Source organism: Crassostrea angulata, chromosome 10 (genome assembly GCF_025612915.1).
Source record: "Crassostrea angulata isolate pt1a10 chromosome 10, ASM2561291v2, whole genome shotgun sequence".
In the NCBI taxonomy this organism is placed as follows: domain Eukaryota; kingdom Metazoa; phylum Mollusca; class Bivalvia; order Ostreida; family Ostreidae; genus Magallana; species Magallana angulata.
The window spans coordinates 32802683-32935211 of NC_069120.1; the positions used below are offsets into that span (position 1 = coordinate 32802683).

At 33.5% G+C, this 132529-nt stretch overlaps 6 protein-coding genes across 17 annotated transcripts; 4 read left to right on the forward strand and 2 right to left on the reverse strand.

Moving 5' to 3' along the window:
* The first annotated feature begins 6095 nt into the window (after nucleotides 1-6095).
* On the forward strand, nucleotides 6096-22247 carry LOC128167136 (vesicle-associated membrane protein 7-like). Its single transcript, XM_052832684.1, has 6 exons — nucleotides 6096-6196; nucleotides 16229-16377; nucleotides 17478-17574; nucleotides 18305-18406; nucleotides 19331-19489; nucleotides 20226-22247. Exons 2-6 carry the CDS (start codon nucleotides 16229-16231, stop codon nucleotides 20430-20432), a joined length of 714 nt encoding a protein of 237 aa, XP_052688644.1. The 5' UTR covers nucleotides 6096-6196; the 3' UTR covers nucleotides 20433-22247.
* Nucleotides 22248-33591: 11344 nt separating this feature from the next.
* Nucleotides 33592-90549, forward strand: LOC128165184 (zinc finger MIZ domain-containing protein 1-like). Of its 6 annotated transcripts, XM_052829437.1 has the most exons (19): nucleotides 33592-33797; nucleotides 35988-36118; nucleotides 42155-42536; nucleotides 51376-51489; nucleotides 54697-54802; nucleotides 74118-74253; nucleotides 77617-77880; nucleotides 81587-81824; nucleotides 84051-84242; nucleotides 84351-84602; nucleotides 85173-85281; nucleotides 85384-85519; nucleotides 85777-85987; nucleotides 86297-86402; nucleotides 86713-86932; nucleotides 87056-87207; nucleotides 88063-88197; nucleotides 88301-88770; nucleotides 88942-90549. In XM_052829437.1, the coding sequence occupies exons 3-19, from the start codon at nucleotides 42477-42479 to the stop codon at nucleotides 89128-89130; spliced, it is 3090 nt and encodes a 1029-aa protein (XP_052685397.1). In that variant the 5' UTR covers nucleotides 33592-33797; nucleotides 35988-36118; nucleotides 42155-42476; the 3' UTR covers nucleotides 89131-90549. The 6 variants fall into 6 exon arrangements, with proteins under 6 accessions (XP_052685397.1, XP_052685399.1, XP_052685398.1 ...); XM_052829439.1 differs by lacking the exon at nucleotides 35988-36118; XM_052829438.1 differs by lacking the exons at nucleotides 33592-33797; nucleotides 35988-36118 and adding an exon at nucleotides 39492-39687.
* A 3090-nt stretch (nucleotides 90550-93639) lies between these two features.
* LOC128166451 (U-scoloptoxin(05)-Sm1a-like) lies at nucleotides 93640-95539 on the forward strand. The gene is made up of 3 exons (XM_052831625.1): nucleotides 93640-93792; nucleotides 94078-94230; nucleotides 94566-95539. The coding sequence occupies exons 1-3, from the start codon at nucleotides 93738-93740 to the stop codon at nucleotides 94763-94765; spliced, it is 408 nt and encodes a 135-aa protein (XP_052687585.1). The 5' UTR covers nucleotides 93640-93737; the 3' UTR covers nucleotides 94766-95539.
* Nucleotides 95540-97781: 2242 nt separating this feature from the next.
* LOC128166624 (uncharacterized) lies at nucleotides 97782-101430 on the forward strand. The gene is made up of 5 exons (XM_052831912.1): nucleotides 97782-97943; nucleotides 99008-99043; nucleotides 99161-99307; nucleotides 99618-99772; nucleotides 100676-101430. The coding sequence occupies exons 1-5, from the start codon at nucleotides 97847-97849 to the stop codon at nucleotides 100778-100780; spliced, it is 540 nt and encodes a 179-aa protein (XP_052687872.1). The 5' UTR covers nucleotides 97782-97846; the 3' UTR covers nucleotides 100781-101430.
* Nucleotides 101431-104181: 2751 nt separating this feature from the next.
* LOC128165511 (F-actin-monooxygenase MICAL3-like) lies at nucleotides 104182-127561 on the reverse strand. 7 transcript variants are annotated; one of them, XM_052830136.1, is made up of 13 exons: nucleotides 127483-127561; nucleotides 118238-118298; nucleotides 116396-116604; nucleotides 115244-115292; nucleotides 115002-115143; nucleotides 114648-114751; nucleotides 112661-114559; nucleotides 111952-112066; nucleotides 109712-109808; nucleotides 108764-108837; nucleotides 108176-108290; nucleotides 107777-107823; nucleotides 104182-106787 (listed from the first exon to the last, which is right to left on the reverse strand). In XM_052830136.1, exons 3-13 carry the CDS (start codon nucleotides 116539-116541, stop codon nucleotides 106651-106653), a joined length of 2925 nt encoding a protein of 974 aa, XP_052686096.1. In that variant the 5' UTR covers nucleotides 116542-116604; nucleotides 118238-118298; nucleotides 127483-127561; the 3' UTR covers nucleotides 104182-106650. The 7 variants fall into 7 exon arrangements, 6 of the variants coding, with proteins under 6 accessions (XP_052686096.1, XP_052686100.1, XP_052686095.1 ...); XM_052830140.1 differs by having other exon boundaries at nucleotides 116396-116710; nucleotides 127483-127551; XM_052830135.1 differs by lacking the exon at nucleotides 127483-127561 and adding an exon at nucleotides 118777-119303.
* On the reverse strand, nucleotides 124574-127307 carry LOC128165512 (uncharacterized). Its single transcript, XM_052830142.1, has one exon. It carries the CDS (start codon nucleotides 126825-126827, stop codon nucleotides 125109-125111), a length of 1719 nt encoding a protein of 572 aa, XP_052686102.1. The 5' UTR covers nucleotides 126828-127307; the 3' UTR covers nucleotides 124574-125108.
* Nucleotides 127562-132529: the final 4968 nt, after the last annotated feature.

Here is a 132529-nt window from a genome sequence, read left to right on the forward strand (position 1 = left end):
AAAGAAGAAAAGAAAACGCCACATTGCACTTTGGCATAGGCCCTCGAAAAAACAAAGTCGGTGACATGGTCATTTTTACATGATATTAATTCAGAATCATCATATTATAGTTTCATATTTCAATTTGGATAGAAAATCTATTGCAGACTTTTTTCAAAAAATATTTTTCCTCTCACAAAAACGCTCTTCCCCATTATGTTCAATTGAAAAAGAGAAACGTAACAAACAATTTTTGAAATGGTCCATACTAAACATTTAATTATGTTTAAAAAAAATTATGTTAGATTTTCTTGATTTTGATATATCTTTAGGTAACTCTAACTCATGTAAAATTTTAATGAAAATCACTTTTGTAGAAATGAATTGGGTCCGTCGTCATTAAAGATCTAAAAGGACTTGAAACAAGCAAAGTACTGAAGTACTGAAAGCCGGGCTCTTTTGGTGTGTCTTTATGCATATTGTGTTGTAAAAACTGAAAATAAATCTCTCTCTCTCACACACACACACACACACACACACACACACACACACACACACACACACACACACACACACACATGCTTTTAATGTCAGCAAAGCGTCAGAGAGTGACCAAATTTTGTAAGCGGCTATAAACAAAAATATGTTTGTCTAGTAGAAAAAAGTTAAACGGTTGCTGCCTTGAATTTTGCAACAAGCGTTACATATTAAATCCCCATTTCTTCAACGCGCAGCAAAGTAGTTCATGGAAATTCATGCCCATTGTATGTGTCCAAAATGCATAGTCTTGTTTTTAAAACATGCTATTAATAAGAAAACTAAAAAAGATAGACAATTCTCTCGAAATTAAAAAAGGAAACAAAATGCCAACACTTTTGGCAAAACGTGGCTCTTTGTGTAACTATTTGGTATAGCGGAAGCTTTTACTTTGACGGTGTTTGGTTTTTTGTTTACTTTTGAAGTTGTGCTATTTATAGTAACATTGGCGATTTGCTTGCCTACAGCCAGGACTCTGCTTTCAGCTAGCAGAGCCCGGCTAAACAGTATTAGTAAAATATGGCGATGTATAACAAATTTGCATTCTTTCTGGGACCTTATTATATATTTGTAAAGGGATAACACGTTTTGGCACTAGATATTTTGAATTTACACAATTTCCAGTTATTATAGCAGTGTAGAATTTGAGAAAAAGGTTTTTAAACATTTCCTTATATTTCTATGGAGAATTTTGCATTCATCCTAATGTCACATTTTGATCGGAATATCGATTTGAAAGGAAAAGAGCTGAATGCAATTATAGTAGTATCACTTATTGCAGCATTGTAATATCTGAAGAAAAAAAAAACATTTTGATTTCCTTTGTCAAAGGACCCTGTGTTAAGTTTGCTAGGGATTGGCTCGAGGTTATATATATAAAAGAAGTTGAGAGTAAGAAACTGATGAGCAGACATGCAGACAGACTGTTTTCAGACAAGCTCACGTTTGCTTACACCTCAGGTAAGCTAAAATTAAATCACAAAACCAAGAACGAATTTGTATAATCGTTGAACAGTACTACATGTATATAGAACTGTATTTTGCATGAAAAGGTTTCTGTTTGAGTTATCGTTCCAACGTACAAAAGTAGCAATTCCCCAGAGTTTTCGGCATCCACAGGCGCAAGGCAACTTGTGCACACTATTTGCAATCCAAATACACAGTAATTCCATCCCAATAAAAATTTGCACTCTTCTTGATATCAACACGCCCCAACGGATTAACACCTACATATAACCAAATTTCAACTCTCACCCCATAACTTTTTCGTTTTGTGTAAATGACCATGTAAATTAATTGGACCTCCTCCCCAATTCTGGTCGATCTGTAAACAGCCTAGAATGGAATTGCATATTAAATTGAAAACTTTTTGAACTAGTCTAGAAAAGTATTATTAGACTCCAAACATTTTTTTCTAATTATCTTGATCTTAAAAAGGGCGCATTGGCCTTTTTTTTATTTGAACAAAGTTGAAAGCCTTTCACCTAAAGCAGAGAGATAAATAACATGTTATTTGTGTCTCTGCCTAAAGGATACTTTAAGCCAAGTATATATATAGTTAAGATTGATTTGATGGTTCCACAGAAATGCACATGAAACATCAGGGGACCAGGGCTTCATTTTCTCGCAACAGACATGTTTATGAAATTCAAACATAGAAAACTTAATTTTATAGGAGGTGGTCCCCACTTTTTTGGAGCAGGTATAAGGAACTATAGGTAAATTACATGTAACAACATGATATTAAAAGCAGACGTTTTAGGTACCGGTGTTGTATAGCAGTTTTTCCCCCATAGTAGCTTCTCCCCCCCGGAAAACCTACTATATAGTAGCCTTTCCCCCTGGGGGGAAAAGCTACTATATAGTAACTTTTCCCCCATAGTAGGGTTTCTCCCTCACGTTTTTGGTTCAGATTTTGTAAAAAATATTGATGGAAATCCAGTAAAGATTAAAATTAATGTTTCTACACTCCCAGGTTGCATGCATGTATAACTGCATTCATCTATAAAGGTTCAGTTTCGTTTTGCCGATTTATAATTTTTATAGACTATGCTGAAAATTGAACATGTGTGTAATGGAATTACTTAATTTAGGTAATTAATTGAAAAAAAAATTTGGTTTTACAAGTTATACACTTATATGCATAATTCTGTGTTCTGAAATTGTACTAAGCGAGAATGTTTTAAGAATTGTTGATAAATCTATCAGACTGTCTGTCTGTTTGGGAAAATTTCATCCAGGCTAAACTTCTGTTTTAGAGAGATTTTGTTTCCAATGTTTCAGAGCCCGATTTTTAAAATCCTATTATAATAATTATAGTGCATATTCTTTAGGGTCCAATGTCTCATAAACTAGAGATGACCATATCACCATATTTTCAAAGTGGCAGTGGTTTACCACTTGAAGATGACTCTGAAAATTTCAGCCCTCAGGGTAGGGGCCCTTGATGTTTCAGGGCCCGATGTTTAAAACCCCATTATATTAATTGATTGAATAGTGTTCTATAAGTGGGGATCCGAATCTCATATTCTAGAGAAGACCACTTAAACATATTTTCACAGTGATAGTGTCATACCACTAGTAGATGACACTGAAAATTTTAGCCCCCATGCAGACAAGGGGCCTTTGTTGTTTTCGAGCCCGATGTTTGAAATCCAATTATAAAGAAAATGTATTTTTAGGGCCCCATATCTCAAAAACTAAAGATGACCACATGAACATATTTTTACGGTCTTTTAAAAGTAAAAACATCATTTAAAAATACACAATCGCTCATATATTTCCTTATCAAAATGATTGAAAATTACGTTTAATTCTGCTTTTCTTTTTTAAGAACTATATATAATATGATTTAATTTTGGCCCCCATAATTCGCAATATCTTAAAGTGTTTCGGGTACAATAAAATGTTATGTTATTTTTTAGAACAGTTGATTTAAAATATATTTTTTACCTATACATTTGATTTATTTGCATTCACTTGCAGTATATGACGCCAGAAGTGACGCTATTACTACAATTCAATCAAAATCGGTCAAAAATTGACATTTTTTTTTATCCGTTTACGAATGGAAAATATAGAGCGCATGCTTGAACAAAGATATTTTTTGTTACTTATTAGTCTTGGCTATATATCTCTGATTAAAATATTTTATTTGTTCAAGCATGCGTTCTATGTTTTCTGAAAGAAAAACTGCTTGAAAACAAGCTGTTTTATGCTAAAATTGCAAAAATGGCGGGAAAAGGTTGTCTTTACGATGTCATATTTCTTTTAAAAATGTGAGCAATTGAATCAAAATGAACATTATGTATAAACATCACATATATATCTGTACAAAGAAAAAAAAAAAGAATTGAAGTAAAACGACGATGTTCATTTTAGGGGGCCATCTTAGGCGCCCTTATCATATATAGACCAAAGTTTACGAACAAAACTTTTTCAAAAGGTACGCGGGTAAATTCTAAACTTCAAAACATTTAATCAATTCATAAGATGACTAATGATATAGTAAATAACTAGATAAAAAAACAATAAACTTTTATTTATAAAAGGAGCAACCGAAAATCAAAAATAAATAACCAACTTAAGCGCATACATGTATACGACTTTTTTTTCTGGTTAGTTGATTAGAAGCCCAAGCTTATATTTAAAAAATAATAAGTCACCTCATCACAATATATGTGTTGGTTTTGGGGGGGTTTTGGTTTTTTTTTTTAATTACCCTTGTTTCATCGTTCGAAGAAATAATATGATACACAAGTAAATCTTTATTGCAAAAATATGAAACAAATAGTATTATACGATTTTTAGGTAAGTGAATCGTATATCTTGATTTATATGGCATAGTTTTCAAAATTGTATATTTATAAATCACGTTGCAAACTTAAAAGTGGAAAAATTAGCAAATAGTGAGTGTAAATATATACATAAGGTTAGTTCAGGCATCCATTTCACATTTCCCAAAGTAACCAGCAAAGATACCGACATTGTTCTGGTTGTGAAGACTTCATTTTTTTAAAACAAAATGTTTACATCATAAAATCTCGCGTTTCGTAAAAAATGTGCTTAAAAATATGAATATGCGTAAATTTAAAACAAAATTGTAAACACTAACTTTTCACATGCTTTTAATTAATATATAATCAATTAAAATACCCCTTACCCATGATTTAGAGCCCCGTCAATCAAAATAAAACTAAAACATTTCAGTTCTCGTCATATCATTGCACCCTGTCTCCCGTTTGATATTTAGAAGAAGAAATATATAATTGTTTTTGAGATCGTCAATTATTATTAATTTAAAATTGATAGCCTTTTGGACGAAGGGAGTAATACATTTCCACTTTTTATTCCCTTTCTCTACAAAATTAAGTCAAGATTGGTCAGTTAGTTCCCTCGGAGAAGCTTATACAGAGATGGTAATGCATTGGAAAATTAAAGTTCCAAACCAGCGTATTTTTACTCAAATGTATTCTCACGTGTTCTTAACGTCGAAATCGAAACTGTAGATAAGCATCGATTAGATGAAAAAGATTCGAGGTATTCCGAAATCCGTGTAAAAGGTGTTCCAAAAAGGTGTAAGAACATGTGAAATAAACGATGATGACACATGAATATGTTACGGAGACGCGTGCCTTAGTTCATATTTGGGGTTAAAAAAAACCATGTAATACTATTTTATTCTATGTATTAATAAATGCCATAATTATCCTTTTTTTATGAGAAATTAATATCATATCAATTATTGCAAATTATTGCCACGAATGGTCCACCATATACATGGCCGGAATGTAAAAAAAGGGGGGAAATCCACTATATAGTAGGTTTTCCGTGGGGGTAATCTGGCTATAAAAAGGGGGAAAGCCCACTATATAGTCAGCTTTCCCTAGGGGAAAAACTGCTATATAGCCATTTTTCCGGGGGGAAGAACTGCTATATAGCCATTTTTCCGGGGGGAAAGATGGCTAGGGGGAAAGGGCACTATATAACACCGGTAGTACGCACCCCCTCCCCCAAGGGATAATTACTCTCAGGGATTATAGTTTTAGAAGACTGAAGAATATGGTGGTTTTATTTGTTAAGATAACCATTGAAAATATTTTTAATAAAATTGAAGTTGTATTCCTGTCTGGTTGTTTCATACAGGATATTACGGTTCCGCCCTTTATGCATGTACTTCCAATCCCGTACTGGCTAACAAAAAGCATTTTATAGTTAAATCATCAACCAGCTTTTACACGAACTACATGGTTACTATTATCGGTACCGTAAACATGGTAAACGTACGTCGCATATAGTTGTATAAACAGAATTTTGCAACATTGTAAGTTACGTTGACCGCCAAAAAAAAAATACACTTTCAAGTATCAATCTGATATTATCAAACCGGTGTTGTATAGTGGCTTTCCTCCAAACCATCTTTCCCCGGGTTACATTATAGTCGACCCCCCCCCCCCCCCCCCCACACACACACACACACGCGCGCGCGCGGAAAGCTATCTACATAATGGGGATTTCTCCCTTTTATACAGATTATGACCCGCGGAAGGTCTTTTCTCTATTGGATTTCATCGTTTTTATGGGGGTTCCCTTTATATGTAACAACTAAAAGACATCGGGATCGAAATACAAATGATGTAAATGTATATAATTTCACCTGGAAAGAACGCCCACCTCACAAGTAAGTTTTAATCGTTATATACCAAAACAGGATGTGACAACCGTTTATAAAGAAAATAAGACGAATTGGTTATATTTGTAAACAATTTAATAATGAAATCCAATATGTAAATGTATGTGGTTGAGTGTGTAATCTTACGTGCCAATTTTTTTTTAAAGTATAAACGTTATGTCAACTTCTCTTTTTAAGGTCTTCCGTTTCCAACGGAAGACCTTTCTATTATTGTGCGGGTTAAGATTATTCTTACTTTTCTTTTTTTTTTTTTTTTTTTCTTCCTAGACGCGAACTTTGAGGCTTCATATCGTGCTCATTTCTGAACGGTTTTTGCTCAAATTTTCAGGGCTAATGGACTTAACAAAACACTATCTTCATCAATTCATAAAAGTTAGAGTTCCCTTTCCGGTAACGAGTTATTCCCCTTTTGAAATTTTTTAGGGCCTTTGGTTTCCAGACAAAGGCTCCGAGACTATGATAGCAGGGAATGGGAATCCAACGAATGTGAATAGCAGAGACATTGTAGTGGTGCACATTAGTTTTTGTTTTTAGATTACGTTTTTTATTTAGGAAAAGGTAGGGGGTCAAAAAACAGGATTCAAAAAAGTGCAAAAATTTAGACATATTTTCCTTTATATCTTTTTAACGAAAAATATTTTGTTAAGACATGTAGAATAAAAGTTGTGCAAAATATCAAGGGCTTTCATTTAACACCAATAAAAAAGAGCTGGCCCCTTAAATTAAGGGCCAATAGCCCCTAAAAGTTTTTGTTTAATAACTCAAAAACGGTTAGGATTTTGGTATGGCTGTCGCTGGAAAAGTTGTTTGTTGGGATCTCATAAAGGTCGTAACAATGTTATTTTGTAAGTGATTTGTGTAGTATGAGTGTAAAAAGCTTTACATGTTGACATGTACTTGTTTTCATTTGACAAGTTAATGAAAGTCTTTGTGCGTACAACTGGCATAAAGTTGCCGCAGAAAGTATGCTGGTTTATACAGGAGGCATTAATTCATAAGAATTTTTGTTGTTGTTAGAGTATAAGCTTTTCCTTTAGGAGTTAAAGTCATTGTTGTTAAGTTCTTATAGTGCACAATCATTAAAAACGGCAATTGGAAAACAAAACATTCTTTTTCTTTTCTAGTAAACCACAAAATATGGAATTAAAAAACTCTATGCATTACATTTTAGTTATTAACTCCATGCATTTAAAATCTACCTTGAATCAGAGCTGCATGTGTGTGTGTACCATTACGTAAGCTCTCCCTTGCCCGCGGCCGAGAAAATCGGTTACCATGCTCGCGGCTGGACTACTGTACCTAGCGGTCAGCGGTTATCTAATACACGAGAGTTCCGTCTCTCATATATGAGTTTATTTAGCCGCGAACTCAAGAATTGTTTTAGTTTTGATTACACAAAATCTTTTGTGGATTAAACGATTGGATGTCAAGTAAGAAATAGTTCATTTAATTAATAAAAGCAATGTCATTCTCTAAAGCAATAATAGACATAGATCAATTGTGGGGTTTAAGTTTAAAATATATAACTTCTATTTGATAGAGTAAGGTCATTATACTGCAAACTTTTCAAATCCTCCTTGGTTCTGAGCTGTGCGATTCTGTGCTTTGTACCTTTACGTAATCTATTCTTCGCCCACGGCCGAGGAGATCAGCCACGGCTGCATTACCTAGCGGTAAGCGGTTATTTAATATACACAAGATTCGCACACCGCGACTCTCACTTACATGCATATGAACGTGTTTGAGTTAATATAGCCGTATATAAAAGAACTGTTTTAATTTTATGTTATAAAAGTTTGTCCTACTTGTATATATATTTAATTAAATATTTGAGTGTAAATGAATATTAATGAACGATATTACTCCAAATCGGAAAAATCGTTAGACATAAACTAATGGTTCGTTTGTTTAGGTAAAGTACTTTAAAAACTGTAAAATTGATGTTTTAAATCAACACCCCCCTCCAATATTAAACCTTTAAATGATGATCATCCCTCGCACATGGCTGAGGAGATCCAGCGCGAGTGGATAAGTGATCCGCTGTCGGTTCGTGTTCTTCTACATGTACCTTATGACGCGTTTATATTTCATATTTTGCACGGACACAACTATATTTTATTATCTTTTCAACTATTATATTGGTTTAAGATGAAAAGATAAATTTATTTTACTTGTACAGTTGATTAAGCAATTTGATTTATACGATAGCGTACAAGGTAGTTTAAACATGAAATCAAATTATAATCAAAGTTCCATGTTTGCGGTAGGTGCTAGCACGATAAAGGAATGCTCTGAATTGAGGCATTCGATGATTATTTTAAAAACTATTCACATGAGTTTAAACAACTTTAGATAAGATTCTATCGGTCACATATTAATCACTTCTGTAGTTTCATTGTGGAAGCGAACTCATTGCTGCCCCCCCCCCCCCCACCCCCCCCCCCCACTCCTCCCGCCCCGCTGACAGGTGCTCGCGCTGGATTTTTTTTTTTAATTGGAGAAAAGATAGCAAGATCTGCCAAAAATCATTTTTGGTGGTTTCTTCTTATGTGTAACATTTTGTTTCACTTTCCCACCCCTTTGTTTATTCGGCCAGTCTGTGTTAATTCAATTGCCGCATGCGACCGAGAATCTTGTGTCGCTTCAGCGCACACATCTCAGAACATTTATAGCCCCAGGTCATCAATTGTTATGTAATTGAGTAACAGTTGGAAGGGTGACTTTACTACATAAAATAATAAAATCATAATATAATCTATTTGAATTGAGTACCATGCGTATAGATTCCCATAATAATTAATTTTTTATTTCCTTTCTATGTTTACATTTAATTTTGTTCAAATAATTAATAAATTTTCTATCATTTAAATTGTGTGCTTCATCAAATACTGATTCCGATTACCTTGAAGTCATTAATTTTCCATTGGCTTATGACAAAAGAGAGACGCCTGACCATCCAATGAAAACAAATACACAGAGTTTGATTGACAGGTTCAGCCAGGTGCAGGTCTCACCCGATGTCCGAGGTTATGTGTGCTGTTTGTACACAGCCGAATGGTCTCAGTAAGAGTTATCAGTAGGAGTTATCGATGTAAATAAATAATAAAAATACATGCCTATCAAAACATGATCGTGCAAGTTAAAGTTGATTTAGGTTTGTTCCATTAGAAATCATGTTTCACTAACTGTATTTAATATTTTTTATGTATAGCGAATATTAATATTGTTTCAGTACTGAAACATCGCATGAAAACGTTAAATATACATGTACTCTGTAACTAGTCGTCTTTTTAGAGCGAGCGTAGCTCGCCGGGAGCGCCGGCGAGCGAAGCGAGCTCTAAGAACCAGTGTGCGCGGGAAGAAGAACGAGCAAAACCTACTGTTCATCAAACAAAATTTTTTGTCTACGTCCCATAATGCTCTCTAATGTTTTCACCCGTGGTGCTATGCCAAAAATGTCCGACTTTTAACTCGTAATTTACGGTGACTTAAAGTTAGAGACACGTTTTGAGTACCGCATATGCTTTGGCGAGACTCAAAAGATTTGTTACACACTTCTATACTTTCGTATTGAGTCGAGAAACAAAGTCATGGATGACGTCACAATGCACTCGCGCTATATTTCCCGCGATAAATTTAGAGGTGGATCAAACATCTGTAATGAAAGTACTGGCTATTGCAGTATAAACTGCGATACCTGCCTCATTGACATATGATTTGTTTTTAATCTTTTTTTGATATAGAGATTTTATATATATAAACCAGTAAGAGCCATACTTTACTGTCATATCGATCTATTTTTAAGCTAATTGTGCATGCATGTACAGTAGGCAGGTAAGTATATGAGAAGGGAGGAAATAAACAATAGAACATTTTGAACTAAATAAAAAGGAATAAAATGAAAAAATAAACAGGTAATAATATTATTTAGATATTGCATATAGTCAGACTATTGAATTTAAAAGTGGGAAATTACACTACTACAAAGAGCTCTCTCTCTCTCTCTCTCTCTCTTTCTCTCTCTGTAGGGGGTTGCGCTGTATGTATCATAACCATTAAAATGAGTACCTTTAGCATACTTATTGTAGAGCAATACTCTCTTAAAAATTCTTTGACATTCGTTGATACCTAAATAAAAATATAAGTTGACAATGATGCAAGGTATGTGTAATTCTTGCTGCGCTCGCCAGAACGGTAGCACCGTAAAACATATTACATATACCTTTCTTTTGTTTGTTAAAAATTCGTTCAATTTTGTGAAAGTAATGTAAAACACGGGCGCCATTTTGAAACAATTAACTTGTCAGAGAGTTCCGAATGAAATCTGATGAACGTTTCACACGGTTCTCGCACGCTTTGCCCGAAACGCTAAACGGTTTACATGAAACTCTAAAAGGTTTACACGAAACGTTTCTCGCACGTAGGCCGCACGCTTTTTTGGTGTAGTAGTACGTTTTAGGGTCTGTAAATTTTGTCAGCACGCATTTCTAAACTTGCACATAGTCTTCAAAAAATTTAGAAATATTTTAATATAGAAGTTAACTTTGAGAAAAGTTTACGTGTTTTGTAGGCGGGTTTAGTTTAAAAAAGAAATACACTTCCTGACATGAATCACGAGTACATACTGTTTATAACAATGCTTGCTACCCTTTGAAAATTTAACTCGCCATTAAACATCTCATTTTTTAAAGAATGTTTGAAACGATCACATAAACTCTGCTCGACAAATACTTTTCCTAAAATATTTTCTTCCTTTCTTTTTTCAAAACACGTTTTATATACAGGCTTTCAATCACAACACGTTTTTATAACAAAAGCAGAACTGAAAGTATAGTCATTATAATCGTTTGACACCATATAACATATATTTTCAACTCGCAGCAACAACGGAAGACCTACTCGGGGCTTTGCCACGAGCTCTGCTCTAGTTTCCCTATATCTTTTGTAGTATAAACAAGACGGGGCATTATCCCGTTATTAGCATCGCGGTGCTGGTAACTTTTGAAGTTATTATACGTAACGTCAGAAGCGTTAAAATTATCAATAATCACTCTATATATAAAATAACTGAGTGTGTAAAATATTACAAAACATACTATCACTTATACGCGTTTCATCACTTCATCGGAAATACACTATATACATACTTCAGTGAGAATGTTTCGTCTGTCTATATATACTCCTGTTATTGATTTCGCGGTGCTAATAACAGGAGCTATGTATAGAGAGCGAAAATGATTTGTCCGTCTATATATTCACTCTTAAATGGCTGGAAATTATTAGCATCGCCATGTTAATAACAGGAGTATATATAGGGAGACGATGTTCAAAAATCATTATAAAATCTCCATGAAGGGAAGTATATCCCAGGAAAGAGGGTTTCTTTGGGCAGGTCCATCAGAAAAAAACTTTCACTATTACAGAAAGTGTTCAATGCATCAAAAATACGGCTGAAATTATTAGCATCGTAGTGCTAATAACAGGAGTATATATAGAGCATATCTAATATAGAGAGAGGATGTTCAGAAATCATTATAAAATCTCCACAAAGAGAAGTATTCACAGGACAGAGGGTTTCTTTGGGAGGTCCATCAGAAAAAACTGGAACTTGGTTTTTTGGGGGGTGTCACTATTACAGAAAGTGTTCAATGCATCCAAAATATGGCTGGAAATCATTAGCATCGCGGTGCTAACAACAGGGGTATATAGAGAGAGAGGATGTTTAGAAATCATTCAATAAACTTAAAAAAGGGAAGTATTCCAGGGTAAGAGGGTGGCTACATGGTAAAAAAAGGGGCTTGGTTGTTGTTTTGGGGGTCATGTCTATAAATCAGGCTTGGGGTAAAGCTAAATGTAATGGTAATGCATTGCAATGCATTACATGTTTTCAAAGTAATGCTAGTAATGTGTAATGCCTCAAAATTAGCATTACAAGTAATGCTAATGTAATGCATTACTTTCCAAAATCTAGTGTAATGCTGGCATTACATGGCATTACTTTGCATTACTATGCATATTTATGCATGTTCACTTTTAAAAATGTGATGAATTAATGAATAGTTGAAATTGAATTTGCTTAAATTTATTTTTAAAGAAGAAAGAAATAATTCTAATAAAGAAAAAAATGTTTTAATTGTACATGTTTTATTAAAAAAGGTTTTTTAAAATTCATATTTGAATTGTTTATATTACTAAAGATAACAGCACAATTTCATAACATTTTAAAGAGTGTTGTTATTAAGAGTTTTAAATCATTTAAACAATTTACTCCAATTAGTTTGCACTTCAATAAGAAATGTGTCAACAACACACTATGCCCCCAGGATAATCTAAGTATCAAAACAATCTATTGTTATAAGAAGTGCTAAACACCCCAATCCCCTTCCCTTCCCTATGTCACAATAGAATAGGAGACAGACATGCACCTTTAAAAGCAAAATGAATGCACTGTCCATCCATGATGAAAATCAATATCACTTCCAATATTATAACCCATTTGAAAAAAAATCTTACTTATTTTCTCTGTCTGTCTGTCTGTCTCTCTCTCTCTTGTATATTAATTACACTGTACATTAGTTTGGACTGATAGAAAATACAAGATTTATGTATTTAATCTATTATTGCACTTAATATATCCTAAGATAAAGATCGTCAAACAGTATTTTCCAGTCCAAGTTTTAACTGCTCCTGCAAAACATTTATTTAGTATAGCCCGGAAGATGGATGCATTTAAAAGATGAACCCTTTGAAACTTCGATCATAAAGTGCAACAGCAATCTTTTGTCTTAAAGTGTCCTCCGTAAAAAGAAATACGATTAAAATATATTAAGAAATATAACTGGGGAAAAATCATCTGTTTATAAATTAATAAAATTAAGTGTCCAAAATTATAAAGATTTGTGTAATCTGGGGATGTATCTATATTTAGCTTTTAAAAACCGCAACATTATTTCATATAAATTGTTTTTTGTTACGCATGTTATCCTGTGTCTCTATTTCATATCTGATATTGTATCATGCCAAATGTCTATAAATATCATTTTATTTATGTAATATGTTTGTTCATATTGCCACAATATGATTATATATTGAGCAAATAAAGAATGACTTGTTTATTCATTGAATTTGAACCTGATACTGAGCATGAAGCTGTAGATATGTTAAAGAGTGTTGTATATTTGAAACATTTGCAAAAACTCTTTATTAGCTTTACTTTAAAAAAAAAAAAGTAATGGTAATGGTTATGCATTACTTTACTCATGTAATGGTGATGTAATGCATTACTTCAAGAAAATCAAGTAATGGTAATGGTAATTTAATGCCCAAATTCATGAAGTAATGGTAATGTAATGCATTACTTTACAATGTAATTCGCCCCAAGCCTGCTATAAATCAAGACTTCCATAAAATGGACAACTGGCTGAAAATTATTAGCACCACAGTGCTTATAACAGGAGTATGTATAGACAGCGAGACAAAGGATTTAAACATGAAAGGAGTGGAATGACAATGCATTGAAAGTCTGTGCATTGAAACCTCCAACAGGTTAACTATCTTCTTGTATTACAAAATAAATGGCAACGATGTCAGTTATTTTCATGCCCAAGACGGAAAAGTCTTTCAACATCAACCCAGGTTCATTCTTGTCAGTTTGCCTCTGAATAACAAATTAACATGCTTTGGTGGATCCAAGTTAGGGGTAGTTTGCATCAAAATATATGTTAATATATCCTTTATATAAGCAATTGTTTAGGATCTTTTTGCGAACTGCAATGCTCATCATGTGATATGACTATAAAATCATCCTGTTAGAAAAGGTACTTGATTTTAAACATAAGAATATCCAGGGGAGGGGGATGGATTTTTATTTATACAGGATCTACATGTCCAGATAGTTTGTATTATGACTTCATTAAGCTGATTTTATCATGCCTATTGTTGCTCAGGTGAGCAATATGGCCCATGGGCCTCTTGTTATCCATGAGTATCCAAGATCATAAAGTATGATTTTCATATAATATGATAAAGGTGGTCTCATAAAGGTGATGCCTCATAATTGTGATGCCTCGTCTCGGTGAGCTTTGTAATCTGTGATTACCTAATGTTAAGAGGTTAGTCACAGCACTATAATATACTGGGATGGGAAACATAATGACAGATCTTTATTGGTAAAAGGACTTTTTGTTGAAATAGAAAATTGAAACTCAATCAGATATGAGAAATTAGTCAAAATATATAATTTCAATACAGGGTATTTGGGTTTTATTTGCTCATGGTGTGTTTCAGGACAAATAACTATAAATTCACAATTTGTCCATTTTTTAGTTAACCTGAGTAAACTCAGGTGACTTATTGCCTATTGCCTGAGGCATCTCTATGGTAAGAGGAATCCAAATTGTGAAATTTATGGCTCTACCACCCCTGGGGCGCCACATATGGGACCAAATATGCAAAATAAAACCCAAAATTTCAAAAATCTTCTTCTCTACTCCCACACATGTGAGAAAAAAAACTGGTTGCATAGTCATGATGTCCATGAAGCCCTCTACCAAAATTGTGAAATTCATGGCCCCTTGGTCAGGGGTTCTGGCTCTAGGGTGGGGCCAATATGGCCATATAGTAAAAATGTATTAAATCTTAGAAATCTTCTCTACTACCATATATATTTGTTAAAAACTAAATGCATGATTATGATGTCCATGAGGCCCTCTACAAAAAATGTGAAATTCATGACCCCTGTATCAGGGGTTCAGGCTCAAGGGTGAGGCCAATATGGCCATAAAGTTAAAATGTATTAAATCTTAGAAAATCTTCTTCTCTACTCCCATATTTATTTGTTAAAAACTAAATGCCTGGTTATGATGTCCATGAGGCCCTCTACAAAAATTACGAAATTCATGACCCCTGGGTCAGGGGTTCAGGTTCTAGGGTGGGGCCAATATGGCCATATAGTAAAAAATGTATTAAATCTTAAAAAATCTTCTTCTCTACTCCCATATACTATAGTATATTTGTTAAAAACTAAATGCATGATTATGATGTCCATGAGGCCCTCTACAAAAAATGTGAAATTCATGACCCCTGGGTCAGGGGATCAGGCTCTAGGGTTGGGCCAATATGGCCATATTCATGTAGTAAAAATGTATTAAATCTTAGAAAATCTTCTTCTCTTCTCCCATTTATATTTGTTAAAGACTAAATGCCTGGTTATAATGTCCATGAAGCCCTCTACCAAAATTGTGAAACTCATGAACCCTTTGTTTGGGGTTCAGGCTCTAGGGTGGGGCCAATATGGCCATATAGTAAAAATGCTTTAAATCTTAAAAAAATCTTCTCTACTCCCACACATGTGGGCAAAAACTGAATACATGGTTATGATGTCCACTAACTCCTCTACCTAAATTGTGAAATTCATGGCCCCTGGGTCAGGGGTTCAGGACATGGGGGGGGGGGCAATATGGCAATATAGTGTTAATGCATATAATGTTTAAAAATTTTCTTCTCTATTCTCACACATCTGTATAAAAAAACTGACTAATAATTATGTTTACCAGGAAGTCCTCTACTGAAATTTTAATTTTCATGTCCCCTGGAGTATGGGTTTTGACTCTAGGGCAGGGCCAAAACGGATGTTTATGTGTTAATGCTTATAATGTTAAAAAATTATCTTCTTTACTCCCACACACCTGAAAGGAAAACTGAATTCATGATTTTGTAGACCAGATCTTTCAGTTTTTTGCCAAAATTATAGGTTTCGCAGTTCTTTTTGAAAGATTTCATGCAGGGATTTAGTGGTCATCATTACAAATTTATAATTTTTCTACTCCAGTATGAAACCTAATTAATTAGATGCATATATAAGACTCCTCGAAAAGTTTATGTTTGGGTTATATGCTACTCAGGTGACCGTTAAGGCCAATTGGCCTCTTGTTGATTATCTTATTCCTATAAATGCATATGACAAAAGTAACAAAATCTTTTTATTTTCTGGCCTATGCAACTTATGTTTTATTTTTTCAGATGGCGATCACTTATAGTAGTATATCCAGAGGGACAACTATTCTTTGCAGTCATCAGACTGGCTCTGGATCCTTTGAGAATGTGGTACAGTCAATAATCAAAAACATTCCCACTAGGAATGATGGCAAAACAACCTACCAATCAGAGAGGTAAAGAAAGTTATTTAAGTAGCTATCCTGCTGCTGCACTATAGAACACAACAACACACAGATATATATATATGCAAACGGTACATTATAGAAACAGGATGATATTTATCAATAAATCCGTGGTAAAAATTCTAAATAAATCCTTCTCCATGGAGATGGACCTAATTAAGCTTTCAGTTTGATACACACTGGTTTAAAAACTGGTATTTTTATTACTTAAATGGTACAGTGGTGACATCATCTTCAAAATGATTAAACAACAAAAGGGTGTAGCAATTATGTTCTCTCTATAACATGCATGCAGTCATTTATATTATTGTGCCTAAATTATTTTATGTCTATGTTTTATCAAATTTTGTTTGTTTGTTTACTTCTTTATTTAATTCAAGTTCCTTTGAGCACAATAAAAATTAATTTTTTTACTGTGATGAGTGAGCAAATCCAGCATTTATTTCCACACACTGCATGCATGAAGGATTTTTTTAATGTGCAAGCTAAACCAAAAAAAAAATATGTAAAAAAAAAATAACAGAAAGTACAGGATTAATTATACTGGACTTTATGCTTATGTGAAGTAGTTGTCTCTCAAGCTTTTAAATTGCAACCATTTTGCAGTACTTTCAATATGTTACATATGGTTTATTTATTATTTAAAAAAAAATACAATTTGTGAATTTAACAATGATTAACAACTCTTAACTGTATTTAACAAATATGATTTACATTTGTAAAAATCTATTATACAGTATTAATTAATGAAATCAATTGTTATTAAAGGTTAATTTACAGAGAAATAAAGTTATATAAGCATTCATGAGTTAAAGTTTATTTAATATAGTTTAACTGATGATATGTAATTATGGTTAATTGTCTATGAATTATAGTTTACAGTTGATGCACCTATTACCCAACTGTAAAATTATGTTAATTAGTTAATTTTTTGTGAATTTGGCATACCTTTAAAGTATATAATCACATAAAAACTTGGTTTACTATACAGTATATTGTTTTGACAAGGTTAGCAATTCTTGCTCCTTATAGCATTTTGTTTGACATTCTCTTTTCATTTCTGATTTATTTTTTGTTTGCTAAACTTTCAGTTATTTATTCCACTGTGTGATAGAAAATGGCATGATTTATTTGTGTGCTGCAAACCCCGACTTTGGAAAAAAACAACCTTATGCATATTTAGCGGAGGTAACTATTCAAAAATAGGAAACAAAACATGCTTTATGAAATTTTATTTTAAAATTGATCAGATACAAATATACTAAATAGGTTGTTCACAAAACTTTCATTGCTAGTCCATGGAACTGCAAGCTTAAGTGAACTTTTCTAATTATTTTTTGTCCAGCGGCCTGCTATCTGTCTGAAAATCAGTTGGCTGAATTATAACCAAACTTGGCACAAAGCCTTATATACTTAGATGAAGGGAAAACAACACTGTGAAAATAAGATGAGTCTTCCCGGAAAAAAAAATCCCAGTACACCAAAATGCCAACATTTTTATCAAGGATTCTTTTTATAGTGTGCCAGAATCTAAATTGTTCAAGCTGAGATCCTTGAGATATAGTGGAGTGCTAGTTATGAATAGTCCCAGCATTTAGGGAAACATCTCGAAAAAGTCAATGCTACAGTTATACATTTCTATGCATGCGTTGGTATATTGTTTATATTATGAACCAAACCAGTAATGGGGCACAAGGAGAATAAAAATAGGAACATATTTTGGATGCAGGCAATTATTTCTTGGTTAACTTACAGTGTACCGTATTTCAAGCCATAACTATAAATCTGGTTTTCTAAATTGTTTGCAGTTGTTTGAGTGTATCTTAATTATATAATTTAATAAATCACTAATCACATTTTCATATTTTTGTTAGCTCATTTCATATGGAAGATCATTATAAATATTTAAACTTTGTAGATTAAGCGAAAATTTCAGAGTGGAACACTCTCGATGAAGGCTGTGAATTGTGGATTGCATGAACTGGACAGTGAGTTTGGATTCATCATGGCTCAGGATATGGTAATAAAAGTTTTATCATTTTCAAGATACAAACCTTATGAGGGAGGATGATAAAAATTAGAATTCAAGATAAATCTAGAAAAACTGTGTAATTTTCTTTCCTGTTAGTCATAATGACAATCCCATTGAATATTTTATGTAAAAGGAAAGGAGGAATGGGCATTTAAATACAATGAATATATATGGCTAGACTGGGAATTGAACTTGGGACCACTGCAACTCTACCGGTAGTCAGGAGCTCTTCCATTGAGCTTAACCAATGCCAATATCCATTGTCCATATAGCCCCAACTACTTCATTTTTAAAAATCCATAAAGTGCTTTATCTACTTCTTATTTCCTCATATTGCAGTATCATATTTGCAAAAAGTTAATATGATTTTGCAAAAAGTGATTTCAGCAAAACATATATTTCCTGTAGTACAGTACTGTAGATTCCTCATTTAATGCAAGTACTTAATTCCGCGATTGAACGGTTTACCATCAAATTGCAAGAACATAAAATGGCAAATGCAGAAAAATTATCATAGTTTCATGTAGTTTACATATGTTAGAAAATTAAAAGCGAGATTTTAAAATTTGCGAGATGGGCTTCTCAGCATTTTATGCGGATATTAATTCCTTGCGTTTAATTAGGAAATCACAGTGTAGCATTCATCAGTTGCCAATGGTTTTAGTTGGTGTTATAGTGGTTTTGCAAGGTTCTTTTGCCCAGTTATTCCTTCAATAGTGCCTTGTCCAATGATATATGAAAGGACATGGAATGTAGTATACTAGTATCACTTAATTATGTTTTATGGAATATATGATCAGCTATAAATTATCAAAGGAAAAAGGCCCTAAGTTACAGTATAGAATGATAATTGGTTAATTTTGTCATACATTTACTTTATTTGTCTATTTCTATTGATTTTTTTTTTAATAGGAGAAATTTTCCAAACCAGGTGCAGGAGATCATGTATCTACTTTACGATCTCAAGTGGATGATGTCAAAAATGTTATGACGCAAAACATTGAAAGAGTTCTAGACCGAGGAGAAAGACTAGAAAACTTGATTGACAAAACAGAAGAATTAGAGGCCAGTGTAAGTTCAGCCATTTTCACAACTCTATTATGATAGTTTTGTTGAAAAAATTTCAAGACCGATTCTGTTTCTATGAACAAAGTTTGTTTTTGATTAAGAATCATTCTGATAGTGTATCTTTAGTCAAAGTGAGATGGGTATTTCCCATAAAATTTAATTTCAGGGTCTTGAAAATGAATGATACCTGTTATAGTTGAGAAATATAAGATATGATATAAGTTGGGACCAATAAAATCATTAATATTTTGTAACTCCGATAAAAGTACAGAAAATTTATCACTTATGGTATTAATGAAACAGTTATGACTTCTTGTTACTGGATGGTTCGTTTTGTTGATTTTTCCCCTTTAACTTAACTCTGTTTGATACATTCAAGTAAAGCAACCAGACATGATCACATCCTGTAGTTTTTATCAGTATAGGCACAGAAATAACAATATTTTTAAAAATGAAAATATTGTATACAGGATCAATTTCGCCTCATGTTTTAGGCTTTTCCACTCTTTCAAACTATTTTGCCCCTTCTTAAATTCGCCCATACACAGTTAGAAATAGATACTTCTAACAACATAGTTATTAAATTTTTTTTTAGAAATTGCAAAGTCTAAGGGGGGGGGGGGGGGGGGCAGGGGCAAAACAGTATTTACAATTTCATTTCTTTTTGCAAGTCAGATACTTATTTTACTCACTTATTATAAAGCTACCAAATATTTAATACATTCTGTTCTTTTTGTAGTCATCCCAATTTCAGAAAACTGCCAGAAAAATAAGGAAGAAATACTGGTGGAAAAACACCAAGATGATGATCATCATCGGTGTCATAGCGTTCATTGTCCTCGTAGTCATCGTTATTCTAATACTCAATGGCTTAAAAGTATTTAGCAAAGAAGATTCAAAAACAACGGTTGCTCCTACCACTAGTAAATCTCTATCAGGTGTTTGATTTGTACTTTGTTTGTTGTATTTTTATAGTTAATCAATTGAAAATGGAGATACAGGTTGTTAAATTTTACTTACCGTATTAAATCAAATTGACTGTGATTATGTTCTGCAAAAGTGGAACTTAAAATTGTTTTTAGAGTTCTTCAACATTTTTATTCAATTAATTTTGCACATTTTAATGAAACTGCAGAATTCTTAAACAACAAGTAAATTTTTCATCTTTTATCTATGAAGTGCATTGTTCATAATTTCAATTCACTGTATGTATGTGAAATATATGAATAACATTTTGAAGTTTTATTATCACTAATTGTCTACATATGAATGCAGATGTTGAAGATTACGTTAAATTTTCATTGTCTTGTCCTCAGTTTTAGCTCACCTGACTTATGTGACAATTTTTGATCAAGATTTGTCTTTGATTTTGGCATCTGTCCACCTGTTTGTCTGTCAACATTTTTTTATTCCACTTTTGGAACAACTTAGCTGATATCCATCAAATTAGACACAAAACTTCTTTTTTTTCACAAAGATGCCACAAGGCTTGGAGGAAAGTTAAATAAGGAATTATAATATTTATAGCATCCAGAGTTTGATAAATTTTGTATTCAGGTTGTATAGTTAGTTCAAGTTTTTTCAAACCATGAACCACAAGGGTTTGGAAAGGGTTGCATTGGGATTTGAAATTCATCGACAAATGGAAAGGGGTAATTCCTTTTGGTCTCAGTGTAAGTAGCTGTCATAGTCTTACAAAATGTTTGCCAATATTATATCCTTTCCTTGTAACTCATTGGACACTGCTCAGGTTAGCATGTAGTCCTTACATGTATAGGTGTCTTGTTTTGTTTTCAAATGCAACTATTGATCAGTCTTGTATATTTTGGTTTTGGTCTTTTTCCATTTGGTGTCAAGAAACAACATCCCTTGTGTTAACCATTTCTGATGCTAGGGCTGATTTCTGTTGAAAAACTGAAGTGAATTTTTCTGATCAAATTTTCCCTGTATCTGTTAAATTTTGGCATCAATGACATATGCATCTAAAATAAACTTTTCACTTCCACCTCTTCTCCTTCTGAAACCGCTGGGCCAGTATCAACCAAACTTGGCTCATTGTGGCACCCTTGAGTGAAAGACTTTTTAAAGTTGAATGTTTCAAGTTAATTAAGGGCCAGGCCCAGCAGGAGAGGGATTCAAAGATGGAAAGAATTGTGAAATAGATAGAGGTGCAAATTAGAATATGGAACTTTCAAGTTTAGTACCAAGGGCTCAGAGAGAGAGAGAGAGAGAGTGTATAATTATATACTATAGGTAAGCCATATAGTAACTAAGAAAATATTGTGAAAGAATCTTCGCTAGCCAAGGATTTCTGATCCGCACCATTCCTCACAAATGTGAGGAGCGGTGCGGATCTGAAACCTTAATTGGCTAGCAAAGATGGTGTGAAAGAAATTTATGTGTTCTTGCTTTTAAAAATGTTCACTCTCTTCTCTAACCATATGTTTTTTTGAAATATGAAGTCAATTTTTCCAGTTTTGAATCTGATATGAATTGTGGTATACATGTAAGTGTTAAATTTCTTTTAAACAAAGTACCATCTGTATTACAATGATTGGTTTTTATTACCTTGATAATGAAATTATAAAAAGTAAACTGTTATTTATCATTTACCAGTTTAAAGATACCGGTACTTAAATTTTTGTCTAAAGTATTTACACTGTATTCTTACACAATGTATATTTGTTATTGTTGAGATGAAGAAAATTAATTTTTGTGAAACTGAAGGCCGACGGATATGTGTAATAAAAATTGATCTACATGTGTATTTTTTTTTATGAAGTTCAGCTGTTCAACTATTGAAATGGCTGCACTTTATAGATATAAAAACAATTGTTATGATGACGATTATTTACATCACTATCAACAGTGGTATATTAAGAGGCACATGTCATTCTATATGATGTACAAACAGTACATGTATATATAAAATATATACAGAAAAACACTGAACAGAAAATTTATTTTGTTTTATTGCATTCTTCAACTGTATACGTGCAATTTTAATAAATATTCAAAGCAAAAAAAAAGAAAAAATAGAAAGTAATCTATGCTTATTTAATTTGTATGAAAAAAAATTACATTTAACAGTTACCAGAAAATATTACCTGTAACCTTAACATGTAACTATATATTAAATGGATTCATTATTCTTTTTCTTTTCATTCTAGACCCAGTTTTCTCAACATTTAATTTAATTTAATGCGTTATAAGTCTAAAGAATCGTTAAAATTCACCTCTCCTCCATCCATTGTCTGCTTGATCTGTGGCTGGTCCGCTCATTCACACAAAACATCCACATAGTCAACAAGAGAGATACCCCAGCAGAATTTTCACGTGTGTCCATTTACTTCTTTCAGAATATCTAATATATTCTCAATATACTCAACGCCATCTTGGATTTTGTGTCTGTACACCTTCGTCTGCCCCCATACATCCTTTTCCCAATTTCTCCAGTTTCGCGAGTTTACGTTTATTATTACTTCTTGTAAACTGACCAGTACTAGTTTTTAAGGTATCCCACTCCTCAATGTTCTTGTATCAAGAATTTCTTGAGAATATATCATATGAGTGTGTGTAAACAATACTTAAACTGAAGTCACCTCTATCGGTCGTCTAATGTCACAACTAAGCTCTCTTCTAGTTACGCCCCTGTCACACTGTCACCGTGGCGATTTTGAATTACGACAGCGTACGAATTCAATAATCGCACTTATTCGGAGTTCATCGTAGAGAGGTATGTAGTAAAAGGCTATCTTCCTTCATCGCAGCAAATTGCTAATTCACGCGGCGATTGTTTTGTGCATGTTCAAAACAATCGTGCCCACAGTACGATTTTTAAGTATTCGCAGACTTTTCACACGATACTCGATCTGCACTCAAATTAGTATAGATATATATATTTCCGTACGAACTCGTAAATTTTCCTTGGAATACCGTGTATCAATCGTATAATTTTGTAGTCATTCTAAGGAGAATGTATTTCAGTGTGTACGTTACTTAATCGCCCAAATTCGTACGTGAATCGCCACAACTCGTACGCGTCCTGTTATCGCACGAACATCGTACATTGTCAAACGGATATCGTAATCGTGCCGTACTTTTAATGAATTATCGCAAGGCTGGTATGAAAATAATGCGATTTTAAACTTTTAGTAATTCGTTGGCAATCGTAGTATAAATCGTGACAATGGCTTTTATGGCATGTTTATAAATTTTCAACGAAAAGGGAATTTCCGGGTGTCTTTATCAAATAAAAAAAAACACGAGACACCACCGACCTCCTTCTTCTTAAGATAAACACACGGCGAAATAAATTCCGACTTGAACCACGCGATTGATAGTATTCGAATAGACTTCACGCTGTAAAAGATGTCATGGTTACTGTCTCAATCACTTGGATCATCCACAAATACAGCGAATATTTCAGATCTCTTTAATTTACAAAATTTACATTTCATGATGGAAATGGGTGGGTGTAAATGCAAAATTTACGACTATAAAATTTGTTTTTACGCCCACTCAAGTAAGTCTTCCAAAATCAAATTATTCAAGCAGTTTTTAATACATTTTGAAAGCTGATTATATTTCCATCTTATTGATCAGTTGTTTCGGGTTGTCTTTCTTATTCAACTGAGCTGTTCTGTTGTATGTCCGTCTCTCGACCCTCTCCCGGGAATTCACTCATTGGAATCAATTGTCTCCACTCTCGTAAAAGATAGTTATGGGAAAACGTGTTTATTTGTAATAATTTTTTTAACGCAAAATGCTTTTATCTGCTCGCTACAAAGTCTACGTCCTCCGATAGAGCATTCTTCTCACAACCCCAACCCCCCACATTTCCATTGGTACTTGTAACTTGCATTTGTTTAAATTTAAACTGCTAATTCATTGGGAAATGTAATAAAATTATTCCAAAATGTATTCGAGTTTTCTGTTTATTACAAAATTTATAAAACAACTGATTTGGGTGATTTATCTGAATGATGTACTTATAGTAATGGCTGAGTAACCTCTTAGGCAGGATAACAAATGGAACATTAAGAGGGACAAAATAGAATTAGAAAGGGAAATTTTGCAACTTTAAAGTGGTTAAATTTTACATCAGTGGGGTTGAAACATCATCAGGAACAGGGACAAAGATAGCCCATTGTTTGACAAGCTTCTGGGCCCGATAAGTTTGTTGCAAACAAAGTAAATATGCTGGCCTAGGTTTAAGCCTCAGGTGTCTATTGAATTGGGGTCCTTACAGGAAAAATCCAAGTCGGGGCCACTGTGCACATTAAGCTGCCGGGTGTAATGCTGATATAAAGTTTTCTTTTGTATTGATTGCCTCAAGATGTACTTCAATTACATAGACTTTGTAGCAGTGTGTTTAAGTGATAAGTTAAATATTAAACTTTAAACAAAAATCAATACTGATCATGAAGCACAATGTCCCCAATTTTTTGGCGGGGGTCCAGAGAAATCGCACCGAATGATTTTAATATCAAGCGATGTTCCTTAAAGACTATTTGAAAAGCGTGACTCTATTGATCCCCAGTTCACACTGAAAAGTAAACTGACGGTATAATTATTTGCTGTTGGTGGCTTAGACCAGGTGAGGTAAGGTAGTTAGTGATAGCTGTACTGACATATAAAATTACATCTTGCCACAGCATGCGGATGCTGTGGAATTTCTGTAATTTATGGCTACGTGAAAGTGATGGTGTTAGGTAATCGTGAAGAAAGGAGAAAGCAAAATGGGGGGGGGGGGGGTGTATGTCGCTGTCTGCGGATGAATTTTTTTTGACATATCATTGGGTTATTCCCCTTGCACTTGTTTGAAGAAAAAAACTTTCAGCTAAGATAGTCAGTTTTTTACATAATGATGTATTGTATATTTTCATTCATTTTAATGACTTTATTAAGCTCATTATTGATTTTTTTTTTCAAATCAAATAAAATATGTGCTTTCTTTAAACATGCTATTTAACCAACACCAACCCCCCCCCCCCCCCCCCCCCATCCGATAATCTGTAGGTCTGTCTCTATTTAAAAGTGAGACGACAAGATTTCACAGAGCGACTGGGAATATTTCTTTTGTTTGTTTAGTGAGAGGTTATGAGATTTAAACTTGACAGCAGTTAAAAAAATGTTCACAACATTTACCTGTGTATTATCAGGTGATAGCCGGGGTAGTGTAGAGTTACATCCAGGGCGAGACAAGTATGCTTTGGGAGAAAATAATTCTGGATACACAATGAAAGAGTTTTGTTCAACTTTAAGTACAATCTCTTAATCTAGGTGTCAGAGAAATTTACACTGATTGTGTACGTTTTTTTCAACAACTTTCCAAAATTTACCAAAATTAATCAACTTTTTTTGGGGAGTTGGGTGTCTTCTTTCTTTAAAGAGACACATAACAGATCATTTATCATTTAACCTGTTTCTTGATTTGATATGCAGACATGCAGAGAGTAAAATCTTGTGTTTACTAATGTTTAAATAACAGAGTCATCTGATAGCGTTGTGCTTCTGACCCACGTGAACATTTTTTTCTTTGTTACTTAATAGCCATTGCAATATTGGTCCAAATTATCTTGTTATTGAAGAAATCAATATGGTCATGATTTGCTAGATTCCTATACCATACTAATAGACACTTGTTACAGAGGACACAGATCTTTAAGCAGGAGAAGTCATAAATATTTTTTTTATAAAATAAACACCCCCCCCCCCCAAAAAAAAGGGAGATAACTTAAAAAAAAAGAGAGAGAGAAATCTAAAAAACAAACAAGCAAGAAGCCGTTTGATTTTGTTATGCTGTTTACTAAATTAGAATTGTTTTAATATTTTTGTGTCTATTAGTTTTACAAGCTCTTTCTGTTCTTTTGTCTCCTACTTAATTGGTGAAGTGCATGGTAAAACCAAGACTGAAGTGAATATGTTGCAGGTTAAATCCATGGTTAGACGGTATCTAAATGTTGTTTGAAATAAGTTATTTTAGTATTAAAACTTGTATAGGTTAATCTGTCACTTCATGGATATTTTATTGTATTATACTAAATAATTACTACACAGATAATGCAGATATCTCGATACAGATGTAAATTAAAAAAAAATGAATACCTCAAAGTGATTCAATCAGCGAAGAAATAAAAGCTCTACACTGCAAAAGACACTATCTATTACTGCATATACATGTTCTTCGGTAATTCTCATCACCGACATCAGATATAATACTAGGAGGTGAAATTGTTTGCACTGCGTACTCGTACAATTTGATGTTTTATTAGGCTAAACAATATTGCCAGATTAATAATGATTCAACTCAATAATGATTATCACGTTGTTGCCGTTTTGATAAGATAACACCCTGATTACCCCCCCCCCCCCCCTGTCATCACACGCTAGGCTGCGGTAAACTGTAATGGTGGGTCTACATCCACAGCTTCTGATTTCACATCAATTTCCGGAGATTTTGTGATTGTGTTTTTGGCTGTGGTTGTTCGTATATTTCTCACGTTGATTAATTATTAATTAAGAAAATAAGTCACGACAAATTAAAATAATCTGTAACAAAAAAGTAACACAACATTATATAAAATTGAATTACAAATTAGTCATTGTATTGATTTGTAAAATGATAACTAATTCTGCAATAAAAACTTTAGCTACTATTCATACAACAAAACTTTTTTTAATGTTCCATAAACAATCTATAGGAAAGTATTTAATCAAGGGTCACCATTTAGTGAGACTAATAAGCGAGTATCGGCAATTTGTTGCGTCTTATCTGGGGACACTTTTAGGAGGTATTCAAATGAGTGTGAATGGCCTTTTATTTGTATTCCAGAGGAAGAGCAGAAGACATTAGAAACAGAACATGAAAACTTTATTGATTGTCTAACATCCACACCAAGAAACAGTTAATAACAAGAGAGAAGCACTGCAGTTCAGTAATCCCTAATGTGATATTTTATCGATATTGGCCTCTTCTATGTGATTAATCATTAATAGATGACTCTGGGTAAAAGCTTTCTATTGTACGACTAGATGCTGTCCTCTACTGGTGGATTTATTGTTTGGTTTTGTTACAACACCGTTGAGCTGGTATCTAATCATTTCACCTGTTCATACCTGTACAGTAAATGAATATTGATCGGGGGCTTGTTTTCATCGTATTTCTGTTATTATTTTTTTTTTTTACAGTTTGTTCTCAGTGACAAAGTCTTAATTTTTTTTAATGCTACTTTATTTTAACTAATTAAAATTGTTTAATTGGTCATCATCTAAGACCTTTCCGGCATTAAGAAATGTGACTGGTCATATAATGGCCCTCTGACTTGACTTGAATGTCACTCTTTGCATCTCACATTTAGTAGTTAATGCTATCATCGGGATGTTAACACGTGATTGTTGGTGATAAACCAGTGCTGTCATTGATGAAGTACGGTACTTGAAACCAAATTATGGACAAAAGCTAGTAATTACATTACTTTATTACTTCATTACACTTTGATTGAATGTTTTTCTATTTCAAATTCATATCATTGTGTTTATTTCTCAGGCCTAAACTATTACAGTTCAAGTGTACTTTACTGTATGTCACCTGTCTATCTGTTTATTATTTCCCAAATTTTAAAAAATCTTGGCACAGGGCATTCTTGAGTAAATGAACTTCAAAGTCTTTTCCAAAAAAAAACCACGCTCCGTTCTAAGGGAAGATAATTAAGAATTAGTGGAAAGTTATGAGTATTTTAAAAATCTCGTGATAAACCTAATAAGCCAGTGATATAAAAACTTATCCATTAGCTTCTTTGTACAAATGCATGTGGTAGACGTAGTGTGATCAAACAATGACCCCCTCAGAGGTCATGAAGGGGCCTAGTAGGTGTTTCGTCATAGAAATCAATAGAAAAAGACTCTTCTAAAGAAGAGGACAACCACAACTTGTGAATGTATTACAATAATACATAGTAAAAGTAATATAATATTCAAAACTTTAAATTCATCTGGTTTAATAAAAAGGCCATAATTATGGTGAAGGGGGAATTCAATTTGCCATGAAAAATATACATTGTAATGCTGATGACCTGAATTAATAATGGAGCCCCAGTTAAAAGGAAAAAAAAAATCTTTTACTTCAGATATATATAATTTGTGATATTACTATAAAAACATCCTGATATACTCGTAATGTAGAGTCTTTTTAACTTAACAAGATTTCACATGAAAACTCTTTACTCAGGTGAGTAATGTGACCCATGGGCCTCTTGTTTGAATGGTATTTATCTTCATTTAGAATCTTCTCTTTAAAAAGAAATCAAAACATCAAAATATTAACAATGGCAAAAATGCTCCACATATGGACACCGGGAAAATATGTGTGCACGTGCAATTAATCCTGTCCAGTTATAAGGGATAAGACTTTTTAAGGTTGGTTGGCTGGACATCTTTTGAAGAGCAATGGTCACAATAAATCAAGTAAATCAAATTTATCACATAGCTGGTAGGAAGCTGTTTCAATTCCACTGTGATGTGGAGGTATTGCTATTAAACATTCATTTGACTTTTTAGATCATCTTGTCTAGATTTTTACACGTGACAGTTTTTTTTTAAATATAGAAATCACTAAAAATCACATATTAAATCATTCTTGAGGAACAGAAAAAAGCTGATAATTGTTTATTGTTCCAATAGTTTTATTGAGATTTTTTTCATTTATATTCACATAAGATAGCGATAAGTAACTAGATTCTATCTCATTTCATTTACCAATACGACTGCTCTCAGTATCCTGGACTAGCCACATCAGGCCATTAAGCTGTCATCTTGGGCACATAATATGGATTTTGTAGAGAGATGAAATAGATGAACTGAATACAAATGGGTTCGGGTTAAAATATTGGATGTTTCAGGGTTGACTTTTATTACAGCACCACCGCTACACTCAGTCTAATCAACAATATTGCCTGATCACTCGCTGAAAAAAAAGCTTTTATTAATTTAGTCTTAATCTGATGAATGCATGTAGTCTTTGAGATCCCCAACTTGCCTGTATAGATCAAGGGAAGTGTTATTGTTACCATATAGAATTATTGTCGGGTTTCTCCGTGAAAAGCAGTGTCATTTCTAATCAGGCAGGGACAATTCCACCAATAACTGCTTACCCCACACACAATATTTTCCTCCCCAAACCATTTTGGCACGTAAGGAAAATTAACTGTCACTTTTACTTTGGTGTATGTATTATTACCACTGACTATCAAAATATTCAACTACTTAATATATATATTTTATGAGTTGAAAATTTAAAACTGAATTTTATAAAAAACAAAAAAAAATTCATAAAGATTGTGCTTTATTTTGTATAAACATATACAGTACATGTATTGAAGAGGAGGGAAATAATTCAGAAGAGTTATAGCCCTTTGTCTTCTGCAGCAACTGTAGCCGGTAAAGGAAGCGATGTTGTGAATAAAAGATTATCCAGTAACCTAATCTGGGGGAAAGGACATTCAGAATATTTCTGATAAAGTGGTTGATTTTTGGATGGCAAGTAATTAGACAATGTCTAAAATCAATATTCTTTGTAGCAGTAGTGTGGAGGCTGCTTTGCTGGCAGTGAGCGGGATGGTGTTTGTTCATCACATACCGGCATTATTGTATTGCATGACGATAAAGAAATTGATTGATCACATTAAATGACAGGACAGAAAACCAGTGAAAACATGACAGCTACTTGACTGAAGAAGTGAGGACACTTATTTAATTTAGATAATGTGCTGCATCACAATCAATGTATGATCCCTCAACTCCTTCCGACATTTTTCTTCCCTGGTCTCAATAAATTTTCAAAACACTAGCATTGAAAAATTAAGTGAAATTAAATAAAACCAACAGAAATCTTAATTAGGCATGATTGATATCATTATGTTTCTGATATCATCTATTTGGTAATTTAAAGTAATTCGATGTTCCAAGTCCATTAATCTATTTATTAAGTACATAACGTTAGTATCTAAGGCAGGGATGGGTGCACGTGCATGAACCTTTGCATATAGCCTACTGTAATCCAAGAATTATACATGCACATCATCTATTATGGACAACCTGATAACGAATCCGTAACAACTGATTTCTGCTAACAAGGACTTATATCTTTATTCCCCCCATGTGCAATAACAAGTCTGTGACGATAAATATCTGCAAGCTAAGGTTGCGGATCTTGCAAATATTTATTGTATGCATATAATACTTAGTTTACATTATTCAAACCCCGCTGAGCTTCCACTATATACACAATGAATTACTATAGATCATAGCTGACCTTAGACAAACAAATCCAAACAGTTAAACGTTTTGGTCTCTCTTGATTATAAATGATCCCTACTTTATAGTTAAAACTATTGGGTCGCAAATAAGGTTTATTTAAGGGTAATGTATTTCAAACTTGCTAGATGATCATAGGTAAATGTAAACTATTTGTTGATATTAAAACAAAAATATCAACCAAATATTAAGCCAGAATGGGACTCCTCCATATTGTGACATACTTCTTATGGAAATAAACAGTAAAATCAAGTAGAATTTCATAAATGTTTTCTTTCTCAAAATTGTTAACATAATGGTGTAGTGCAGTGGGTTAGAGCAGGTTTACTATGAAAACTGCAAGTCATCAATTCGATTCTCATCGGGGCTTTTATTATTTTTACTTTTCCAACAATTTTTATAATGCAGTTTTTAGTAAAATATTGTAAAATCTTAAAATTATAAACTAGTGAAAGTATTTTGATTGTAAATGTAATTTGATCCACTGTAATATTGACAAGTGTCTCATATACCACCTTAAATAAATACAAGCACATGTATAGCAATTTACCCAAATCAAGTACACTAAATCTACAGATACACACAACTGCCATTTAGAATACCTATCTTTTGAATAATGTGAGTGATGTTTTAGTCAAGAGTGATAGATTTAAAGAAATATATTAATATCCATTGAGTATTTTCTCTACTATTCCTTAAGAGATCTGACTATATTCATATTGTCACTGACAAAACCGAATCATGATCTAACTATGGGTAGTTAAAATAAATCAATTTGTCTGTGTATGAATATGAGCATACCTTTAACATTTTAAAACTGCTTTTAAATGCATTGTTTAGCTCATCAAATGTCAACATTAATTCAGATACCAATATTCATATTTAATGTATATTTCTCCAATGTTTGCAATGGAAATCTGTGACATTTTGATTTCTAGAACACACATTTAAGCTGATCGTGACATGTGAACACAACTAATCATCCTCATGCTTTTTATTAAGCCTGTTTTGCCCAATACAAAGAACCTTTCAAACTTATCTAATCCACCAAATTAGTTTTTTTTACAAGTAGTAGTTTAATCATGTTAATACCTTCTGAAAAAAGGTTTTCCTCACAAATTTCTTGGGCTTTATTTTTTCCCACCAAGGCATGCTAAGCAGCATAGACAAGACATGGAACAGGGTATTGTGTCATAGACAAGACATGGAACAGGGTATTGTGTCACAGACAAGACATGGAACAGGGTATTGTGTTACATACAAGACATGAAACATGGTATTGTGTCACAGACAAGACATGGAGCAGGGTATTGTATCACAGACAAGACATGGAACAGGGTATTGTGTTACATACAAGACATGAAACATGGTATTGTGTCACAGACAAGACATGGAGCAGGGTATTGTATCACAGACAAGACATGGAACAGGGTATTGTATCACAGACAAGACATGGAACAGGGTATTGTATCACAGACAAGACATGGAACAGGATGTTATGTCACAAACAAAACAAAAAAACAGACAAGACATGAAACATGGTTTTGTGACACAGACAAGACATGGAACAGAATATTGTGACACAGACAAGACATAGTACAGGGTATTTTGTCACAGACAAGACATGAAACATGGTATTGTGTCACAGACAAGACATGGAACAGGGTATTGTGACACAGACAAGACATGAAACAGGGTATTGTGTTACATACAAGACATGGAACAGAGTATTGTGACACAGACAACACATGAAACAAGGTATTGTGTCAGAGACAAGACATGGAACAGGGTATTTTGTCACAGACAAGACATGGAACAGAGTATTGTGACACAGACAACACATGGAACATGGTATTTTGTCACAGACAAGACAAAGTATAGGGTATTGTGTCAGAGACAAGACATGGAACAGGGTATTTTGTCACAGACAAGACAAAGTATAGGGTATTGTGTCAGAGACAAGACATGGAACAGGGTGTTATGTTATGGACAAGAGATGGAAAAAAGGTTTTGTGTTGCATACAGACATTGAAGGAATACATACCGGTAGTCCTTTACAAAATATGATAAAAAAAAAAGGAAACTGTGTTCTGTCACAGACATGAAATGAGACAGGCAAATGAGATATAGGTAAAGAACAATGTAGTGTCTCAGACAATATATGAAACAAACTGTATTGACAATACATTAACCATAGTAAAGGACATTATGTGACAGACAAAAGATATATGAGTAGCTTAATCATACTGTGACAGAAATTGCTAGCCATAGTCTCTAAAACATAACATTCAAAGGGTCATCATTTGAAGAAATTTTCTTATTTAGGAGAAATATATCAACTTCAAATTATTTGTTTTAAGCAATTATTTTTTTAAACACAAATTTAATAACAATCTCCTCAAATTAAAATTATCATAAATTGACATGGTTTTGTCAGATAGAACACCAAACATGATATATATATACTAATACTAATTGGAAATATCAGTATACATTGCATGTTTATTGAAAAAGTGGAATTAATTGATTTAAGAGTTTACGAGATATTGGACAGAAATTGATTTTGATAATTAAGCATATATCATTTGATAAACAGAATCTTGCAGTTGGTTAATTTTGAAGAATATCTTCTTTTTAATGGAACCATATATTGAAAATGTATTTATCAGAATCTGTCATTACTTTAACCTGTCTCTTTCTGTCAGACATTGTTGCTTGTTTGGATATGCCATGAGCTATGAAGCAGACAGAAATAGCATCATCAAACAGATTTATCTTTCTTGTCTCAGAGTAGCTGATGAATTGACTGTTTCAACACAATGCTGCAGCTCTAAATTGACTATTGACACTGGTGTGGATTTCCATTGATTGACCACCGAAGAGCAACATTCTGTGTAAGTGCCAGGAATGTAATCTCAGCAGAATAGTGACCCTAACAGACAAACACATCAAAGGGAGATCACTGTTATTGCAGGACTTTCAGGGTTTTATCCAGGTAATTTTACAATAAATGAATTAATTCAATAGGGATACATGTTATTTTCTTATGAAATTGATATTCTATATATTTCATATGATGTAGGATTTGCAATGAATTTGAGGAGATATATAGCTGCATGTGCATGCTTTATTGCATCCATGCATATGTTCCTTTTTGAATGGCCAATTTTTAATACTTATAATAAATATCTTAAATTTGGTAATCATTTAATGTCATGGTATTATAATAGATATCTATAACACACGTATGCTGATTAGTTCAGCTGTCCATAATTAAGTCAGTTCCACTGGGATGCTTTCATCCTAAATGCATCCAAACTATGCATGCATGACCCTAAAGTATCCAATTGTGTTATGCACATTCTGGTATTAAGATATAATCCTCAATAAAGCTGTTTATGTAATTAAGGGAAGACTTATGTTATCTGTATTAACAAGTAAAATATATACCATATTAAAGGTTACCCTCTTTCCCATTAAACCCCTCCTCCACCCCCACCAACCAACCACCCAACCCCCCCCCCCCCCCCAACCCCCAAAAAAAAGGGGGGAATTAAGAGCTACAACATTTTTGCAATATATAGATATAAACTGAATTTTTCTATAGGGTACATTACATATGGCTTGATCATCTCAAATGCAGAAATTTCAATCACAAAATATGTATTTATATTAAATAAGGGTTAATTATCAATTGTCATCAATCCAGAAATTGCAGGAAAAAATTATTGAAAAATAAACTTATACATGTAGTTATATATTTACCGAATTTCAAATGAAAATGCCAGTAAATTCAATACCTTTTTTAGTGTGTACATGTTCAAAATTCATGAAATAATTACAGTGTCAGCTAGTTTCATAACATGATTTACCAAAAAAAAGTATTAGATTTTCAGTTGTATCAAGAGCCAGCATTATGTAACATTGTTGGGCTATAATGTCTATTGTGCTTGTTTTTTTTTAAATATTGATAAGGAGTTTAAGACCTAGCTGATACTGCATACAAGAATCCATCAACCAATTGATTAGTAAAATTGTTTCTTTGAAATATTTGTATTTCAAATAGCCTTTGTTTATCCAAGCAATCATGCAGCATAATGGTACTACGTTGTTAGGTGCTACTATAATGCTCATTTTTTTTTTTATTTGACATATGTTTCCAATTTCATACAATAAATTAAATACTCAGACTAAAACTTGTATGCATGTTTCAAAATCTTACATGTAAATTGTCTTAATGTTGTGTATGTTTGATCGCTCAGGTCCTAGACAGTTCAGTAGGAGAGTGTAAAGGGTCGATTATCTGAGTTAGTAATTGAATTTGTTTGTGTTGGACGCTGTGATTAGTGTAGCATCGCTTGCTAGTGGCCGTGTTCCAGTGATAGGTTGATGATAAGGAGATGCACAAAGTTTCAATCTTTGGTCAAGTCTTATAGTCAAAAGGTTCTGTTGAAGGCTTATCTTCTGCAAGTGATTGATGGGACAGTTTGTGCTAGGACAAGGGGGCTCCTACAGGAGCAAACTAAGGTGTAAACACTTAATCTTCGGCAGCATGCTCAAAGATTTTATCCAATATTTATGATAAGGGTAAAAACAAAATCTTTTAATAAACACAAACATATCTATATTTTTAGCCAACATTTTATGAGTTGATTGGTCGGTAGGATGCTCTGAGTTGTTTGTTGGGGTAATGGGCTTAATGTGGAAACACCAAGTGAAGGAATTGTCTGTACATCTTATCCGCGGTGTTGTTACCACAGCATGTGAACAGCAGAGTAATCACGCCTCAAGTAGCGGGAGAAATATCATCAACTGTTAATAGATCGCTTATTCTCCTCATCATTTAACTAGCAGAGGAATTTATTTTATCATGGTGTAGTTCTGCTAAACAGAGAAAATAAAAACATCTCCAGTGTTTCGTTGTAAGCCAATATTTTGTTATTTGAATGTGTTCACAGCTCGATGGATACACACATGGGCAGATTTAATCAGCAGCAGATATCAGATTTTGATGGCTATTTAACAAAGAAATGAAGTGACAGCGTTAGCTGTGATTTTGTGGGATTTGAGCTGTTTGAGTGCTACAGGCCAGTCATTTCATTGATGGTGTGGAGTCAATGTTCAATTGAGTGTGCTTCATATATGAAATAGCAAAATTGTTACTCATATATTTATAATTTTGCAGACATTTGTGAAAGTGTCAATTGATACCCTAACCTAAGCAAACCTCAATAAGCGATAAGGATATTTTATACCTGTAAATATCCCTTTTGTTGAAGTGATTGGTTTAAACATCCAGAGGACACAGGTACAAAGGTAGGTATACAGTATTCACTGCTCTGTTCTTAATGACCCACCTCTTCAAATAACTCGAGATTTTATTACCTGAAAACTCTCTCTCTCTGTCTCTGTCTCTCTCTTTCTCTCTCTCTCTCTCATTAAAAAGTTTTGGAACTGTTAAATGTTGCTGATGGGTTTGGGATGTAGTTTGAAAGTCTGCCATTCTGTTTGGGTCGCCTCACTGACCTGTAATTGTTACACATCATATAAATAGATAGAGATAATTGGGTAGTTCCTTGTTAGCCACAAGCCTGCTCTGTTAAACACGAATGGGTGGTAAAGGTATTACAACTAGAATCTCCCTATCTGCTGACAGTTGATTTGTGTAGGTATTGGGGACTGGGTGAGGTTTAAAATTTATAGACAAATCACAGATCAATTTAAACATTGCATGCTGTTCCTAATGCTAAGGTTTATAAGAGGCAAGAACTAATATTAACAAAGCCAATACTGGGTATTTTAATATTGTAAATAAAAAGAATGGGAGCTGGGATTTAAAGCAGAGACAGCGTGTTTTGGTAGGGATTTTACAGTGAAACATAACATCAAGGTCAACAGCCACAAAGTTATAACACCCGAGTCAGGTAGAAATTTTCAAAATTATTGAAGGCAAATCTATAGCTCTGTTCACCCTTGTCAACACTCTACCTTAGGAGTATACCAGGTCTACATTTACCTGCAGGTATTGTTGATATATGTGTAAAAATTTATATTCCTACAAACAAATAAAACCCCAGTTGCATACTTACGATGTTGAGCTATTAGTCTACAGAAGAAGAGAATTCTAGGGAAAAAAATCTTTCTAGGGTAAATATTTATATCCAGTCTTATGTGCATCATGTTCAATGGGATCCATTTACACCAATATACCCATTATGACTGTAGGTGCTCGGCCACTTGATACATAACCATAAATTTAAAAATGAAAGTGGTTATGTTTTTAATAATCATGAACACAGGTAGATCATATAGATCTCTCTCTCTCTCTCTCTCTCTCATTGAGAATCCCAATGATGTTTGTTAACTCTCAATCTCTTATGCATCTTATGTGTGGCGGTAAAGGATAGATTAAATGACTGGAATTCTTTTATCACTGTGTTGATTGCTGCTAGAGAAGATGTTTAGAAGATACGCTATACACTAGAAGTGAGCTTCCAATACATGATATGGGAAAGGAAATCAGGTGGCAGGGGAATGATACCACTTAATAGAAAGGAGACCCATGTAACACACAGATTATTCTATTGCTTATAAAAGTATAGAGTACAATTTGTAAATGTTTCATGAATTAATATTTATAACATGTGGTATATATTCTTTGTGCAATATAAACCTACAACTTTTAATTTAATTAGTTCATTTCTTGATAGAACAATGTTTGGCAATTTGCATAAAGTGGACACATTTAAAAAAAGCAAAAGAAAAACCAGAATTGTGGGAGCAATATAATTTTTATTAAAGCAACTTAGAATATGTCAGAGTGTACGATGTGATAAAACCTATGATATATACCTTAAAAGGTATGATAGAGCTCAAATTTAAAAAAAAATAAGAGTAAGAGACTGGTCACTTTTAATATAGATGAATAAAAGCAATGTATCTTCTTTGAAGAATAGGTTTTGTTTGGCTGTTGAGAGTCATACAGGCAATAAATCAAAGTTATTAAGGAAAATGCTGTATTTCCTCAGCTACACCCTTGGGCAAATGATTTCACATATTGTACATCAATCCATCCCAATGACATAGACAAAAACTGGCTTTTTTGCTTTGTTTCTTGATCAAAATGGTCTAGAGTAAATACTAAGAAAAAAGATAAGCATTGTCATGACGATTTTAAAGACAAATTGGATAAATTTTGATCAAGGATTTGGAGATACAGGCATAAAGAATGTTTATTTCACATACAAACCTTTAAATGTTTCATTTTGGTGCAAAGTAAGTGAGCATTTTAGGAAAAAACATAAATGCACTGTGTAACTGCATTGATCACTACCTTCATAGCCTGTATGAATCACCGAAGAAAGCCATTTTATTGTTTATATTTTCAATTCTCTTTTATATCCATATTAGGCGAGTAAAAGTATATGAATTATTATTATTGTTGATCTGTACTTTGCTCCAAAGAAGCAGCCAACTCTTTATATATACTATAACATACTATAACTATTCTTCAGAATACTACTATTTCGTGATATGATGTCAGTCTGTGTCCACAAAGTACGTAAACTTTGATTTTATATACATTTAAATTACTATCATGATCGAACCTTCCTGGTAGTGATTTCAAAAGTCTAGAGGGCTTTAATAAAATGGTAATGATTGCTATTATTATTGATCTGTACTTTGCTCCATAGAAACAGCCAACTCTTTATATATACTATAACATACTATAACTATTCTTCTGAATACTACTATTTCGTGATATGATGTTGATTTTATATATATTTAAATTACTATCATGATCGAACCTTCCTGGTAGTGATTTCAAAAGTCTAGAGGGCTTTAATAAAATGGTAATTATTGCTTAATCTCTAATTCATTAGTATGGTAGATTAAGTTGGATAATAGAATAAAAGCATGGAATATTACATTTATTTTCTTGCTTTTGTAGTGTTTTAAACAATAAAATGCTTTCTTTGGTGATTCATGTGGGATATGAAGGTAGTGACAATGCAAAGAAAATACATAACCCGCATTAGCAATTGTTTATATATATTTACATCTTTCTTTTATTTAAACAAACTAATGAATTGATTGTAATCATGATTTTTCATAGGTAAACTGGTTAGAACTGGATCATGTAGATTTCAGCTGTGTCAGTTTCTTAAGAACTATGAATTACAATCAATTTTCTTGAGAAATAGAGGAGATATAAATATAACTTTATAACAACAAAAACAAGTGAAAAAACCAACCTGTATCTATACAATCAATAAGATTTCCTTAAGAAAACTGGAAATAAAAATCAAATCTTTTGAGAAAAGGGGGTGGGGGACATTTTCACTTTTTCCATACCATATATCATTTATGTTAAGTGCAGTCACTGTATACATACACAAAAAAAATCCAGCTGCACGATAAGAATTTTCATTTGATTACAGATTAGTTTTTAGCTGTATTTTCTCTTTGAAAATTGACAAAACATTTGTGATAAAATTAAACTAGCTTCTGGTGTCTTTTAAAGTCAGCATTTTAAACTAGAGATTGTGGATCTCTGATCTTGAAGACAAATGACCTGATCTACCTCCAAATGAGATTTACCTGTTACCTGTTGAATGCCACTCAACAAATATTTCTTATTATCAGATAAATATCATTTTAACAAAAGCATATTCTGTGCTCATGGCTTTGTGCGTCTGGTTAGGTGGCGGGTGGATCAGGATTGCAGAAAGTTAGCAGCTATTGAATTGGAGACACTGGATGACATATTTAAACAATTTATATTGTTGGACTGTTGTGCCGCTTAGACATTTATATGAAAAGTAAAGTGAGGACTTAAAGTGGATTTAGGATGTGACAAGTGTTTCAAGCATATTCTTTCACAGGTAGAATCAAATACTTTTGAATTAGTCTGTTGCTGGTGTTTAAATTGTTTAGTCTAACAACTGAACTATGTGTCTGCTTAAAGTTTAATCAGATAATGAATAGCAGCCAATCTAATCAGCGCTCCAGCATTTGTGATGGCCACTGACAGAAAGTTAGTGATTTCAAGTATTTTCCGGTCAGTCTCAGTTTCAAGCTAAGATGGAGATCTATTTCACCCACCTTATAAATCAAAGCTGTTAGTCAAAAGATCTGGTTTAAATTCAGATAATTTCTACAATTTCTTTCTAAATCAAGCATTGTACATGTGTTCCTTATACACTATCAAATTACTTTTATTTTTTATTTGCATTTGTTGTCAACCAGATCAATCAAAATGGTGTTAAAAATCATATTTGATTACAATTTTTGTTTCCTTTGTTTTTTAATTGAGATATCTATACAGTACAGCACTATAATGTTAAAATTGTACGTGATTTAATTGAGATTAGATTTTATTTTGCTCTTTGACAAGATAAACTGTAATCTAAACTAAGTTTTTTTATTTGGAAGTTTGTGCATGTAATACTTAATGAAATTATCAAGTTTCAATTTATATATGGTTATTGACAACTTGGGGTTTTTCTTATATAAACAATACTAGCTATAAAAAGGAGTGGTTGTGGATTTGATCTCATTCTCTCTTCAGAACATTTTAGAATCTCAACCTACTAGCTCTGGTGGTCATGTCTGATGAAATATGAACAAAAAGATTGCCGACTAATGTAACCTGATAGGTTTAACTGGGTCTAGCGGTGCAATCTTAATCATTGGGAGAGGAGATTCCTTTAGCACATCCAAGTCAGGTGTGCTGGTAAAACACATTCATCCTTTGTCAATTGCACACCAAAACATTCCCTTTAATAAAGTGATTCACAAAATGGTGTGCAGTTTGTTTATATACAATCAAATGTCCTTAATTTAATGGATCATCTAGAAGATTTCAAATTGAAAATGGTAATAGTGAAAATGGGGATAGTTTCAAGGCATTTGATCAACAATGTTTTTAAATTAGGATGCATGGTTCAATTAGCAATACAGAAATAAACGAGTCTTGTTAGTTCAATCAATATAAAAGTGCTTGTTCACAGAAAAATGATTATTTTGCCATTTCAAAATGCCCATCTGGCTAGCACTTGATATAAGTTTAGTAAATAAGTAGTGTAATGTATTGGGGCATAAATGCCATATAATGCACAAAATCATGAGCACACTTCCCGGAGTTCCATCATAACAGTCTCTCGTTTTAACATTCTATCCTTCCCTTAATATATATTCAAATATTATTTGTCATCACTCAATGTTTATCAGTCTGTAATTTTTTAGAAAGCACTTAAGGCAATAAAATGGTATCAACTTGTGTGTAAACATCATTATTGGGAGTAAGTTCTGATGTTAAATTTTTCATCAGGTTTTTACCTCTTTCAATACAGTACGGTTCACCTTGGGGACACTGATATTAGTGAATGCATAGAAAGAGCGGCTGGAAAGAGTCTTGTAAATTGATAACATTCTAGATTTGAGCTATTGATCCGATCCCAGCCCTTTACATTTTTTCTGCTATTGTAATAAGAAGAATATGCGTATAATTGATTCGGGTTGTTGTTTTGTACTGTGATTTGTTTTTCAGCTGTCCTCTTTTTTCCCCCCGTCAACAATTGTTTCATTTTAAATTTGACAGTAGGAAAGAATGTTTTTTTTAAAGGAAAGGTATATTTTGCCTGTGAAGATTAGGATTAATCTGTAATGTTTGTAAAATGTTGTCAATTTAGTAGATAAAAAAGTTTAATTTAAATCGAAAAGTGAGTGATCCTTCAATCACTTGCAGTGAGTAAAACTAAGAGAAAACTTTTTAAACTCTAAACAGCTAGTGCAATAGTGTCAGAAAAGAAATTGTTCAATAATACACAATTCGTCTTCAAGAAATTTTCTAGGTAAGAGTTACCTCTCTTTTGTTTCCTTAAATTTTTCGTATGAAATGACAATTTTTTGTTATTGTGTATTTGGATTTTTTTTATTTTTGGGTGTATAGGGTGTGGTTTTAAATATGGGAATTAAATATACCATAAATGAAATATTAACCCTGATGATAATGCGTAGAATTGCATGTTCCCAGCAAGAAATTTACTTTAAGTGTTCAACTTTAAATATAAAGTTTAATAACTAAATAATCTGATTTTCAAATATCTTTGATCCTTCATAAACAAACTGTGTCATTTACCTCTCGTTGAAGTCCTTTGCTTTTTTCATATTTAGACTGTTTGTATATTATTTGTATATAGTTATATATTTTTGTTTACCTAGCTTAAATTATTTCATCAATAATTAAATGAATTTCATCCTTATGTTCTAATTGTTTTCCTGGTCAAATGTAAATTAATGTGCTTAATATCCATTTCAATTATAAAAACCCTCTTCTTTCTTTTTCAGAAAATGAATTTTACCAAACTCCTTGCTGTGACAGTAATGTCAATGAAAAATTGAGTAGAATGACTATATTTTCATTCAGCCACCAGCTCTGGATTCAAGGTGCTTAGTTTAACTCCAAAGAAAACATGGAAGCTGGACATATAAAAAGAGGAAAACAAATTGTTAGAAATTCTCCCTGCATCCTAAGTGTGGAATGATCTAAACTCACTGCGGTTTTTATGATGTGAAATAAATGTGTTTTTTCAAGTCTGATACATGACTGGGATGTTCATGACAAACTAATAGACGAGGATGTAAGATAAAGCATTCAATAGGAGCCAAAATGAATGAAATGGACAGACACATTCAACAAACAAATGATCGACTAAGCTGCATCAAACAGGTATGTTAGATTACAAATAAGTTAATTTATATTTAAACTAATACAGATGAGTCAGGGGACTATACTAAATGCAGTGAACAGTTTTAAGATAGAAGCATTTAATCCTAGACAAACACAAACTGGGAGCAATCCGACAACAATGTGATTTAACGAATGATCTGGCTGAAACTCGGCAGCAATATCAATCTGTAGTACATCAAGGCACATAAAAACATGCTGCCAAAAACGAGGCCTTCAGTTCTCTTCAGAACACGCAGCTTAGCTTCTAGTGAAAAGAGAACACCGTCGTCTCTCAACAATAAAAGATGTGTATTTGTGGATAGGTTCAAGTGTATTGAAATGATGAGAAACACCTGCAGAGGGGGTAGGAATCTGTGAATAGAACAAGCTGTACTCAGAATTTATATCAGAGTCCAGTTCAACATTTCACAGGAAATCTCTGTTAGATATATCCCTTATTGGAAATATTAAACCTCTCTTGTTTTTAAAAAGAGATATTTTGATCTTTTTGTATTTATTAGCTGTATTTATAAGATAAAGCCCCATCTCTTATTCTTTTGACACAGAAGGATACCTTTATTACTTTTAAAGATATCTGTTTTTAAGTTTAAGATCTCCTTTCATTTTGTTTTAAAATCTCTTAAGGTGGTATGGGACACCTCTGCATTGTGATGTACTTCCCAACGAAATAAACAATAAAATCAAGCATAATTTTATATAAATCTTTACCCCCAAAATTTTTATCTCATAGCGTAGCACAATGGTTTTTAGCATTTGCTACAAGTCTGAAAGTCATAAGTTGGAATCCCATTTTAAACATTTTTATATATCATATTGTTTGGTAAAAATATTGTAAAATTTGAAAATTGTAAAATGGTGAAAGTATTTTAATCATAATGTACTTCTTTCTACATCAATATCACCAGGTGCCCCATACAACCGTAAACTTAGAAAAATGTTTCTCTAACTTAAAGAAATATATCCATTAATGTAAATATTTTCAATGTATTTGAAAGACATAGCTACATAAAACTAATGTATTTGAAAGACATAGCTACATAAATGAAAGAAATATTTCTTTTTGAACATGCAAAGACATCTGTCATCAGGAGATATCCTCATTTTACAGAGATATCTCAACTGAGAGTTGAACATTTCATCCTTTCAAAAGTGGTTGTATGTGAAAGGGTATGGTGGTTGTCCACTTGGACAAGTGAGTTTTCTCTGGGTTTTCTCCAGGCACTACATTAATGACCCCCTAGCGCTAACATCTGTGCCACAAGCAGACTGGTATCCTGGTAATCATATGCATAGATATATGTATATCCCAAGGAAATTAAACAAAATCCATCAATCCATTTGAATCATGTGGACAGGATTGTAAAGAAGGATAATTACACATTCATTTTTTGCTAGCTGTAATTTTTTCATCAGCATCATGAAACAGTAATCAAAACTTTAAAAAACTCAATGCATGTCACTGGATGCTAACTAAATTGCTTTTTTTAGCTAAAAAAATACCCACAAGATTTATGAAGTATATAACTCTGGGTATAAATATATTTTAGTTTTTAAAAATTTTAAAATAATTTTTTTTATTGAAATATTTGATGTTCAATTCCCAGGACATTTTAAAAAAGGTTTGGGACATATAAGATATTAACATGAATGAAAGTACATTATATTCAAAATATAATCACCTTTTTTTTTACCATGAAATGCTTTTAAAAATTCTTATAAACATTAAAAAAATGTATATTAAGCCCCAGTGCTTGCAGAAATGTAGCTGAAGCTTTAACTTATTGCCCTACACTGACATCAAACATCAAAATTTCAAAACGAAAAATGTAAAAGTATAGTTTTATTGCTTATTTTGAAAGAAGGTATGTCACAATATTGAGGTGTCTCATATCTCCAAAAAACTACTGTTCTGTCAAGCAAGCAAGAATTTGCCCAATTATTGTATGTTAGGACTAAGGTTCAATCAAGATCAAATTTTGTCTCAACGAAATACCATACAGTTCTCAACTAAGATTATTTTACAATGTTGTATGTTTATGAAGATTCATATACCAGTAAGATAAAAAGTTGAGAAGGCATGCATGAAGTTACACAAACACACCCTGTATACCCAGACAACCCCTCCCTCCCCACTCCCCCAGGGACATAATAGATACCATCATATCTTATCTTTAACTGATTAATGCAATATTTGATATAGAGGCAATAAGAATTTGTAAGTGCATCATGCAGTAATTCAATGTACAGTTATTTGCTAGAAAGTGCCTGTAACACTTTCCTTGGTAACACTCCTCCAGTGATTATCTTTAGACTTCAGAAACAGCAGATGTAGCCTGATTATAATGTTCTTTTTTTTTGTCTGTCCTTCTCCATGTCTGTTAATTATTTATTTGTAAAAAATTAATTTGTGGCTTTAACTTAGTATCAATTTCCCTTCAGATATACTCAAGGATGGAGGCTATTGTCTCTTCGACTGTGATCAATAAATAGATCCCACATTACATTCATCATTTGTCTGCAATAGATGAAGAGAATATGAAATAATGAATTGTCTACTTGGAAATGATATGACTGCAAATAACAACACCAAAATCCTTTATAATCATATCAATATAAATTCCAGAAACTATAATTTATTGTTTCCATTCACAACTCGGCTAGGTTTTGGGGAATTTGTATACATAAAACAAAATTTATAATAATTGAAACACAATTCACAAGATTAAGTTTAAAAGAAGTTTCATTTAGCATTAGTGACATTTTTTGGTGAATCACTTTATGCCCCCCCCCCCAGCTAAAATTACACTTATTGACTGCACTGGGAAGTTACTAAACTGAAAATAGGCCATAGAACCACTCCACCCAGCCCCTTGGCAAACAAATTTTTCCCTCAAAACATAACATAATTGATCCATGAGTGAGGAGTAATGTGGTTAGAAAGATTAAATGTATTAAACTGAGGTATGATAGTAGTGGTCAATATGAAAATTGGTTCTTTCTCCTTAATCAATGTATCAATAATGCAGTGGATATAAGGAATGCATAACTGGCCATCTGTTTTTGCTTTATATTAAAAATACAGATTTTTAAACTTTTAAAATCAGAGTACATCACTGCAGTCATGATTGCAACATGGTAATTACACCTACTATGATGGTTTATAACAAATAATTCATAAGTTCTTCATAAACTAATTAGGTTTTGAACTTTCATCCTTATCCCTATGTTGGTGTATGGAATATATATTGATGAGAGAGAATAAAATAGACTGAATATCTAACCCTATTGGAACTATTAACTGAAGCATTTGTCAGTGAGTGAGGAAGAAAACCAAATTAATATTAAATCTATTTCCCCTTTCAATGAGATTCAAAAGTGTCCTCCTCATGGGCTAGTACATTTTCTCCCCGATCGAGGTTAAAACTTCCCTGCTTGTTTTCTCCCTGATTAAGGGTAACAATCACTCCTGTGGTTGTCTCCCTGATTGAAGATTACATTTACCCCTTGTGTTGCCTACTTTTTTAAGGGGTAACATTTACTCCTGTGGTTGTCTCCCTGATTGAAGATTACATTTACCCCTTGTGTTGCCTACTTTTTTAAGGGTAACATTTATTCCTGTGGTTGTCTCCCTGATTGAAGATTACATTTACCCCTTGTGTTGCCTACTTTTTTAAGGATAACATTTACTCCTGTGGTTGTCTCCCTGATTGAAGATTACATTTACCCCTTGTGTTGCCTACTTTTTTAAGGATAACATTTACTCCTGTGGTTGTCTCCCTGATTGAAGATTACATTTACCCCTTGTGTTGCCTACTTTTTTAAGGGTAACATTTACTCCTGTGGTTGTCTCCCTGATTGAAGATTACATTTACCCCTTGTGTTGCCTACTTTTTTAAGGGTAACATTTATTCCTGTTGTTGTCTGCTTGATTGAAGATTGCATTTATCCCTTGTGTTGCCTACTTTTTTAAGGGTAACATTTATTCCTGTTGTTGTCTCCCTGATTGAAGATTATATTTACCCCTTGTGTTGCCTACTTTTTTAAGAGTAACATTTACTCCTGTTGTTGTCTCCATGGTTAAAAGTAACATTTACCCATGTGGTTGTCTCTTGATGAAGGGTAACATCTACCCTGGTTGTTGTCTCCTTAATTGAAGATTACATTTACTCACTTGTGTTGCCTTCTTTTTTAAGGGTAACATTTACTCCTGTTGTTGTTTCCCTGATTAAGAGCAACATTTACTCTTGCTGTTGTCCCCCTGGTTAAAAGTAACATTTACCCATGTGGTTGTCTCTTGATTAAGGGTAACATTTACCTCTGTAGTTGTCTCCCTGATTGAGAGAAACATTAATTTTAATTGTTGTCTCCCTGGTTGAGAGTAGCTTTTTCTCCTGTTGGTGTCTCTCAGATAATGGGTAACATTTACCCCTGTGGTCATCTTCCTGATTTAGGGTAAGATATCCGTCAGGTGTTGGCTTCCTGATTTAGGGTTCGTTAATGGTTTTGTCTAATTGGTTTAGGGCAACAACTATCCCTTGTTTTATTTCTCTAGATCGGGGTAACATTTATCCTTGGGTTTGTCTCCCTGATCTACATTCACTCATGTGGTTTTCTCACTGATTGCGGTAACATTTGGTCCTGTGGTTGTCTTGCTGATGAAGGGTAACATCTACCTCAGTTGTTGTCTCCTTAATTGAGGGTAATATTGACTTCTGTTGTTATCTTCCTGATGGAGGGTAACATTTACTCATGTAATTGTCTCCCCGTAATTTAGTCCTGTTGCTGTCTCAGTGATTGAGGGTTACTTTCTACCCCTGTTGTTTTCTCCCTGATTGAAGGTAACATTTATTCCTGTTGGTGTCTCCCTGATTAAGGGTTACATTTACTCCTATTGTTGTCTCCCTGATTGATGATTACATTTACTTCTATTGTTGTCTCCCTGATTGATGATTACATTTACCTCTATTGTTGTCTTCCTGATTGATGATTACATTTACCTCTATTGTTGTCTCCCTGATTGATGATTACATTTACCTCTATTGTTGTCTTCCTGATTGATGGTAACATTTACTCCTATTGTTGTCTCCCTGATTGATGGTAACATTTACTCCTATTGTTGTCTCCCTGGTTGATGATTACATTTACCTCTATTGTTGTCTCCCTGATTGATGGTAACATTTACTCCTGTTGTTGTCTCCCTTGTTGATGGTATCATTTACTCCTGTTGTTGTCTCCCTTGTTGATGGTATCATTTACTCCTGCATCTCCTGTTATTGTCTTCCTGGTTGTGGGTTACATTTACCCCTGGTGTAGTGTCTCTGATTGAAGGTAACTTTTACCTATGATTTTGTCTACCAGGTTAAGGATTTATTTGTTGTCTCCCAGGTTGAGAATTAAATTACCCTTGTTGTTGTCTTCCTGATTGTGGGTTACATTTACCCCTGGTTCTGACTGCCTGGTCAAGAGTTAAATGTACTAATGGTTATTTTTTTCTTAGTAGAATTTTACATGTTGTCTCCCTGCTTGAGTCCTGAGTCCTTGTGTTGTTTACCTCTTCAAGGGTAGGTTACAACTGTTGTTTCCCTGTGTTTATGGTTTCATTGACCCCTTATGTTGTTTTCTTGTTGAGGGTTCATTGTTGTCTTCCTGGTGGAGGCTAACATTTACCCCTATTTTGTTGTATCCTTAACTTAGGTTTATTAACACCTGATTGTGTCTATCTGGGTTAGGGTCATATTATCACTTGGTGTTGTTTTCTAGTTGAAGACTATAATGCACCTTCCTGAGTTATAGTTTTATCTGTTAAATTTTCTCATATTGAGATGACTATCTCATTTTTACCAGTAAGGCCTAACTTATTGAGGAATATCTAAACAATCTCTCTATATCTTTCTGCTGTTGTTATCCAAATTGAGGTCTAATCTATCGAGGATTTAATGCATCTCAACAAGCTCTGTATCTGTCCATTGTTGTCTTCCTTTTTAAGACTATTTTGACATGATCTACATTCTTCTGTTGTCTCTCATATTGAGGAGTATGTTAATAAGCTCTTTATCTGTCTGTTGTTGTCTCTTTTATTGAGGAGCTAGTAGACAAGCCTGCTGTTATCTCCCTTCCTAAGGAGTATGTTAACAAACTCTTTACATGTCTGCAATTGTCTCCCTTGTTTAGGAGTTTGTAAACAAGCTCTCTTTCTATCTGTTCTTGTTTCTATTTTTGAGGAGTATGTTAACAAACTCTTTATTTCTCTGCCATTGTCTTCCTTCTTTAGGAGTATATTAACAAGCTCTCTATCTTCAGTCATTTCATGCATATATTTTACAATTTTATGCTATGCTATGGTATGAAATTTTAATGATATGCTATGAGATTCCAATGCAATGCTATGATATTTAAATGCTTTGCTATGAGAAACTGAAATGAAGAGCTTAATAATATGGTATGCTACGCTTTGCTATGGTAATTTTCATGTATTGCTTTAAATTTACAAGTTCATGGGGATGTGATTTCCTGTATTCTCTTATATCTATTAAAGAAAATATTTTAAAACCATAATTTATTACATGTATTTGGTGGGGGATGTTAGTTTGTAGAAAAGAGGTACCCATGAATTTGACGAAAATTGAGCCATCATGAAATCTAATGAATCCATCTAAAATGTGAACATTTATTCTTTTAAATAAAGGCATTTAAAACCAAGTTAAATCATGCTGTATGCTATGCAATGATATGCTATGATAAATGAGAATCTATGAGATTGTATGCTATGGTATGAGATTCCAATGCTGTGGTATGTGATTCCAATTCTGTGGTATGAGATTCCAATGCTATGCTATGCAATTTCAATGCTATACTATGGTGTATTTTTAAAAGATCTGCTTGAACTGACTGTATCTGCTCTTGTCTTTATTATTGAGGAGTACTATAAAAAAAATTTTTATAACACGCGAGTTCTTAATTCTGTGATCCCATAGTTTTGTATTATTTATCCATATTTCTTATAGTTCCAAAATCTCATAAATTAATGGCAAGATTTTAATATCCGCAAGGGATGCTTCTCGCAATTTTACACGGATTTAAATTCCGCGTGTTTAATTAGGAATTTACAGTATGTTAATGAGCCTGCTGTTGTCTGCCATTGTCTCCCTTATTTAGGAGTTTGTAGACAAGCCTGATGTTGTCTCTTTTATCCAGGAGGATATCAACAAGCTCTTCATCTGTCTGCAATTTTCTCTTTATTTAGGAGTATGTAAACAAACTCTCTATCTGTCTGCCATTGTCTCTCTTTTAAAAGGAGTATGTAAACTAACTTGCTGTTTTCTTCCTAATTAAGGAGTATGTTAACAAGTCTGCTGTTGTCCCCCTTATTAAGGAGTCTGTTGACAAACTCTCTTTATGTTTGCTATTGTCTCTCCTAGTTGAGGAGTATGTTAACTAACTTGCTGTTTTCTCCCTAGTTGAGGAGTATGTTAACAATCCTGCTATTGTCTTTCTCATTGAGGAGTATGTTAACAAGTCTGCTATTGTCTCTCTTATTGAGGAGTTTGTTAACAAGTCTGCTATTGTCTCTCTTATTGAAGAGTATGTTAACAAGCCTGCTATTGTCTCTCTCATTGAGGAGTCTGTTAACAAGTCTGCTATTTTCTCCCTTGTTGAGGAGTATGTTAACAAGCCTGTTCTTGTTTTTCTTATTGAGGAGTATGTTAACAAGCCTGCTGCTGTCTCCTTTATTGAGGAGTTTGTTAACAAGTCTGCAGTTGACTCCCTTATTGAGGAGTATGTTAACAGGTCTGCTGTTGTCTCCCTTATTGAGGAGTATGTTAACAGGTCTGCTGTGGTCTCCCTTATTGAGGAGTCTGTTGACAAACTCTCTATATGTTTGCTATGGTCTCTCCTAGTGAGGAGTATGTTAACTAACATGCTGTTTTCTCCCTAGTTGAGGAGTATATTAACAATCCTGCTATTGTCTTTCTCATTGAGGAGTTTGTTAACAAGTCTGCTATTGTCTCTCTTATTGAGGAGTATGTTAACAAGCCTGCTATTGTCTCTCTGATTGAGGAGTCCGTTAACAAGTCTGCTGTTGTCTCCCTTGTTGAGGAGTATGTTAACAAGCCTGTTCTTGTTTTTCTTATTGAGGAGTATGTTAACAAGTCTGCTGTTGTCTCCCTTGTTGAGGAGTATGTTAACAAGTCTGATGTTGTCTCTCTTGTTGAGGAGTATGTTAACAAAATTTCTATTTTTCTGCTGTTGTCTCCCTTATTGAGTCTATGACTTTACAACATCTTTATCTTTTTATTGTCTCCAATATTGAGGACTGACTCTCTCTCTCTCTCTCTCTCTCTCTCTCTCTCTCTCTCTCTCTCTCTCTGTGTTGTTGTTGTCCCCTTATTCAATACTTGTTGAACAATCTCTTTCTATTTTAAGCCATTGTCTCCTATATTTTGATGACAATTAAGAACTTGGGTTTGCTTTGCACCAAATTTCACAGTCATTTCATTACAGTTTAGCAAGCATATATAAATTACATGCATATTATTAATAAGAGAAAGACATGTGAGCAATCTTCAATTTCGATGTAATCTTAAAAGTTCTTTGATTTCTTGGATTTTGGTTAATCAATATGAATTTATCTATTTAAATTATCTGTATTGGATATAAGCCTAATATGGTTTTGTTTAAAAATATAGCAAAATTGATTTGATGAATTACTTACAACAGTCCTATTTTGAAGGACATCAGTATTTCAACTGTCTTGTAAACATTCAGTTTAATATGATGGACAAGTCTATGATAATTTATATTGTTGACTTATTTTCAGCACTTGGGGTCCCCTGGAGCCTTCCAAAATGCTGCTCGAGAACTTTTGGATTGGTGTTCTGACCTCAGAGCTTTTCAGAAGGCTTTTGAAGGCAGTCTTATGCAGTGCTTAACTGTGAGTATCAGTACTGTAGTGAAAAAAAAATCATCTCATTACATATCTCTATATTCGTCTCTCTCTCTCTCTTTCTCCATTCTCTCTCTTTCTCCATTCTCTCTCCCTCTCTCTCTCTCCATTCTCTCTCTCTCTCTCTCTCTCTCTCTCTCTCTCTCTCTCTCTCTCTCTCTCTCTCTCTCTCTCTCTCTCAGTTGATATACTCTTAGTGGGTATCACATAAAAGTAAGAATCAGATTTCGTTCTGTGGTATATATCAGTTCACTTTGTTGAAACAGATCAGTGGCCCCCCTCTAGTAAATGTCAATTGAAGGTGTGGTAGTTGGATAAGAGTGCTGGGTTCTTCAGCTTGTGCATGCTGTTTCTTTCTTTATCAGCTTAATTTCAGTGCTGCTACCATCATGAATACAGCAATATTTATCATTCACCATGTGCAGCGCTACAGGATCTCTGCAACAGTTTCCTTAATTCATTTTGCAGCATTGTAAAGTAAATATTGGCACTGATCTCATGTACAGGAAAGTAATTTGTATTGTTAAAAAGAAAGGAAATACATGTAAGATTATAAAGTTTGAAGTTAAAATCATAGAGGATTCAAAGCAGCTATATTTTTTCCTCGGTACATTTGTTTCTTCAGGAAAGATGCTATGATCCTCAGTTTTAGATAATTTTCCTAGATAGATTATGCCTTCTTTATTTGCATTAAAATCTGTTAATGTCTAAAAACTCAGGGTGCATTACCAGGCTAGTTTCGGAGTTAGAATATTTTGAATTTTTATTTTAATTGCAAACAAAAGGCAATTAAATGCTTTTTAAAAAAGTAAAAGTATATATTTTCAATTGAACCTATATATATCCAAAAAGAAAAAATAATAATGCAACATGTAAATATAATTTTGGCATAATGAAAAGGAAAAGGACATTGCAGAGATAGAAAAAATAGAGAAAAAAACATGGAAGTTAGGTGGTGTCTTGCCTTTAGTCTTTATTTGGATTTTCAATGGTCCCAAGTACATTTAAGGTACCTCACTACACCTTCACTCATACTTTTTAAGACGCTACGTCACAAGATGGCAATTTAAATGTTTTTTAAAACTGTTTATATCATTCATTTCGGTTGTAGATCTTCATATAGCTCAGTGGTTAAAGTATTGGGCTTCTGAACCGCAGATCATGAGTTTGAATCCGCCTGGAGCTTTTGTTTATGTTAACTAAATTAAATTTTTGAAAATGTAATTTTTTTATTCTAAATTGCATATTTTTGGCCTATTAGACTTAAATACTTCTTATCCATTATGATATCTATCATAATCAAGTAATTTTCTGCTGATTTGAAAAAATATTTCACGGTGTAGTGAGCCACCTTAAAGAAAAATAAATATCTCAATATCATGCTAAATTTTGCATGATATGTGTATCCTTTAATAATATCTATTTTACTGAAAATAGCAGAATTCCAGAATGTTTGTTTTTTTTCTAATTCATTCATACCTGTGAAATTTTTTTAAAAATAGTTCAATGTTATAAGTCTATTCAATACTTTGTGACCTATTCACTTGCACTACCATTGGAAAGATGGAATTTAATTATCAGTTTACACAGAAACAATACATTTAAACATATGAACTTATTAAGAATTCATTTCAAGATAAGCAAGATAAATACAAATAATTGATGGCGATTTTAACACCCTTGGTGTTGTATCATTGCATACAGCTGTGCTTCCAAACTTTTGCAAGCTTAATATACAGATTTTTAAAAAAGTCATCAAATGATTCAGACTTATCAGTTTTTCCTATGTTGTAAGACTCTGATTGGGTAGTTATTAATAAGTGTGTGTCTTCTGAATCTCTACCAATAAACAAACACAATTATGTTTCAAAAGATTACAGTATTAGATTTCTTTATAAAACTATGATTTTTCTATAATAAGTGATTTAAAAAAAAAAATATTTAATCATAGACTAAATTATCAAAACCTCATGTGTTGGCATTCAGTCTAACTAGGACAAGACTTGTTAATTAGAGTCAACATCCCCCGATTTACAGCATTCAATTCATGTTTGATTTTTATTGATCTAAAGCAGGTTCTCCCAGCCCATGAATGTCCACAAACATTCTCCCTTTTCCACAAAGACTGCTTACATGCTTTAAAAAAAGTGTTGAATCCCGGAATGGATTATAATTCACACAAAATTGTGTGTAACTTCTTTTGATAATTTGTATATGTCCATGGTGAAATACGTGTATTTTGTACTGAAAAAGACTGAGTAACAATGATGGAAATTGACAGGGGATAAACCACATCATTTCCTCTGTAGAAGATCAATATCTGTTAAATGCCTGTTAATAATTACCACTACCAGTAGCTGGTCTTTAGCCATGCCGTTATTGATCAAAATTGAAATTTTCTTTGCTGCAAGCCAGCAGTTCATGAATCGCTATATGTAATAATTTGGTCGAGAGAATTAGATAAAATTGTCAGGAATATCAATTATTGATGACTTGATGTAGTCTTAATGATTTAGCTCACCTGATTAGAGCAGGTTTTATACATGTTAAGAGGGAGAGAACCCTGTTCAAATTAATTCTTTGTCCAGTAGCTATTAAAAATATGCACTCATCCTAAATGCTAGGGTATAATAAATCACAAAAGGCAAAGTTTATATCTGGCCAGACATTATTTTAGTAGCTAGTCTCTTATAACTTCAATACAGAAGTACATAATTGAAAAATAAAATGATGATATAAATCACACTGAAATTATGCATATAGTTTCAAATCTTTTCTAGGATTTAACTTTTGTTGGTTAGAGGTAAAATTCAGGAGTATGGAGTAAAAATGCACAGTATATGTATCAGACTTGAATTCAGCGTATTGCGACTTGAATGATTATAGGTGCCCCAAGATTAAAAACTCAGAGAAAATAAACTCTACAATCAAAATAGAATGTATGGTATGCAGCTGATTTAAAAAAACTGATAGAATTATTATTCAGCTTAGTTCTGTTAGAAATTATACAAAAGTGGCAATTTTTATAAGTTTTAGAATGGTGTTTTGAAGGATGGAATCCACAATCTTTATAAGCTAGCTGAAATAAATATACAGTACTCTAATTTCCAGAGTCATCTAACCTAAGTGAGGGATGGACAATGTTTAACAACAAATATTATGTAGAGCTAAAAAGAGTATGGTTTTTATTTTCAGGTTGTAAGTCAAGTTGCCCCTCAGCCTGGATATGACCTTGACCTGGGATACAGATTACTTGCAGTTTGTGCAGCACATCGGGACAAGTTTTCATCCAAATCTGCAGGTTAGTAAAAGGGACTAATTCAAGATGTCCAAGATATTCACAGTAAAAAATTATGCCCTGTATGTCAGAGACTGAACACATAGTACATTGTTGAAAAGAGATAAAATCACACTGTTTTCCTGTACAAAAAAAGTACAGTGTTAATTGTCTAAAAATGTGTTCAAGATCACAAAGTCTAGACAATCAAACTGTCAGAGATCTAGCTGTGGTGTACACACGTCAGTGGGTTCAGTGTACACATTTAAGAGATCAAGCTGAACCTCTGCATCAAACATGTTGTAAAAACAGTTGTGTAGTCAAACAAATGGTACGCATCTACATCAGATGTGGCCATTGATACAATAGAGCATATTTTGTCAAACTCTTGGGTCAATACTTATCCTTCATAACAAATCATTAAATATTACAATTTCAAGTCATAAAATGTATACACCCACAATAATTTCTATTACCAATAACATTTTAACAAGCAACATAAAATCAATCCCTAAAGATTCTCATCTGGTGAGGTAAAACGTAAATCTTTTATTTGTTACAGATATTTAACACCGTTATTGATCAACAGTTGATTTGCTCCCCATTAAATGACAGCTATATCCCTAAATATCACAATATGTGCACACAGCAAATAGAAATCGATTGGTCGTCTTCTGGCTGTCTGTGTTTAACCCTCATACCTAATTGCTTTGCTTTGGAATCTGTTAGCTGGGCAGAAAAATTTCTATTGCGTACACTTTTTTATGGTACTGACACATGTGATTAAGCAAAAGTTACATTAGCAATGAAGATTTGTTCCTTGTCATCAATATTTTATTTTTATTCTGTTGTTCATTGATTTTGAAATGGAAGCCTAGCTTGTATATCGACTGAGCTGATGTAGAGTTGTGGCTCTTAGAATAAGGACAACGATAGGAGTGGCCAATTGCAGGGCAGTGTGAATGTCAAAGTGGATTAAATATTTCTAGATACCTGAAAATTTTAGTGGTGTCTATAAGTTAAAGAGCTAATGGTTTCATTTTAATATCATATTAATTGTTCAAACAATGGAGCAATATAGTTTATTTGAATGAAATAATTGGTCTTGAAATATATCCGAATAGCTCTGATTATGAGAAATTTATTGGAGAAATAATTGTTCCACTGTACCACACATGTTAATAGTATGCTATTTATGGTGATCATTTCAAAAAATCATTCCCCATCATTTGTGTTTTGGATTAAGACTTAATTTTGTTAATTTAAGCTTTAGTTGTTTTGTTGTTATTTGTATAGAGATTAATTAAATTAAATTGATTAATGCATGTTTAACACATATTGGTTTTCATGGCAATTAATGTCTCAAAATAGCCTGAGTTAAGGTCCTTGTTTTGTAAATATCCAGGTTTTTAGTACTTTTGAAGACGAGGAAGTCAGGACTAAGAGAACATGGAGGCTAGTTTGTTGTTTTTTTGGCATTTTCTGTTGAAGGATTTTTAGATCAAATTTTTTGGTTGTTAATGATCAACGGAATAATTTGATCTGAAATGCCTTCAACACCACCCACTCTTTGTAGAAATTTAAATTTTAGATAGATACTTTTTTAATGACTTGATTTAAGGTCACCTGACTCCCTTAGGTGACCCATCGCTACTATAATTGTTATTTGTTGTTCCTTGTAGGGTTATAAACTTTTGAACATTTGAATTTCACTTCTCTGAAACTTTTAATACAGAGCCAATGTTGACCATGTATATTATGTAACATCTGAAGGGAGGAGAACATCAATTGTGAGATCCATGACCCCCATAACCACAGGTTATAGGTTTTTGGTAGAGATGTGAGAAAAAACCCCAAAAAAACCCTTGTTGCATGGAGGCCTAAAAATTATTGCAATTGTGAAATAACTTAATTGCCCTGATTCTTTAGTCAGGGCTCTATATTGATTAAATAGTGAAAAAATAATTTTTTTTTAAACTTTACCTGTACCAAAATTTCACTGGTGTTTGAGTCTGGCTAGGGGTTCTTATTTTGTTCATGTAGGGCTTTATTGATCCGTTATAGTTAAAATGCACTAATTTCTTGATATCTAGTTCTCAGCTAGCTCTTTTACAACTACCAGTATAGTTAATTATTATTTAGGACTTTTTAAAAATAATATAAGCCATTAATATATCTTGAACAATACTGTCGTAGAGAAAGTCGTGATCATGCTCTACTGAGGAGGCTTCACAAGTCATGAGATGAAGAATAGAAAATATAGGAGATAATGATGGTGCAATTCAAAATACATACTGGACAAATTTTCAATTTCTATCTAATTTCTGCATTCCTATATTAACCTGTGAATTGGATTGAATGTGTGACATTTTGATGTGTACCGTCAGTACAGATTACATGTGTATAACAGGAGTTATAGCCAATAACTGCTATAAATGCTACATGTAGATTCATACTTGTGCCTGCATGTGGCTCTGGTCAGGTAGGCTAAAAAGACAAAAGGTCTGGGTTGTCTCTAGATAGGTGTATTACATTTACCCCAATTTTAAAAAATTTCACTTCTATGTTTCTACCAAAAAATTCCATAGCTTCTATAGTGTGTAAGCATAACATATTTCTGTGATTCACCTGCAACCCTGGAGACCAGGATCATTAAGGAGTGACAAATGCAATCTACAAAAAATATACAAAATTACAATGCACAATTGGATTTAATGCATAAAGACAAATGAGTACCAATTTGGTGCCTGAACAGATCTGTAATACATGTACATTTATTTTCTGGTACCAAATTTATAACTGACTGCATAATTTTTTTGCTAGCATTTATCGTATTGATATTTAATATACAAGTGTTTTAAATTTTGTACAGTACTATAGGTTGCTATTATCGCTAATTGTATGCAAAATATATTATGTGTCATATTTTATCAATATGCAATATGTTTTGTACATGTTGTACTTTGTCATTTAAAGAAATAGAATAATGAAAAATCTTTCTATGCATTTTGAAATACCAGAAAAAATATTTCAGAATTGGATTAATTGCTGTATTTTTTCAGAATAGTAATAAATTACATATTTTTAGAACTGCATGTATGTATTAAATTAATTTATGTGAAAATATAATATCCTATCTGGGAAACACTCTTGACTTTGTCTGATGACATATTTGACAGGTATCTGCAGTTTTACACTTAAAATTCATTTATTGCTTGCAATATTATATCTTTTCTAGTTGAACTAGTTAAACCTTTTGTGTGTATAATGATGTATATAAGTTACACTTTAAAAAAAGAACTTAAACTAGTTGGATGATTATGTCTCCCATGCCATCCTTACCATGATTAAGTCTAAAGTAATTACTACTATAATAGGAATTTAATCAATTTCAAGATACATCTTGTATATGGAATTATTAAAGAACTTTTATTAGTTAGGTCTTGAATCATTCAATAATATTTCCATGGCAAGTATCGGTATATATTGAGTTAAAATATACATTCACAAAAACTAGTACATGTATATCAAGTTTTTGTATTAATTCTCAAAATTAAAGGCATTATATTAGTTTTGTCAAATAGTGTTTCCAAATAACATGCTCCTTACATATTGTTTACTTTCATGCACATGCGGTATCCAAAGAGGGCCAAGGTGGCACCCCTAACAACAACCCAGCCCCCCCCCCCCCCCCCCCCGACAAATTTCTGAATGTTTCAAAAACATTATGTACTTGGATATCTTAATTTAATATTTATGTTTACCATACCCCCTCCCCCCCCCAAGCTGATCACAAATTTACAATAAAACTTTAAAATATAAACCATCCAGTTTTCAGCATCCTTTCCTGGTATGCTGGGAAGTCAATTTTAGGGTTGTATACTCAGTCACTTTTTCTGATGAGATGATTTCAAAAGTTCTATTTCTTCATCCTTGTAATCTGAAGCTTAGCATTTGTAAACTTACCTGGTGTCTGTTGCACTAAGATTTAAGCAAAATGTTAATGCCCATCTTTAAGTCCACTGACCTTTCAGAGAAAGTTAACTTTGTTTCTTAACTTTTGCAATAATCTGTATGTGTAAAAATGTGTATGTTTGTGTCTTGGAGAGAGAGAGAGAGAGGGGCTTTTTTTAAAATTATTCAATTTTCAGACACATATAACACATACTTAATGATTTATGATGGTTGTTAAAGCACACAGAAATGACTGTCAAGTGAAAACATTTATATATGTATTTGACACAGACTGAAGGTTAAATTGTTCTATTGACTGGTAAAGTATGTTGAGACACCTGAAATGTATTCCACTCAGATCTGTTCTAGGGCAGTATTATAGTTAATATGTCGTTACCAAGTACTATCGATAGTTGTATGATATCGGATTGCAGGGACTCTTGTGTTCTTGTATATGCACCAAAGAGATGTATTAAAATAATTAATGACTTTTTTCTGAATGTGTTGCATCGTATATTATATGCTGATTTATATATCATATACTTCATGAAAAATTCAACTAAATTTGGTGCTAAAGTGAAAACTTTTATAGAAAACTGTTTCAAAAAAAATACATTTGAGAGAGAGTTGAGAAGAGAAAACACAAAGATATCTTTTTACTACTTACATGCTTTTTCAAAAGAGTTCTGAGAAAAACATTTGTTGAAAAATGCATAACCTATTAGGTATGTCAGATCTATTGATATATGTTTTTTTTTTCTTAAATGATCCCAGCCATCATATCCTTAAAGAGCTGCAAGGAAATTAGTCATCTTATTGTTGAGTATTAGTTTACATTTACTAAATATCTCCTATCCTAGTAGTGGTTTAAAAATCCTGATGTGTCCAATACAGCTACTAATAAAAGCAAATCAAGATCGAACCAGTTTACCAGTAGTCCATGATGATCTCTCCATGCAGCCATCTCCATGTATGAATTTACACAATCCTAAATTTAATTAGTGAACACCTTTGTTAAAACTGCCTTCAATGTATTATCAACATTGTTCAGCTTAATATTAAGGTACTTTACTACATGAAGACTTATTCTTTTTAAGACATTTTTCACAAAAGGGCAATTTAAATGTTTTTTTTAATTAATTTTATCAATCTTTTTGGTTGAATATCATTATAGCTCAGTGGTTAAAGTATCGGGCTTGTAAATTGCAAATCATGAGTTTGAATCTGTGTGGAACTTTTGTTGATATTTACTGAAGTTAATTTTGTAAAAATCAATTTTTTATTAAAGATTGCATATTTTTTTGTTTATTTGACTTTTATGCATCATATAATATTTATCATAATCAAGTTATTTTTTCTGCTGATTTAAGAAATATATAATTTGTATTGTTGAATTAGGTGTTATTTTGTAACTTGGAGGTTTACACATATTTTATTGTGCATGATCAAAACATACTAGCTGCTAGTTGAGAGGATGGACTTGATGTCAGGCTTTCCAAGGATTGTGGCCTGTGTATGATTCATACAGCATATAGAGAAATAGAATTTTTCCATATATGCAACTATGATTTTCAGCTGGGTTGAATATTGGTGTCGGGTAGCTCAGTGGGTAGAGCACATGACTAGCTGAATATTCAGGGGGCCATGGTTCAAATCCTGGTCTGGTCTGTCATTATTTCTTGAATCCAGATACACTACATACTGATTGGCAATACTGATGATAATTTATGTACTTTTACTCAATTTATGTGGATAATTGAAGAAAGTTGAAAGAGATCCAGGTGTAAATATAAACAATAAAATGCTTCTTTTTGGTGGTTCATGCAAGTCTGATGATGCAGGCTGTGAAGATATACCAATCTCTGCAGTGAAAAATTACATAACCTGCTGACTGCTGCATATTTTTTCGTGCAATGCTTGCTACCTTCATACCTGCATGAACCATGAAAGATAACAATTTATTGTTCAAATTATTATTTTTCTCATTATCTTTGTAAAGTATTTCAACATTTTTGATATCATATCATAAAATATGTACTTATTAGAATTGTTAAATCTTTATATTTTGAGCATTGAATTGAAATTTATGGCAAAAAAGCACAAGGCAGAGAAGGAGTTGTAGTTCATTGTGTGCTAAGGGTAGAATGTAGCACAGCCTAGCTATACATGCTATAGTGAGATAGTTATCTTGTGAAGGTCATTGAATTCAATCCACATCTGGATTGAACTGCTTTGACTTTGAAGTAAAGTGTGTGGAAATTATAACCAAGAAGAATTAAAAGATATTTTTCAAGCACATATGATTTTTATAATGATTTTTAAATCATTTTTTAAATCTATATATCAGTACATAACGCTTGTATTAATTAAAAATTCTACATCATATTCATTAGCTAATACAAAATTATTACATGTATACATATAATGTATAATCATAAGTTTAATGATATTATGTTAATAACTTGTAAAAGCTACAATGTACGTATGTCGGCGATGTTACAATTGTACGTGTGTAGGGGGGAGGGGGTAGTCAAATACACATCCCACTGTGGCCTACTGTACATTCACCCACACCATGCACAGCCACCCTGTTTTCGTATTTTAGGTATATATTTTTTTATTTCTGGACAAAACTTAGGGCGGACAGGCAAATATGAACCACGCCTTTCACCAGTGATTCCGTGCGCTATTTTTTTTTACAAGATAACTGACTATATATATACTGTATAGCCTAAAGCTGTTCCTACTTTGTATATTTCACAACTTTTAAGTAAGTTACGACACCAACTCCCAAACCACATTAAACTTGTTTACATTATTAACCGTAATGATATCGTAAAAAATGCATTCATATACATCTCTCTCTCTCTCTCTCTCTCTCTCTGAACTTTGAAGTTCACGCATGATTCGGGCCGCGTATGAATATTCATAAGGCCTACCACAGACCTGCATTGTGTTCCGTGAATGAAACTTGAAATTTTTGGTTGGATTGTGTTGTATGTGTACGATATTTTACGTGATATGACGACTTTCTCATGACAAAAATGGTAAGCAATTATTTTAAACATCTTGTACAAAAATAATGCTTGATCTAGTTTTAACGCCAAAATACTTCAAAATGGGACAATAATCAGTGAAGATAGAAAGAAATCAGCTGCGGATTAAAGAACAAGAGGGGATTTATCTACCTTTCTATCTGGTTACTTGAAGTATACACTAAAATTCAATTATCTGTTGTAAATTTCTCGACAACCTAAGTAAACAGTAAACTTTTTGATACTTTAGCGTATATTTCTTGGCTCCATTGTTCGAGGAAAGAAGCTGTTACTAAAAATAGAGCTACGCGTGGTTGTAAACATTACACACGTTGGGCAGTTATGGTGGCTCTTTCTAATATCATGGAGTAGTTTTCTACCTTGTCTCGAAAAATTGTTCGAGATTTTTCAAAGTGTGTCTGTCTGTCTGAATATAAAATCCATTCACTTTAATGACTCTATGCTACACGTTTTATAACCCAATCGCCCACTGTCTCCCTGCTTTTGGATACCCTTGCTTGTTTTGATAAATGTTGTTGTTTACAAATGTATTGCAATATTCTTTCAAAATAGCACTTACATTAGACATGTAGCATGAAAACAGCTACAAGTATGTAGAAGTGTTGATGTCAGTGTGAAATTGGAGAATGGGAACTTTATCCTTATCAGTACACTGACAGACAAGATTATAAATATTTGAAAATACAGGAAAATATATAACTATAATCTTCTTCAAAATACTAAGCAGGGCTCTTCAAAGAACATTATTAGTCGGGCACATGGCAGGGCAGTTAAAAACCTGTATGTCCCAATTAAGTTATGGTTTACGTACGTAACATCTGGAGGATATTTGATTTTAAAAAACCACATACCGTACCTGTGAAAGAAGTATAATTGCATGAAATCAATGAAAGGGATGATATCCAAGATATCTTTATTGAAACATAATCATTTTTCACTCCGAAAATTTCCTCCGTACCTGTGAAAGAAGTATAATTGCATGAAATCAATGAAAGGGATGATATCCAAGATATCTTTATTGAAACATAATCATTTTTCACTCCGAAAAATTTCCTGAAATGAAAACAGATTTTGCACAGATTTATAATGGGAAATGTTGACATCTTTTCCCCATTTGAAAGTCACTTGGATCGAATACCTCGCACAATATTTGAACTTTTTTATTGGGTACTTTCATGTCTGTTGCAATGACTCCTTTAATTTTGTCATGTGATGAAACCTAATAAACTACAGAAGGCATTTGAAAATAGAAATCTTAATATTTTCCATACCTATTAATCTTACATTTCAAATACTTGTTGAAAATCTTTGCTTCACTAATGTTTACATACAATGTTTTGTTACTATTCAACTTTAAACATTATCTCCCTTTCCTATGCAGAGGTTTTAGTAAATCTTGAGCTGCTATTTTGTTCTACTCCACACAGATACATCAATGTGACTCTAATTTTAAAGAATTTCAAAGGGCAACTACTCCAAATATTTTAAGAACCTACGGCATGGGGTTTATATATTAAATAATATATGAAATGTCGAAATGAGTAGTTAAAGTGTCGGCCAATGATGGCCATATTGCTGAATATTAATTCTCACCGAACAAATATAGAGATATATGAGGCAGTGACATATGCTATGTTTAAACCAACGAAAGTGTGACATTTCAGTCCGAGGGAAAACAAATGAATTTGTTTATACCAATGAAAGTGTGACATTTCAGTCCAAAGGAAAACAAATGAATTTGTTTAGCCAATCAAATGAGGTGGAATTAAATTACATTGTATTATAAAATCTGGTTAGGAATTATTTTTTGATTAATATTGACAGGAAAACAAAGAGCAGGTACATAATTATAAAGTCTCATTTGAGCCTATAATGTACAAACATGAGCAATACATATAGGGCTGCGCAATAATACCGTTATGCCGGTGTATTGCGGTACGTGGAAAAAAATATATCGTATCATGATACATTTTTTCAAGACCAGTATACCGGTTATTTTTATGCCCCCCTTTGAGGAAGGGAGGGCATATTGCCTTGCTGCTGTCTGTTTGTCGGGCGGTCCACCATAGTTTCCATTCATTTTCCTTGCAGAGGTTGCACATATTGAAATCAAATTTGGTATAAAGATTTACCATATTAATTAAAGGGACTTGGACACGATTTGGGATCAAAAATTTTATTTTTATTTTTTATGTATAAAATGGTTTATTGGTGCATTTTAAATGATTGACCAAAATATTGAATGTTAAAGTCAAGTTACAAGCAAGATACAGCGGTAAGAATTGATTGTTATGTAAACAAAGCTCGAGTCTTATAGTTGTTTACAAAAAATGCAATGTAGAGAATTACCATTTCTTAGACAAAATGACATGTAAAAACAATTTAAACCAATTCAATATCTTAATAGATACTATTATCAACAAAAGAAAGCTACATTTGATTGAAACTTTCACCAATACAACACATATGTAAAGATTGACAATATTCAAGCTTTGTTTACAAAACAAAGAATTATGAACTCTGTATCTTGCTTATCACTTGATATTTGACTTTTAAATTTTGACATAGCATTATAAACTTTTATATTTATCATTATAAACATTGAAAATGGAAAAATAAAATTTGAAAAATTTAAGTCAAATTGTATCCAAATCCCTTTAACATCTAGGTAAAGTTCGATATTGGGCATGATCATGCAATTTTCGACAGAGTTCTGCCCCTTGGACATAGAAAAATCCAATTATTTGCAGTTTTTTAACCGGGTTTTCCAACGGAAAAATCCGGTTATTAAAATGGTGAAAATGGCGGGCGGGCGGCTGCCAAAAGGGTACCCTCATTGTACGGATAACTCCTCCTACAGTTTTCAAGATAGGAATTTGTTCTTTTGCAGATTAATTGTACATATATCAGAGGTGTGCATATTGCTAGGATTTAGATTTCCGATAATTTATGAAAAAAATACCAGCTTTTGAACTTAGTCATTTTTTGGCAAAATATTGCATATAGGGTACCCTCATTGTACGGATAACGCCTCCTACAGTTTTCAAGATAGGAAGTTGTTCTTTTGCAGATCAATTGTACATATATCAGAGGTGTGCATATTGCTAGGATTTTGATTTCTGATTATTTATGAAAAAAATACCAGCTTTTGAACTTAGTCATTTTTTGGCAAAATATTGCATATAGGGTACCCTTTCACCTTATCCATTTCACTGGATACGGGTTGACATGGATTATGGATACAGTTCACATAAAAGAAAACCCGGTTTGCTGACACATTGACAGCTTTTCACTTGTTTAAATTTTCTTCACAGAAATTGCATGTATGGAATTTGTTATAAAGATTTATGATAATAATACCGGTATCTAGGTCAAGTTCTTTGTGGATGTTTCTAAGGAAGGGGGCATAAGTGTTTCACAAACTTCTATTGTTTTTTTATTTATACATTTTTAGCTCACCTGAGCTGAAAGCTCAAGTGAGCTATTCTGATCACATTTTGTCTGTCGACTGTCTGTCTGTCTGTCTGTCTGTCTGTCCGTCTGTCCGTCCGTCTGTCTGTAAACTTTTCACATTTTCAACATCTTCTCAAGAACCACTGGGCCAATTTCAACCAAACTTGGCACAAAGCATCCTTAGCCTAAGGGGATTTAAATTTGTGAAAATTAAGGATCACGCCCTTTTGCAAAGGGAGATAATTAGGAATTTATGAAAATTTTCGAGAAATTTTCAAAAATCTTCTTCTCATGAACCATAAGACCGGGAAAGCTGAAACTTGTGTGGAAGCATCATCAGGTAGTGTAGATTCATAGTTGTGAAAATCATGACCCCCGGGGGTAGGGTGGGGCCACAATGGGGGGTCGAAGTTTTACATAGGAATATACAGAGTAAATCTTTGAAAATCTTCTTCTCATGAACCATACGACCAGGAAAGCTGAAACTTGTGTGGAAGCATCCTCAGGTAGTGTAGATTCTAATTTGTGAAAATCATGACCCCCGAGGGTAGGGTGGGGCCACAATGGGGGGTCGAAATTTAACATAGGAATATATAGAGTAAATCTTTAAAAATCTTCTCCTCATGAACCATAAGACCAGGAAAGCTGAAACTTGTATGGAAGCATCCTCAGGTAGTGTAGATTCTAATTTGTGAAAATCATGACCCCCGAGGGTAGGGTGGGGCCACAATGGGGGGATCGAAGTTTTACATAGGAATATATAGAGTAAATCTTTAAAAATCTTCTTCTCATGAACCATAAAACCAGGAAAGCTGAAACTTGTGTGGAAGCATCCTCAGGTAGTGTAGATTCTAATTTGTGAAAATCATGATCCCCGGGGGTAGGGTGGGGCCACAATGGGGGGAACGAAGTTTTACATAGGAATATATAGAGTAAATCTTTAAAAATCTTCTTCTCAAAAACTAATCAGCCAGGAAAGCTGAAACTTGTGTGAAAGCATCCTCAGGTAGTGTAGATTCATAGTTGTGAAAATCATGACCCCCGGGGGCAGGGAGGGGCCACAATGGGGGATCGAAGTTTTACATAGGAATATATAGAGTAAATCTTTAAAAATCTTCTTCTCAGAAACTAATCAGCCAGGAAAGCTGACACTTGTGTGAAAGCATCATCAGGTAGTGTAGATTCAAAGTTGTGAAAATCATGACCCCCGGGGGTAGGGTGGGGCCACAATGGGGGATCGAAGTTTTACATAGGAATATAAAGAGTAAATCTTTAAAAATCTTCTTCTCAGAAACTAATCAGCCAGTAAAGCTGACACTTGTGTGGAAGCATCCTCAGGTAGTGTAGATACAAAGTTGTGAAAATCATGACCCCCGAGGGTAGGGTGAGCCACAATGGGGGGCCAAAGTTTAACAAAGGAATATATATGGTAAATCTTTAAAAATCTTCTTCTCAGAAATTAATCAGCCAGATGATTCTTTATAATTGTTAAGATTTTGGCCCCAGGACAATTCTTTGGCCTCATAAGAAGGTTCAGAGTTTATGTACGTTTATATCCCATATAGAAACAATTGTTAAGGATCTTTTTGAGAACTGCAATACTCAACATATGATATGACTATAAAATCATCCTGTTAGAAAAGGGACTAATGATTATAAACATAAGAATATCCAGGGGAAAAATGGATTTTATTTATACAGAATCAACATGTATTATTGTACATTGTCCAGATAGTTTGTATTATGACTCCATTAAGCTGATTTTATCATACCTATTGTTCCTCAGGTGAGTGATATGGCCCATGGGCCTCTTGTTAAATATCAATATATCACAATACAAAATTTTCCCCCAATACCCAGCCATACAAATACACATGTAATATCATTTATACATGCATTAATTTAGCAGTAAGCTAATCGCAAATTATGATGTCCCTAGAGTTATACATATTGTATGTTTGTAAATCATACGGTCAAGATATGTGAATATACTATTGATTTATTATAAATGTATATATTAGTACAAGTAATTGAAATAGAATGCTAACTAAACTGTGTATAGCTTAATTAATTGTACATGTAGCATGAACATGTAGAATGATTTGCTTGAATTAGTGCAATTGATTATCAAGTTGTAGGTTGGAGCATTTTGTCACTATTTGGGGTTTTTCTTTGTGGATGATTGGGTTCTATGTAGTCGTATAGGATAGGCCCTCTTGAACTCTCTGTCTGGCAGAACTCCAAGGCATTGTGAAGGTTTTCATGAAAAGTTATTTTTCCTCAGCTCAACACATGCACAGAATTTAAACCTGAGCATCTGAGTATCAGAATTAGTGCACTGTGTTGTCGGAGAGTCACTTATGTTTAATTATGAAATTGTAATGAATGTAGGCAATTTTTATGTAGGACTGACTTAATCTTAATATCAATCCGAAATTGACAAATTGACTGTAATACACTTTTCTTTAGAGGAAATTGATGTAACAAATACATATTATTGATTAATAGTGGACAAACCTGATAGCAACAACACTTTAACAATATGAAAATTATGTAATAAAAGTAGGAATGAAATACCTCTATTTTGGTGTCATATTTCAATCGAAAGAAATATATTTTAACCCTTCCTTAATATTGCATGGTTATTATCTTCCTTTCCTTGATGACAACATATTTACTCCCTTTCCAAGATCCCAAATCACTAAATATAGTCAGACCTTGTTATTATAAATATGGTTGGATAAAAAAAAACAAATAAAAGATAAAGCTGAGACTTCTTACCTAAGATAAAGTTGAGAAATCTAAACTACAACGTTATATATGTCTACAGTAAACAAGGTATCAAAAAATGATATCAAGATATAGAATTTCAATGGTATTTATAATAATGAATATTAAAAAACTCTGATTACATTGCAAATATGCTGTTCTTTCCTCTATATTTATATCCCAAAGTGTACATTAATTGGAAATCTAACTTAATCATACAAACAAGCATACACCAATAAAGTACCTCACACATGTATCTGACATACCAAATAGGTAAATTTGCCAGAATTGATGTCAGAGATCTTTTTAAGGTAGTAAAATTATTTACGAAGTATTAGAGACCACCACACAGCCCATATTATCACTGATTTAAAAATATGAATTATTTTCAACAGAACTCAGATGTTTTATTGGCAATTTTTTCATTTTATCAGTAAAAATTTTTTTGTATTGCTTCTGACTCATTGACTTCATCGAAGCTTAAATTTTTATTAATTTAAGCAGACAAGGATTTGTTCATTGGCAGCTATAGCATTACTATATGACTTATTTTTTCACATCTAATGTGAAAAATAATGTATGGACATGTATGTATCTTTAATGTAGAGAGTTGTTTTTTGGAATAATTATAACTTTCCATTTTATAATGCCTTCATTATATTAATGTCATCATTGTTTACAACTTGATGATGTACCAGGTAAATGACCGTGAAAAGATAAACATACCTGGAGCAAGAGCATATGGTACCTTTTTTCCAAAGAAATGTGCCACAATATGTATCAGATTAATTAATAGATGGAAAATAGTGCAGGGCTTAGACAGACAGTTTTATCATGAAAATGTCGGTGAATTTTGGTGAATTATGCATTGAAAATGTGAAGGATATGGTAAATATTTTTCAAATTCATGAGAAATTGTGCAGAAATTATGTTACTTTTCTACATATTGAATTTGTCCATGTATTTCAATTATGCGTACTTGGTATAAGCTTTTTGCATGTGGCCACAACAATTTTCTACTGACTTTCACTGCCATTGAATATCCTCTGTACAACATCAGCTTTTATAGGGGATTACCAGTATTAAGTCATGTCAATGCACCCATAAGATAGTCTCAATACTGTAGATTCCTAATTTAACGCGAGGAATTAATATCCGCGTAAAATCGCATGAAGCACATCTTGCGAATTTTAAAACCTCGCTTCAATTTTTCGATATATGTTAATTACAAGAAACTATGATAAAAATTCGGCATTCACGATTTTTTGTTCTCGCGATTTGATGGAAAATGGTTGAGTCGCGGAATTAAGGACTCGTGTAAAATAAGGAATTTACAGTAACTTTTATATTGTAATTACCAGAAAATATGTAAGTCTACTTGCTTGGGTTTTTTTTTGCATCCTATTTTTATACAGATAGTAATTCTTATGCAATTTATTGGAAGAAGTGGGATGTTAGAATTGATTGCTCATTTTTGCAAAGAGTTAGTTTTCCTTAAAGTGTTGGGTAATATTCTGAGAGTGTAAACTGAAAAATCAGAGTAGGTTATGGCCCTTACACCTCTAGACTGTCCTTACAGCTCGTTCTGTGTGTTCCATTGATGTACAACCCTTCACATTGGAAAAAACAACATTGGTCGGTCAAACAACAGCTTCATGCAGGCCATGTCTACATGTAGCAGATCTTGAGCTTCTCTCCTTGTAAATGTGAAACATTAACGTTTTTTTCTGTCAAAGTATTTAGATCATAATTATGAAGAAAGCAGAAATAAATATAAAATGTGCATTGTTACAATGTGTCCATTTCAAAAAAGGCATCTTGATTGAATATGCTGCGACTCCACCCAAATTAAGATCCAAATTTCTTTTCAAGATGAAAGATTAAGTAATTGAATAAATGCCAATATTATGGCTTCCTAATTCTAACAGAGATAAAGATATTTAAATATTGCATGATTTGCTTGGCTCTATTGTGCGCAATGATCATATAGTGTGTGTAATTGAAGTTGGCGCAGCATTAGCCCTGTAGGGCTGGTATTTACATGGTCTGTTTACCTGGCTTTTGTGTTGGCAGTCCGCTACCTGTTGGTACAATAGATCCACTATCTAGCAAGCTAGTTCACGAGCCATCAGACCTGATAATTTTTATTCCTAAGTGGATCAAAATTTTTTGACCTGACTTGCTATGGCAAATAGAAAAAGGTGCCATTTACAAACAGCTATGAGACAGAGTTTGTATTTGCAAACATAGTTCAGAGTTCAAAGGTAAAAAGGGTAAAAAAAAATCTTAAAAGCCATACATATTTATGAGTCTAGGCTGTCACAACAAAGCATTATTGATTTGAAATAGTTAGGCGTCATTGTCATCGCTCACTTTAGTTTGTGTAGCAAAGGTATTGATACTTGGTACACAGGTGATTATGTTCCAACAAGAAAGAGGTGAAATCTATGCCAACAATCATGACATGCTGATTGCTAGCTTAAATGCTGTGAGTATGTAGTTAGACTGTCAGTCACTCGGTAGAGAGAGAAAAGGGACAAGTGTCCTACAGATTATCTACTATAACTTTTGTACTCCAAATATTAAACTACCAGCAAAACTTTTGTATTGCCAAAGGAATTGCGATGTTTATCTAGGATAAATAATAGATTTATGTAATTGATTGTTCACTGATTTGAATTTTACAGCAATGACTGAGACCATTGCCAGTTAATAAGAGACAATGTGTACTGCTATAGGTACAGTGTTTATCATCTGTGACCTGCATTGCTTTATTTTGTTGTATGTTAGAAAAAACAAAGACAGATTTCAGGAATTTTATAGGCATCAATAAACATGGTTTTTTTTCTGATAGTCTATGAACATTTTTAAACAATTAACCACAAGAATGAGCTTCAGTGAAAATTCATAGGGTGATCTATTTTAAATAAATCTTTAAGATATTATAAAGAAATCAATTAATTATGCATTTAAACCTTTATTTATACTTGCCAGTAATAATTTAATTTTTTTTTTCAAAAATGAGGGGGTGATTAAGTTTAGAGTTATGTAAAACAACGACCATTACATAAAGTTAATTATGACTTGTACTTTTTACCCTGCTTCTCAATCATTCATTTGTAATCTCACTTGTCCAGAATATATTTTCTGTACCCCTGAGCAAAATTTAAATCCCTCAAATTTCACCCAAGATAACCGGTGAGTAAAGGATGTGTTATGACCTTGAACCAATGTTTTTGATCAGAGATTTAACCTGAAATATTTATCGGTATGTAAAATTTTCTGTTTTGAATTTTGTTTTCTCTTCCTTTTGTGTTATCTACTGGAGGTTCATTCTTCAACTATATTGTGTCTGTTGGTTAACGTGTGCAATGACCCTGAAAAAATTTAATAGATCAGAGGTCAAGGTTTAAAACATCTGTAAAATCCCCTCAGAGCTTTTTTTTATCCATTGGCCATATCTGGCTTATAAAGTGCTTGTGGATAAAGGATTTGATTTTCAATTAATTAATACTTTAGGTACTGGAGGTGCTATATTCCCTCTTCCCAACAAACCGAAGAACTAAATGACAACCTTTTAATAATAGTTCTAGAGTTTTGGATTCAATTGACCCCTTACTGGGAGCTAACTCTAATATCTTTAATTTTTTTACTCCTTAGACAATGGTCATCAAAAAATGATGATAGATGTTGTAGTTAATGGAAATACATCATTGGCAATTCTCAACTGACATCAGATCATATAATGTATACAGGGTTATTTTCACCCTGTGTAATTTTTGCTCCTCTACACTTGCTAACAGTTTTGTCCCATCTTAAATTCGCCCAGCCACAGTTGTGTTTAAAGAAAGATAAGACAAGTTATTGAAATTCGCCCACTGTTTAATCCACCAGCTGGAAACGACGAAATGGGGAAAAATAAAACGGATATTTCCCTGTATACAATTCTTTGTTTTTGGGGTTTTTTTTAATCAGCATTCAAGCCACTTTCCTCTGAATGAAATCTAAAATGGCACAACATACCAGTATATACCAGCTCGTAGTGGCCAGAAACTTAAGATATTTAGATAAGCTAACTTATAATTGATAGATATTGACGAGAAAGTAATTAAACCAATTAAATCTCAAAATGTTGATAATAAAAATTCCCCATCTCTTCTATTCAATCCTACTTGGACATGGCTACTTTTATAACCAGACACAACATTAGCAAAAATAACCAAGTTGAAAGTATAAAAGTTAAGTTTTGAAAAAAAAAATAATAGCTAAACATTGACTACTATCATTTTCCTCAGAAGAACATATAGTGCATGTATAGCTTGCAAGTCATATAAGAGCAATAAGATAATTCTTTGTCATCTCCCTTTAAGAGATGACACATTAAGATTGAATACTAGAAGAATGCCATTAAACTGGTGCAATTTATCTGATGGTCTAACAAAGAGTGGCCAATTATGTTGTTTGATGATACAATCTCTTTAGATTACATTTTCATCAGCTCCTCTTTTGACAGGGATGATGATGCAAATGAATAGAAAAATAATTATGAATTAATATTGATACTAGGAAACCCATATTTAAGGATATAGAATATATGTTGGACTCGGTAAGATTTAACAGAAGTTTTTGATCACTTAATTATGTGTTTCTTTCATACAATATACTTTAAATGTATGTGTCATTTTATGCTAGTATTACACTTTTCAACCAGTGTATACATGATGATTACAATAGTGGTGAGGGGTAACATACATGTACCGGTACAATGTATAATCACTATCAAAACTCATAACAGTACATTGATGAATTGGCAAGCTGGTATTTTTTGCATATGAAACAAGAATGTTAGCTGGAGTGACAAGCATATTTGTTAGCAAGTTAGATATAGAGTAAGCAGAGACTAGAATGTCTGCAGCATTGTATGCAATAACCTTACCAGAATGTGTGTGCAGTGAAAAGAAAGTCTATTGTCTAAAAGCAGAAATGGTTCTTTTTTCTAAACTGATATGACTGATATGTAAACTCCAATGACTAAACTGCCTGCATGCAGTAATGTAAGTAAACACTACTAGCATCTACAGTGTCTATAACCAGTCACTATGTAGGATAAAAGCTGCCATTAGCTAGAAGATAAGCCATTGGAGGTATGATTTTTGAAAAAAATACATTAAAAGCTAGATGTGCTGACAAGAATATATAAAAGCATAATGCTGGGGTTTTTTTTAAAATATAGTGTAGGTATCAACACTATTGAAAGATTTTTTCAAGGATATTGGAACGCTGAAATTTCATTCAAGAAAATTGTTAATCTGTGTCACTGATTTAGAAATCGTGGTGAAACCTTAATGATCTGATACAGTATGATCTGGTCTTTTTTCCACAATTTTGTGCTTGGTGCTGGACCCATTGTTTTGATTATTGATACTGTAAATGAAGGAAGAAAAAAGGAAAGTTGAAGATTATATGTTTATGTCTCAAGTGCTTGGATTGTTTCTAAATACTTGTCTGCAAAAGAAATGTTTGCTGGTGCAGGAAAAAAAATCTCCTCAAGGCAGCTACAAATATAAGGGGTCAAGGGTTGAATGCTTTCTGGTGAATATCTAGACACATCACCAATCCAGAAATGTTGCATTCCTGTAGTTTATATTGTATGGAACGATACCAAGTACACACAACACAGAAGAACTTTTTTTTTATGATAGCTGAATTTGAAGCTTGTGTCTTCAGTTGGGGGTTATACATTTAATCTCAACAAAATGACAGAAAGCAACACATAAAAAGATGTCAATTTCTTAGAATTTATAAAGAATATTTTTTATCACTAGTATATTAAAGTTTTTTGTGGTTGATTTAATAATGTTTCCAGATTATTTAGATGCAAATTATTGTTTATTAGTTCTTAACTACTGCTTTGTTTGACAGTTTTAAAGAGAGAGTTTGTGTCTATAAATGTGCATATGTTAACAAGAAAAAATGCGAACAAACAAAAATCTCATCATTGCATCATATTTGAGAGAGAGAGACAGAGAGACAGAGAGAGACAGACACAGAGAGAGATTTAAGAATATATTTTTTCAGATGTTGAATTTTTGAATTTTCCTCCTCAGGCTTGCTTTCTATGTGGTGTGAAGAACTGGGTCGGCTTCTGTTGCTAAGACACCAAAAGAATCGAACTCCTGACTCCAAATCACCAGCAATGCACCCACAGCTACAGCAAAAACCAATGCCACCAATGGGCCCAGGGTAAGATATAATGCTTTTCAAAATAAAGACATTGAAACACATCATCACAGACCTAGCTGGACCAAAAAATAGAATTATCTACCATGTGGCCATGATTGATTGGGAAACGGAGATCTCATGGCTCGCCAAATGACCAATGTGTGTAAAGCATAGTTGGAGATTGACACCTAGATTTGTCCTTAAAAAAAATGTTGAGGCATTCAAAGGAAATTCAACTTATTTCACTTTTTAAAAAAATATCATTAACTAGAACTTGAAAACATCTGGATCTTTGACCCCAATAGAATGCCATGTAGGTACCAAGAGAAATTGGGTTTACTATTCAAGGGCAGTTCCTGCAGTAAGAGTTGTCTGAACCACTGTGTATAGTGAACAATCCACTTTAGTTGTAACTTCTGTTTGATGTTGGATTTAGTAGATGTAGCTAAGACCATTTTTCATGCAAAGGGCAGTAACTCTAGGGTTTTTTATGGGGCCATCAAAGGATGCATATATTGATTTGAATCCTTCTTAATCTAATTATTTAGTCTTCTTATAAATTCATTTGCATTGGCTAATGCTTGCATCCTATATTGTCTAGTGTATTCTAATGAATTATGTTTCGTTTGGATAAAAAACGAAAAGGTTGTAAGCTAGGTCCTCTAAATGGCTATATTTCTATGAGAGACGGAGGCAGCACATGCTTGTCCAGCAGTGAAGGAGTCAATTTCTCTCCTTCCATATAAATATCTTTGTGAAATATTAGTTTATTTATTCCTTTTTTCTGAATGCATCTGTTTGAAATAGCTGGAAACAAAAATAAAATGAGGGGAATCCCACCATTGGAAATTATTTTATTTGTTATCACAGACACCATTAATTTGACAACAGGTACCGTATGATCGATTGATTTTTCAAAGTTATGTAAGATGTAAAAAAAATTCAAACTAGAAAAAAAACTTTTTGAAATTTTTGGGGGAATAATTAAAAAAGAAGTTTGTCTTGAGGTGGAAAATTGCTATGGAATGGCACATCCATCCATTCTTTTTATACCCAGCCCTCCCCAGGGTACGCAGAATAATGCAGGCTAAATTTGGAGTGCTGAGTACTACCCAACACACATTATTACCTGTTAAAAAAAAATCGAATACGAGAGAAAATCAGAACTGAAATATGTTAAAATCTCCGAGGTACATAAGGTTTTGTTGGATTGTTTATTAAAGGAATTTGTCAACCCAATCCTGAAAAATACAAACATATCGATCCAAAATTGTTTTCCTTCTTAAATACTTATAAAGATATGGCATTAACAGTTTTCAGCTATTTACAGCCATGCAACTGTTTGAAATGCAACTTCCAATGAAGTTTAAATGAAACAAAAAGGGAAAAGCCATGTGTTACAGGGACGTCTTCATACCAGTATCAGCCAATCAATTTTTCATACGTTAACAAAAAATCAATCTGCAACACTGGCTGTGAGTGTATTGATTAGAGAAAGATATGTATCCATTTGCTATAATTGGGTTTAAATTACTTACCTAATAGAATTCAGACCTATAGGTAAAAGTTGCTCAATTTATGAAGTTGCTAGGCTAAAAGAGGACTTGCTCCTTCAATTCTAATTTAATGGTTTTTTGCCAAGCTAAAGATTGCTACCCTCAAACAATAAGGGCCAATTCTGAATACAGATCTACAAATGGTCTGGAAATAATTAATCATAACCAAGCAGTGTTGGTATGGCGGTACTGTAAATGTCTACTGGGTCTGGGACAACACTCTGTCCTTTATATGTGCAGCCACTAGGGAGAGAGAGCTGTCTGTAATTTTATTGCCAGACTAAATTTGCATATTGTGTTGGGAAAAGACATTTAATTTTTTCTCTTAATTTCTCTCGGGCTACAAGTTAAAATGACAATATTCTGTGTTGTCTTGATCCGTTATGAAATAAACCGGTATTGTCTTATAACCTAAAACTATTCCCCAGATTAAACATTTATGTATTATTTACCGGTATTTTTTCAATTTATATTTACTGGTAAGACTTATTTTTTTGTAAGTTATTTGAATCCTTCCAATACTAGCTTTGTGATTTAATGCACTGAGGTTCACCTGGACTTGAGCACAGAAAAGCATGACGCAGTGCTACAACACAATAGGAAGGAAATAGATTTGACCTCTCTACCTGGACTAATAGCCTATCATTTGACTTCATGCAGAGGGAAATCACCTGTGAATATTAAGTCTCTCCCAGTCGGTGGCTCCTGAATACTTTATCGAGCTATGATAGTGTTAATACCTACCAATAAGTTTTTATACTAGGTTTACTAGGTCATTGAGGGATAAGACTCTGAAAATTAAATAATATATTTGACTTGCAGAGTATTTTACTGTATATCATGGACAATGACATGTGTATTTGCCCTGTAGGTGTTTTCTACCTGAGGTTTAAATGTGCAGAATACCTTCATAAACAAACTTGATTTGCCATTTAAAGTATTTTTACCTGGCTGTGCCCTAGTGTAGTCGGCTAGCAGTGCATTGTGGTTGTTATTCTTGACATTGATTTTCCCTTCAGGAGCCTCTTGTTTCTGTAAAAACAAGGCAGATTGAGCTAGGTTGATCATGTGACCAGCTTAGGATGAACTGGGATGGCTGATAAAGGCCCTGTTTAGACTGACTGTGTAGTGTTATAGTTAGGACATGTACATGGAGCTGAGTAATCTGTAGTGTTTACACTTGTGTGACACAATGGCTGACTTCACCAATCAACTGGACATTCACCAGCAGAGAGACAATAGTGTATGATTTAAACAGCAAAGCCAGACAGTGATTCTAGGAGAGGATTTAATTCACTGTGTTTGTGTTTAGTTTTTTTTCACATTTGACAAAAGATCCAAAATTTCTAGGGGTGGTTGGAATAATGAGTTCAGGATCTGGTGGGGAATGGCAGCCCCAAATGGCAGCAGAGCTTCAGATAGCCGTTCAGACAGATAGGTGTGTTTTATAATGTAATTGGTATTGGATTTCTAGCAGTATATATCACAAAGACAGGTATATTATGATGGCATTAAGAATACTTAGTAGGTCAAGAATCAGGATTCCTTCAGGGCTTGTTTAGCTGTCAGGTGTGCTGGCTGAATTAAGATCTTTGCTATTTTTTAAAGGCCACAGCCATATTTTCAAAGAAAAATTGAGAATTTTTATTCTGATGTAATAATCCTACAACACTTGTCTCAACTCAAGATTTTTTTTTTTGAGGAAAAGAAAGCCTATCAAACATGTGTAGATTACAGGGTAATTGTCTGTGCAGCAAACATGCTGTTATTTTATAATCTGCTAATAGTTAGAAGAGATTATTACCTTTATGTTCATTGTGTGTTGTAGTGACCCAAGTGCAGGATGGATGCCTGGGAATCAAGGTCCCCCTGCCCTCTCTGTGGTGACCACTGTGTGGGGCATGACCCAGTCCACACAGAGTGGTCCCTTTAACCACAGTACACCTGGCTCGGGGTATACCAACACTACCATGTCCTCAACCAGCTACACGCAACAGCCTCAAGGATTCACAGGAAATCAGATGCAGAAACCACCATATAACATGGGACCCATCACCAACAGGAGAGACTCAGGGGGGTACAACCGGCCAGGGTAGGTGCATGATATAGTGGTCATGATGTGAGTTATCTACCATCATAAATACATGTTCAATACTGAAAATGCTCAGATGGAGTGACCCAGTCAAGGAATCAAGCAGTCAAAACCTGATAGCTAGATATTGATGGGCAACACGGAGGGAGATAAGACTACCTCACATTGTTTTGGGGATCTACTTGTCTGTCTGTGTGTCGATCTGTTAATCTGTGTTTTGTTTATACAAAGATTTGATAATACATGTATTATGTGTACCTTATACTGTAGTTGTCAATGAGTGGTCATACGAATAGTACCAGCATAGTTATTTACAATACTTGAATGAAGTATGAATATTAAAACATTGCAATACACAAAAATTACTTACATTAAAAGCAAGGTCAAAAATAAAGTCCATGAGATAACAGTTACAATTGAAGATTAAAGTATGTGGCTCCAATGTGAATAAAGATCTTGCAATTGATATTACCACACACAAGATTGCCACCCTGCCTTCCCTGGTTGTAAGGTTAAGGGTGACTTCTTTGGTAAGATGCTAACCGTAGCCTCTAACCATCCACCTTAAAGTTCAAAGACCAAAAAAAAAAATAATAAAAAAAAGAACCCAATTACTTAATGGTTTTATTTTTGCCAGTACTATTTATTATATGATTGATTAATGACATGATATGATTTTTGAAAGTCACTTCCAGCACTTGAAAAATTAGAACATTTAAAGTTTAACCAGTAACACATGCACTGAGAAAACGAGATTGACAATGCTACATAGATGTTGAAACTCAGCTAGGAGTTATGGTTTTTTTTTAAATTTATTACTATGAGTTTGAATGTAAAATCTTTTGCCTGACTTCAGTACATCTTATTCAGATTGCCACAGCAGAGTTTTAACTGATGAATATTAAAAATTATGCAGTGTAAATATAGGTTGATGTTTCTTTAATTAAGCCTTTTATATATGTCATTAAATATGCTAAGCATTAACATACAGGATTCAGGATTTAGTGGGGGTGGGAGGGGCGGCAGGAGATTGGTTTCGAAATTATTTTGTGTTAATTAGTGCACAACCTTTTTTTAACAAGCAAAGCTTTAATTGTCTTTAAATTAAACTTAAAACTGTGGAAGGCTTATGTTGATAAGCTGATGACAAAATGATTTTTAACATTTTTTGACCACAGTGAAGATAATACAACTTCACTTATATGTAATGTTTAAGATGGGCATTTCACCTTAGCTGATATCATGACATGCATGTAGTTTAATAAGACATTGGATTAAACACAGAAAAATGCACACACAGATTATATAACAAAGAAATTTTTTTCAAAGAACATTTTTTACTGACCGTTAACTTCATTTTATCTTCCACACTGAATTTTGCAATGTTCTAGTGGAGACATTAGATTTGCATTAACTCTTCAGGTTTGTGAAAACCAATTGAACAAAGACTTCATATACGTGTATATGTCTCTTAGTATGTAATAACAGTGGTTATCCCCACCCACAACTCTTGATATTGCACATCCTCTTTGTTTGTATGGGGATCACCCAAAAATCAGGAATATCATGTAGCATATTTTTAGATACACAAGCTATCTCTTAAGGTTGAATTATATGAAGAAGAAAAAAAAATCATCACTGTATATTTATAAACTGTTACTATATCCGGTAATTTTATGATGATCTAATTTTCGCTTTTTATCGCGATCACTTTTACATTGCAAAATATTTAATATCCAGAATTTATATCCGGAATTGTCTGCTATAGGAAACTTTTGAGATCACAGAAAATGATTGATGCAAACGAAAAAAGTTATATATTTTCCTATTTTTGCAAGTTTTGTGACATGAAAAAAACCCAAGGATATACACTATATGTATAGCTGGAATTTGAGGAAATTTGCATGAAAATTCTTATATAAAAGTAAAATGTCTCTTTATTTGTTTCCCCACAATGAAATATATTTTAATGAAAATTTGATTTAAGCATCATGTTCATTCTATATATTGCAAATCTTTTTCGTCAAATCAAAATTCTTAATTTAATGCAAAGATGACTGGATTTGTAAAAATTTTTCTTTACCTGCTAAATTATGCCAAAAATAAAATGTTTCAATATTTAGGCTTTTACATAAAAAAGATTCTCTAATAAACACAGAACATAATTGAGACCTTGGAATGTCAGACAGCTGGGCCGACCCCAACTGTCGTGTTCATAGCCACCACCCTGTTTCAAGATTGGAAATAGTATTATTCGATATAGGATTAAGATATATTTTGTCATGTCCATAAAAGTATTTGATAGACAGAATCCAGATTGGCTAACAGTGTACTTACATTACCCTATACTCACTGACTGCTATTGATTCGATGACATTGGTGTAAGTGGCAGACATGCACACACAAGAAGACTGACGTTATGCTCTGTAACATCTAAATGGAAAGGGCGTTAGTGTCAGAGAAGTCACAGAAGCTTACTCGCTGCTTGGCTGGCAGAAATGTAATATTTTGATTTTATGAAGAAATAAGTGTAACATGTTGAAACTGTTGTTCTTTAGAGGAGTAAGACCTTTTGGGAATTCACAAAAACTGTTTACCACTGTAGAGTATTAGTCGCGTTTCCAATAAAACGTTTGAAAATACCTTTACACTCTGATCTAAATTTATGAGAACTTGTTGATTCGTTAGATTTATGCAACATCATTAAAACCACCAAAACACTTTGATAATTTTAGTATACTCGATGAGTTTAAATGCTTCAATTGGTACACATTTGATACAACAGGAAGGAAAAACTCTCTGCCATCTATAATTTCTCACAATATTTAGAATTCATTTGAGCAAGAAATTTTGTGTTGATAACAGTGAAGTATTCCTTTAATTAAATTGTATTGTTCCTGCCACAGTATTGATTAGATACTGACCATTTACAATGGTCTGCCCCTAGAAGAAAGGTGCTCTTGTCCAGAAACTGGTTTACTTTCCCATCTTCAGAAAAATAATATCAGGAAGTGTTTGAAGGAAATCACATAATATTTCTATAAAATATGTGTTAAAAAAAGTAACCGGTGTAAATTAAGAAAGAAATACCATGGCAACCACTGTTGCTGAGTAATGGATGGGCTGGGGATGCTGCAATGCCATGCAATACACATCATCTTTCTTAAATGGAAAGCTTTTGAAACTCATTTGAGCTGAAGGCTCACCTGATCAGAATATGTCCAGTGTTTGTTGTTGCAGTCATTCTACTAGACCAATTTTAACCAAACTTAACATGCATTAACTTTGCATGAATGTTTTTTAAATTTGTTTATTGGAATGGCTGCATATTTTCCGTTGAATTTTTGCCTTTTTGCAGTTAGTGGGCAAATGTAAGTCTGGATGAATTCAAAACAATTTTTAAACTAACCGTCTCTATTAGAGTATTCATTTCTGTGTCTGGGCAAATTCAAGATAGGACAAAAGTTGAAAACTGTTTTCAAGTGTAAAAGGGTAAAATTATACAGAGCAAAAATAATCCTGTGGATAGTAATCTTTGTCATGTTGAAATATTGTGAGCTGATAATAATGAAGTCTTGAAGCTATTTCTGGTGATTGCCTTCAGTTGGTTTGTAGGTATGAACATTTGAATGAAGTGCATGTACAGTTACTTATTTACTGACTGCTGTCACCATGTACTTTCTATAAGAAGAAATTTCTGTTTCAGTTATCCTCCAACACCCAACACACCTGGTTCTAACACTCCAATCTCTGGACACAGTGAATACCCTGGGGGACCAGGAATGCCCCAGGGAAACCCCGCCCTTTCTGCTGCACTAGTGGCAGCAGCTGCAACAGCAACGGCTACTGCAACAGCAACGGCTAGCATGGTGGCCATACAAGATCAGCAACAGCAGCTCAACATGCAGATGAACATGAACGGCCAGTACCCCCCACAGATGCCGGTAAGAATCATTTCTTTAAATATGTTGTAGCCTTGATATGTGTAACATACAGGAAGAGAAAAAAGCACCACATATAGCCAATAGTGAGAGAAATGTACAAATGTTAGTTTTGAATGTGTGTCCTTCCTGATACACTAGAGTCATGTATTAGTTCTTAATGTATTGTGAAGCATTATATAAGATCACTCTTGTATACAGTTGTCACTAACTCTAGTACTGATTTCCTGTTTCAGCCCGGTTTTTACATCAATGTTTATATGAAGAAATATCATACTTAGAAATATCATTATTATGTACAAGGGGCCAACTTTTGTTTTAACCCGTCCGTCTATTTGACTCGTAATGTGTTCACACAATTTGCCTAATGAATAAAACTTAAAAAAGTTTGTCTTCATTTAATATCAAGGAAAGTTTTGCAAGAAGTTTTAAAATTTCATAAAAAATTCCAAATATATGGTTAGACTGAAAATTCTAAGAAATGTCAAGTGCGGATTTTAAGTCTCTAAATCACATTATAATGCAACCTATGGTGCTGTCACAGAAGTAATGAACATGTCTACATATTGAAATACATTAACAGTGTTGGGCCAAATTTTCCCCATACTACTGTACAAGCTTTAATTGTCATTAGGGAGATTTGTCTTTTGTATCAGATTGTCTAGATTGATTAGACCTGCAATTTATTTGCAATTTCAAATAACTACAGCATGATATAGTTTACAGTGTTCAGTCTATGATAATATTAATCACAGGTGTATGGAATTTATGGCCACTGCATTGTGGTTAATATTTAATAGACATACATTATTCCCACTTTACTTTAAATCTGTGTTTAAAGAAAGATAACTCCATCTTTGAATAGAATTTAGCCTTTTGAAAAATCTTTCCGAAGTATAAAGCATTGTTAAGAGGCACAGATAAAACAACATGTAGTGAAAATGAGAAATGGTGTTTATGTATAGTAAAACCTTCAAGTCAAGGACCTCATTATATAATCCACTCGGTATTGGTTTCTAATCTATTGATCATGAAGGAAATGACTCTGTGTCAGTAGAATTTGATTTGAGTACTGGAAATTTTGTGTGCAATTGTTTACAATGAATTTTTGGGGGAAATATACTTTCATCACCAATTCTCAATCACAATCACACATTTAACTGGTACAGTTACAGTTATAGATCCCCCAACAAATACTTATTAAGGTTATGCTGATGGCTATGGCATATAGAAGTAACCCTCTTCTTTTCATTATCCAGTCCTTTTCCTCCATCTCAACAGTTTTTCAAATGATTTTTTGGTGTTAAGCTTTATGTTGAGTACAGTTCAAATTGAGTAACACCACCTACTTCGGCAAAATAATGACACATGAACTTGAGATTTTTAAACAATTCTTACTCGCAAGTAGAAAGAAATTCTTCTTCTTTTGTTTATACTTTTGTTTATTAGCCACTGTGAATGATGTTGATAGCCCTCTTGAATATAAGAATTTATAAATCTAAGTTTAATGTAAAAGTAGTATCCCAGTTTTGTAAACCCCAAAATAACAATTTGATAAACATTAGACATAACGACCTTACAATTTTTTCTGTAATTGTCAAGTTATGATGCCAACAGGAGAGGCCATTATAGGGATTTAGTGTTAAATGTACTTCTTGCAGGGTTTATGATGCAGAGAATAATTAGGACTGTTCTGTGTATGAATGTAATTTCACACTTAGGCAGAGATTGTTCTTAATGTCAACCCTGCATGTCAAACAGGAGTGTTTAATTGATAAAGTTAGCCTGGCATATACAGGGAAGTACCTCAGTACATCAACACACTTTCAGTACAGTATATTCTCTTGGATAGTAGTATTTTCTTGTTTTCCTTCCATCTCACCACTCTCCTATAAATTTAGCTTATTTCTAGGAAGTAGCCATTTACATACAACTAACCAATGAAAATGCCAATTTTTTAATTGCCTTCTGGTGAAGTATTTATGTCATACTTGCTTATCTACTTTGTCCATATGCTGGATCAGTTAATCAGTGGGTTTTTTTTGTACTTTTCCCCCTAAAAAATTGATTTGAATAAACAAATTGTATTTTGAAACTTTTTAGATTATTAGACATTTCTCAATTAAAATCACAACTACAAAGGTGTGCAATGAAAACTTTCTTTTTTTAGATAAGAAACTTTTACGTCAGCATGTTTTCCACTTATTTTATTGGTTATTTTTTTGGTAGGTTCAGAATCAGTTCAATCAATATCAGGGGATGCCCCAAAGAGGAGGACCAATGAATATGGGCCCAGGCGCTGCTCCGGGTCCAATGATGAATAAAGGCATGTACATGCGTCGCTCAGCCCCGTACCACAATCCACAGATGATGAAAGGAAGGCAGGTTCCTGGGGGCCAGCAGTATCCTAATGGAACACAGGTAACAGGCTCACATCTCTACAACCATTTGTGTGTGTTGTTTATATGGGTGTTGTCTTTTAAGCATTTATGTGGCAGAAATATAATAAGTAAAAAATACTTATTGCAGTATGGGCCACAGTACATGAGCCAGCAACAGTATCCCAACAAACCTCAGTACCCCCCAGCACAGCAGCCTCTACCCTCCCCTACTTACGGTCCTCAGCAGCCAGGAATGAGGCCCAGTGCTCCACCCCACTACCCCAATGGCCAGAACCCTTACATGACAGGCCAGTTTCCCTCACAAGGCCGACAACTTCCTCCCCAAGGCCCAGGGTATGTTCCATCACCGCAGTACAGCAATGGACAGCAGAATATGCAGGTACAAATTGCATGTCAATGTAATAATAATTCAGATAAATCATTTTACCCCATATGTACATTTACTTTTTATTATTATTGTATTGCAAACTATTGCTCCACTAGTTTTTAAGTTCCAGTGCTTGAAATACTTTGCCATCAATGTAACTCTATCAAAAAAAGCAAGTGTTCCACCTTGTTTTAAGAGATGACATCTTAATCAATAAACAGGTTGCACTTCGAAATTAAAGGTCAATTAATTGTTCATGATGTGATGTGATTTTGATTTTGTATTGTGACTATATATGATTGAAAATTATAGAAGTGATTTTGAGACTTTGGAATGTTAGAAACACTTGCACAAACTACAGTTTTAATGTTACATGTATCAAATCCTTTATGTGCAATCAGAATTCATAGAACAGCAGAACTTTGTAGCAATAAATCTGATTCATTATACTGGTAGTGGGAAGTTTGTTACAAGTCCAAAACTTGTATTCAATAATAATACCAATGTTATGTCGTGCTTGCACCTAACCTCAGCAAGTTTTAGTGCTAGGTAACCAGACTTGATAATTGTGTTGTTTTTCAGTCCACCACCATGAATTATCCCCACTCCCCACTGCCTGGTAATCCCACCCCTCCCATCACACCAGGAGCTGTACAGTCTCCATACCCGGGACAGATGCCTATCAAGAAAGGTATGTCAGTTAAACAAAAACTTTACATCAAGTAAATTTTATTATTGAGTAAACACTTACAAGTATATGCTCTAGTTAAACCTGTAACTCTTACATTTTCAGATCCCGAAGAGCTGCGCCTTACCTTTCCTGTGAGGGACGGTGTAGTCCTCCCTCCTTTCCGCCTGGAGCATAACCTGGCGGTCAGCAACCACGTCTTCCATCTCCGCGACTCTGTCTATCAGACTCTCATGTGGAGGTGCTTACTTTTTATTGCATCTATGTGGTGAATTTTAAGTGTTTGATATCATTTAGGGAAAAGAAATCAAGAATATTAAAAATGTCTCCTGGATGGCAAGAACAGCTCACCGTAAAACTTGAATTTGTTAAATCAGATATATCACAGAAATAAGGCAAACTCTGATGCATTTGGAGATGTGGATAGGAAAAGAATATATCATTGAGATCTACCACTAGGTGCTTGAATTGTGAAACTTTTCATTATTTTCATTTCAGATCTGACCTTGAATTACAGCTTAAATGTTTTCATCACGAGGATAGGCAGATGAACACAAACTGGCCAGCGTCTGTGACAGTTAGTGTCAATGCTAATCCCCTGAACATTGAACGTGGCGAGAACAAGACCTCACATAAACCTCTGTACCTCAAAGATGTCTGCCAGCCAGGCAGAAACACCATCCAGATCACAGTCACTGCATGTTGTTGTGTAAGACAATCCTGTCATTTAAACGATATCATTGACTATGCAACCTGTACATCCTCAACTTTCAATACAATATCTTGCCAACCAATTTTGATGAATCATGGTGGTATAAACATGAATCAACTCCAAATTTTTATGCTTGAAAATTATACTTTAGTAATCATTTTCTCTAAATGTATAATGTATTTTAGGTAAATTCTGATGTGAATAAGCCAGAAAGAAACTATATATTATGATCCTTTTATGAACAATTTTGGACTGCATCTTTCAAACAAGTTTCCTTTGATGATGTTGTGTTTTGTTTGTTTTCAGTCTCACCTATTTGTGCTACAGTTGGTTCACCGGCCCAGTGTACGGTCTGTGTTACAGGGATTGCTGAAGAAACGCCTTCTTCCTGCAGAGCACTGTATCACAAAAAGTAGGTCCAAAGCAGAAAGACAACCAAAGAGTTCATGCTGTATTTAAACCTTTTTTGCCCCTTTGATCAATGCAAAGCATTTGATGATAATTGCAAAATAGCAAGACAATGAATAAATCTTCTGTAGCTGCTCTGGAAATGTAGGCAACATAATATTAAAGAGAATTTTAAAAGAAGGTTCCTTAACCAATAAAAGGAAAGTTTGATTGATGGTTATTTGATACATTGTGTTACTTTTACATATCCCTAGGTTAATCGTTCTGTTTGAACTATCGTTTTGCTTATTTTTGATTTTATTCTTTTTTCTCAGTCAAACGAAACTTTACAAGTGTGACAAATAACAGCAGCTTAAATGGTGAGGATGGAGTTGAGCAGACTGCCATCAAAGTGTCACTTAAATGTCCAATCACATTCCGGCGGATTATGTTGCCTGCTCGAGGCCACGAGTGTAAACACATACAATGCTTTGATCTTGAATCGTACCTACAGCTGAACACGGAGCGTGGTTCCTGGCGGTGCCCGGTTTGTAGGTACGTGTTGTCCTTCATTGAAATGATTGGGTTATAACAACAAGTAATTAAAATGATACACCGTTGCTTGTCTTGTATCGTTTTTGTCAAGAATCAAAACTGATCAGATGTTCTAAATTGCAGTAAAACAGCATTACTGGAAGGTTTGGAGATCGACCAATACATCTGGGGTATCTTAACAAATCTTCAGACCACAGAATTTGAGGAAGTCACAATAGACCCAATGGCAGCTTGGAAACCTGTCCAGCATAAAACCGTTAAGGAGGAAGACACAGGTCTGTGCTAGCTCCTAGATCAACAAAAAAGGACCTAGAAGTGATCAATTTTCTAGAATTCATAGTTTGCAGGGAAAGATTAAGCTAGCATTGCTACCCTGCTTTTCTACCAATTATTTGGTATCAAAGTAACAGAGTCTTAGACTTTTAGGTTAGGGATATCAATAGTTGAATTTAAGAATTGGGAGTTTTAAAGTTGAGTACATATTTTGAGGTTTTAAGTTGAGTGCAAGTTGATTTCTCCTGCTGTTTTAAATAAAAAATATTAAATAACTTAAAATTGTCTTTACTAGATGAATTTGATTTTTAAAAAATTTGGAAAATAATTTTATATTAATATCTGTTCTGAGATGCTCTGGCTTTTTCCTTTCTTTGTGTGACACTTATACATGTTTAATATTTAGCTGTATATATATCACCTTCATTCAAACATGTTTCGGTCAAAGCTTAATTATTGACACATGTCTGACCAACAGTCAAAATTCTCTATGAAAAAACTTATATGTACTACCGCGGTAAATTAATTGATAATTGATATACTTTCATTTAAAACTTAGTTCTACAAAGTCAAAAGAGATTTTTAACACCAGTAGGTCAGCCACTTAATGAAACACGTAGAGGAACTGGTGCCTGGAACAGTTCTCTAGGTCAAGAATTAATGAACTGTGCACTGAATGATTTTGGTTTATTATCTTTTAATGATTAACAATGCTAAAAGCTTTTTTAATTGTTGTTTTCATGATCTTTTGTTGCCATTTTTGCTTATATGTGCACTTTATTTATATTGACTTGAAATTGGGATTGTTTATTTCTGAGAGACTGTCTATTGACCTTCTTCTGTTTGCAACATTTCAGGTGATAACTCCTGTGGCGGTCGGTGGGTCAAGGCCATGTCTCCCTCCAGCATGCAGCTGCCCACCATGAGTACCTGGGACATGATGGGGGGTGGTCGACAAGCAGCATCACCATTCTCCATGAACTCAGGGCAAGGTATGGAAACTGACTCCCTGTGTTAGAACAATGCTCGCATGAGGTCCTCATTTAGAGTGGTGTTGTAAAGCTTGATTTTATATTACAATATTTAATATTACAGGATCACAATATCCAGGAATGCCAAACGAGAGCATGCCAAATGGTCCTGTTAGTGCAGGTTATACCCACCCGGGTCCCCCCTCAGACTACAGTTCCCCACTCACACACATGTCAGAAAGCATAAACAATATCACCAATGGAAATTCAATGAACAGTGTGAGTTCCATGAACAGTGTGCCACAAAGTGACTCTTCCTCTCAAATGACTCATAATTCAGGGCAATATGTTCCTGTGTCAGGGGACCAGGGTATGCCCACTTTACGGCACCCTGATCAAAACAGTATGAACAGTCACATGACTCCCTCCAGCCAATCATCACAAAGCATGAGTAACGGCAGCCATCAATTAGATCACCAATCACCTCCTAGCAATCAGAATCATTCATCAGGGGCAGACAACTGCAATTCAATAGAGGATATCAACTTGGATCCTTCAACAATTATGAATGACAGTCAGAGTAATAACTTAGATGTAAGTACTTCTTAAAACAAACTGATAATTTGTGTGAAAAATCATTGCAGTCTTGTGAAGGTTGATAATAACAGTAGAAATTAATCTATGATCTTGTGTTTTCTGTCTTCAATATTTATGAAAGTTAATGTTATAGATCCTAACTGGTGCATTTGATCTCTTTTTCTATAGCTCCAGCTAGAAAATTTTGGTGATCCTATTGAACTGTTATCATATCTGGGACCACCAGAGAGTTCCGGGAATGACTCACCGGGAACACAGAACACAAATACAAACAACAGCAATTCAACGTCCACAAACAATCAAACCTCAACAAGTGCCAATAGCAATAATGATGATTTGTTGGCATTGTTTGAATAAAAAACAACAGTTAACTGATTCTAAGTATTAACGGAGCTGCAGTGTGGGGGACACTCAGCAGACAGAGAGGACTGGTCAGTGACAATTCCAGTTCTCTGTAATCATTGGCCAGTTGTATGACAGATCTGCAATGTTGGGGATCTAATTGAGCCTGGACTCGTGTTTATGGTATTGATACTGAACATCAACTTGCCTGGACTTGATGTTATATTTATTTTGTGACTTTGTTGAGGGTACACTTGTTGTCTCTCATTCAATTTGTGCATTAAAACTGCAGCCTCTTGGGGCAGCACTTCAAAACAACAGGTCTTGTGATATCCACATCGTTTTGATTCATTGAACCTGTTGTAAGTTGTCCATTGACTTGTTTGGTCGGATTCTCTGTGAAGTCCTAGCAATGTTTCTGTAGGACTCCACTGTATAGGCAGCAAATACATAAGAAAGAGTTTTCTGTTGAAGATCTTGATATGTTCCTGAGAAGTACTGTACCTTTTCTTTGCCTTTGTAAGCTGTTCTTAGCACCTTATTTTGTGCTCAATGTTTTATGCTCATTTTTAAGTTTTTATCAGATTTAGTACAAGGATTATGTTATCTTATCTCCATTGTATCAACAGTTATAAGGAACTTGATTTCATTTCATGGTCGGACTACAGTTTTCTGTTATTTGTGTCTTCCTTTGTTATTTTACAATAAGCACAACAACGCAATACACATTTATACGACAGAGGTCCCTGTACTGAATCCTAAGCATTCACAAAAAATAACTACTTGATGTAAATATTCACGACCAAACAAAAAATAGAAATGTATATGTACTTTCTACACGAGCAGATTAACATATTCATATGGTAAAAACAGCTTTGAACTCAAAACGCAAGTTGATATACAGTATTAAATTGTATGCATTTATCATAGTGCAAGTTGTAAAATTTATGCATGAAGGGTGTCATGCAAACGATTTTGAGCAATCTACCCTTCTTTTCACTTTGTTTTTGGCAAATTTTCAAGTGCAATATTAGACAAAGAGGTATTTACTGTAATCATTTTTCTGTTGCAAAGTTATTTTTGGTAGAATTTTTTGTTTGAATTATTTTTTTATTTCATATGACCAAAGGACAAGGCTTTTTGATGGAAGGGAGTGGTCTCCATGACTATGTTCTCTTTCTTTCTTTCTTTTTCTCTCTCTCTCTGTATCAGGTACAATCTATGAGGGACAATACAGATCTTGTGACAATTGTTTTATTATTTAAATTTTGTATATTTATTATTATTATTATTATTTAATTTTCATGATATGAAAATGAATCGTGTCCATGGCAAATATTCTTTTGTGTCCAAGTTCCGAAGTAGATTAGTAATGTACATAGATTATATATATATATCTATATATTATAAATACAAAATATATGTTATGTTTTATATTGTGTTTTAGACATCTTTTGCTGCCCTTCTTCATCAAGTGATGAATCATGACGGGTACATACACGCGAGTGATGACAAAGTTTTGAATGTCATTGTAATAGTTGATAGAAGTCAACATTATGCACATGATAGATGGAACTATCAAAATCTGCAAATAAGTGATATCCTTACAGAAACTCATTTTTTTGGTGCGGTCTTTGTGAGCTATTCCCATTGATTAAGCCACAGAGCTGACCTGATGTCTTCTGTAGTAGGAAGCTTTTAATTTTTGTTCATAGCTTTCTCATTGGCCATTTTTTGTTGAATATTTTCTTTACAAAGCACACATCTTATATCTTTCTGAATTTAAGGGAACAGACTTAAAACATTAGTGTATAATCAAAAGTTCTATTTGTGGACAAGCGGCAGGCTATGTGCAATCATGATTTGTAGTTGCCATGGCAACCTGACAACACTGGATTGTAATTTAGTCCCCCTTATATGTGATCGTTATTTTAAAATTAATAAAAAAACAACAAATGAATAAATTTTCAGGTTTTAAATTTTTATTGAACTGGGAGTCTTGCAGATTTATATATTGATGGCATATACATGTATCGGTAGCAGTGATCGGCGTTTGTACGTACATGTACTTTATATATGATTCTGCAAAATGCAGGAAAATGATTGACCCTAAGTATCACTGAGGAGTAATTGAATGACCAGTATTCAGATAATTTGAACAAATGATAAACACATGTGGAACAGTAATCATTGGGTTCTCTACCTTCCATTATGAATTAAAATTCGGCACATTAAAGGTCATTAAGAACTGAATGTTATTTTTTTTTAAAAGAACAAAAGGTTCATTCGTTCCTGATTGTGATAAGATTAGCAGGTATAGTAGTACCATGCTGGTTTCCTAGAAATAAATGATCCAAATCTGCATTAAAAAATGACACATAAGTCTCAGAATATATGACCAATGAGTTTATAGTTTTTCAACCATCAAGGGCGACTTAATATTGATACAAAAGCTGCTCTTTATATTTCCCATTCATTATAAACAATACAACAAAAGGCTTCAATTTTTTTAAACTGTAAAGTGTCTGTTGGAATGTTATTTCTTACTTTTGTAACGAAGAGACTTACATGTGATATATGTACCAGCTGATGCATCTTTGTATATATACTCGCGAATAATTTCTTCTAAGCTGTTTCCAGCTTGTATAACATTTTTAGCAAATGCGCAAAAGCATTTTGGGCATCTGGCAGTAAGCAGTCAGTGACAATTGGCTGTCTTTTATGGAATTCCATATAACAGACACTTTACATTGGAAAAAAATTGAAATATTTTGTGTTGTTGTTATATGGGAAATATAAATTAATCACAGAGCTTTGTATCGGTATTCACCAGTGTATATGAAAAATTTAATAATTGCAGGTTCTCCAAATATGTGCAATGTTGGCCATTAAGTCGCCCATGACGGGAGTGAAATGGCTGAATCTGAAATATTAAATTTATTTCCTAACGAGACCATTAAGATTTTTATTGGAAAAAAATGCATAATGCGCAAGTAGATAAGATCCGTGCAGCAGAATACAGGTACAGGTATGCAGATATCAATGCAAAATGCGCGTTTCCCATGAAAAAAAATTGTTCGTATAGATAGCATGAAATAGATTATTTTGAAATTTATGGCACAAGATTAATTAGAATAAATTTTAAAATTGCAATTTCAGACAAAAATATTTACATTTATTCGAGTATGATTCTCTCTATTTCTTACGGAAACTTATAGTTTATCCTTAGCTCTATGAAAATAGCCAAACTGAAATCTACACTCTCCGTTTATCGATTGGTCGAAACCTACAGCGACGGAAATTGACAGGACTGAGATCTACACGCCCCGTTTATCGACTGGTTGAAACCTGCATCGACCTATTAAGAAGTATCAAATAATCACGATGATGTCAGACTCAAATTCCCATAGGAGACGATTTGGTTGTTTCTTTTAGCTAACGGTCTGATTTACATTAACAGTAATAATTTAGTAAATTTTTATTACTTTTTACATCCAATTTATTAAAAAAAAAAAAAGATTTAAATATATAAACAATAAATAATATCCCTTTTTGATGAATCATGCAGGTTATAAAGGTAGCGATCTGTGCAGACAAAATTTACAAAATTCGCATTGCGGGAAGTGTATTTTTAACCGGGTTTCTCATGAGAAAAATCCGATTATTAAAATTGTGAAAATGGCGGGCGGGCGGCTGCCAAAAGGGTACCTTTATTGTACGGATAACCCCTCCTAAAGTTTTCAAGATAGGACGTTGTTCCTTTGCAGATCACTTGTATATAATTCAGAGGTGTGCAAATTGCTAGGATTTTGATTTCTGATTATTTATAATCAAAATTCCAGCTGTTGAACTTAGTCGTTCTTTGGCAAATTATTGCCTATAGGGTATCCCTATTGTACGGATATGTGCATATTGCTAGGATTTTGATTTCTGATAATTTATGATAAAATTACCAGCTGTTGAACTTCATCATTTTTTGACAAAATGTTGCCGATAGAGTAACCCTATTGTACGGATTTTTCTGTTTTTAGTTGTAATTTACAACATTGGTTTGCATTGGGCAAGACGCAATATATAATACCAAAAAAAATTCCGCTGGGGATGACAGGAAATGCATCAATGTTATCCAGGAATGGTCACCTCGGTTTCAGAAATAAGCATATCAAAACTTACAGTAGTGGGTAAATGAAACATTAATTTTATAAAACAAAATTTCATAGCATCACATAGCTAGAGTGCTTAGGAGCGATAAATTCAAATGCAATTTCAAAATCATTCTCAATTAATTGTCTGAATGTCTTCAAACATATCAACAATTGGTCCATCCTTTTTATATCGCAACAGCCGAATACTTCGGAAGATGGTCGACCCGATGGGCAAAGTGTGCTATGGTTTCTAATTCTGGGATTATGTGACTGTTATTATTTGTTTGTTTCTCCTTTAAAGTGAAAATGAAATGATATGCTGTATTTGGATTCGTGTAAAAACGTAGTATTTAAAAAATATTCCTGATTATCGCCCCTTGATGATTCACACAGGTATGTATAGGTGTCGCTATCGTCACAGGTAAACCGGAAGACATTTTCGTAGAATGTGATTCAAAAGAATTTTTTTTTATAAAGATGCATAAAACAAGTCTTCTACAAACGTTGATGGTCCTGGCTTCTGCCTCAACAGGTAACCACTATTCTTCTCTATTTATTTCTTTGTCACACCTGTAGAAACTGAATCTTGATCACATACCTGTTCAAAGCCTAAAGTGCGATGTTTAGAAGTTTGTGTTGATATCTTGCACATCGTACAAGTATCACAATGTGAACACTAAACGAGAAGTAAATGTTTAGTTAGCGTCGACTTTATTGAAAATGTATTATCTATCTATAGGGCTCTGGTGGAGTTTGAATTTTCAAAGACAATTGAAATGCTCAGATTATTTTGTGATCAGATTGTATTGTGTTTCAGTTTTTGGATTGGATTGTTACCAATGTAACTCAACATTAGATTCAAACTGTCAAGACCGATTCAACCATGATCAAAGTATCAACCCAATTCGGTCCACCAAGTGCACAGTGTACAACTCTCGCTACTGCATCAAGATAACAGGCGTGTGGGGAGGTAAGATATTGCCAATACAAATAATTTACATTCAAGACTTAGAGGTACATGCATATTTTTGGCAAACTACAATATAATGATGATTTTTTGGCAATTCGACTTTTTCGGCATGTTTATGATCATCTCAAACAGGGTACACTCAGAAATGTCGAATTTCTTATATGTGATTTATAGCATGAAAACCTAAAGGACAAAATTATTTCAAAAGCTTTAGAAACCCAGCAGCTATAAGGAACTTCTAAACATTATTTGAGTCAAAATAAAATTCTGTATTGTTTGTGAAATCAGAATATATTTTGCAGAGAAATGACAGTGTTTTTATTGGCTTATTTCAGGTATTGTGGGGACCCATCGGTTCTGCAGTGCCCGTGACCTGGGTGACCAGTGCCAGGATTTGTCTTACCCTGACCACGACCGCTTGTACCGTGCCTGTGTATACAGCTGTACCAGCGATGACTGTAACTCTGCCCCCTTTCGTGCACCCTCCATTTTACTGTCACTCGTGGGACTGCTTCTGATGAAATTATTCTGTTAACCGTGTGTCACTAACTGATATAATATATCATTTATTTCAAACAAAATGTGATCCAGGATTATTATGAAAAGGAAAAAACATAAATGGAGATACATATGACTTTCAGCATTTTAACTTTAAACAACTACAACATTGCTGGAACTTTATTTATCAGGAAAACAAGGAGTGCAATTTAATCAGATAATACAGGATCTACATAAGTTTTGATAAGAATACATAAGGTAGTCAAAAATAAAACGATGCTCCATATATATTTGTAAACGTGTATATATTTTCATCATTTTTTACAATATCTATGCAAACTTCATCACTGTTCCATTGATGATCTTTCATCTGTATGTTTCCATTAATGTAACATGCTCTTAATTTTAACCATATATTTTCATTCTGAAATTTAAGAAAATAAAAAGATGTGGAAAATCTGAGATATTTGATAAGGGGAGGGAACGACGGATAATGGAAGCTGGAGGATCATCATTGTTCATTCTCTTGTTTCTTTAAGTTTGTAAAATCATATTCAGGAGAAAATATGCCTTATTTTATCACATAATCATGTCATTTGATGTTGTATGGAAGAGAAAGCTTGTTACTGTACATAAACATGAATGTACAGAGTAATAACTATATTTACATATTTATGATAGTGTGTACTGGATTTCAGTTATACCTGTGCCATTTCCATGTAAATTTCCATGATCCTTTTGTATGTATTTTGTACCTATCATTTTTACAATGTAAACATGACTGTATATAGATCTATAAACCTGCCTAAACTACATAGTATGGTTTGCTTTTTGGGGTTTTTTTTGGAGGGGGGGATATTTGATTTGAGAAAATAATACAGAAATGCAAAACGTAGGGCTACTTGCGGATGTAGAGATGTACTTTAATTAGATTGGCCTCGTCAACTGATATTGCTGACTGTTGGCATGTTTCGTGATGTACATTAGTAAGACATGGTAAAATTACCATGCTCACTGGAAAATGGTGAGTACTATTTTATGAGTAAAGTTTTCATATTAACATTTTTTGAATTACAATTATGCAGTGAGAGTGCAGTATAGGTCTGCAAACATTTTTGACTGCAGTCGCATACTTGCATACTTAAAAGCGATGTTGCCTATAGGCCTATGGAATTTAGTACACCCACAACATTTCTATACAATATCTACCGGTAAATCAAATTTCTATTGAAATAGAACCATTTTAACAAGACCTTGGACTTTCAACAGGGCGAAGTTATCTATTCCTTGCGTCAAAACAAGTTGAAATTGACGCGGTTTCAAGCGAAATATGCATCAATTGCGTTGTCTTAGCTCAAAAGCCAGACAAATCTTGTTGATTTCAAAAAGTCAAGGCTGTGTGGCTAGCAATGAAATAGACAGGCCTACGTCACAATTCTGTTTGACACAACTACCCAAAGTCCAAGCTCTTGTTAAAATGGTTCTAGATGTCAACTTACCCATTACCAGTGCCAGCAGAATTTTGACTATATTGAATTTTATCTGATATTTTTTTATTGCATACTTTTTTCCTTTTTACTTAATATCATGAAAATTCGTATGTATATTTTATTTACGTTGTTGCCCAAAGGTCGCTAAAAACATTGATCACTTCTAACCCGCTTCTTCTGGTCCAGAAAATTCAAATTCAAGCAACACGTAACCAACACATTTGTATGAACCGTGTAAATATGATAAAAACGGAATTCAAAATTAATAATTATATATACATATATAACATATACATGTATATAAAATATTAGCCCCCTCCCCATCCAAATAAAGAATTTTGATTGTTGAATTTTTATATTCTTTGTGTAGTTGGTTTTAGTTTATAATATCAAAATTTTACTCTCAAATTTTTTTTTTATTTAAGCCGCTCATAAAAACTAGTGAAGTTTTTTTTAAGTGAATATAAGGAACAATTTGTAATAGATTTAAATGCAAATCAATTGCGTTCAATTACCAAACATTGAATTTTTGATAACATTTATAATCTAAATGTATTTTTGTACACAAAGTATTTATACAATGAAACTTATATAATTTACGACCTGTTTTTTTGTCCCGTAAATGTATTTGTATACAAATTAAAGACGACTTTTGTTTTTAAAAAGTCACCTTCAATGCTATATGAATTTCTAAACTTTACTTAGCATAAGCATACTGATATGTAATATATAAAAGTAATATAAATGTTCCACAAAATTTTGAATAGGTAAATTTGTAGCAAATATGATTCCCACGCACAAAGGGAAGGCACAACTGTGTTCATACAAAAGAAATACTGAAGACAGAATTCAGCTGTTAATGTGGGAAACAAGATGATGCATGCTTCAATAATATTATTTTTATTTTTTTGTAATTTAACTCAAATTAAAATATCATATTTTATGTATTTTTCCATTTAGATGAACAATCAAGTTTTAACTTTGGTGTATTTATATTATATTATAGGTCCTTGTTAAGGTACCACACTGCACCTAGACTTATAATTTTCAAGATACTACGTTACAGGATCGCGATTTATCGCATAGGCCTAAATGTTTTGTTAAATTGTTTGTATCGACTGATTTAGTTGAATATCGTCATAGCTCATATTGGTTAAAGTATCGGGAATGTGAATCGCAAAACTGCACTTTTTTTGGCCTATTTGACTTATATATACTTCTTATCCATCATGCTATACAACATAACCAAGTAATTTTCTGCTGATTTGAGACTGAAACTATTTAAAGTTGTGGTGAGCCACCTTAAAATTGTATATGATGCAAAATGACACTGGCATTGGGGGGGGGGGGGGGGGTAGAAGTGCTTTAAAAACTTTTATTTTATTGTTAAATTGTTATTTTCTCTCTAATTTTTAAGTTAGTAGGCTTCCATACCATCCATGTTTTCTGTTAGATGTCACTATAAACTTTCATTATATACTGATGTTTTTAAAATACATACGAAATTCTTTTGAAATAGATCGAATATTCTAAGTAAATCTTAACCTATATATCATTTGAACACGTACACTTCCGGTGTCATAGTAAACAACGCTGAACTTGTCCGAAGAGCTATTTTAAGTTGAAAGATGCTGTTAAAGGCCTTTTTGTCTCTCGTTTTTCTGGGTATAGTTGTGACAGGATCTTTTGCAAAGGAAACCTCAAAAGAATCAAAGCTTACCAAAGGCAAGTATTATGAATGCACGAACACAATATCTGTTGCTTTGAAACATTTTGCTCAATGAGTCAACCGTAGAATATCCGGGATAATATTAACTTTGATTGAATCTGAATTTTAGTTCTGAGCGTTATAATTAATGATTTTTCGTTACTGCAAAGGGTTGTACACATTTAAAAGTTGGGATATAACCAACATATCCAAAGGATAATTCCACTTAAAACATACATATTGGCTTTTCCAATACATCCTGTATACTCTTACAGTAACACGTAATATGTAAACGGTGTGACCGTTGGACCGATCGCAGATTTAACACAGTGCAGTTTGATTTTCCAGTTTTTTTAATGGCGCCGATTCTGACGTTTTCCTGGCATGTAAAATATCAAAATCATAAAAAAGCCAGGAAAACATAGGATATTTCGGACTTTCACCATTACTGTGGTACTGCTTTCTTGCAGGGCAAATTGATTTACCTTTCTGAAGTTTTGGTTTAAGTAGATAATGAAATGTTATAGAAAAAACAATTGATGTTACAAATTATTTTACCAAACTGTTTCAAATTTTTTTTTAATATTCAAAATCACTTTTGTGTGCAGGTATGTAAATACTTAATATGATAATATTTGGCAACAATATTAAATATACCCCCCCCCCCCCCCCAAAAAAAAAAACAAAACAAAACAAAACAAAAATTAAAATATAAGTGTATCCATTTTTATAAATATTGTATATTCAACTTTAAAAAGAATGAGCTTTCAAAAAAATTATTATGCTAGAAAAATATCAGTGGACAGATTGCAGTTTAATAACATTCATATTTGGGAAAAAATAAATATGTGATCTTAGTTCCTGTTTTGGCTTAAATTTCAATTTATGCAGTTTTTCAGCAAAACTGTTTTGCATGGAATTAGAATATATAATACATGTATATTAATATAAAGTATATTGCATCAGCCAGAATTCATTGTGGTGGCATTGGAGTCAAAGTTCATTAAATATTTTGTGTCTGTGAACAAATATTGTTTGTTTGAGCTCAATTTTGAAAAGAAATAAATATTATATTTTTCAGAGGGCATTTGTGCAGGATGTCAAGCTACAGTTAAAGGTAAAAATCAATCAATCATGACTATGTAACATGACAGCTGTGGACCAATTACAATATATAGCTCTACTTTGGATACTCTATTTTGTTAAAGGTTATAATTTTTATTCGCTATAACAGAATTGTCCAGAACTCTGAAGCATGTGACCAGTGAACCAATCAGTCAGCGAGTCCCAGTCCTCCTGTCTACTGTTTGTAGGAAAGAGAACTTTAAGACCTATGACATTACACCATCAGTCATAGAAGAAACCTGCAAATTAATGATGAGTAAGCATAATGCAAATTATCTGCTTATTAGGATACAAGCATTTTTTTCTTCTGAGGTCAATAACAGCATATCTGTCAATGTTTTGCTTATTTTATATCGTTTGCTATAATGAGTGACCAAATTTATTACCAATCAATATCTTAAAAGATCAAGGAAATTTTATCTGTTTTGTTCTACTTACTATTTAAGAAATGTTCACAATTGGTTAATCATTCAGAATAAATGAACAGAATTGAAAATAACTGCATCAAAAGATTCCTTCCATCCAATAATGGCAGTAATTATCTAATTATGATGTGATTGTTGCAGAGAACAACAGAACAGCGATAGAGGCGACCCTCGTAAACTATTACAATGCCAAGAGTCGCCTAGATCATTCCTACCTTGATATTGTACAAACAATATGCAGTGAAGTGACCAGTTTTTGTCCAGGAGGTGGAGGAGCAGCCACTGAAGTCCCTAAGGTGAGGCATTAGTCTTTTAGGACACAAACAGACATGTATGAAAATCTTCAGTACAGCTGATCATTGAAAGCCATCAACCACTGAGTACAGTGAGTTACAGTTGTCTATGGGTACTGGTAATCAAAACTAAGGGGTCTGAATCTGCTTCCATATCTCCAACATCTAACAGCATCCCATATGGAGTCATGTCAGAATGACTTTTTAATATGAATGTACATGAACAATTCAACCCTCTGTATATGATAATGAAAGTAATTTTACAGCTATATTTCTGATGCTCAGTGGTCTATTTTATGGTAATTAATCTAGTGAATCAGAATATTTCAAATAGAGTAAAAAACCAAATAAGTAAAAACTATATAGACATCCCCCTATTGATATGTCCCTACATGGCATAATGTTTTGTTTATTACATGAAACACCTTAGCTTTCTTTACATAGCTGAGAGGTTTCTATGCAAAAGAAACATTTGTCTTCTGATCAACCAGTCAAAATTTTGGCAGCGGCAATTTTATTGGCTAATTGAAAGGTCAGTCTGATGTGACCTCATCGGATATTTTAAAAATGTTTGGATAGCAGTGCAGAATCAGAACATCTATTCTAATTTCATTTGGCCCATATTGATATTGGTACCAATGTAGGTAATATTTACTGCATTGCTAATCAAAACCTTTAAAAAAAAGCAAAACCCTACAAAACTTTACAATCCCCTTGACATTATATTTCTGGCTTGTTTAGTAGGCCACCCCTCTCTCTCTCTCTCTCTCTCTCTCTCTCTCTCTCTCTCTCTCTCTCTCTGATTTCTCTGGTAAATTTGTTAATATCATATACATGTATGTTTTTGATCTCACATAACGATAGTTGATAAATATTTTATTGTATATCTTTTTGTTTGCTATACAGAAGGGAGGAGTGGTGTACAACAGGGAGACGGACAGTTTTGATGTGATTCCTGGGGAGAATGTCAAGATGGTTCGACCATCCAAACAAAACCATGAAGAGTTGTAGAGACTAGAAGGGACACCTGCAGGCTTGAAAAACGCAAATCCTTCGACCGTCACCCCACCCCCCCTAAAAAATTTATTTTTTACGTATAATTTGTGTAGAATATAAAAAGAAGACTTTTCTATCTATTTGATATAGATGTTTGATGATAGATTTCTTATATACCATTGTGTGCTTTTTTTATTTAGTTTAAAGTCTCGTTTTTGATGAAATATAGCATAGTCATTTTTAGCAATAATGTGCAGTATTTTCATCATAAGTAACTTGTCATCTGTTCAGCTGTCTTTTTTGGTTTGTGTAAAAAAGCGGAAATTAGATCATCGCAAACTTTACCGGATAAACGGTATCATTAATATTGCTATGCATTAAACATGTATGGTATGTAAATTAAAGTCACTGAATAAGGGTACAATGAAATCATTATCTGCTATAGGCTTAAAGAAATCATTCATTTCACATTAATATACAAATTATCAATATACATTTACATTTCAAAAATATTTATAAACTAGCACTTCTTTCTGTTGTTTTGTATTACCATGCATATAAATGTGTGATTCTTTTTCCTGAATCTATCCTGTGATACACTATTTATAGATACCTTTTGTATTTTTTAAGTTTTTATTTTTATAATAAAGTTACAAAACATTTTCTTCACGTGAATTTTATGTAATTATGTGCCTCAAAGGAACGGACACAATTTCCCTCTAACTTAAAACTCTGAGCATAGACTGCACAGCACATGCTCTAAACAGCTGTGATGGAGGTTGTATGCTACATAAACCCCATACTCCAGAGCAAGTCAGTAGAGTGTATATAGATTAATATTTACATTTCAACTTTCTAAGTCTGATAACATTATGAATCAATTTTGAACCCTAAAACCCAAAAAACTTCATAAAGCATGAGTGACGCAAAATGGGCGTGTCTTATAGCATAACCGAAATACGGCATGGGCTGCGCGACGTAGTTATACAATGTACATAGCAAGTGCTACATGAAAAAATACTCAAAGAATGATTCCTTATTCCTGAAGTATTTCCTAGTGTTGGTGACATAGCTGCCTGGATTTGTTTTTGAGCAATATAATATAAACATACCGGTAATATGCACTAAACATAAAATTCACTTCATATGTTTTTAATTTCCCATTTTCCCACACAGATCGTTATCAAGGTAAATACATATATGTACATGTAACAGGATGGGAGAAACTAGATGCGATCTCTTTTCAAACAACAAGCAGATCTTCCGTCTAATTTTAAATATCAAAATGCTGATACACGTGCATGACCGATCATTTTAAAATAAAATTTCTAATACATGTATCTAAAAAAATATTTTTTGTTATTTTGAAACTGTTCCATTTTTTCTTCAATAATGCTCAACAAAATCTCAATCGTTTTTGAGATATTTAGAAAAACTTTTGGCCCCAAAAGGGGTTTATCCATTTACCCTGATATCGTTCATATCAGAATGGATTTTTTTGTCTTGGGATAAATGAGACAAGAGGTTTTAAGGACCAGTCACGTAACTCCCTAATTGGAGTCGATATGACAATTTCGAAGATAGCTTGTGTTTAAGAATTACATTTTAAACGATATTTGCTCTATATTGATTTACAAAATACTTATGATTTACATAACATCAAATCTTCACGATTCTGGTCCAAATTCCCTTATTACGTAACAGATCAACATTTAGGAGGTCAAATTAGTTGTAAAATTAACATTTTTGCTTTAATAATGCGTAACAAAATCTGATTCGTTTTTGAGATACCAAGAAAACATTTCTGGCCCCTATTAATCTCTAATTAAAGCTAGCTAGTGCTGGGCCCAAAATTTTGATATCATTGTAAAGGTCTCATGACAAAGATCATAAAGTCGTTGTATAGCTTTTTGTATTATCAACATTTATTGTTCTACAAGTCATAAAATGTTCCTTAATGACCTTTAGACAATCAGTTGTAGGGGTCAGCCATGACTCCTTAATGGAGACTCTGTAACATTTTGAAGATTGCTTATTGTTTAAAATTATATTCTGAAAGATATTTTACTCGATAATGATATACAAAATATTTTTCGTTATAAAAATTGTAAAACAGTATAAAGATAAACACGTTTGCTTCAATAATGCTTTACAAAATCTTAATCGTTTACAGATATTAAGAAAAGAATTCTGGTACCTGTAGGTACCTAATTTAAGCGACTGGTATTTGCAACATTTATTGTTCTTAAAATTATCACTAAAAGTCACCTCGTTTTGAGATAAATAAGACAATCGATTTTAGAGACCAGCCATGACAATGACAATTTTCAAGATATCATGTTGTTAATAATTAAATTCTGAAAGATTTTTACGCTACAGATTTATAATATATTTTTCGTTTAAAAGCTGCATGGCAACAAAGACTTATGATTCTGGCCCCTCAAGTTCCCTTTTTTTACAGACCAATTATTTCGGAGCACCAAACAGTTGTAAAATATCAAACTGAACGAACATTTTTGCTTCAAAAGTTTTTGAGATACATGTATTCAAAAAAGACTTTGGTCCCAAAAGGTCCTTTGTGAAAGAGACTGGTCCCAAAATCTTTATAGTGATAAAAAAAAGGTCTCGTGATTTTGCACAATTTTTGTCCTACCATTTACAATCATATGTGAAAAATGAAAAAGAAAATCGGTTGGAAAGTTTTTGAGAAATCGCCAGTAAAAAATAATTGTACAATGTTAAAAATAACTGCATTAATAAGAAACAATATGAAAACAATGTCTTACGTTGGAAACGGAAGACTTTCATAATAACAAACTACATTGTAGAACAGGTTAGAGCATTCCTTCATCAGAATCTCTAGTCAGATGCTCTATCAACTGAGCTAATTGGTGTTGATTATCTAACTGGTTGGACCATTGCATATGCATTCAGTGAAACCTCATTATCTTTACTTGGATGGGACAAAAAAAATCTTTAAAAAAATGGTATTATCATACTTGAGGAAATAGTGCTCGGAAAATCCAGCTCTCATCAATATAACCAGAAGCGTGTTCAACAGAGCTAGCGCTCGCCAAAATTCTCTATACCCGCAATACAAGTTTTTGGCGAGCGCTCTCTCTGCTGAGCACGCCTCAGGTGTCCACCGTGTTTGGGTTACTGATTTATATCTGTATATTTTCTGTAACATTTTCTTTAGTTTGCCTACATTCTCATATCTTCAATACCTCATCAGAAAGATAACACATTTTCAATTAAAAAGTAGCGTTCATGCTGGTAACTTACAACCCATTATGTCAGGTAATTTACCACCCACGCTGAACCAATATAACTGATATATCAAACCATTTTTTTTTTTCAATTTTAAGATATCTTCAAACAATTTTGTTAATTGTTAATCTAAAACAACACAGAAATCCAAATTTAGACTTTTTATCATTGAAACTTAAAAGCTACAATATAATATGATGCTTTGCTAGCAGCATAGGACAGTACATCATCCTCACAAGCAAGTAAAAACAACAGTATTTTATAAAACAGATAATTATGTAACAGTTGCATATGATTTGTAAGCAATTTAAACAGAAAATATTCTAAATCACCCGATTGAAACTTCTATTCATTTTAATTCTTTTATTTAAAAAAAAAAGGAATAGGAATGTATGGTCATTAAGAACACAAAATCTCTCCCCTTTCAATAAAACAACAATACAAATGTGGAGAGGTTAATATATTATGTAACACATTCAGGGATATTGTGGTGTCATCAGTTTTAATGAATTTTATTGTTAAGGTGTTTAAAGAAATAACAAAAAAGTCCTATTGGTGAGACTATTTTCCATAAATTAATGTATCATTGAAGCTATGAATTATTATAAACTAAATCCAAGAAAATTGTTGCCAATGAATATAAATGAACCACTCTGTAACTATAGAGTTTTTAAAGAATTGTTCAGGTCTGTAAAAAGTTCAATCAATTCTCACTGACAGAACAAAAATAATGTTTAGTTAAGCTGTGGAGACAATAACCTCTCTTTAAAACAGTCTAAAACCTTCATAATATCATACAGAGAACAAACCACAATGCTTATAAGGGAGTTCATAGTACAACTCTACTGATTAGTCTATGTAGATAAACACAGTAGCCACTACCCCCCCCCCCCCCATTCCTTGGTTTACACTGGCTGAGACTGACCAGCAGTTACCCAGGCACAGCTTGTACACACAATATACAAACAAAACAACATATAGGATCATAGGACCAAGGCATTCGACAATAGAGGAGCTTTGACTGTCAGAAAAAATTATAACTATTAATCAGCAACTACGAATCTAAAATGTTCAAACATCAGGTACTACCAGTACTGGCGAAGCTATTTACTTGTCTTTTCAAAAGGACTAATGATATTTAGTATAAATGCATAGCACATACTAGTATTTGAGGTATATAGACATTCCATGATAATCAAAATAGCATTAAGTGTATATGATGCATGTAAAGAGACAGTACATTTTAACATAACAGAAGAATTTTGAAACTTTTAACAGCTGCAATTACATCATTTTTGTTTTTGGCTTCATCATCCATGCACTCTCTCTCTCTGAAAAAAAAAACCCACAACAAAACAATTGGGTTAACATTAACCCAGCTGTAATTTTATCAGAATTATGGTTATTTGGCAACATTTACCATCAGACAATAAATAGTAATTCAAGATTTAAAAAAATAACTGTATTGAATGAGAAAAAGTATGTCGCATGGCAATGCACTTAGAGACATCATCTAAACAAGGCAATTATTACACTAATGGTACATTTACTATAAGTAAAATAAAGTACATTTACCCAGTACCATTTCATATACACATGTACTATGTGTAGGTGTAAATGCATATAAAAATCAAAAATACTATCTGGTACTATAACAATGCATTTAGATCTAGCAGAAGCAGTATGGAAACTCACAAACAAAATGTGAATAAATGTATGCAACATTAAAAATATACATATATTGATTCAAAATACTAAAAGATCGGAATGTGTTGTATACGACTCGATGAATCGCGGAATGTTTAGACACCAGACCTATGTCAAATGCAATGAGTTTTGTTTGGTCTATTATGGTCCAATCAAATATTACCAATAATTATCTTAAAATCTTTGTCTCGGACAAAATTTGTTAAGTATAACAATATCACAAATACACACCAGGCTATATAATTCTCCAAGATCAGTCTCACATCTTTCAGTATTTCATGGCTTAACAGACATCTTACTGTTCCAAAAATACTGATGCTGACATTTAAAGTAAATACAGATATGGTTCATGTGGTTGAAAACTATATTTATTAGGACTCAAAATCTTCTCCTAGGTCAAGGGGATAAAGTTGTTACTCTTTGTCATCTTTTTGATGTGTTTACATTTTGTAAAACAGGACAATGATTTATGTCAGCAAAGAGAACTACATGAAGAAAAAAATCCCATAACCTCTTGATACACAGGAGCTGGCCCCTAACATCAAGTACTAGTAATCCACACACAAAATCTGTAGTTGTCAAGTCACATATTTAGTCACCTGTCAGTGATGTACATGTAAAACAGAGACCTGGTGCTATAGAGAAAGGGTATTTCATATACAGGAAATAGGAATAGGAATTCTTCTACAGCAATCTTTTTTAAATAAGCACAATTTTTTGTAAAGATGAACTGAATTTTGTTAAATGAAAAAAAGTTTTAGTATAAAATGATGATTTTTGTTGAAAAATAGTGTCTCATTTCTGGGAGAAAAATAATACGGAAGTACTTGAGCTCTTTTAGCAAAAAGTTCTTCCATGGTGATGCATACCAGTATAACATATAATATCTGAACAAAGACAAGTATTTTTTAGGGGTCCTCTTTTTTGTTTTTCTTCTCTTTCTTGTTCTTTTTCTTCTTCTTCTTTTCAGCCTTTCTTTCTTCTTTTGATTTGATCTTTGTTTCTTCTTTTGAATCTTCTACTTCTGAATCCTTTCTGCAGAAGTCTAAAAATATATATTGTCCATGATTCATTCTCTCGTGTACATTACCTGACTATAATGGATTAATGTCAGGGGTCAGGAAGTTTCCCTGCCCCTAAGGAAGCTACAAAGATATTTTGGTTGAAATCAGAGAGCGAGTGATAGCAATAAGTCACCTTGATGACTGAGGACCTATACAAGTCTTCAAGGATTCTAAATTGTAAGTTGATGGAACCAGATGACACAGAGTACAAACAGTAAATGTTCTCATATATATATATGGTATATAAATTAACTTTATATAGTACACTGTATTATCAGTAAACCTATCAAAAAACTTTCATTAAAACCTAGCTACTGGGATTTGTCTCAAAATGAATTTATCGTATCTTTCTTTACAGAATTTCAAAAGGCTGAAATTTTTGGTTGACAATGACTTTGATTAGTAGAATATTTCCCATGCCCATCAAAAACACTGTATTGATAACCTTCTACCAAACAATGTAGCACCACTTCCCCATGTAACCAATGTGTATCAACAATGGAATACTACTGCATGTACCATACATAACCAATACCCAGCCGACTCTTTTGAAATTTAATTCATTCTAATTTCATTTGTTTCATCTTAATAATACGTGCATCAATTCAGTACAAGATCTGTCTTCTAAATGGACAGTGTTTAGGACAAGGTATAGTTTAATATACATGCACACAGAAACATAAAGAGTATGTAAATCGAAGGCAGGCTAGTAACACCGGGCTTATATAAAACAAATTTTGTTGTTACATGTGATACACAAAAACATCCAGGTTTTACCATTTCTCTTGTTTTCAAAAATCCTAAAATGGGAGATTAATTTTCATAATTTTAAACAACGTGGTTTTTAAAAAAAAATTAACATATTAATTCAGATCAACATCAAGTCTGTTAATGGAGGTAGAATCATCAGTCAATGAAGCAGAAGACGAGCCAGTCTATGAAGCAGATATCACCAGTGCACCATTCTCACCTTTTTTTGCCAGTATTTCAGCAATGTCCCGATCTTCTTCTTCATATCTGTAGTTCATAAATAATAATACAATAGAATAATTATTGTGATTAACCCCCACAATGGATCATCACCTCAATCTCTGTGGGGTTATCCGATAAAACTCAAGAAATTGCATGAAGATAGAGTGTCTATAGAAATGGTGGTTGATACTTTTAACTCATTTTTAAAAGAATAATAGTGATAATCAAGATATCGACGATTAAAGATTCCAAGCCTTTCTGCATATTCAGTATAGCTTGGATACTGTTATATCCAGCAGCTAACCCAATTTGATAAAACTAAGAGAACTACACAGAGCAACATATGTATGTGTGGAGCAGCGGTGAGACAGAGTCGTGTGGTGTGTGGTGTGCTGACCTGATGCGGTCCTCATCCTGACAGTCCACAATCAGACTCCTCTGGTTGACTAGGTCCACTTTTTGCTGCAGCAAGCGTTCCTCCTGTTCTTTGTCCTCATCAGTTTTGTGATCCTCTGGAAACATTATCATAACATAATCACAACATTCAATCATGATCACAACATTCAATCATGATCATAACATTCAATCATTATCACTAGTTCCTATTCGAAAATATGCAGTATTACAAGAATCTAACTGCTTGATCAATGTACTTTCAACACTATAAACACAGAGAAAACCTAGCTCTTTCAACTACAAGTTTAGATAAATCAATGTGCAGTTATAAAGGAAATCTGAATGATGCTACCAAGGAGTTACTACGAAAGAAATCAGGGAGCGTCTAAAACAGGCTGGACCTGCTGCCAAATCTTAATCACTTTGTGAATAAACTTACTGTAGAATCATTTAATTTTGTGGGGGCCAATTTTAGTGGATTATTGAAATTTTGCTCATTCATATTAGTTTTCATCGAAAGTGTAAATATGTGGGTGAGGGCTATCCACGAATACCACGAAAAATTCTAATGATTCAACAGTAATCTCACCTGGTTTGTCCAGAAGTTTTCTAAGCTCTCTGTCTATTCTCTCCTGCTCATCCTCAAGTTCTTGTGCTCTAGATCTGTAACAAGTTGGTAGATATAAACAATGCTTACTCAGTATGTGTAGATGTGAAACGTTGGCATATTCTGACATTTGTCAAGTTTGCATTCTTTATCATGTGTAATACAGTAATTTCAATGTGCATATAACTGGTTCGATGATATCCACACAACTTAACGGTATGAGCAGTGCAATCTAGGTGTGCAAAGAAGAAGTACTACTATATCATTATTGTGTAGATGTGTACATTAAACAAACATCACTTCCATGTACAAGTATACTGGTACATGTATCTGTTTCGCTAACATCATAAGAACATACTTACATGTGTTTGACATCAGTTACATGTTCATGTAAATTTACTTAATTTAATAAGTATATGTAAGTGTACATCACTTAAGTGTATATTACTTGTAAATATGAAAATAACTACCATGCATTGTACATGGTGTAACTTACATGTATATTACTTAAAGATATGACCATTACTACAGGGTAAATCACATAACTACATGTTATTGTAAAGGATATAAAGATTATATTATGTACATGTAAATGATATAACTCACATGCATGTGGTATAAGCTACATGTAGATAACATTGCTTATGTGTAGACAATATAACAGACATGTAGAGGTAGATGATAATTCTTACATGTACATGACACAGTTACATGTACACAGCATAGGTTACATGTACATGACATAGGTTACATGTACATGACATAGGTTACATGTACACAGCATAGGTTACATGTACATGACATAGGTTACATGTACATGACATAGGTTACATATTCATGATAAATGTTACATATACATGAAATAGGTTACATGTTCATGAAATAGGTTACATGTTCATGATATAGGTTACATGACATGATATTACTTACATGTAGATGAGATCGGCCTCCGTGCGTACAAGTTCGTTCTTGTCATTGACCAGTGTGAACCATTCTATCATTAAGCCTTCATCTTCCTCTTCATGATCTGAAAAAACAGCAATATACCTATAGAGAGGAGCTAGACACTAGGATTTAATCTGTGTCCAGATGGCTGTTGAAGAGATGGCATTCTCTGGAATTTACAAAATCTTCAAAATCATTAATAGTGTGAATTCTATCACAGTCTCTAGATGTTCATCTTCAGCAATATGATGTTCTCACTTGTTTCGATAGGAGCCAATTGACAGATGATAATTGTCTCAGTGTTTTTTTCCTCACCATTACAATACTCTTATATGCGTGTTTCTAAATTTAATGCGACATGACATATTTACAATGCTCAAGGTTCTGCATTCAGTTCTATAGCTAGATTACATGACGTGACAGTTGAACATTACATGAGGTGACAGTTAAGCATTAAATGATCTGATATTTAATTACTTTGTCAGATGATATTAACAAGCATGAAGTGAGATGATATATAAGTATAAATGATCAGATATTTACCAATCAACCATCCACAGTCACTATTCCAAACAGAGACACTTTCTCTGTTATGGGGATAAAGAAAATAAAGGATTGTAATTTGCTTTTATTTAAAATCAGATTAATAGTAATACTTTTTTGTTTAGCTTCTTGAGAATTTTTCAGCTGCCTGATAGTTAAAGAATATAAGATTTACCCTGCTGGGCCTTTTGATTAGAAATTATTTTTAAGTTTTGGAAAATGTCACTCAAAATTAGTGCATATGAGGGTGACTTAAAATATGCTATTAAAAAATAAAAATTAAATAAAAAAAAACAGCAAGTGAGTGATCATATTTTATAAGAAAAATTTATAAAGTAAAAAGGTGTTGATAAATTTTGCATTTTCAATCAAACCAATCAGAAAGAGTGTTGTACAGTTCTCAGTTAACAGTAAGTGACATTTTTCAAAACAATTCTTTTTACACAAATCTCCAAACTGGTGCCATTAGAGTCACTTTACCCAAGAAATGTTCTATCCATAATGACTGGATTCTGGAAATAGGACAGCACTAATCTGCAAATGTTAGAGAATACAGCAAGCATTGGGTTAGAAGCCATTGGTGATTACATATGCAAGGTCAAGGAATGCATTTCCATTGATGTAAAAGCGGAAAAAGCCATGATGGTATAACATGCAAACAGATAAAAAAAAAAAGACCCCAAAAATCCAAATAACTGTCAGCTAAAGCTTGTCAACTATAGACCAGTCAACTCTAGCAAAGTCAACTAAGTCAACAGACTAGTCAACTATAGAACAAACAAGTAAAAAGAAGCCCAAGGGCCACATCACTCACCTGAACAACAATAGCTATAACTAATCAGAAAAGCTTAGACCATCTTTAGAGTATCAAAAACAAAAAATATTTAGACAACTTAGTTCAGTATATCTTGTTTATAAAGATTTTCAAATTGTTCACAAGATATACTTTAGTTAAACATCGAGCTCATTCTGATGTTTCAGATTTTGAGAATAAGATATTTTTAAGTTTTTTCTATTCCAATTTAAAAATTCAACAATTCCCCGTTTTTGAGAATACGGTTTTTTCTCGATATACTATTTTGTAAATATTTGACCCTCTTCCCCATTGTGGCCCCACCCTACCCCCAGGGATTATGATTTAAACAAACTTGAATCTACACAACATAAGTTACATAATTTCTGTCTGAATGGTTTTTGAGAAAAGTTTTATTTTTAGATTTTTCTCTATATATATATTCCTTTGTGAAATATTGACACATAACAAATTTTCAATAATTTTAAATTATCTCTCCTTTAAAGAGGACCTGGCTCTTTATTTGAACAAACTTGAAAGCCCTTTCCCTAAGGATGCTTTGCTTTGCACCAAGTTTTCTTGAAATTAACCCAGTGGTTTTGGAGAAGATGACAATGTTAAAAGTTTATGACAACAACAACCATCCAACAAAGATAACAACAACAGACAATATACAAATATTGATCAGAAAAGCTCACATGAGCCTTTGGCTCCGATAAGACAAAAACTTGTCAATTTTACACCTGTCACCAACAAAATCAAACCTTTCAATAAAAGATTCAGGAACTTGTGAGAATGACAGCTCTCAGTCAATAAGATGTAAAGCATGCATTTTGTGATTACAGCTTTTATACACAGCACAGTAAATGAAGAATGGTTGAATAGTAACCCTTTCTGATGGACTCCTCCAGTTGTCTGCCCCTGATCTCCAGATCTGTCAACCGATGGTCAATGTCACTCAGCTGCTGTTGGATCTCCTGAGGAGAAAGCCTCTTCATGTCCCCCTGCAATGTACACACATCATAGGTCAGCTGATTCAAACTTCAAATTTCAATCAGCTTTATCAAGGACTTTGTCTCATTACCAGTAATTTATTCATATTTTTAATATTTATTCTAATTTACTGGGTTTTTCTTTAATTTGTATGAAATCACTACTTCACATTTACATATAAGACTTGACTTTTAAACAATAACTGATACACAGTTATACAAGATGTATATTTCCCAAGATATGAACTTAGGAAATTCCTTTGTTTTGTTATCATTATACTGTTAAACATGAATATATGTCTTCTAGAAACAATAAAGTAACACAATGTATTAAGAAAACTGACATGGATCATATATAAAAGATTCTGATGGTTAATAGGGTTAAAAAAAATTAAAAAAATAATCCACAAAACACTACAGCTAATATCTTACCAGCACACAGATTTCAATACCTCCATTTACATCTATCCAAGAAATTCACATAAGCTTTTGATTGCATTTGAACAAACATCTATTCTTCAGTAATGTAATGACTATTTTATCAACAAAAACTGTATGACAGAGCAGGATTGTGCTTTTAGAGATTGATGAACAATAAACACTTACGAAGGTCTTGATCTCTGATCTGGGCCTGGATGATATTGGAGGTGAGGGTGCTGACATTTTCTTGGTGGAGACGAGTTTATTGGAGACAGCTGGGGAGAGGCCATGGTGAGATTTGAGCCCTGAGCTAGGACTCATTGGGGGAGGTCGAGGGGGTTTATCCTTCACCTTTTTCTCATGTTCATTATCATACAATTTGAAATCAAACTTTTTCCCAACAGAAATTATCTTTTTTTCTGGCTCAGATAATTTTGGTTCTTCCTTTGCAATTGAACTTGGAAGTATCAACTGTTTTGCTACACCACCAGCAGTTTTCTCGTTAGAATTGTCTTTGGTTTCACCTTTTTCAAGCTTAGCTTTTTCTGGGTCCACATATCCACCTTGTCTTGCTGCCTTTCGTTTCTCAGCTTCAATCTGCCATGCTGGTCTTTCATCCTTTTCTTTTGGCACATCCATAGACACTACACGTCTTGTATTTTCATCCTTCTTTTCAGAGAGCAAGTCAGCCGATTTTGGTCTTTCATCTCTCTTTTTCTTTCGCTCTTCCAATGCTTTTTTCCAGGCTGGTTCCTCATCACTGATAGTTAAATCTGTTTTAATTTTAGGTTTTTCATGCTCTTTTTTCTCACTAACAAATGTCTTCTTTCCAGCCAGAAAATCCACAGATTTGGCCTTTTCTGCTCTTTGAGCTGCTTTGCCTTTAACCTCTGTTGAGTCAAGACTTTTCACTTCCTTTCTGTTCTCAGCAGTTGTTTTGTTGGTCTGCCAATCAAAGATTTTCTTTTGTTTACCTTCAGAATTTGGTGATGTCACTTTTTTATTCACTTCATCCACGGAATCTTTCCTTTGTCGAATGTTAGCCAGGTTTTTCAGTAGACCACCCAGGACTTTTGGATTGTGCGGTTCCGGACTGGTGGGACTCATCAGCACAGCCACTGGCTCTGTGTCCTTGTCAGTGACACTTTTTTCATTTCCACCATCCTTGGATTTGGATGCACTAGAAAGTTTGAGACCATGAGAGTCACGTTTTGAAATGTGACTAAAAATGGAGGATTCAGAATCCCGCTGTTTAGCAGATACATCCTTAACTTTACCCTCACTAGTTTTAAGATGAAGTCCTGAAGGTTTTGTGTTATTGTCTTTATTTGCTGTTGACAACATATTTGGTGGCTGATTTTTAGGCAGAGGTGGGGGCGATTCTGAGTCTTGAGGAAGCTGTGTGGCTTCAGACAACTGTGACGGCTTCACTGGGGCAGAGTGTCTCACTGCAGGCTGGGGTTTGGCAGTGTCCATGTCAACTTTAGAAACAACACTTGCTTTTGGAGCAGAGGAAACAATCTTAGATTTAAATTCAAATTTTGGCACAGAGCTTCGTTTTTCTGGTTCATTTGAGCTTGTTTTAGATGTAGCTTGACTTTCTGTGGGTGATGTAATATTGCGTGCTTTGGGAACTGGCCTATGAGAATTCTTATCATCCTTAACCTTATCATCTTTGAGATGGCCATTAGAATATGAAACTTCCATTTTTTCTTCGTGTCTGTTGTCTTTGAATTTAGACTTGTTTTCATCGTTACTGTGATCCAAGAAATTCAAAGACTTTGCTTTAGTTGTTCTTGTTTTCTCCTGTTTTTGCTGAGATTCATCCTTAATTTCTTCCTTTTTTACTTGTTCACTTTTCTTGGCATCAGCTCTTCTTCTCCAGAAGTCTGGTTTCTTTGCTTCCTTAGTCTCCTGTTGCTCATGTTCAGCTTTTGTGATCATTTTTGTAGTAGGAGAGAGTTCACTTTTACGGAAACAAGCCCTGTGGTAGAGCTTACCGTTTTCTATATGCCGTTCCATTAAATACACCTTGTCCTTACAAATTCCACACTTATCACCCATGGACACTTGTTTCTCTTTTATCTTCAAAATTTAGAAAAAAAATTTAAATCAACAGCAAATTTCAGTTTACAATATGAATTAAAACACAAGATGAGGACTGGTGTCTTACTGGCGATTCATTGACAGCATTCAGAGTTTGGCGTTTGGCCTCCGGTCCTGATTTGTCCTCATTCTGGTGCCTCTTCACTGACTTCTTCACTCCTGGTCCTCCCACTACAATACACGTACACTAAAGCTACCAAAATCTACCTCAATCTTTTTAGACTGCTGTAGCACTACTAGGGCTTTGTTTCTTACACTACTTTGAATTCAAACATTTGTATGTCTTAATAATATCTAGGTCTCAAGTTGAACACTTGGTATATGTAAAGGCATCATTACAATGTATAAATGTTTGCTGCCCCTGTTAACAGTATATAGTTTTTTTTACAAAGGGATAAACCACCAGCATTAAGAAACTTACACGGAGGTTTGTTGTGGAAGTAATTGTAATACTGGGAAACGTATGTGACGACACTCAGTTTGTCGGGAACTCTGATGGCAACCATGTCCGGAGCATCCAGTAGTGCAGGAATCCCCAGCTCTCTGTCCGCCACTTCAAATGCCTGTAACCGTTCAGTCAGAGTAAAAGATGATGAATCAATACGATATATAAACAAATCATGGAGACCATGGGCCTCATCACTAACTAGCTACTGTACTCACCAGACTATTGTTCTCCAACACATTTTCTTTGGAAAGAGCATCATAGTCACTGCAATAAGAAATGAAGATAGCACGAGGTCCATCAATATTTGATGATATGAACAATGCTATCATAACAACACCTTCATTGATTAACAGCTGTTAATGAACAAACGAAAGCTTGTACCAGCATTCTATTTTCAATTTATTTTCAATTTTCTAGACATGAAATTTTCCCCAACTACAGAAAAGCTACTGTCTTGGAATGTCAATCTCTCAACCGGTGACAGCAATCATATTGCCTAAGAGAGAACTAAATTATTCCTGATCCACATGTCTGTGTTACAATATACAGTTACCGGACACTCTGGAATGTAGTTCATTATACTAATTAAAACCTGCTCTAAAGAATGAGTGTGGGTCAACCTGAACTGTATGTCAAAGACAGGATGACAGAATAGGCATTTTTTTTTTTAAAGGTGCTAGCAGGTTTATATCTTTCCTTTTCTTTTGCTTAAATCACATAAAACACAGGTTTCCTACTTTGATATAAGAGAGACCATATTTTAACGTATTGGAAACATGATGCATGTGATGTTTTAACTATTTCTATTTCTTAACTTGGTTATTTTGGGCTGTGTGTGGAATTGACTTCAGTAAGACATTGTTACACTGGGTCTGTTCCTCTCTGTCAGCTAGAACACTAGCCACACTACACGGTTTTGTTGCAGTGTGTCTCCACAAATATGCAAACTATGCAGAATGAATAAACAAGGTGACTAATCCAATAATAGACTTAAGTACATAAAGAGATTACTTGTTTTTTCAGCTGATTTGAGCTGGATTTTTATGTCATTCATAGTGTATTTAATCATAAATGATCAGAAGGATCTCTTATTATTACAACATAATTATGTATAAATCAACTTGACACTTCTTTAACATTAATTATCAGTTTAATCATGAGAACTCATTTTATCCTGTAATTTAGTAATGTGGAATCTTAAATAGAGCAAATGACTGTTACATATTTAAGTGGTTGGTATCCATATGTTTCAATTTCTACTGATACTGCAAAATACTGTAAAAAATGACTGCATGACAATGACGTACGTGATATCCTGCCCCCCCCCCCCCCCCCCCCCCCCCCAAATAAATGGTTGTGATACTTACATCAGGTCGGGTCGGTACCTATGGATGATTGCACAAAACGCCATGCCACTCTTCCATGAGGATGTCATGTTTACGACGTCCACATCCCGATAGCCATCCGCCTGCTTCTTGCACCATTGCTGCAGGGCTTGCACCTTGGTCCCCATGATGTGAAGTCCTCCCTGTGTATGTGACAGCTATCTCCTTCCTTCTGTGGTTACACACTTTTCCTTCAATGATATTCATACACACTCAAGAGTCACACATACCCAGGCTTAAAGAAGGGTTTTACTGGAAAGTCCACCACATTGTTAACCTTGTCTATAAACAATACTTCTGAAAATGAAAGTGCTTTCAATTCCATTTCTGCAGTTCACACTTCAAGTCAGTCCATTACCATTATACAAAAATATCCTTGAGCATATATACTGGTAGTAACTGACACAGATAAAATTCATGGGTTGTTGAAATATTTCACAGCATAATTCACATTCCCTCTGTGGTGCAGGTATTTAATCTTTGTAACAACCTGGACACTCATTCTCTGTCAAACATTAAGGAACACACATGTCATGCTAGCTAGCCTCCTTCTTTAACATTTCAGATCAGCCCACACTAATTTAAATGTTACACAGGTCTCATGAAATCTGCCAAGTAATTCTAAACAAATGACTTCTTATCACGTGCCTCACACACAATCAACTGCTGCCTTTGTGCTGTCACCAATGTAAATAAACAGCTAGGCTGGATGTGGAGCTGTTCAAATTGTTCAGATTGCCCACATAATATCATATCATTTGACAATATGTCAAATTAGATTTAACCTCCCACAACTTTAAAATTTTCTTTCTGTTAAATAAAGAACAGACAGCTAAATACAACAATGATCTAAATCCTTTCTTTAAATTGTAATAAAGAGCATATGACCTGCACACGATATGCTATTTCAGTATCAAATTGGTGACTAATATATCCCTCATATTGATAAAAACTTGGGTTTGTCTATGAGTGTCTCTATATCCTGAGGCCTTCATCATGTTTTATACTCCATAAACATGGCAATATAGTTATACACCATTAAAATGTTTGTTTTTATGGTGTTTAAAATCAATTTTATTGTTTGGCCCATTATCCTGGGATTGGTATTGTACATAAAAGATCTACAAACCAGTCATCTGAAACTAGTGTGTCGGTTTGAGCAGTCTTTGTTTCCACCACACGGATATTTTGTTATACAGCAGTAACAGAACCTATATACCCACTCAAATACAAGAAATTCTTTCCAGTCAATGTGCATGCATGGTCAAATTAAAAAATCCCACGCATAAAATATTTAAAGATCAATATAGCGTGCTAGTGACATAAGTATGTTATTGACACAGATGCAACATAGATAACATAAATTGTTCACATTTTTTGGTTTCCTTTTTTTTTTAAACAGGCTTCATACAAAAATAATTTACAAATAATTTTTTCTTTCGTGAAAAAACCAAGATCCTCCCATAATAATGAAATGATATGCATTCTTCGTCAATGCTATAGTTGCAATTGGTGAATTAACTGTGATTCTTTCTAGGACTTTACAATGTACATAATGTACATGCACATCTACGACCATGATATAGTTAATTATCAAACAAGGCATTGCAATCAATATTTCCTGACTGCCCTTATACACAAAACAGAAACAAAAGTAGGGGCTCTGTTAGTAGTACATTACTACTACATGTACTGTTGTACTAGTGTACAGTATGGGAAGTCATGCAGTGGTCATCGGCCCATACACCTGTGTATATATTATTCTATGTATGCCGCAGAGTAGCTGAGTGATTGATACATGTACAAATAAAACTGTCCCCTCACCTCAGTAGTTCTTCGTAGTCTGTCCATATCTCCCTGCATAGTCATACAAGTCTGCTGCAACCTGAAACAAGATGGTGGATAATAAATCAATGATCCCACTGATGTAAACCAATGCTGAGCTGTACATGTACGCCATCAACAGCTGGCACCTACGGTTTGATGAATAATATTACAACATTCATTTTTTTTATCGCCATCCTTGCATAAGTAACATGATAAAATATCAATAAAAGTTTTTTTAGTAATACCCTCAATAGACCATGCAAGTAAATTTAAAACATTACTACAGTAATTCCCCATAATGTAAAATATGTAAAACATTCCACATCACAAACTTAAAAAGGTCAAACTTCAACTAGCTATTTCACATACTCTGTAATTTAGTGATGTGTAGTAAAACAAGGAAGACTTATTTTTAAATGAAATAACTGTCTCTAATCAACACCTGTCTGTGAAGTGTACAGGTGAAAAAGAAAATGAATGTATGTTAATTGTTCAACACAGAAGACAAGAGTCAGCGAAGCAGACATTCACAGTACCTTACGCTAGGTATCCATACAGCACTCTCTCCTCAAAACAAGACCTATAGCTAGTACAAGTATACCAGTTGTGAACATTTAATATTTCCTTTTCACTGAGGGTTATTAACCCGTACTTGTGAAGTGAGAAGATAATCTGAATTACCCCCCTTTGTTGAGTGTTGTGTGGAGGAGGTATAAAATATACTGATAATAAAACCACATTATGGTCTATGGCCCTCCTAACCAACAACAAACAAATGGGCTAGTCTTGAAATCAATTACAAACAAAGCAATGTATATAACCTCCAGAGGGAAATGCCTGTAACAAACTAACTAACACTTCAACTTCACCAGATGACAATGAAGTTGTTAAGCACTGTAAAAACTTATGATCAACATGTTTATCTATGACTAAAGTGCCTCATTTAACCAGACTCTTCCTTTTTTTAAATTTTTAAACAATTCATTGAATTTGAAAACACTTTGACATTTGTTCGACTCAAGTGGACAGTTATAGTCTGTAAATAATGCATACAGGACAATATATGGATCTATAGATGTATCCACAAGATCATGCTTGCCAGGTACTTGTAGACCTGCGTCCCCATTAACAACATACTAGTAATTAGATTAGCACAACGCCTCTGATACATTTTTCTTAATTACCTCTCATAAATAGTACATGTACTCTACATCACTATTAATATTATATTTATATTTCCTTGTCAACACAGAATCAAAAATTCAATTCAAATTTTTTACTTGATCCTAATTGTGGGCTAATTAAAATTACCGGTACTAGGGATGTTAACGAGTACTCGCGTAATTGACTATCACTTAGACATCGATCATCGCCTAAAATTTTCTCAGTTGATTACTTGTAATAAAGTAAATAAAATTCAAAATCTTTTATTTCATTTTTCTTAATGCGGCAGTTTTGGGGCTACGGATGAAATAACAGTTTTCTTTTCTCATCATGTTTGATCTGTATCTTGCATTCTGTTCCATTGGTGTCCTCTGGCGTATTTTTTAAGTGGTTGAAAATTGATCTTTTTTATATACTTAGGCAGTCTGAGATATGTTCTTGAGGAGAACAATTTCTGTTTCTTGTAATCAGTTATTTATTGGATTAGATGTTTGTATAATCAAAAATTTAATCGGTTTGTTCCCGTTTTGCACACATTTGAAAATTAGGTATCAAAAAATTGTGTGCGAAACGGGAATTTGACCAGGTGAGATAATTGCTTAATTGCTATTGTCTATATCACAGTTCCTGTAAGGGCAATTGACAATGAAATAAATAAAACATATCTACTCGCAATTGATATTTACATTTATTTTATGTTACAATATAACTTGCATAGAAGCACATTTACATAATAATTGACATCCATGTTCTGGAATTTAATTTTAAACATCGATTTGGTCATCAACAATTTCATTGATTTCTTTAAACAAAAAAGATTATTGCAAAAATGTTGTGCTTTTGTTTATCTTCCTGCCTTTAGGAAATACATTTACACGCTACAAGTTTGAAGAGAAAACATCATATATTAGTATTTATTTATTGCTTTTGCTTACATTAATGGAGGAAATGTGTCTAGTGAAAACACTGCTAATTATTTTTCATTTATGCTGTGGCTTGAATAATCGAAGAGAATACTATTAGACAAATTAATGTATGACGATATGATGATAAATAGGCAATTTTATATACTTCAAAAACTGAAAATATTTTTTCACAAAACCTATCAAATGTAGACCTAATTCATACATTTTCAACCTTCTTCAGTTTGAGGTATATCGAATCAATATTTAAATTATTATTTTTGTCCGAATTTATTGAGCCGCTGATTTGAAAATTGACCCGCAATATACTAAAGCGGTGATGTCGATCATAAGATCTACTGTCAAGGCTGCTACTTCGAAGATTGAAATATTTTGTGATAAAGGTCTGTTTTTTTTCATAATAATCTTTCTGTTGATACCAAACAACCAATTATAAACATGCGATTTACATATTTTGCATCTACAATGTAAGTTGTAAAAAGAGACACGGACTACCCCATATGACTGTCCGTGTAGTTTTCCCCTTTATCATATAATTATCCACTGAATCAGCTTCCAATTGGCCCGGGACCAGCAATTTTTCCTCAATTCATCGAGTTTTATATTTAAAGTAAATGGGCAAAAATGTAAAAATCAAATCATCTTATCCTAATTTTTCTTATCAGTGAGCGGAAATTTAAGACTAAAAATATTAATTTGATCTTTATTTTATCAAATGAAAAAATTGTAATAGTTATTAGTCTAAAACACAACAAAATATCTATATTCTTCTTGTTTCATGGCGCTGATGAATGAATGATAAAACACAAGTAAAAATCCAGGTAAAATCTTTGACTGAAAGCAGACTATAATTGCTATCACAACACAATTCACACCTATTGATCTATACCCAATTATCAAATGTGTGCAAAACGGGAACACACCATTTAATCATATCAATAATTATCTCAAGGTGATTGTTTTTATAATCATTAATCTTTGATTGGTGATTAGGCACAAACAATTAACATGGAAATGCATGGTCACATTTGATTTGCCTAAGATGATATAAAGCTCAATTATGTGTAAGCATCACAAGAAACAAGGAAAAGCCAGGACATTTGCTAACAAATATTCTGATAAAATACTTTTCAATTGATTTAAAATCAAATACATTTCGTACATATTACATATACTAGTATCATAAGTTTTTCAATGTTTTTTAGTTTAACATAAGATGTATGTGACAGTAGCATTATTTGGTTTGAAAAGGAAACACAGTTTCAAATAAATGAACGAGTACTCGACTACCGTTCGACTAAAGCCCCCGTTCAATCGACTAGGCCAACCAAGTAAATTTGACATCCCTAAAAATTACCTTAAAAAACCCCTTCCCCTTATGAAACAAAGTAGTGTATCAACTCTTTCCTATTACTTCCCTTCTGTGTTTAAGTTGGAAATACGTGTACCTTTTTTCTAAAATTAGTGATACTGGACTATCAAGAGTATCATGAGTCAGACCTGGGAGCTACAGTGCCATCCATTGAAAAATTTGTGTATTTATTAGTACCATTAAATTCTTCATGCAATTTTCTACTGATATCGTCTCTTTACTTGCCTCAAATTTTCTCTGGAATAAGCATCCGACCTTGGAAAATGTAGTATGTTAAATTTGCATTGAGATCGAAAGTCACCATTTTTACATGTGAACAAACAGCACTACTTCACTTTACTGGGCTGGTAATGGTGCTTGAAAGACTATTAGAGGCAAGTAAAGAGATGCTGAAGTTCCAGTAGGGAGAACCACTTTGACGTTGAACACCAGCACAGCACCTAAGGTCCAGGACTACAGCCCTGTAAGGAGTCAATGGTGGATTTAAGGGAGAAAATGAAGTCTACAATAGAAAATATATACCGTATAACGGGTATTTTTTACGTGCTGCTTATATTTACTTAATTTTACAAGTTTTATAAATACGTAAAAATTAAACGCGTAAATTTTCACAGAAGTAAAAAAACACTGCACGTAAATTTTCTACATCGTATGTATGAAAGTAATGTTCATGACCTTCAGCTCAGTCCCTGACGGCCGTACCTGTAGGTATATTTGAGTGTTTTTGGTCACATGGTGTTAACAGTTCAGATCTTTCTATTCAGTCTTGAGTATTTTTCAAAACTACGTATAATGCCACGTTAGTAGCTAGATGTCTTTTCTGGTTGGGAGAGAAAGAAATAGAGAGAGAGAAAAAAAAAATTGAAATGGAGTTGTCTTTCTTTTTTTCCCGGTAAATCGAACTGAGACGAGCACATGGTGTACATCAATGATGATACCCAGATAAATAGGAATAAGTAAAGCGTATATCACATATGAAATAAAGGTAAATGTATAAACACAATCATAAATATAAGGAATCGTTAACAGAAAAACGATTATCTAATTTGTATATGTGTTAACTGTAACAAAGTCACGGTGAAAATTTCCCCCCTTTTACCACAGATGATTTTAATTTTTATGGACATGTCCAATTCGTAAAAAAATTACGTGTAAAACTTCAAATCACCCTATTTTATGACAAATTCGTAAAAAATCACAGCAGTAAAATTACCCGTTATACGGTATGATCAATAGTAAATTTTATCCAGGATCTATAAAAACAATGTTAGAAGTCTGCCAACAAATGCATAATTTTGCAAGATGATTTCTTGTAGACCCCACGTTTTCATTGAAAAATCACCAATTTTTGTAAAAGTGCGCATGCGTAGACTCCGAAAACGGAGTCCAAAATGCTTGCAGAAATTCACTTCCATTGACTCCGTTTTGGGATTCCAACTAGACTAATAAAGAACTCTTTGTGAGAAGTATAAGGTGATATAGGGTTGGACAGGAGAAGAGTAATACTTAGCGCAGCGAGCGGCAGGCAAAGCCCGCCTCCCGAAGCAAGGATTAAAGGTAACACGTATATATAAAAAAATCAGTGAAAATGAGAGTTCAATCTGGGGTACTCTGTGCTAAAAAAAATTCTTCCAGCCCTGGGCGCTGCCAAATTGGCTGCCATTTTGTTTTTAAAAAGTTTGTTCGATCATAGATTGACTGACACTTATCGATGTTTATTGCCCCTAAATTTGATTAAAACTTTCCAATGTTTCAATTGAAGGTAATTTTAATTAAAAGAAATTAAAATGAAAACCAGATAAGTTTTAATTATAGTGCTTTAATCAAGAAACAGGACTAGATCTATGTATGTCTTATCAAATTGTCAGATGGAAAATAAAAACATTAACATCATGGAACTGATCTTTTAGATGTACTGAATAAAGTATTCAATTTTATTACCAGTAGTTTACATATGAATTAATTTGATAACCAATGAAAGAGGAAATTTTAAAAATTTGGAATCACGTAACTCTCTTCGGCTATTTCCAAACAAAACTTGTATGTTTTACGCTTGATACATGATGTCATAATGTACACTAACCACGGGACGTTAAGTTAAACATTGGCTAATGATTTGAGTGGGCAACCAGGTGTTTCAAATGAATTTTGTTCTACAAAATCAAACTGGGCTGTGTTAAATCTTCGCTCGGTTCAACGTCACACTGTTTACATATTATTGTTCACTATACTCTGTCTCGAGTTTTTGCTTCCACCACTTTTTGCTTGATATTTCAATAATAGTAAATACCTTTGTGCTCAAACTACATTCATCCACTAATATAAAAAATGTCCAGATTATCTGTTTTGAAACGCCCCCTCTACCGCTTCAGGTTTCAATACACATCCCGAAATTGAAAGTCTACGGAGATTTTGCATTGCAACAGCCATTAATAAGCCCGGATGATAACGTTAAAAATTTGCGCGATGTATTCCGAGTGTATTCCGAATGGAGAAAAGATGTAAACATTCCCCATTATAAATCTCCGTAAGGAATCTGTTTTCGTTCCTGTGAATTTTTCTGAGTGGAAAGGGATAATTGTTCAATGAAGATATCTTGGATATATTCCCTTTTAACGATTTCAACTGTATTTCTTTCACAGGTATGTGTAATTTTATTAAAAATCACCAAAAAGCGATGGAAGCAATAACTTTGGACAGACTGTAATAAATATATGAATTTTGCATATTTATAAAATTATGTTTTATGTACATAAAAATATTAAGATTTTGATGTACTTAAATGAAAATTTTAAAATATGCAAAATTCATTGCAACTTTAATAGTAAAAGAATATAATTCCTTTGTAAGTTTGTTGGTTTCTTATATCCTCGGAGGTCCATGAGTCGTTACCCTAAGAATGTCGGTCATTTTAATCACTTTATTAAAATTGTGACACTAAATTATTTATAACATACCTAAAGCACTTCTATTTCTGCGTAAAACTTTACACTGTTTTCATTATTTTTTTCATTTCATAAATAAATAAGTGGGCAGTGAAAGCACCAATGAAGCGGAGACGGCCATTTTGAAACCTGGTCCTAGAGTCGTGACGTCAGATATAAACAAAACTATAAGGCCAAAGCAATCTAAACATTCGTTTATAATGGACAATACTAACAACAATGAATTGCACAGTATAAAAAATTATGAAAATACATTTAACAATATTTAAAACTCTATTTAATTATAACAAATTGAATAATTTAAATAAACAGTAACACAATAAATCTATAAAAATAATGGAACAAATTTGATAACAGTTAATACATGTAAATCCATCTTTTGAATTGATATGTTCTATTTATAAAGTATAATTGACAACAGATTTAACAATGCAATATTGGATAGTTGTATTAAAACAATATGATCACTCTTCTGTACAGTGAGGACAGAAGAAGGAGTCATTCCTCCTAACAAATCTGACAGGTGAGCAGTAAATTAAATGAACCCAGTGGTTGCATCTGTCACATTGTGCCCATTTAGTAAACACTAAAGAAACACAATTTCTGATCTGTTCTGGCTGCCATCTGTGACAAATGCAACAAAGCTTTGACGGATCAATGTTCTCAGTGTCACTGTCTGAATCAATGATGGCATCATCGGAAATCAAATTTATAGCCGATGGTCCTGGTTGTTGAGTCTCGTCAACAAAAACAATTTTCTTCTTAGGTTCAGCTTTCTTCACACTAGTTGACTTTCTTTTCCCATGTGATCCTTTCTGATTTCTTTCATGCTCCACCATTTTTTCAATTACTCCATTAGAAATTTCCTTCCCTGCCACTATCTTACTCAATGTTTTTCTCTCCTTGGTAACTGGCTCACTCTTTATTTCCTTCAAGTGTTTCTCTTTGTTCACTAATTCCATTACAAAACCTCCATTATCTTCCTCATTGTCTAAATTTTCCGCATCTTCATGTGTATTCTTTTCACTTGGTGTTGTGTTTGTAATAGGGCTAATTTGTTTAAACACCTCTGCTGGAGCCAGATATTCCATTCTGATCGCTTCAGGATTCAAAGGGTAGATACCTGATTTCCTGAATCCTGACTGAATATTTTCTGGAGAAAGTGCTCTAGTGTATGCCTTGCCAGCAACCTCACATACATTGTATCTGGTAATGGTAGCAGAGGACTCCCTCATCAATTTGTGGCACAGGTTGTTGTATATTTTCTCCAAGGGACCATAGCAAGAGACATCCATGGGCTGCAAGATGTGACTAGTATGTGCAGGTAAAATGAAGATAATTATGCCCTGCTCTTTTGCCCATTCTATCAGATCAACAGAAACATGGGAGCGATGTCCATCCAAAAGTAAAAGAACCTTTTGATTGTCACTTCGTGGTACAAACTTCAAGAAATGGTTTTCTAAATATTCGCGGAATATAACACCATTTGACCAACCTGTTTCACTCACAGTCCCACTGGTTCCAGGAGATGCCCCATTTAATAACTCTGGTCTCATCCGCTTCCCTGGGAAAATAAAAAATGGTGGTATGGCAACCCCACTGGCACTTCCTCCTCCAAGAATGGTAATAGTTTTCCCCCGACCAGATGTGACAGCCTGTGGGCAGTATGTTGAATCACTCACAACTGAAGGGGGTTTGTGATCAATTGATATGCCCTTTTCATCTACATTGTAAATCAAATGAGGCTTGTCATGCATGTTGTGTGTTGAAAGGGTTTTTTCAAGATTCTTAAAGTACCCAGCAACTGTTTCTTTTGATGCCATCTTCGCTCGGGCATGTTCAAGCCCTCTTGGCTTTAACACTTTTAGTTCTGGCCATCTTTTAAGGAACCCCCTCATCCATTTCATGGTAAATGGTTTATCCATAGTTCTCTTCCCAAGGTGTACAGCATACTCAGATGCAATATTTACACACTCCTGTCGGGTGTAACCATACCCATAAGCTGCCATCGTCTTAAAATGTTGAACTAGGTTTGCCTCTTCAAAGCATTCCAGCACTGGGCTCTTCCCAAAAACTGCTGTCTCAGGATCCACTTTTTGAAGAACTCTATCTCTTAGAGTGGTGTCTGGCACTTGAAATATTTTTGATGCCTTTTTCACTGACATTTGATTTTCTTTCACCATTCTATAAGCATTTGTTAGAGCTGATGGAGAATATAACCTGTATGTTTTCTTTTTTGACGTGGGATTAACCTAACAAAAACACAAAAACAAAATAAAAAGGCTATAAGGAACTTTACTTCTTGTAACTAAAAATTATCTTTGTTTGGCCTTAAACATTCCAATCAGATCACATGACTTTCATTGACTGGATGTCAACAAAGGAGACAACCCCTGTTATATTCTTAAATTTTGGGTTTAAACGTGTATTTGACCATTTTCATTTGTGACTTTATTTGGTATTAAGTGATCTTAGCAAATAGTTGAAGATAAAAATTAAAATAAAAAATATTACCTGTTTTGACCGCATTGTCGGCTGCTGTATAGTAAAAAGTGACGTCACATATCGTAGTAAATTTTTTCTCAAGAAATGCGCAGCCTCGAACCAAATCTCGCGAGATACGCGAAGAAAACAAAAGGGACACGACTCTAGGACCGTGACGAATTTAGGACCTCCGACGATATGTGTCAATCATAGTTCGAATTTCCTACGACAAATTTCACATTACCAATATATATAACAAGGATAAATCAATAATCTACCCAAAGCAATATTGTGATCAACATGTATGCGTAAAAAATACACGTGTAAGAATATAACGTTATACATTGTACTCACAAACTTTCCCGTCACTTCTGCTGTTTAAAATTAGTCCCAATTTTTTTTTTTAAAGAAGTGAACTAGACAAAGGGGACTAGTTTCTCGGTATGCACAAGGTAAACTAAGTCCCAATCATAGCGTTTTCACTTTACCATTTTATATCATGGGGCACCTGTCAATATGAATGTGAATAAAAGTACGATATTATCGACTTTGGTTTTGTTCATTTTTAACAATAATTTGGCTCAAGGAAATTTTCTAGTCAAGTCTTCCATCATACTAGGTGGAAACTAGATTGGGGATCAACAGAATTCAATTTATTAGGTATTTATTTTTCAGTTGATCTCAATAAAATTGTTGACTTAAATTATGATAAACAATTACCAAAGATACTGGCATTGATTCAGCAATGGAATAGTCGAATTCTCACTCCTATTGGAAGAGTAACCGTAATTAAGCAAAACACTTATATTGCCGAAGCTCAATCATCTTTTTATCTCTTTACCAAACCCCAATAAAGAATTTTTGTCATCTTTGACCCAAGAACTAGATTTCTATGGAAAGCCAAGTGTGATAAAATCAAACGGGAGGTTGTTACCCAAAAATATGTTAATGGTGGACTTAATATGGTCAATATTGATATTTTTTTAGTATCGTTAAAAAGTTCCTGGATACAAAAGCTCCTTAGAGGAGAACAATCATGGATTCATATTTTTTATGCAATATATGGTGACACTGCTGTCAGAAAAATTCTGGATTTTGGTGATGATTTTATTAAGAAACTTTTAGATAAGACAACCAACAACTTTTGGGTTGATGTTTTAAAATCATGGCTGTATGTACTGGCATCTTATATTGGTAACTTGCAAAATTCTTACAAGGTTACTTCATCTCCTGTATGGTACAATTCTAAGATAATGATTGTTAAGAAAAGTTTGTTTATAAAATACTGGTATGAAAAGGGTGTAAAAACTGTTAATGATTTCTTAGATGATAATGGAACTTTTCTACCGAAAGAGATGTTTGAAAACAAATTTAACATTAGTCATGTATGTACAATGGAATATAATAGCATTATAAGTGCCATTGCAAAGTTTTTAAGACTTTTTAGTATCACCAAAGAAATGTATTGTTATACTATTGGTCCAGTTATACCATTGTATTATGAGCCATTGTTCTTTTATAAAAAAAAAAATGTACCAATATTATCTATAAAAATATTAACACTAAAGACAAAACTCCAGCTTCTGTTGTCAGATGGAACTCTGAAATGTCACTTAATGGTTATTTAGAAAAAACCACCAAAGATGTATTCAAACTATGTTTTAAAGTGACCAAAGATTCTGCTGCTCAATGGTTCCAGTACTGTATAGGATTTTACACAGAATTCTCCCAGTAAAAAATTATCTGAAGAAGATAAAAGGTACTGATAACGATGATTGCACATACTGTGGGAATTCTACTGAATCTATTGAGCATATTTTTGTTAGTTGTTCCCATTCATTAGCTATGTGGAATCAGTTTAGTATTCACATTTATAATACTACTTCAGAAAGAGTTGGTTTCAATATATCAAATGTCATTTTTAGCCGGGCTCTGCTGAAAGCAGAGTCCTGGCTATAGGCAGGCAAATCGCCAATGTTACTATAAATAGCACAAATAAACAAAAAACCAAACAGCGTCAAGGTAAAGCTTCCGCTATTCCAAATAGTTACACAAAGAGCCACGTTTTGTCAAAAGTGTTGGCATTTTGTTTCTTTTTTTTAATTTCTAATGAATTGTCTATCTTTTTTAGTTTTCTTATTAATAACGTGTTTTTAAAACATTACTATGCATTTTGGACACGTACAATACGCATGAATTTCCATGAACTACTTTGCTGCGCGATGAAGAAACGGGGATTGAATGAGAGAGAGAGAGAGAGAGAGAGAGAGAGAGAGAGAGAGATTTTTTTTCAGTCTTTACTACACAATATGCATAAAGACACACCAAAAGAGCCCGGCTTTCAGTACTTCAGTACTTTGATTGGAAATTGTACTCATCTGGATACAAACATGGTTGTGAATTTCCTTATTTTATATGGAAAACTATTCATTTTTGGGAGTTGATTTTTAATCAACTCTCCTATGCAGTCACTCGGACAAACCGAAAGTGAAACAGTGTTTGGACCTCAGCACAAATCATTGCTCCTGACAAGACTTAGTTCTTGAAAATAATTGATGAATTCGATGTAATGTATGCTAAAGCATTGTTTTACAAGTAAACTTATTTACAAATACCTTAAAAATAGTCAGATTTTAAATGGTACGAACAATTTAAATATTTTTTGTAGTCGTATGTATTCCTACGCCAGAGTTCAATATAGTCTCGTTTAACTCGACGCTCGGCTGTCTCCGTAAACCCTTGTCGGAGATTTACGGTGTCAGCCGAGCGTTTGATTGAACGAGACTAGACTTCAATATTGCTTGGATCCATACAATTTTCGAGAAATATTTTTACCAGTGAAACATAGTTTGATTGAATTAATTTTATCTTTAAATATTATTTAACATGATGTTCTAGTCGAAAAAGTTCAAAAATTCATATTATAAAAATATGCGTAATTCAAATTAGAAACTACGTATACATGTACTTGTCATGCAAAATAACTTATCAAATAAACATCGACAAAATCAACTCCCGTCAGTTCTTCAGTACTTTGATTTATTTTAAATCGAGGACTCCGCCCCCACCCCCCCCCCCCACCCCACCAGGCCACGCTCTGAACCTGTTCGGGGCCCAAGGCGGCCCCATGTCGCCTCACTAGTAGAATATTAAGTCAAGCTATGCATGTGAGTTATAATTTTAAATGATTTTAAAAGGCGTTGTTCTCTACTTTTGTGCATAATTTGCACAAAAAGAATTATATGTTAAACCTCATATTTATTGCTTTGTATCTCTTTTAACAACAGTTCTGGGGGGAAACAAGTTTGTTCAAGAAATGATTACAATTTTGGTGTAAATATGTACAAGATGGTCGGACAAATCCCCATTATTAACTAACAAGCTAGTTTTTGGAAAAAAGATTTATTAAATTATACTTGATTTTAGTGTTTATTTCGATAGAAAAAGCTTTGCAATATGTAGGTGGCCATACCACCTTAATATGGACGCTGTCTAACACTGGTTTTATTTGGAATTAATATAATTATTATGAAAATATAGCTAAAAAAGAATTTATCACGAATTAACGCGAATTATTCGCAAATTAATGCATAACTTTCGTGTAATCAAGATTTCGAACTCATTATGATGAACAATGAATGAAAACTAATCCATTTTAGTTTTAAATAAAATGGACGTAATATTTCACGTACGTTTTACGTCGTTTTTTAATTTGGATGCGTAAATCAAAAATATATAATCTGTTTTAATATATAAATCATATTTGATAAAAATTCAAAGAAGTATTTATATCATGTTGAAATATTTATAGTAAATAAGGAGATGAAGCATCATTTTCGATTCTTTCGCTCATTCTTGTATTCGAACAGACATTCTTGAATTACTTTATTTTTTTCTAAAATAAATACAAATTCAAGCATGGAAAATCTTTAAAACCTTGGTATTGAATTGAAAACTACATATACTATTTATATGTGATAAATTTTTAATGACGAAATTATGCTGTAATTAATTTGAACAATACCTAGGAACAAGAGGCCAATGGGCCACATCGCTCACCTGAGCAACACTAGCCATATTAAAATCAGCTTTTTGGAGTCATATACAAAATACGTGGACAATGTAGTAGAATGATAATAATAAAAATATTGTCTTAAGTTTTGGTAGTATCGAACCCACAACCTAAAAGCCTAGTTATATAAGATTACTCAATGTCTTGGGGTCTAACCACTGAGGCATTTGGGTCACGATTAAATGCTATATGCGACTGTACTCTATAAAAGAGAGGGCATTGAAGTTCTCAAAAATGACACGATTTGGAGGTTTTGATATGCATACGTCAGTTTAAATTAACTGTTCCAATTATTTGACATATTTAAGAGTTACAAATCGATGTTATGTTGAATATAAATTGTTTTAAATGATTTTTTAAAAATCAGATTTGTTGATATCTTAATTTTTCAGTATCTTATCCGTCCTTATATATGCATTTTACATGCCTTATCCAATATTTTCTAATCTTCTTTGCTATAATAGTGTAAAATCACTAATATTAAATCAAATTGATAGTTTACCGAGAGATAAAACGATTCCTTTTTAAAACGTGGCCAAATTAGTGTTGTAGTGTTGTATGGTAATTTATCCAGGCACATAGCATCGTTTTTGAAAGTGGAAGGGGGTGGTATACTCATCCAAGAAATCTTAAAAAGCCAAACAAGAAACAACAAAAACCGACAACTTCCTAAAATCGAAAATCCTAATCCGTGGGGGAATGGGGAGTGTGTGGTGGTGGTAGGGTTAGTATACATACATGTATACATACTGAGGTGGCCAATTGTTATATTTGTGTATTAAATAACAGAATACAATTTTTTCTAGAGGAAAAAAAAACGTCATAGTGGACGAACAGAATGGCTTCAGAAAGGATAGTTCATGTGTAGATCATGTGTTAACGTTGAATAGTTTATTACAGAACCGTACATTTACATTTGCTACATTTGTAGACTTAAGGAAAGCATTTCACTTTGTAGACCGCAACCTCCTTCAACACAAGCTTCAGCTTAATGCCATAAATGGATGTATGTACAACGCAATAGCCAGTCTTTATACGGACACAGAATCACGTGTATCTATCAACGGTTACCGTGTTCGGCAAGGAGATAACCTATCACCCACTCTCTTGTCGATTTTTATAAATAACCTAGCTACTGAAGTCAAAGAACTCAACAAGGGAGTACAGATGAATAATGAAAAAATTTGTTTATTGTTATAATTATGCAGATGATATTGTACTTCTTACGGGAAATGAATATGATATGCAACATGTTCTAGATACTCTTGATAAATGGTGTATGAAATGGAAACTCAATGTAAACATTGCTAAATCCAGTGTTATACATTT

Bases quoted from the DNA above. Each gene is read 5' to 3' on its own strand.
- LOC128167136 (XM_052832684.1), top strand. From the start codon at position 16,229: ATGGCGATCACTTATAGTAGTATATCCAGAGGGACAACTATTCTTTGC. The intron at 16,378-17,477 runs GTAAAGAAAGTT...CTAAACTTTCAG, and splicing joins ACAACCTACCAATCAGAGAG to TTATTTATTCCACTGTGTGA. The intron at 17,575-18,304 runs GTAACTATTCAA...TAAACTTTGTAG, and splicing joins CTTATGCATATTTAGCGGAG to ATTAAGCGAAAATTTCAGAG.
- LOC128165184 (XM_052829437.1), top strand. From the start codon at position 42,477: ATGAATGAAATGGACAGACACATTCAACAAACAAATGATCGACTAAGC. The intron at 77,881-81,586 runs GTAGGTGCATGA...TTTCTGTTTCAG, and splicing joins GGGGGGTACAACCGGCCAGG to TTATCCTCCAACACCCAACA. The intron at 88,198-88,300 runs GTATGGAAACTG...TTAATATTACAG, and splicing joins CTCCATGAACTCAGGGCAAG to GATCACAATATCCAGGAATG.
- LOC128166451 (XM_052831625.1), top strand. From the start codon at position 93,738: ATGCATAAAACAAGTCTTCTACAAACGTTGATGGTCCTGGCTTCTGCC. The intron at 93,793-94,077 runs GTAACCACTATT...ATTGTGTTTCAG, and splicing joins CCTGGCTTCTGCCTCAACAG to TTTTTGGATTGGATTGTTAC. The intron at 94,231-94,565 runs GTAAGATATTGC...GGCTTATTTCAG, and splicing joins GATAACAGGCGTGTGGGGAG to GTATTGTGGGGACCCATCGG.
- LOC128166624 (XM_052831912.1), top strand. From the start codon at position 97,847: ATGCTGTTAAAGGCCTTTTTGTCTCTCGTTTTTCTGGGTATAGTTGTG. The intron at 99,308-99,617 runs GTAAGCATAATG...TGATTGTTGCAG, and splicing joins AACCTGCAAATTAATGATGA to AGAACAACAGAACAGCGATA. The intron at 99,773-100,675 runs GTGAGGCATTAG...TTTGCTATACAG, and splicing joins CAGCCACTGAAGTCCCTAAG to AAGGGAGGAGTGGTGTACAA.
- LOC128165511 (XM_052830136.1), bottom strand. From the start codon at position 116,541: ATGGGGACCAAGGTGCAAGCCCTGCAGCAATGGTGCAAGAAGCAGGCG. The intron at 115,144-115,243 runs GTGAGTACAGTA...GAACGGTTACAG, and splicing joins TGTTGGAGAACAATAGTCTG to GCATTTGAAGTGGCGGACAG. The intron at 108,291-108,763 runs GTGAGATTACTG...TAATGTTTCCAG, and splicing joins AAAACTTCTGGACAAACCAG to AGGATCACAAAACTGATGAG.
- LOC128165512 (XM_052830142.1), bottom strand. From the start codon at position 126,827: ATGGTGAAAGAAAATCAAATGTCAGTGAAAAAGGCATCAAAAATATTT.